The 121,896-nt window shown below is 46.6% G+C and overlaps 3 protein-coding genes across 11 annotated transcripts; 2 read left to right on the top strand and 1 right to left on the bottom strand.

Moving 5' to 3' along the window:
- The first annotated feature begins 7,260 nt into the window (after positions 1–7,260).
- NAXD (NAD(P)HX dehydratase) lies at positions 7,261–31,570 on the top strand. 6 transcript variants are annotated; one of them, XM_087435853.1, is made up of 11 exons: positions 10,058–10,210; positions 10,636–10,748; positions 12,321–12,471; positions 14,854–14,899; positions 16,049–16,137; positions 18,392–18,500; positions 26,335–26,385; positions 26,471–26,575; positions 27,153–27,273; positions 28,486–28,657; positions 29,635–31,570. In XM_087435853.1, the coding sequence occupies exons 2-11, from the start codon at positions 10,679–10,681 to the stop codon at positions 29,783–29,785; spliced, it is 1,065 nt and encodes a 354-aa protein (XP_087291979.1). In that variant the 5' UTR covers positions 10,058–10,210; positions 10,636–10,678; the 3' UTR covers positions 29,786–31,570. The 6 variants fall into 6 exon arrangements, with proteins under 6 accessions (XP_087291980.1, XP_004423230.2, XP_087291977.1 ...); XM_087435854.1 differs by lacking the exons at positions 10,058–10,210; positions 10,636–10,748 and adding an exon at positions 7,261–7,355; XM_004423173.3 differs by lacking the exons at positions 10,058–10,210; positions 10,636–10,748 and adding an exon at positions 7,362–7,482 and having other exon boundaries at positions 28,486–28,606.
- Positions 31,571–33,017: 1,447 nt separating this feature from the next.
- Positions 33,018–79,965, bottom strand: CARS2 (cysteinyl-tRNA synthetase 2, mitochondrial). 4 transcript variants are annotated; one of them, XM_087435849.1, is made up of 15 exons: positions 79,904–79,965; positions 76,920–76,970; positions 73,673–73,790; positions 63,437–63,508; positions 63,208–63,313; positions 60,206–60,289; positions 58,145–58,274; positions 54,665–54,798; positions 51,760–51,827; positions 41,404–41,470; positions 39,890–40,028; positions 37,132–37,255; positions 36,232–36,330; positions 33,691–33,897; positions 33,018–33,194 (listed from the first exon to the last, which is right to left on the bottom strand). In XM_087435849.1, the coding sequence occupies exons 1-15, from the start codon at positions 79,948–79,950 to the stop codon at positions 33,126–33,128; spliced, it is 1,515 nt and encodes a 504-aa protein (XP_087291975.1). In that variant the 5' UTR covers positions 79,951–79,965; the 3' UTR covers positions 33,018–33,125. The 4 variants fall into 4 exon arrangements, with proteins under 4 accessions (XP_087291975.1, XP_004423262.1, XP_087291974.1 ...); XM_004423205.3 differs by lacking the exon at positions 79,904–79,965 and adding an exon at positions 77,319–77,535; XM_087435848.1 differs by lacking the exons at positions 60,206–60,289; positions 79,904–79,965 and adding an exon at positions 77,319–77,538.
- Positions 79,966–82,300: 2,335 nt separating this feature from the next.
- Positions 82,301–89,342, top strand: ING1 (inhibitor of growth family member 1). The gene is made up of 2 exons (XM_087435856.1): positions 82,301–82,683; positions 87,413–89,342. Exons 1-2 carry the CDS (start codon positions 82,548–82,550, stop codon positions 88,114–88,116), a joined length of 840 nt encoding a protein of 279 aa, XP_087291982.1. The 5' UTR covers positions 82,301–82,547; the 3' UTR covers positions 88,117–89,342.
- The last annotated feature ends 32,554 nt before the right edge of the window (positions 89,343–121,896 follow it).

Below are 121,896 nucleotides of genomic sequence, written 5' to 3'. Positions count from 1 at the left end.
GAGTTGAAGGCACACCGTGTTGTTGTTACTCTCTGCTTTTTTCTGAAGTATTTGTTTGTGCTCTAAGCCCACACGCTGCATCCTTATTACTCGTGTCTTCCAAGTGTACTCCACGTTTCCTAGAGGGAGGGTAATAAAACCTTGATGCTCGAATTTTTACTTAGTGATTCATGTGCCTACCAAGTAAGCAAATGATTTTCCTCCATAAAATTTGATTTCATCTTTTTTTTCTCCCAAAGTAAGTTTGTTAACTATGCCAAATATTGTTTGCAATTTAATAGCACCATATCCTCTAAGCAGAATCCAGCCTGACTTCTCTCTCTCCTCTTTTTTACTTGCCCCTGAGTCAACTATGAGAAATGATTCAGGGGCCGGCCCAGTGACATAGTGGTTAAGTTCACATGCTCTGCTTTGGCAGCTGGGGTTCGAAGGTTCGAATCCCAGGCACTGACCAATGCACTGCACATCAAGCCATGCTGTAGTGGCATCCCACATACAAAATAGAGGAAGATGGGAACAGCTGTTAGTTCAGGGCCAATCTTCCTCAACAAAAAGAGGAAGATTGGCAACAGATGTTAGCCCAGGGCCAGTCTTCCTCACCAAAATAAAGGAAATGATTCTGACCCATAAAATTGTTAAGCTCACAAACCAAACAGAGGTTCTAATCCTCTCCTTAAGATTCTTTGTTAGGTTTCCAGGCTTCCTGGGTTGGACTTAAATTCATTGCTCTCAGTTCCAAAGCCACCTGCCATTTTGCCTACATCTGCCTCAGACCCCTGCAAATCTAGTCCTGGTTTTCCTGCCTATTTTTACTGTAACACAGAATATAAACGTGAATGTTCGACATCAGCTCTTAGCAATGCCTAAAGATATTATCTCTGCCAAGAAGAAAAGATTTAGCAGAAACAATGGTGAATCAAGAATCCAGAAAGGTTTATGGTCCCCTCACTACCTGGATGCAGTTCCATAATTGTCTCCTGGGTTAATTTCTAACTTACCTTCAGCAGAAGTTCTGCTTGAATAAAACTTGAAGGATTAGACCCAGATACAGAAACTTGTGATAACAATGGTTAGTTCTGGGCTAATCAGAGTTTATTGAACTGATTGTCATCCAAAGTTGCTCACGCCAAGGACATTTCAAAACACAGTTCTTCTAGAGACAGTAGAGGGTACCCAGGCAAATATGAAAGTAAATTAGAAAGCAAACATCCCAGAATGAAACCTAGTCTGGAGCACTGGGGCAGTGCCTGATACAGCACACTGTGAGACTGCTCTTGTTCAGAGCTAACCCAATATTTTCCATTGTTTAGTTTCCCAGTATTCTAGAGCTCTACTGCCTAGTATGGTCCACACTAGCCACATGTGCCTACTTAATTAAAATTTAAAATTCAGCCGCTCAGTTGCACTAGCCACATATCATGTACTCAATAGACACATGTGGCTAGTGGCTACCATATTAGACAGCACAGATAGAGAATATTCCCATCATCACAGAAAGTTCTAGTAGACAGCACTGTTGAAGTCTCAGTTTCCATATATATTACAATTGAAGGAAATCAGAATATGTCATCCCAAAATATGTCACTTTGGCATAAAGATTATTTTGAGTTGAAGGCAATTATGAAACAGCAGACACAGGAATAGCTCTCTGCCCTTGCCATCTGCCTAAAAGTAGGGAATGAATTTCCCTTGTGAAGGTGTCTCCCTCTCTTGTACCAGAAAGAGAAGGACGATCTTTATCAGCAGAGATGGAGACAGTACTGAGATACATCTGCATAAACTAAACCTTACTAAACAACACTTAGCTTCCTCTAGTTTCCCCCCATATTTACCTTCCCACAATTTACCGCCCCTAATCCCAAACCCTGTTTCTTTTGTCTTGTCACTTCTCCACAATTTAGTGCCTTTTGTTGAAATGGTATATGAGTCGCCTTCCCCTCCCCAAATTGGACTGCTTCTTTGGGTCTTCATTTACTTTCCATGAAGTAAGGCCTCCATTTACAGAAAACAATTAAAATATTAACAATATAATTTGTATGACTTTTCTCCTGTTAATCTGTCTTTTGTCAGTCTAATTCGCAGGCCCCTACCCTAAAAGTGCAGAGGAAAAGGTTTTTTCCTCCCTACACAATCCACCAAGAATAAGTGAGAACTAGGGACTAATCTAGCCGAGAGGCTGAACTCCTGAGGTGATGGAGCCCGAGTGCCTTAGGTCACTGGGCTTCCAATCAGGTGACACCACCCGGCCACGCTTCCAGTGAGTGTCTCTAATTTTATTTTGGAGAAAAACTTCCATTAAAAAAAGATACAAGGGGTGGTGTTTGTCCGAATATCGTTTAGGACTTGCTCTATATAAATCCCAGATTATTGACAGCCCCCAAGCACATTACTGCTCCTCTTAGAGGACTTTAAAACAGTATTTAAAAGTCACAAACTAAAAGGAAAAATATAAGCAAATGTATTACCAGATCAAATACACATTATTAGAGCTTACAGAAACATTAAAGGTTATCTAATCCAAATATTTCATTTTTTGGTGATGAAAACTCTATAACCCAAAAAGTTTAGGTGCCTCTTCCAAATTCTCAGAGCTATTGCTAGGGAATCAGAACTTTCCTATCCAGATTCAACTGGATAGACTGTTTTTTCCTTTCTGTTATGATTAATCAAGAGGCTTTTATTGAAAATGTGGGCCTTCTGAAGTCTTTAACTGAGATTAGAGCTATCAAGAAGAGCGTATCACATCATTTGTTGGTGGTTGATACATAATACACGCATACACAGCTAGATATTTCACTTGCTCTCAGCCTACCTTCCTGAATAGAGATCAGTAAGGTGAATTCCATGATCTTAGATTCAGTTCAGCGTGGCTTCTTTTGGCAAATGCAGGGAGAAAGGATGGAGAAATATCGTCTTGAGTTTTATACAGGAGAAAGTGAAAAAGAATACTCAACAGAGCGCCATCTACAAATGTGACAAATATGAGAAGTGCTTTAATCATTTGACGTCTTGATGAAGACTGTTCCCTGGCCCCGTCAAACTGACATATGAGAAGAGGCTGTGGTGAAATTACAGGGTGAAGTTCAACATTCGTCGACGGCCTTTCCCGGAGTCACCACCGCAATCCTCCTGCTGCTGCTGCCACAGCTGACTGAGAAGACAAGTGTTCTACGCCACAGCCAAGCGGGTCAATAACAGCATCAGCATTTTGATTGATTATTTTATTTGTGTTTTCAAGAAAGATGCTGAATCATAGCAATCACTTACAAAATAGATGACCCGATTTTTGTGTATAACAATAGGTACCTTTGTGTTTCTGCATTTCAAATAAGCCCCCAGAGAAACTATATCTACCTGAACCAACCGGTTTTTCCTCAAGTCTGAAAGTAAAGATTTGCTGATCCCGGAAATAAATTTTATTTTTCCTTCTGGCTATATCCCTTAATCATATTCCTCTTCATTGCAAAGCTAAAGATAATAGTTAAGATGTCACAAGGGACAGTTCCCAAAATGAAGGACCCAGTTACCAATGGGCATGATAAGCAGCTGCTCCCACGATGGTAATTAAATTAACAGAAGTACAAATCAGTTGTCTGTGTTACATTACTTCTCGTCTCTTCAGGCTTACTTGAGAATTACAGATTATTCCAGCTTGAACTCTTTTCCAGATTTTGTGGGTGAATACTAAAAAACGCAGGTCTTCTGTAATGTTACCCGATGTGCTATTTCACCTTCGGAACGGTAAGAGGTCTGGGTTCCAACTGATGTTTCTCGGATCTGTTTCTTAGCCTGGCTTGATGAGGACAGCAGCCTGCAGGCCGAGAACCCCACGCAGGACAATGGGGAGGACAGTGTGGAAAGGCAGCGGAGGTCACCTCTCAACATGGCCAGAGAGATCGGCCAAAACGTGCTTCATGTCCAAGGTGATGTAAAGGAAATGAAGTGGGTGCCCACACTTCAGCCTTGTCCCCTTTCCCTCCCTGTCGTCTGGCTTTGGAGGACAAATCACAACGACACAGTGTGGCAGGTCAGTGTCCAATGAGCTCCACATGCCCTCTCACTTCTCTCCACCACAGCTCCACCAGGCGGGCAGACTGCCTCTCACGCTTCACAACCTCACAGCCGAGTAAGGGAAAGTCAGAGTTGAATGGATTTGCCCAACTTTTCTAAGTGTACACAGATCTTTCCCCCCCAAATTCAAGGCGGGGGGCACAGGAGAAGGAACTCCTATTCTGCATTCTGTGGGAAGGCAGACTCACTGGATCACAAGGATTACAGGTGTTGGGGGGTGGGGAAGGCTAGTGACTCATTGAAATGTAAACATTTAAATATGTTTGCATCTAAAATATAAAAAAGGGTAATGTAATGAAATAAAATAGAATAAAAACTTATGAATTCATACTGGTAATAAATAAATAACCTAGTTAATAAATAAATAAAACAAAAATTCTGAATAAAATAAAATAAAAATTCACGAATTTTTACTGAATAAAATAAAAATTCAGGAGTTCATGCTGGTAATAAATAAATAACCTGGTGGACGCCACCTTAACCAAGTGATCAAAGTTAACGAAGTTAATGTCACCAAAAAATGGGCCAACTGGCATTACTTATATAGAGGATCCCAAGTAATCTCAAAAATATCTGCTAGAATTAATCAGTTAATTTAGTATGGTCAAAGGATACGATGTCAACATATAAAAATCAGTTGTATTCCTTTTTTTTTTAGATTTTTTATTTTATTTATTTTTTTCCCCCCAAAGCCCCAGTAGATAGTTGTAGGTCATAGCTGCACATCCTTCTAGTTGCTGTATGTGGGACTCGGCCTCAGCATGGCGGGAGAAGCAGTGCCTCAGTGCACGCCCAGGATCCGAACCTGGGCCGCCAGCAGCGGAGCGCGCGCACTTAACCACCAAGCCACGGGCCGGCCCCAGTTGTATTCCCATATATGAGCAGTGAGTAATTAAAAATTAAAATCTAAAAAATAACATTTACAATAGCATCAAAAGCATGATTTAGGTGTGTTGATAGAAGTATTCTAAATCATGAATGTGATGATGATTACATGATTATATACATTTGTTAAAACTCATAGAATTGTACACTTAAAGTTAGTGAATTTTATTGTTATGTAAGTCATACCTCAGTAAAGAGAGAGAAAGGGAGAGAGCTCTTCTTACATGCCATGTTCTAGGTGCTGAGCATACAGTATAGAAGATAATAAAGCTTTTCCATTGAAGCTAACTTTCTAGTCATGGTGAGACAGATGATAATGAATGAACGAATGAAGGAATGAATACATCAAGCAGTGAAAAGTGCTAGGAAGAAAAATAAAACATGGTAAGGGGATGGGGCAGTGAGAGAGAAGGGGTATGAACTATTTTATATAGAATAGTCAGGAATGGCTTTGCACTGACAAGACAATTGAGCAGAGACCTAAATGAAATGAATGCCTGAGCCCCGTAGACCCCAGGAGGAAGAGCATTCCAACAGAAGGGAGAGCAGGAACATGCTTGGCAGGTTAGCCTAAGGGCAAAGAAGTTGACATAGCTGAGAGAGAAGGAGCAAGGAGGACAGTGGCAGGAGACTGAGGAGCACGATCACATCGGGGCTGAAAGGCCATGGAAGAAAGGGACTTGGGATTTTATTCTGAGTGACGCGGGAAATCACTGGAGGGTTCTGTGCAGGGGAGTGAAATGGTCTTTCCTGCAAGAAAGATCATTCTGCTGCTGTAGGAAAGCAGGGAGGTGAATTTAGAAGGTGGTGTGGGATGAATTGCATCCCCCCAAAATATGTTGAAGTCCTAACCCTCAGTATCTGTCAATGTAACTTTATTTGGCAGCAGGGCCGGCAGATGAACAAGTTAAGATGAGGTCATTAGAGAGGGCCCTAATTCAATATGACTTATGAGAAGAGGAAAACACCACGTGAAGACAGAGACTCACAGGAAGAATGCCATGTGATGACACAGGCAGAGACTGGAGTATTGCAAGGTGCAAGGCAAGGAACGCCAAGGATTTGTGGAAATTAATGAAAGAAACCTTAACTAAATTGGAGTTGGGAGGGTCTGTAGGTGAAGCTCTCATACCCTATCACACATCGTCAATTACACCAAGCAGGAAGAGAGGGACACTTGCATCTTGGACAGGAATAAAAACTACTTTACAACTGAAGGAAGATTTCTCTCCCACCAGCAACAGCCCAGCCAACGAGAAGCCGCTGCCGCCCTCAACTGCTACTTCCCCCCAATGGACTTTGCTTTAGAACAGCCCCTCCCTACTGCCCCCTTTTCTCTATAAAAGCAGCTCCCCTCCTTTGCTGGATTTACCAATGGTTTGCCATAGCACGTACATCCTCAATTGCAATTCCATTGGTTATTCCTGAATAAACTCATTTTGAGCTAAAACAACAGGCAAATTTGCTTCTTAAGCTGACATATTGATGGCCACCACCAGAAGCTAGAGAGAGCAAGGCTTGGTTTTGGACTTCTGGCCTTCAGAACTGTGAGACAATGAATTTCTGTTGTTTAAGCCCCCCCCCCCCCCACGCTCGTGGCAATTTGTTATGGCAGCGCCAGGAAACTAGTACAGAACGCTACTGCCACCCTGGCCTATCCAGGATGGCGCTTCAAACCGGGCGCGCAGGCAGGCAAATTCTGGATCTGTTTCTAATGCAGGGCCATCGCGAGGAGGGATGGGGTGGCGAAAAGAGAAGTCGGGATGCCCTCCAGGTTTGCGGCTAGAGCAGCTGGGTGATGGAGCTCCCACTGAGACGGGAAGGTGGCGGGCCCCGGGCTCGGAGCGGGTTTGGGAGAGACTGAGCTGGACAGACCAGCTTGCAGTCCCGGGGAGAGTCGGGCGGGACCTGAATCTCGGACCCCGCACGGAACAGACTTGGGCTGCGCAAAGGCGGTCCTCGAAGCCCTCCACCTGCTTTCTGGGTCCTAACGCCAAAGGACAGGTGTTCTCACGGCAGCCTGCTTTCCGATCGGGCAGCGTCTGCCTCGATCATTTTCTATAATGCCCTTGCCCAAAGGAAAGATAAAAAACAACCCAGACCCTAAACCGCGAAGACCCGTCTTGATTCTGTAACCCGGGCCGGCTTGGGCTTCGAGTTTGTGAATCATCTGCAACTGGATGTGATTGGCGGAGGCCCGCCTGGGGGTCGGGGCGATCCCGAATCACCGACTACCGCGGATCGGGAGCCCGTTTCCGGCGGCGGCGCGGGGGTGGCCGGGAGTCCGGAAGTGCCCCCCGGGTTGTGGTTCCGGTAGCGGCGCGGGGGCGGCCGGGAGCCCGGAAATGCGCCGATGGCGCTGCATCCCGGCTGGCTGGTAGCCGGGGCCGGCCGGCGAGGTAAGATCGATACCGGCTGTCCCCGGCATGGCCACTCGGGCGGCGGCCGGGGCTGCGGTCACCGGCGTGGCCGTTGTCGCGCTGCTCTCGGCCGGCTTTGCGCTCTATGGGCCGCCGCTGGACGCAGGTACCCGGCCGCGGGCCCCTTTTCGGCCGGAAGACGCTGCCCTGGGGCCGGGGACCGCAAGGGGCCGTGTTTCTGGGGGCTGTAGGGCGGGGGACCGCAAGGTGCCGTGTGTCGGGGGGCCGTGGGGCTGGGTCCGCAAGGGGCCGTGCGTCGGGGGCTGTAGGGCCGGGGACCGCAAGGGGCCGTGTGTCGTGGGGCTGGGGTCTGCAAGGGGCCGTGTGTCGGGGGACCGAGGTCCGCGGGGGGCAGTGTGTCGGGGCGCTGAAGGGCCGGGGACCGCAAGGGGCCGTGTGTCGGGGGGCTGTAGGGCCGGGGTCCGCTTGGGGCCGTGTGTCGGGGGGCTGTAGGGCCGAGGTCCGCTTGAGGCCGTGTGTCGGGGGGCTCAGGGCGGCCAGCTTGCGCGGGCCGGGAACGACGCTCGCCCGCCCCCCGGGCCTCCAGTGGCTGAGCGGAACACGCGAACCCGGCGGCGCTGGCCGCGGCCTTGGGGACAGCCGCGGGGCGGGACGTGGTGCGCAGCCGGAGCAGTGCCGCGTCCACGGCGAGGGCTTGGAGTGCTGGAACCCCCGGGCGGGGGGCGGGGGCGAGGGCGAGCCGCCTGCGCGAGTTCTCGGGCCCGACGGCCCGGGCCCGGGCGTGTTGCAGGGGGTCAGTTGCGGAGGGGGCTAACTCGAGCGACCCCCGAGGACCTTACCCTAGCCTTGGCTGTTACATAGGACGGACTGCGTAGAAAGAAGTTAGGCGTAAACGGAACAGGTGCGTCCTAGTCGGCACCCTCCCCCCGCCCCGTGCCCCCTGGTACGGCTTTTTCTCTCTGTTTGCTCTGTGGATGTTAACATACCTAATACCTTTAAGACCACTAAATAGGTAGCTTGTGTATTGTATTATCTCATTTCTCACAACAAAATGGAGAGATTGCTGGTATCCACCTTTGTGTAGAAGATAGAGGATCTGAAAAAATAAGACTTACCCAAGCCAGGTTTCCCCAGCCAGTGAGTAGCTGAAATGGCAAAATGCAGTTTTGCCACAGTAGTGGTTAGAAAGGTTTTATTGTGTATATGTGTGTTGGGCATGGTCAGAGATAATTGTTAGGGAGTTTTGGCTTTTTGTTTTTCAGCACGATAGTTCAGATGCTTTGAGGAGCATTGAGGGGTCCCTCAGCTTCTGCACCTCACTTAATCATATCAGATGCAGAGGGGCTTCTGGGTACCAGTTTATTCAGAGACTTTTTATTGGTAGCTGTTTGTCTTCAACTCACACACTATGATTAGTTAGCAAGATTTCTCTTTGAGTTTTTTTGAATTTTCATCATTAGACTGACTTGCTGAACTTTCACCACAAAACAGGTGGTGTTCTAGATCACTGACTTCTCATGCTAGCTTTAGGGCATCTCACTTATCTTAAGGACAGCTGTCACATGCTCCAAAATGATTATGATTCACATTAGTTTGAATCACGTTTGGCAGAGAAACATTGATAGCACAGACTGTTGTAAGTGGCAAGTAATTCTGGAAAACAGTCCAGACTTATGAAATCTATTTAATTCTCCCATCTTTCTTAGCTACACTTCTGTAAAACAAACAAAACCAGACAGGTTTGACCTGTTCTTCCAGACTCAGAATTGTCATGAAGACAAAGTTACTTAATAGGATAAATTTTAAGTTGCCTCTTGTTAAGGCCTTTTTATCCTTCAGAACTTTGATGTTTATATTTAAATATTTCTGTGAATAAGTCCAGATGGTGTATGTCAGTAGGTTAGTTGAAACTGTGATTCATTGTGAAATGTGGGGAAATTTAATTGATTTTCCTTTGGCCCTTTTGCTAGGAGAAGGTGTTCATCTAGGGTGAATGGGACAGACACTGGTGAGCAGTGTGGATTTTATTTTGCTTTCATACAATTCCAGTTAAAAACTGAAAATGCTGTATTTCTCAACAGTGATTTTTTTCCTGCTCCCAAAGAGTTTCAGAGGGCAATTGAGAAGGATTTGACTTGTCTTTTGGTTGGTGGGGTGAATATTTGATTAAAGAAAAATGATTTATTTTGCCTTAAAATAGCATTTTCACAAAATGGTATCTTTTGGTCTGGCTTATCCATTCCTAACTGAGGCATCTTCATAGGTCTGTCTCTCTGGGCCTTAGTTTCCTTCTCTGTCAAAGAAAGACAGACTGGCTGCTAATGAGGAGAGTGAAGGACCATGCCCTTAATTCATCAGACATTTATTCAGTGGTTTATTCTGTGCCAGACCCTGTTTGAGGTGACTGAGGGCGAGGGTCCAACATGGAAACATGTGGACCCTACCCTTAAGCCACAGGTGGGAGCTGTGCCACATTCTGTGTCGACAAAGGGTAGTGGGGTGGTCTTAGGGGTATTTTGTGTGTGACTAAGTGCTGTATATAAAGAGATGGTACCTCGCGGCCGGCCTGGTGGCGCAAGCGGTTAAGTGCTCCTGCTCCGATTCAGCAGCCCGAGGTTCGCTGGTTCGGATCCTGGGCGTGCACCGAGGCACTGTTTGTCAGGCCATGCTGTGGCGGCGTCCCATATAAAGTAGAGGAAGATGGGCACAGATGTTAGCTCAGGGCCAATCTTCCTCAGCAAAAAAGAGGAGGATTGGCATGGATATTAGCTCAGGGCTGATCTTCCTCACAAAAAAAAAAAAGAGAGAGAGAGAGATGGTATCTCATAAACCCAAAACATTTTGAGGAGCCCAGAACAACTCTTCAGTGACTGGTAAGTTTGGATTCTACTTTTACAATTTCTAGACTTGAAAAAGCAACTGTATTTCCTGTTCTGGGGGATTTGAAAGAGTGACTGTTGTCTGATACTCTTGTATTGACTATTTATGTTGTTATGCTAGGTATTTTCTAGTTTGAAACAAATACATGGCAAGCGTTTTCGTGACTGCATAGATTGCTCACCAGCAGGCCGTGATTCCATCATTAAATCTGATTATACCAGCTCTAGTGTCTTGCATGCAGCTTGGTGGGGAGCGCTGGGAAAGGGCACTTCCCGGTAACTGTGCATGGTGGAGAGAGAGTGTGCATCCTGGGAATTCGGGGTGTGGGCGGGCATCTGGGCAGTTGAGTGGACTGGGGGGGAGGAGGAGTGAGAGAGGGTTGCTCTGTTAGCTCAGCGCCTCTGTGGCCTGGCTCCAGGTCAGCGTGGGAGGCTGTACTGTGGACTTGTCACTGGAGCGGAATGCAGCCTATGAGGAAAGACTTCGGGAGCAGAGGGATCGGCCAGCTGTACTGTCGTGGAGCAAGCCTAGGTGTGCCTTCTCTTGGCCAAAGGTTTACAGTGATTCTGTTTCGAGTTTTAACCCTGTGTTGGTTTGGAAGGTGAAAAGGTGTTTGGGCTGGTGGTAATTAAGATTCTCTTTACATCTGGAGGTCTAAGCATCTGATGTATCAGCTGAGACATTTATAGCTACTCATTAAAGAAAATTACTTGAATAATTTTGTTGAATAAAAAGTAAAACTGTAAGAGTGTTATTGGAGATAAAGCTGCTTTAGCATATGGAGCTGAGTCAGCTCTCCGTCTTCATTTGAGCTGGTGACACGTCTAGTTTCTCTCAGCTGCTGAGATTGTTGGAAGGATAAAAATATTGGATGCCTTGTTTGAGAAAATATTGTTTATATCTACGAACATCCTTTAATTCTAGAGAAAATATAGGCTTTATTTATTCATACAGTGGGCTCTATAGAACATCGGCATTTCTCTCGCAGATAAGCTGTTTTAAATATTAAGGCAAAATATACAACGCAGGAAGTTTTTCAAGAAAGACCAAGTAAAATGGAGCTATTTAGAGACCATTCAAAATGATCAAATTATTTTAAAATGCCACTTTCAACCCAATGTAAGATATGTTCTATGTTTAGAATGCTATTTCTTTTTTTTTTTTTTATAATTTTATTTATTTATTTATTTTTTCCCCCAAAGCCCCAGTAGATAGTTGTATGTCATAGCTGCACATCCTTTTAGTTGCTGTATGTGGGACGCGGCCTCAGCATGGCCGGAGAAGCCGTGCACTGGTGCACGCCTGGGATCCGAACCCGGGCCGCCAGCAGCGGAGCGCGTGGACTTAACCACTAAGCCATGGGGCTGGCCCTAGAATGCTATTTCTAGGTTATTTAATTAGTATCTAATTGTGTGTTGGAAGTAAGACTGGAAAATTAAATTGAGAATAATATGACTCTGTCAGACTCGAATGTGACAGTGGAAAGTAAGAAATGGGGGTGTTGCTTTTCCAATTTGAGAGAAGAGACCTGATAAACTTAAAGGAAGATTGAAATGAAATATGTGTAGTTTATTAAGTAATAATGCATTTTTAAAAAATTTTTATTTATTTATTTATTTATTTTTTCCCCCCCAAAGCCCCAGTAGATAGTTGTACATCATAGCTGCACATCCTTCTAGCTGCTGTATGTGGGACGCAGCCTCAACATGGCCAGAGAAGCGGTGTGTCGGTGCGAGCCTGGGATCCGAACCCAGGCCGCCAGCAGCGGAGCGCGAGCACTTAACCGTTAAGCCACGGGGCAGGCCCAGTAATAATGCATTTTTAAAAAACTTTCTGAAAGATTACGTAGACTTCCAAAATATCTGGAACATTTCGGAAACAAACTTGATATATACAGCGTGTGTTAGTGTTGTGTTGTAATTTCTAAACATCATTTGCTTACAGAAATAAAATAGTGAAAGCTGTGGATAAAAATCTGGTGTTCATATGAAGTTAACTTGGGGAAGTGTTTTGGTTAATGGGGTAGTTTGTTTAAGTCTCTGTTCTTTATGTATACTCACAGATATTTCCCTTTCTGAATGATTGCATTTTCCTGTTTCTCAGTTTTAGAAAGAGCGTTTTGGCTGAATAAAGCACATTCGATAAAGGATATGGAAACTACTTTTCAGTTGGTGAGAAACATCATACCTCCTCTAACTACCAAGAAGCACAAAGGCCAAGATGGAAGAATAGGCGTAGTTGGAGGCTGCCAAGAGTGAGTGACTTGGAGATGTTAATGTTGAAACAATCCGTCTCTGTTATCTGGCTGTCTGCCTACCTGTCAGCCAGCCAGCCAGCCATCCGTCCATCTGTCTGTCCAGTCGGACCCCGTTTCTAGACATAGTCTGATACTGTGACACTTGGTCATTTTCAGTGATGAACTTGGATCGAATGGGAGAAAACTCTGAGGGGCCCTGACTGAGCTGTTTGCTGGTGTGTGTCACTGTTAAGGTTTTGCCTGTAGTGGGGGGATAAGACTATTTTTTCTTCCTTTATACTTTTCTGTATTGACCCGAGTTCATACTATAAACATGTATTACTTTGTAATCAGGATAAAAACACTCAGCATCTGCTTGGTTTACTTTGTTAATTTAAAGATATTCCTGGAATTCATTTATGAAATTTGACAGATCCTAGCTTTTCTCAAGACCTGTTTTATCTTCTTGTTTTATATATTTTGCTGCCCTGTTGTTTGGCACACAGATATTTATAATTTGTCCTTGTTTGAAAATGATGCCTGCTGCCTTTGAATTAAATTCCACCTGGGTTACCGTTTCAGTTTCTGCTTAATCTCTCTTTGCATTTATGTGCTGTCTCTTTGCCTAGCCCCATATTTTCAACAGTTTATTGTGTAGTTAGGTATATTTATTGTAAATAATATGTAGCTAGAGTTTGTTTCTTTACCCAGTATGACAGTGACTGCCCTTTTTAATAAGGAAGATAAACCTGTTCTCATTTAAAGTCTGCCTGATGCACCTTCTAAAGCTGGTCATGTTTCCTCTTTATTTTATTTGGTGCTTCCTTTTTTTCTTGCCTTTTGCTAGGGTTTTCCTTTTATTAATTTATAAATCTTTTATACTTACTTTTTTTTTGGTGAGGAAGGTTAGCCCTGAGCTAACATCTGTTGCCAGTCCTCTTTTTGCTGAGAAAGATTGGCCCTGAGCTAACATCTGTGCCCATCTTTCCTCTATTTTGTATGTGGGACACCTGCCACAGCATGGCTTGATAAGAGGTGTGTAGGTCCCTGCCCGGGATCTGAGCCCGTGAACTCCAGGCCACCGAAGCCGAGTGCGAGAACTCAACCGCTGTGCCACCGGGCCAGCCCCTAAATCTGTTATACTTTCAAATTCAGCTCGTGGTTGTCCTTTCTAACTACCATGATGAATTCCAAGTGCCACTCAAGGGAGAGAGTGTTGGTGATTGTTTGCCACAAAGGTGGACCCTTCAGATGACTTTTCATCCCCTTTGCCCTCTCTGGTGTCCAGCTGCCTTAGGTAACACTTGGTCTAAGATTTCCTAGCTGAACCCATAACTACTAACATAACTCTGTATACTGCCAGACGCCCTGCTGCCTATTTCCTGCCCTCCCTGGGGGTCTGCAGTTTAGATGGGGCCCTTGGCGTCTTCTGGCATGTTCTTTGAGCAGAGTGTGTAGGTGACCCCCTGCTCCTTGCACATCCACTGCGCCTGCTGTGCAGGTGGATGGAGCTGGGCCTTGGCTGAGTGGGATTCCTCGGGAGCAGTCATTTCCTCTTGGTAATCTGTGCATGTGATCGCCTTGTCCTCTAGCTTCATTTGCGCCTTAAAAGTCTGTGAAAATTCCCTTTCATTTATAACACATTCCCTGTGTGTGTGTGTGTGTGTCTGTCTGTGTGTGTGTCTGTGTCTTTATGTGTCTCTCACATGTCCTGTCCTTTGCCATTTCTGGCCCGCTGGTGGCCCTGCACTGCAGGAGAGTGTCACGTGTGTAGAGTGCACTGTGTTATCCCCAGTTTCTTTTTCCTGGGTTAGCAAATCTCTTCACTGCTTGGAATTGACATAAAACCTTACAGTCGCTCATCTCATGACAAGTTCAAGGATTTTCCTTTCTGTGCTTGAGGCAACTATAAAAATAGAGTTACAGGCATTCTGGAACAATACGATGGAAGCGAGAGGGAGGTGTGTGAGTTTCTTCTTCTTCTTTTTGTCCTGGGTCCCCTGGCTGGCCTGCAGTCTGAGATGACTGTTGCCTCTGTGCACTGTTGCTCTCGGGGAATGGGGCACTGTCCACTTGGAGTGTTCTGAACTGTGGTCACCTCAAGCACGGCGTCTTTCCTGGCAGATTCCTTTGGTTAACTCTCACCGTCTTCTCCAGCCTTCAGTTTGAGCATAGCCTTACAGAGGGAATGCAGTCACGGGGAGCCAGAATTGGCCTCTCTTGACATGGTAGAAAGGTCTCGTGTGAGAGACTGACCTCTCTGGTTCTGATCGTGTTTACTGAGCCCCTGTCAGGAGTTGGGCGCTGTGCTATGTGCTTCATGTCTGTGTAATTTATTGATAAACCTGGGGTGATGGTCTCATGCTCAGAAGTTTTTGACTGTGAATATCTTCTTTTTAGGTACACGGGAGCCCCCTATTTTGCAGCCATCTCAGCTCTCAAAGTGGTATGTTTACTTATAGCTTCTTTATTGGGAAGAGTTGGATTCTTCAAATATGATTAAAGAAATGTTTTCTGGGGCCAGCCCCATGGCGTAGCGGTTAAGTGTCTGTGCTCCGCTGCTGGTGGCCTGGGTTCGGATCCCGGGTGCACACCAACACACCACGTGTCAGGCCGTGCTGTGGTGGCATCCCACATAAAGTGGAGGAAGATCGGCCGGATGTTAGCCCAGGGCTAGTCTTCCCCAGCAGAAGAGGAGGATTGGCAGACGTTAGCTCAGGGCTGATGTTCCTTACAAAAAAAAAAAAAAAAGAAATGTTTTCTGATAGAAATCTATATGACATCCTAGGGTGATCACGGGTGAGAGAAACACCTTTAAATCTATCCTGACCTCTTGGGCAGTGACAAAATAACTTGAATTGAAACTCCTTTTTGGGGCTGGCCTGGTAGCACAAGCGGTTAAGTGCGCGCGTTCCACTGCAGCGGCCTGAGGTTCGCTGGTTCGGATCCCGGGCGTGCACTGATACACTGCTTGGCAAGCCGTGCTGTGGCGGTGTCCCATATAAAGTGGAGGAAGATGGGCATGGATGTTAGCCCGGGGCCAGTCTTCCTCAGCAAAAAAAGTGGAGGATTGGCAGATGTTAGCACAGGGCTGATCTCCTCACAACAACAAAAAAAAGAAACTCATTTTTTTTAAACTACAGTTTTATTAGTGTTGTACTTCACCACAATCATCCTGGGATGCCTTTTCAGTCCAAGCTTAGTCAGTTGACGTCTTGTAACCTGGGCAATTTCCCGTGCATTTTGATCCAGTCCTGACGGCCCAGTCAGCACAGTTAACGTGACCTGCACTGGGCCCTGTGGCTGTACTGCTTCCTGCGCACCTCGTAGGTGGGCAGCCTAAGCCAGTCTGGTCGACTGGCCTCTTAGGTGGCAGCAACAGTCCGCCTTTGTTTCCAGGTCTTTTTTCAGCCTACGTCCTTCTCCTAAGCTCTAGTTGAACTGCTGTCGTCGGATATTTGTCTTTTACCGGTAGTGTTGATTAATTTGAATGGTTGAATACCACGTGTCCTGTGGGGTGTGGGGAGTGCCACAACCACTTCGGGTGTCTGGGGCGAGTCCTGCTTTGAGTCAGCCTCTTGTGCTCATTTCTCAGGGCGCAGATTTGTCGCACGTGTTCTGTACCCGGGAGGCCGCGCCTGTGATCAAGTCCTACAGCCCGGAGCTGATTGTCCACCCAGTTCTGTGAGTGGGGCCACTGGGAAGCTCTGCCTGCCGAGGCTCTCTGCGGTCACGGGCCTTCTCACGCTTGCTCTCTCAGAGCCTCTGCTGAGTAGCTGCTGTACGGGGGCTTGGTAGGCAGGTGCTGTCAGGAGAAATGAGAAGACTCTAATGAGCCCGTTGTCTGTGGTCAGAAGGAGACAGACAGACAGCCGTGTGCTACAGCGTGGGGTGACATGCCTAGGGCTGCTCCTGGTGGCCCATCAGAAATGGCTGAAAAGTCCTAGGTCCAGGAGAGGTCTGGGGACCTGCCTCTGGCAGTGCTTCTGTGGCAGGAATGGGGGGCTGTCGGGCAGTAACAAGACTGTTCCCTCAGCACGTTTCCGCTGCCAGGCCCTGTCCTGGGTTCCACGGGGACAGCACCGGACCAAGCAGGCATAAACACCCGCTCCCCTGCAGCTTCCTGTCCAGGGTGCCCCTGTGCCCTGGAACTTTCTGCAGTGATGAGAGTGTTCTCTCTTGGGTGCCGTCCAGGACTGTGGTCACTGACCACATGTAGCTACCGAGCACCTGAAATGTGGCCACTGGGACTCAGGAACGGAGTTTTTACTTTAATTTTAATTAAATTTAGATAGCCACATGTCACTGGTGTCTACTGTGTTGGCCAACACAGCTCTGGAGACAGACAAATAAGTAAGATAACAGTGTGTCCGAGGGAGAGCAGGAGCAGGGAAGGAGACAGAGTGCTGGCTGTGTGTGGGTGCTGTTTGGCGTGGGTGGCCTTTTTAAGAGGATGCTCATGGGCAGTGGCACGGAGAGTGCATTCAAGTCAAGACCCGAAAATGGTGAGGGAGCAAGTCCTGCAGACATGGGGGGCTGGGGCACCCTCCATACGCTGGGAAGAGCTGGTGCAAGAACTCAAGCTGCGGGCGTGTTGGAGCACTTGGGGGCTCAGGGTGCACCAGAGAGGGGGGACCAGAGAGGTTCAGGGCCAAGCCTTGCAGGTCATGGGGGGTCGTTGTGAGGGTTTTTGGCTCTCACGTAAATGAGAAGGGGGCTGCTGGAGCATTTGAGCAGGGGAGGGGCAGGACCCAGTTTACGTTTTGAAAGGGACGTCTGGCTGCTGTGTTGAGAATAAGCTCTTGGGGCCCAGGGTGGAAGCAGGGTCCCACTAGGAGGCTGTTTTAAGGGTCCTGGTGATAGGTGAATGATGGGTAGAAACAGGAGAGGGGTCAGATTCTGGGTACATTTGGGAAGCACAGCCCCAGGCTCTGCTGACAGATGGGATATGGGGTACAAGGAAAAGATGAGAGTCATGAAGGCCACCCAGGGTCTGGTCCAAGACAGCATCATTTAGTGAGGTGGGGAAACAGGGGGAGTGGGTTTGGGCGGTGGTGACGATCAGGAGTTGGGTTTTAGGTGTGTTTTAGTTGCCTGTTAGACATCCAAGCAGACGTGGCTGGTAGGCAGTGGATAGGAGTGAGGCAGTCAGGGAGGGTGTAAATCTAGGAATTGTTAACTTCCTTGTGGAAGATGTTTAAAGCCAGGAGACAAGGATAAGGCCACCCAGAAGTGCATGTAGGCAGGGAGGGCCTGGCACGCAGATAGGTGGGGAGGTGGAAGAGGCCAGGAGGGGTGTCCTGGAGTCAGTGAAGAATTGTTGACAGACTGTTCTAGAAGAGCCCATGTCCCTATAGTCAGTCAGAGATGAGGACTAAGAATGGTGGTTGGATCTCACAGACCTCAACAAGGGCAGCTTTTGTGGGGGACAGCCTTATAGAGTGGGTTCTTAGAGTCTAGGAAATGAGATGATGAGCAGGACGGTGTTGCGAACAAACAACAAAATCCTGTGCAGCTGTCGGTTCTTGTTTTAAATGAGGGCGCTTCATGTTAGAGAGGGTCAGCTGCATGAGTCGTTCAGATGACTTCCCCAGTATGTCTGACGTAAGGGACCATCTGTAAGTGTGCAGAGTATATACTGTCCTTCTTTGTGATGGAAACAAACTGGCAAAGGTAATTTTGAAATTAGTCATAACATCTTATTCCAACTTGTTTTAGATGTTGAAAGCTAGACATCTGCGTTGGGGCGTTAGAAGGTGAACCAGTCTACAGAGAAGACTGGGAGACATGATGGCTACATGCAGGTTGGGGTCCTGGCTTGGATCCTGGAACAGGAAAACGACAGGGGGAAGAACTGGAGAAATTCAGAAAAATCTGTAGTTTCACTAATAAATGAAAACGGTGAGTGAACCGTTCTGCCCTTCTTTTCCTTGTTTAGTGACAGCCCTAATGCTGTTCAAGACGTGGGAAAGTGGCTGCCCCGACTGCACGCCCTGGTCGTCGGACCTGGCTTAGGTAGAGACCACGTTCTTCTCAGCACCGTCAAGGTATGTGGTAATGTGTGGAATTACTCCATGCGCCTCCCCCGGGGGCCTTGGCGCCTAGATCCCCTGAAGTCAGGACGGAAGCATTTTTCTTGCATTGTCCGTTGTGTGGTGTTCTGTGTGCCTCTTTGTCGGGTAATTAAGATGGATAGAATTTGATTTGGGGGATAGAGGAGGAACTAAGGATAGTGATGATCTTAAAACCAAACCAGATTGAAGGAATCTGTTTTACTCCTGGGGCACTGGCTCTTGCATGCTGCAGCAGGAGGAAGTCACTGTGGAACTGCTCTGCTATTTCGTGAGTGTCGCCCCGCCATTCAGGTGTTTTATACCCGACGGGCTAGGGAGCCCCAGCGTCCAGGCTGAGCTTTGTTAGCATTGGACAAGGTTTGGGGCCAGGCTCGAATCCACCCCCCAGCATGACCCCCTTCCTGCTGGGGACCCTGGCAGCTTGCTCAGCCTGCTGGGCCTCGTGCCTCCCCTCTGAAGGGGGTGACTGTGCCCCCGGGAGTTACTGTGAGCCGCATCTTGTAAAGTGCTTTGCACAATGCCCAGTTAGGCCCAGTACGTGATACAGCAGGGACAGTCGAAGTCACTGTCACAGATGCCCTGCGTGGGAGAGGACTTTATTTTTGCTTAAGTTACACATTTAGATAAAAACCCAAAAGGTATTTTGTTGGTTCTAGCTTTTTGTTATCAGCTGGGTTCTCTTGAAAGCTCTGTTAGTCTAATTTCTTAACCTGGTGCTTCTCTGATCTTCCTGAGTTTCTCGTTGGGTCTAAAAAACCCTGGGTCTCAGCCCCATAGTCCTGTTGGTTTGCAGCTTTGACCTCGGTTGTGTTCCCTGCCATCCTTTTCTTTCTTTTTTTTTTTGTGAGGAGATCAGCCTTGTGCTAACATCTGCCAATCCTCCTCTTTTTTTGCTGAGGAAGACTGGCCCTGGGCTAACATCCGTGCTCATCTTCCCCCACTTTATATGGGACGCCACCACAGCATGGCTTGCCAAGCAGTGCGTCAGTGCGCACCCAGGATCCGAACCGGTGAACCCTAGGCCGCTGCAGCGGAGCGCACGCACTTAACCACTTGCACCACCGGGCCGGCTCCCCTGTCATCCTTTTCTGATAAAACCAGCACACACACAGCCCAGCCAGGCTTGCAGTGATACGGAGTGGGCATAAGACCCTAGTTCACCCTCTACGTGATACATACATTCATTTTCTTTTTCATTTATCATTTATGCTCTTCTTTATTACTAAAAATTCATTTTATGCCTACTTTTACTCTAAAAAGATGAAAATAATTTTTTATCGTCAAGAAGTTGAAATAGAAATAAATACCACCTGAGATCAGGGAAAATAAAAAGGTCTGGATGGCATGCCAGCCCTATTCTGTGTTCCCTCTGCCCAGCATTCTCTGACCCTCTGTGGGTGGACACTGCCCCCCCAGACCTTCCTGACGTCCCCAGGGCCCTTCTTAGTGCTCCATGATGCCTACCCCCGCCCCAGCCGTGGGAGAAGGCAGTGCTGTAGCCACACGGGGGCTGCGAGTGAGCTCCAAATGAAAGAATGTGCCTGACGCCATAGAAGGTGTGCGGCCACATGCCCTTTTGAAATTAGCTATAACATGTTATTCCAGCTTGTTTTAAATGTTGAATGCTGGACATCTGCGTTGGGACATCAAGGAGTGAAGCAGTCTACAGAGAAGACTAGGAGACATGACTTCTCTGAAGTTGAGGAAGTCCAGAAGTCTAGGAATCCCCCGGCGAAGGGCTGGCAGTCATACTACACCTGATTTACCATCCTCATCATTGTCAGTAACCGACGGGGACTCTTCTCAGCTCAGCTTTTACCTTTTGCATTAAATTGAACAAAAGCTTGAGTGAAAGGAGGTGTATGGAGCTGTGGTGTTAGTTGTATTTTCTTAGCAATCTGATTGTAAAGGACATTTTAAAAAGGTACAGGTGTGTTGGCTTTACAGCATTTAGTGAGAACATGAATTTTAAGGCTGCCTTCCATGACGGATCTTCCAGTTCCAGCCTATAGGGTGAAAGTTGGGGTTTGAAATTTCACTTTCTTCAAACTCGTGAATTATCACTGAGGAGAAACAGTAGCCGTGACAGGTGACTGGGGTGAATGGAATTGAGCGGTGTATTCTGACTTTAAAATTGATAGTAGATCCATCAAAGGGTTGATTAAAACATACGTTTCCTCTGGAGGACATCATGCTAAGTGAACTAAGCCAAACGCGGAAAGACAGATACTGCATGTCTCCCTTCTGTGTGAGTCAGCATAGTGGAACTCATAGAAGCAGGGATAGAGGATGGTGGCTGCCAGGGCCTGGGGTCAGGGGCACACACTTTCAGTTACACGTGATGAACAGGTTCTGGGGATCTAATGGACCGTGTGGTGACTAGAGTTAACAGTGCTGTGGTGTATACTTGAAATTGGCCAAGAGGTAGGTAGATCTTAAGTGTTCGCACCACAGAAAAATAGCCTTCTCACCTGTGTCTGGTGATGGCTATGTTAATTAGCCTGATGGTGGTGATTATTTCACACTGTGTACATATATCAAAACATCAAGTTGCACCCCTTAAATATATAAGATTTTTAGTTGTCAACTGTACCTCAATAAAGCTGGGGAAAAAATTTAAAAGTAAAAATAAAACACGTATCCTGAGTCGTGCCTGGTGCTCACTCAAGGAACTGAAGAATGCCTGCAGATACCTCTTTGAATTTAAAAGTTTTTTATTTAATGAAAATTCTCAAAACAAAGAAAAGGAGGCCACTGTGTAGAACTGGAAGCCGGCCGACGTCTGTGGAGTGCTGTGGAGTGCTGGGCGATTGAGCGGTTGTGAACAGAACGTCGCCTGCTTCCCTCCGCTCTGGAGAGAGAAGCTGTGATAACAGATGCCTGGGGGGTGGGGGGCAACTCCTCTGGGCCATCTCTTAGAATATGCATTCTCCTACGAAACCTGCGCAGATCGTGTTAATCCCACCTCGGGGACCATATTTCAAAGGGAAACATTCTAATACAAGCGTGGGATCCTGATTTGTAGACATGTATATGGAGTGTCTATCTGTGATCAATTGGGGCATGATTACGCAGACTTGATACATTGTTTGGCTGGGATACCATAATCATTTTTTTTTTTTTTTACGACCATATTACAGACAAGTGGATTGTGTTCAACCAAAGAACATTGTATCTAAAATGCTAAAATAAAAAAAAACGATTACAGCAACATAAAAACATTTATATCAGGAGGGATCAGGCGTGAATTTAACGTGAAAAGAGCTAGAGTTCTCTCTACATCGTTGTTTTCTCTGTGAATTTAAGTTTGTAATAAAAAATTTAGTATGTTTATCTTAAAAAAAAAACTAACACTTTGCAGTGTGCAAATTAGAAGGTGGAAGGTGAGTGTGTGCCTCACTGCCCTTCCCAGCCCAGACGCCTGAGTTCACATGTCCATTCATTCTTTCCGGCTTCTCTCCCTCTGCATGTGAAGTAGCGCTCCTGGTCCTGAGAACTGCTAACATTTCATGAGCATTTCCTGTGTTCCAGCTAATACAAAGCAGTGCATTATGCTTTCTTCCTTACTAGCGTCCCGCTCAGGGCCTGCTGCATAGCAGATATTTATTAGATGTTTTCTGAATGAATTCATTATCTGCTGTAATCCTGAAAACAACCCTGTCAGATAGATTTCTATTCCTATCCTCGTTTTTCTGATGAGGAAATTGAATCCTGGAGAAATTAAATGACATCCCTGAGGTGGTCATGTAGCAAGTACATTGGGGAGGTTTTTTTTTAAACAACTTTATTGAGATTTTTACATACCATACAATTCACCCATTTAAATATACTAGTGGTTTCTGTAAATACTCTGTAAATATACTAGTGGTTTCTAGTATATTTACAGAGTTGTGCAACCATCACCATGATCAATTTTAGAACATTTTCATCACCCCAAAAAGAAACCCCATTCCCATTAGCAATTGCTCCCTGTTCCTTTCAACCTTCCCAGCTCCTGGCAACAGGAATCTACTTGCTGTCACTATGGATTTGCCTGTTCTGGATCTTTCATAGAAATGGGGTCATACAGTATGTGGCACTTTGTGACTAGCTTTGTTCATTCAGCATAATTTCAAGGTTCATCTATGTTGTAGTGTATGTCAGTATTTCACTCTTTTATGGCTGTTTAATATTTCATTGTGTGGCTAGACCACATTTTGTTTATCCATTTATCAATTGATGGACATTTGGGTTGTTTCCACTTTTTGGCTATTATGAATAATGCTGCTATGAACATTTGTTTACAAGGTTTTGTGATAACTTTGTTTCACAGGGAACTCCCAGTGTTTTCCATAGCAGCAGCACCGTTTTACATTCCCATCAGCAATGTGTGAGGGTTCTCATTCTCCACATCCTCGCCAACACTCGTTGTTGTCTGTCTTTTTAATTACAGCCATCCCAGTAGCTGTTGAAGGGGAGGAAGACTATCTTCTACCCACTCTGGGTCCTTTCTGGCTGGGCTACAAATTAAATTGACATGAGACCAAATAGTAGAAAATCAGAGTTTAATAACATGTATACATGGGAGAAACCAGGGAAACTGAGTTTCTCCACAAATGGCGGAGGTTTTTCTCCTTATATTGTATATTCAGGTAGACAGAGGAGGATGTTGAGTTAGTGGTTTGGGATTTCAGAGGGGAAGAAGACAATTTACATGGAGATGGAAATGCAAATATTTGTCAGACAACTCTTTACAGGGCCACCTATAGAGAATGTGGCTGGAGAGACAGAATTTTTGATAAGATGGGTTTGTTGGTGCCTTTCTTATTTCATCTATTTTACATTATACTACAGCTATCATATCGTAGTGGCTCCTTCCTGGAACAGGCCTTCTATGTTAAATTCTTTAGGCAGTTAGTGGGGGAGGTCAAATGTCTGTCCGAGAAAATAATCAAAGTAAAGAGACATATTTTGATCTCCTGCACTGAAGTGGTGTCTTATTGTGTGTGGATGTGTTTTCTCATTGTGATTTTGGTGTACATTTCTTTGATGGCTAATGATGTTGAGCATTTTCTCCTGTGCTTATTGGCCATTTGTGGATCTTCTTTGGAGAAGTATCTGTTCATATCCTTTCCCTATTTAAAAAATTGTTTGTCTTTTTATTATTGAGTTTTAAGAGTCTTTATATATTCTAGATACAAGTCTTTTATTAAAGATAGGACTTGCAAGTATTCTCTCTCATTCTGTGGGTTGTCTTTTCATTTCCTTGATGGTGTTTTTGCAGCACAAATTTTTAATTTTAAGTCCAATTTATCTATTTTTTCTTTTGTCACACATGCTTTTGGTGTCTTAGAAGATTTTGCCTGATCAAAGATTTGCCCCTATATTTTCTTTTAAGAGCTTTATTGTTTTAGTTTTTATATTTAGGTCGGTGGTCCTTTTTTATTAATTTTTGTATATGGTGTAAGGAAGGGGTCCAGCTTCATTCTTTTGCATGTAGATATCCAGTTGTTCCAGCACCATTTGTTGAAAAGACACTTCTGTCCTCCAGTGAGTTGTCTGGGCATCCTTGTTGAAAATCAGTTGATGTAAATGGAAGGGTTTATTTCTGGGCTCTTGTTTTTGTCCCATTCATCTGTATTGCTGTCCTTGTGCCAGTACCACACTGTCTGGATCACTGTAGCTGTGCAGTAAGTTTTGAAATTGGAAAGTGGGTGCCCTCCAACCTTTTTCTTTCCAAGATTGTTTTGGCTATTGTGCTTTCCATGCATTTCTGTGAGTTTTAGGATCATCTTGTCAGTTTGCAGAATAGGCAGCTGGGATGTTGGTAGGGATTACATCAAATCTGTAGGTCAACATGGGGAGTATTGCTGCCTTAAGAATACTGAGTATTCCAGTTCACACGCTGGTTTTGAAGCAGAGTTTTCCGGACCTAGAATGCAGGCTCTTGACTGACTCATCTCATACTACATATGCTCTTCTGCAGCTTGCTCTTCCTGCTTCACGACATGTCCTGGAGACTCTTTCTTGGCAGAATATGTAGATACGCCTCATTATTTCTAATAGCTACATCTTAATACACCATAATGTATTTAGTTCATGTAGGCTGTTTACAGCTTTTTCATATTAGTGATGTCTTGAACATTCTTATATGTATATTTGTCCATTTCTTTTGGGTACTTTCTTTAGGATAAATTTCTGCAAATTCTGTTGCTGAGTCAGAGAGCTTGTAGCAGTCAGTTTGCCACCAGGGGGCTGCCCTTGCCAGGACTCTGCTCCGCGGTGCCATCCTTCCTTCTCACTGCTGCCGCTCTCTTCTTTAGGAATGCTCCTTGTTTTACTTTAGCTGCTCTTGTTACTGGAGACGTCACGCTGCTTTTCAGCCGTCACCCTGCCTTTTCTGGTCTGTGTGTGGCTTGTGCGTTCCTTTGCCATTCTTCCTTTGGGTTCGATCACTAACTGGATAGCAGCTGAAGCTGCAGTTTGGAGAGGGCTGGTGGTGATGTCATCAGCCAGTCTCACTTGGGGCTGTTTCCTCGATCCTCTGTGAGCTGGAGACCCCGGCTGCTGCTAACCTCAGCAGTCCTTGCAGATGCAGTTAGAGCTGGCAGGTTTCAACGCACGGTGTACTTCACACAAACCCTCTGAGTGATGGGAGCAAAATCGGTCCTTAAATGCGTGACTTTGGCGGGCAGGTCTGTGTGGTGCTCTTAATCATGCCAGGAGACCTGAGTGTTACGTGATGTTACATTATTCAAATACTACCCAGTCGTATTGACTCACATTTCCCAGTGTTTGAATATTCACTTTAGGCTACTGTTCTTTGTAGGACCTTCAATAGGAAAAATACAAAGAGATAGAGATGTCAGTGTTGTGGCCAGACACCACAGCGTGAAACTAGAGATGGAGAAAATCTGAATTAGCAAAAGCCGAATCAATGTTAACAGTAAAGCCAAACTCAAGGCAAGCAGACAGAGTATTGTCCTGTTAAAGAAGGAATGAGCTTCCATGGTGTCCCGCACCCTGACCCTCGTGTGAAGGGGCTTCTGGACACCCTCTGAGTGTCAGCAAAGTGTGACTGAGAATGTCGGCAGGGCGGCTCGTGCTGTGTGGGGTGTCACGCTGCACTTTTCTGAATGATAACTTGTAATTAAATAGATGTGCATGTATCTTTCAGTGTTTGATTTCTACTTAGCATATATTTTTTCACTGTTCTCTTAATTTTTTCTGTTATGAAGTGGCTGTATTAGGTAGAGCTCATTTTTACATGCTAGTACAGTATATAATCTTGTCATAAAATACCAGTCCATAATAATAAGCAACCATATATTGATCATATATATATAATTTTTTTTAGCAAAAAACCTTTGAGACTTTTAGCATAACCTTTTCAGAGAGAAGTGATTTTTGTTGATTATGGTCACTCATTATTTTCAAACACATAAAGTGTTATGAAAAATACATTAAAAAAACTAATGATTTGGGGAATTCCCAAGACTTCAGATTTCCATCTCTGAATCCTGAAGATTAGCATCTATTGGAAATCTGGAGAGGCTAGCTTGGGGTCAGCCTTCATGGACTAGCCTGGGACCCAGCACTGTGTATGACAGTGCCCATGGGCTTATGTCTTCAGAGTTCCAGTGCCCTGCCTCACAAAGGGAGTCTGTTGGTTCATTTGGGTCTTCTTTGTTTATTTTATGCATTTACTTTATTATTTTCTATCTGTTGATGACGTAATGTTGAAATTCATCAAGGAACTGCTCGGTTTTCTTTAATTCGTCTGAGAGGTGATGTGCTTGGTGCTCAGTGTGGCTCTCTTTTCTTGCAGGGCATTTTAGAAGTGTCAAGGGCCAGAGATGTCCCTGTCATCATCGACGCAGTGAGTGTGGCCTCTGCTCTCCTGTCCCCTCCTCACAACTGGGCCCCCAAGGCCGTGCAGTAAACACATGTCCTTGTCTGTGCAGGATGGGCTGTGGCTGATCGCTCAGCAGCCGGCCCTGATCCAAGGCTACCAGAAGGCTGTTCTCACTCCCAACCACATGGAGTTCAGCAGACTTTCTGAAGCTGTGGTGAGTTTGTTGACCACTGGAAAGTCGGGGTGCAAGCCCTCCTCATCCTGAGGAGGGGTGAGGGACAAGCTCTGCGGTTCTGCCCCTACTCGTCCTCGTGGGTGCATCTGCAGGGACTGACTTGCAGACTGCGAGTGGATGCATGCGTTCTACGATGCACGTTTTTCACATGCTAACAGTGTTGCTTTTTTCTTGGTATTGCATGTAATGATGGGGCATCTTCTAATCAGTGTGTCTTAGTATCACTTCTGCAAATGTTTAAAATCCCAGCTATGGACAGAGTTTTTTTACCTTTGGTCTGACAAGGTAGGGATGGGCACCAGAGCAGTATTTCTGCTATGAGCTGGTGTGGGCATCTACCTGGAGGACTTGCTACCCACGACACTCTGGGCCTCCTGCCACCTGGTGGATGGAACTCATGTCTCTGTGGGCGGGGCCAGAGCTCAGCCATTAGCAAGTGCCTGGGGGATTCTCTTAGACATGCGAGTCTGAGGACCAGGATGTTCACTGTGTCCACAATTGTGGGCTCCTTTCACGTATCTGATGACAGCCTTGTTTGTGGTGTCCCATGTAATAGCTGGGAGACCCCGTGGACAGCAGCGATCCCCAGGAAGCTGTGCTGAGACTCAGCCAGGCCCTGGGGAATGTGACCGTGGTCCGGAAAGGGGAGCGGGACGTGATCTCCGATGGCAAACAGGGTGAGTGGCCTGGGGCTTCCCCCTGTGTGTCGGCCAGCCAGCGTGATCATGCAGGGCACGAGCCCCAGGAAGACCTCTCATTCACACATGGCACACGTGCTTACCCAGCACAGGCACTCACTCATGTCACACACGCACACATCATATACATCACTCGTGTTTCACACGTGTTCGTATAAGTTCCACACCAAGGACTTCCTACTTTGCGAAGGGAAGTGACAGCGACGAGTGTTGATCCTAGTTGATGCCAGGTGCAGTGGCTAACGTTCTGTCAGTGATTTACAGGAGACAGTCCGGTGGGCAGGCGGCTGTAACTGCAGGTGGTACTCCAGGGTCCCCGACCTGCGCCTCCATCTGGCCTGTGGCATAGGTGTAGTTGAGTATCTCATGGCGTTTTGTTCTGTTTTATAAAATGACTGGAAAATGAAGAAACCGTAGGAGCTGACACCAGTGGTAGGAATCACCAGGCGCCAAATGTGGTGAATATTCCAGTCCCGTTCTTTCCACCGGAGGCTGCAGACGGTTGAGCAAGAGCAAGATGGAGGCACGGGGGGAGCACCTAAGACGCGCTGTGGGCACTCGTGTCAGCACAGGGAGATTCGTGGCCGTGGATCGATTGTATCATATCTGCAGCCTCCCGAAAACAGGAATCCTCCCTTCCTTAAAAATCTGATATGGAGGCAAAAAGCACACCAATTATTTTAACAGCATTTAATACAAAGAATTGTTGCCTAGGTGTAGAGTTGCTGGCCCGCTCACGCAGGTCAGGGCCCACAGAGAACGGGAGGCACGCTTAGGCATGTGTGTGCACTCACGCTGGACGGGAGATGCAGAGTGTTCTCTGAGGGACCCTGAAACCTTCGGGCTCTTGTATTGCTGGAAGGTGCTCTAGACTCTAACACATTCAGAGAATACAACAACCCACTTTCAAGACATTTTCCAAAGAACCAGAAACTGCTCATTGCACAGCATGAATGAAATCGTAACGGTCATGGGCCGAGTCTGCGCAGGGGGCGCTGGCGCTGTGCGTGTCTCCTTGGAGTGTGAGGTGCCCTGGCAGGCTTGGCTTCAGGAACTGTGGGACTGAGGACCCTGCGTGTGCCTGTGTAGCTGCACTCTTCTCCGTAGATGATCTAGAACATACCTCCAGCAGAGATGAGCGCATCGTGGGCGCCGTCACCCCTCTAACCCTGTCTACCTTCTGCTCTGCAGTGCTCGAGTGCAGCCAGGAAGGCAGCAGCCGCAGGTGTGGGGGGCAGGGAGACCTCCTTTCAGGCTCCCTGGGTGTCCTGGTGCACTGGGCACTCCTCGCTGGACCCGAGAAAACAAATGGGTACGGCCACATCGTCATCTCTCCTACTGTGAAATTTTTGAACTGCGTAAGGTATTTTAGTAGCTCATACATTTAATAAGTAGCCGCTTAGAACATTCCACATGAGATACTGGTGTTGTGTGTGAGAGATCCCAGGGCAGGGGTGGATCCCAGAACATTGGCCTGGGAAGCTTGTAACTCTCTGCGATGTCTGGGCTCCGCCCTGTCCATCAATGCTGATGGGCTCGTGGCATCAGTAGTTTTTAAAGCTCTCCAGCGAATTCTGCTGTGCCGCCGTTTGAAAACACTGTTCTAGGAGGACTAATGTGTACCGTCTGTAAAACAAGATATTAAGATAGGAAACATGCGGGGCAGAGGTAAGGTGGAGCTGGATGCTGTCCTGAGGGATGCGAGTGTTCTTTAAGAGGGAGCAGAATTCTACGACGCGGGCTCTGGCCCATTTCTGCTGTCGGACAGCTTTGTGAGTGAACTCAGGCAGTCCCACCCCTCTGTGAGCCTCGGTTTCTCTTCTCTACACTCAGCATGGTGACAGTGATGGCCCCACATGCCTGGTGGGATGTCCCGGGTCTACAGGGCCCAAGAAGTCGAGGTACACCTGGCAGGCAGGGAGCACCGGCCAAACGGGCCCAGTGGGCGTGTGACTGTGGAAGGAGAGGCTCTAGCCGGAGTCTAAATTGTGGCAAGAGCCAGCTTCTCGGATTCGGAGTATTCCCTCACATCTGGGCACTGCAGAGCACTTGCAAACCAGCACCACTAAGTGCTGGTCTGGTTTCACCAGCAGGAACTGCTGTGTCCGGGCCTTCTCCAGACGCCTAGGTATTTTCCATAAGCCTTTTAGGGAGTCTCACTGTCGGGTTAATGGTTATTCTAACTGAAATAAGCTGCTTTCTGCCTCAGGGGCATATTAGACTTGAAATTGCCAATTTGGGGTCTCAGGGTAGGAAGGGGAGGGAAATTCAGAGCCTGTGCTGGCTGCAGGCCCTGAGGTCTGACGCAGCAGGGAGGCTGCTGACTTCTCTCCTCTTCAGTTTCAGTCCTCTCCTTGTGGCTGCCTTCGGCGCGTGCTCCCTCACAAGGCAGTGCAGCCGCCAAGCCTTCCAGAAGCATGGCCGCTCCACCACCACCACTGACATGATCGCAGAAGTTGGACCTGCATTCACCAGTCTCTTTGAAACCTGAGCCAGTGCGGACTGGAAGGAAGTGAACACACAGCGGGGGTGATGGCATGTGTCATGGGAAACCCACATCCAGCACATCCGAACCCTCTGGGTGGCAGCGCAGAACAGCTGCTCGGGAGGGTGCTAAGTGTAGGATACGTGGGCTGACGCAGAAATTCCAGGATTTGGAATGTCAGATTTTGGCTAAACTAATATGTAGCTGGAGATGTTATAGTGACACTAAACAAAGTATTCCTGAACTTTTCTTAGCTTCTCAGCAATAAATGAGAAAAAATGAAGAGAATCACACATGAGAATGAGACAGTCTTTCCACCAGCTCAGCTGAATTTGTGGGCTTGCTCCGAGACCACAGAGTTCTGTTTTAATCTCTCTGAGCTTGTTTTTTCTCGTTCTCTTTACTGACATGCTTCATGTTCCTTTTACTTAAGCAAGAAGTTCCCGATTTATCAGCTATTCCTCTGAGGGGGATCCATCAGTCATTTTCAGATATCTGCTGTATCTACTGTGAAGAATGGGTTCTGCATTTTTTTAACTGAGGCCCACTAAAGGATGTGGCATTCGTTCTGGAACTCATTTTTGTTTTTTAAACAGTTAGGTTGAAAACGTCTGGGCAGAAATACTAAGCCTTGGTTATTTTGGTTAGTTGGTTGAAGTATTTCAGAACATCCAGTTTGACCTTGGCAATCTTTGGGAGGCACTGTGGGAAAGTCAAAGAGGGAAACTCAATAGGATCCTGATACCTGAACTTGGGGTGGGGGCTCTGAAACACCTCGTGTCTCACGCTCACTCTGCCACGTCTGTGTGCACACCAGTCCATGTGCTGGCTGACAAGCCCCAGCAGGGCGCACAGCAGAGGGAGGCATGCCCGCGAGAGCTGTGGTGCATTCTTCCTGACGTGGCCCATCAGTGTGCTCTTGGGAGGAAGCAGACACGTTAGACATGTGGAAGGCTGGGGTGCTGGGTCTGGAGGAAGATGGCACCAAGGAGGCTCCGGGGGACTGAACGTCGTCCTCACGCCTGCGGGACGGCAGGTCCTCCTGCTTTGAAAGTGGGTGTGTCCTCAGGAAGACTGAGATTCCATTCGGGAAGTGGGTACTCTGCAACTGTAGCACCTGAGACGTCTGTCTCGTTAGCCTCTGTGACCGTCAGCCTCTAACTTCTGTCTGGTTGTCGGTATGGAGGTTGTTTGTACGGGTGCTTTTCTCAGTGGCCGGAGTTACTTGTTTTCTCTGGTCATTCCTCAGTGGGGTGTGTTTGAGTTGCCCTTGCATACGTTTCAAGCCTTCTACAAGGGCAGGACCTGTCTGCTTCCTCTGAGTCTGTCTGCCCCTGACAGTCACTCGTGGGTGATACTGTGATTCAAACACCTCACCCCAGATGGATCCTACTTTCTTTAAAACCAGTAAGATTTATTAAAAAACATTTGCCACTGTTATTTCACATCTAACTTTAGAAGCTTCACCATCTATATGTAAACTTCTCCAGAAAAACTGTCATGGACATTTTTTCCTTTGGGGAATTACACCTAAATTCTGGTAACTGTTAAAAGGCAGATCTGGTTTATTACAATGAAGAGTTTTGTATTTTTTTCTTAAACAGCCAAAACCCACCTTTCAACTTTCCTAAGGGAGGACATTGTCAGATACTGGGGAGATAAAAATATATAAGGCTGTCTAATGTTATTTCACCAATGCATACCAATATTGTTAAAATGAAGTAATTTGAAGAATAAGCCTGAAATGTAGCCATTTCTTTCCATAGAAAATAAAATCAGCAATCACAGAAACTATTGTTATGTTTTTTGTTAAGTTTTTGCTCCAAGTACAAAATCCCTTTGCTTAAGGGAGATAGGCCAATATGTTAAATGCAGTTAGTCGTCGCTTCCTTGTTTCACAAACCTGTGTGTGCTCACCAGCTCCAGCGAAGGACCCTCTCTTCCTGCGAGCTTCCCTGAGAGCAGAGCAGCAGCACAGAAGTACGCATGCGTGGTCAAGTCAGGTGTCCAGCCGTCGGGACAGCTGCTCCCCGAGGACTGGATCCACCCTATTTGGATGTCTCGTCGTAAGGGGTCTCCCAGCCATCTGGGGTGTTGGCTCTGCCAGTCACTAGTTGGGTCACTTTTAGCATTCAGCCTCTGAACAGGCTTCCCTGTCTGTAGACTAGGAACAGCAGTGCCTTTTCAGGTCCTGAAGGCCAGTGACAAAGTAAACACGGCTGCCGAGCCGTCCTAGTGTGTGCTTACCTGCTGCCCGGGGCTGGGGCCACGCGATCAGTCTCCCAGCTTGGTGGTAGCGGACAACAGGGTGGGCCCGGTCAGGCTCTGAGAGCCGGGGGGTGCTGCAGGAGGGTCAGCCCGTTTCCTGCTGGTTCACTGAAGAGCTGAGCTCCCCACCTGTGACAAAAGGCCAGGACACAGGGCAAGGCCGCCAGCAAGTGGGGTCCAGCTTGGCCAGCTGTCAGTCACACCCATGTCTTGCCCCTGCCAGGCTCCTCCAGAGTTAACCCCTCTCGAGCACAGCCCTGGCCCCTGTGTCGCTCAGGCAACAAAGGATGGTGATGGGACACCACAGAACCAACTGTTAAAAAGATTAAACCGAGTAAACGTGAACAGCTATCAGAATGTGGCAGAATGACCACAGAGAGTTTTCTTTGCTATGTTTTTCTATGACTTTAAAAAATTTTTTAATTGAGGTAACGGTTTGTAACGTGTAATTTCAGGTGTACATTATCAGTTTCTGAATAGACTACATCATGCTCACCGCCAATGTATGCTTTTCTATGATTAACATATTACTATCATAACGAGAAAAACAAATGTCAAAATGCACCATCACCTCTGGGCGGGGAGCCTCCATGGTCGGGATCACCCCCAGTTCAGCACTGCCCAGCACTTGAGGGCTGGGCCACTTCCTCCTGCTTTGGACCAGGCGACATGGCCACATCCCCCAAGACCCTCGGGATAAGGGGCGTCCTTGGAGCCTCTGCCCTGTCGGCCCCATTCGCAGGTCCCGTCTGCCCTTCCCAGGATGTCTTCAGGGACCCCCTTTAGGACTTCCATCCTGGTCTCTGGCTCACGGTTTCACGGTCCTCCCGTGGTGCCAGACCCTGGGGCATAGGGCCAGCTGGGCTGCATCATGGACCACAGTGTTGGCTGATTTGATTTTACGAAAACCGCACTGTGTCTGTGGCCGTCGGTACTACAAGGAAATGCATTTTTAGGCATAGTTACAGTATCGGTTTGACTTATCAGTTTGATTTATTTTAATGTTGACTACACAGCCACAATGGGCAACTTGAATATAAAGCTTTTATTGCGTCGTAAGCAGGCACATAACGCGTCCTCAGCTCCCTGGTTTGTGGTTTTCGGCCCTCTGACCCAGCAGTTCCCATGTGGATGTGCTGCTCCTGTCCTGGAGAGGAAGAAGGTCAAGGTCCTGGCTGAGCACTCACTCGGCTCAAGGGGTAAATGGGCCAGATGGTCAGGGCTCAGAGTGACAAGACGCGCTGCCCCTGATGCTTCCACTGGTCTGGGCACTGAAGGAGGCAGCTGTGCGCTCAGAAACGGTCACACTGCTGCCTTCCATAGGCAGGCCGAAGGCCAGGGCAGGGCCGCCGGGGCAGGAGCGGGGATTGATCAAGGACATGGGTCTGCTCCTGTGTCCGCCCCTGAGTGTTCAAGCTCACAGGCCCCTGGGCCTCAGTGTCCCTCCCTGCTCTGACTGCCCCTCCCTCGGATCCCCCCCTCAGTGTCCCTCCCGGCTCTGACTCTGCCCCTCCCTCGGGTCCCTCCTAATTTGTCACAGGGAGGGGATGTCTGAGTTCTGACCGTCCCATGTGTGTGCAGTGCTGGTTGGTTACAACTACAATCACCCCTGCTGTCACCAGGCCTCGGTGGCAAGGGCTCACCTTGATGCTGATGCCATGGGCGACCAGGTCCCGGCGCAGGGCGTCGCACGCCTCCAGCAGGGGCTGCCTCTCCAGCAGCTGCTGCCTCCGGGCCTCCCTGGTGGCCTCGCCCGTGGCCAGGGCAAACTGCCGGACCTTGAGCCGGAACCGGACCAGCTCCTCCACCACGCTGTGCAGAGTGGCCGAGCTGCTGTCCCCTGAAACAAACTACACCCAGGCGGCAGTGTGACCAGCGAGGCCCTGGCAGCAGCCTAGATCTGGCCCAGCTGACGGGGCCCGGTGAGTTCTGTGCCAAGCCAATCCAGCACACGTCCTCCAGAGGGCTCTGCCGGGAAGTGGCGGCCGGCTCTTCTCACCCCGCCTGGGGGGAGAGGCTGTGAGGTGCCGGACTGCTGGCTGGTCTCCATCCTCGCCTGCACGTCAGTCACCCAGGCAGAGTTCCCTACCCTCTGCAGGCCTCCCCGGGAGGAGTCTCAGTGAGGCCTGGAGCTGGCCAGCGCGCTCTCTTCCCACCATGAACTCACGCCAATGAGCTGGGAGCTGCCGCTGCACTGACGTGCGAATATCTCACCCGGTTCATCAGGCAGAGCTAGAAGTCTGAGCCTTACCGACTAATGCAACCAACCTCTTCAGATACCAGATACATCAACACTGCAGACACCCCAGGAGGCTCACACACACACTGCGTTTTCACCGGACAGTCGGAGACCAGCATCGCAGTGCCCAGCCAGAGGAATTTCAATTGGGCAACTGGGATTTGAACCACAAGTTGCCAGGAGTCCTCTCCCTGGCACACAACTTCCTTCTCCATGATGGAGCAAGGATCCTAGTGGCCGTTTATGTCCACGTGTTTAAAAGAAGAAACAGAACTCACATTTCACCTCTTCAACCACGTGATCCTCAGTTGCTTCCACAATACAAGAGCACTTTTCTTGTTACAAAATGGGAGCCCAACCCGGGCTCCAGTGTCAACCCTTGAGGTGGGAGAGGTGGGGGAGCTATTTGTGACGAGGGCCAGGCACAGCTTGGCCAATATGCCTTTTCTTAGCCAACAGCAGACTCTGGAGAGTCTCCTGTGACAGTGAATACAGACCTTGCAAAACCTTGGTCACCGCGGACCAGTGAGTTACAGATGTCGTATGAACTGGCTGGCTGCCCCGGAGAGGATGTTGGGCCTACCAGGGAATCGACACGTCTGTCGATAAACCAGTCTTGGAATTGTCACAAAGATGCTGTGATTCTTTGTGTTAAGGCCAGAGAACTTCACAGTAGTATAGGTCCCAAGAGATGTGCCCCAGCTCACGGCACGGGGGCGCCAGGAGCCTCTGGGTGCCGGGCAGCTGAGCTAACACACAGCCTCCCTTTGAAGCAGGCAGCAGCTGTGCCATGCCCAAGCCCCCGTGGCGGCAGAAGAACCAGGCAGTGCTGTAAAGGAATCTGGGAAGAGAGCGATTCCACTGCCCCTGTGATGTGGTCACTACTGTCTGCAGTCCAGACCTTTACATGTTAACAACCTGTTCACATAAAATGTTTTTAAAAATGGGTATTTTAGCCCTTTCCTTTCCTAAATAATCCTAAAGCTGTTAGGTGCAGCAGAGCAAGGTGGGCCCATGGAGAGGGGCTGGGGGGTGGGGTCTGGTGTGGGGTGTCAGAGCCCAAGGAAGTGTCCATGCAGAGGGCAGCCTGCTTCGGGGGGATGGACTGAGGGGTGGGGAGGTCAGCGTCCAGCGAGTGAGGAGGCGGCAGCACAGGGTGGGTGGCAAAGGGAGACTGACTGCGTGTGGAGAGAACAACACAGTAGTAAATACATTTAGGAGACTAGAAGGCCGGTTTCTCACTATCAGAGGAGTTACCCACAGAAAAGAAGGAAAGCAGAAGGAACCCTTTGTGGGGGACTGGAAACGAGGTTTGGTGGTAACACCGGGGTTTAGGTCAGTGAGATGGATACAGCAACACAGCTGATATGGTGTGCACGGTGTGCAGTGTGCACACGCACCTCCTGACTCTGCCCGCCGGGGTCCCCGAGCCGCTGCGGCCCAGGCACAGAGAGCATACCCAGTGCTCAGACCCTCCCTCTGAACACCCTTCTCTGTGGAGCAGCCCGGCCCCTCGGAGGATCAGCCAGCTCCTGGCTCGGTGCAGAGAAAGTACCAGACGAGCCCCAATGGGTGAATGCATCGCGGCTTCTGAAGTGGACCCTCTTGCTGGAAAGGGCAGCGCTGGGAGGAAGGGGCAGCCCAAGGGTCTGGACTGGACAGAGCCCCGTTTGTAGGAGACGCACAGATGGCTCAGGAAGAAGGTTCTCTTCCTGTACGCCTAGCTGTCTGTACATCTTGAGATTCTTTCAAGATAACACAAAAACCAGTGCATGCAGAAGTGACACAGCACTCTAGGTAACACGGACTGCGGTTCTGTGCAGAATCGTTGCAATTTCAGTTATTATCCATTAAAATGAACATTTTAAAAGGGAAAGAACAGTTATTATCGTACTAGCACATAGACATAATCCCTCAGCTGAGGACTGAAAAGAGAAGGGCGTACCTGTCGGTCTGCCAGAGAAATTCCAACAGTCTCAAAAAACTGCTCGACATAGGACACGATGGAGCCGAACACAGCAGGACTTCTAGGACCACCAGGCTCCTGTGACACATTACGCAGAGGAGCCTCTTGAGAAGCAAAGGAACTTGATGCAGAAGAACAAAGACCCCGCAGTCACTTGTGCCTGCCGCCTTCCCAGCGTCCCGTGTGGTGAGGACATGAGCCCTGGCCAGAGACACCGGACGGAATCCTGGAGCTGCCACTCACCAGCAAACCCAGCGACCGTGGGGAAGTCACTGAACCCCTGCCCCCGGTTTCCCTATCTGTAGTATGGGGGTGTGTCATGGTCTGAATGCTGTGTCCCCCCAAATTCAGTGGTGACCCCTAGCCCCCAGGGTGATGGTGTTAGCAGGGGACCTTTGAGAAGTCACTGGGTCACGAGGGCAGAGCCTCATCAATGGGACTGGTGCTGAGGCCCAGAGGGGGGCCGGGTTGGGTGGGCACAGAGTCGGGGTCCCAACACACAGCTTCCTCCCCCATTTCACGTCTTAGCAGCAAATGGAGATTATTCCGAGTTCATCTGAGTGAACAGAGGGTTACGTGCTGCGTGCTGGCAGCCATGCTGACTGTCGTGTGCAGACCGCCCTGTGCCCCACCTGCACCCGAATCGACCTCCCCCGGCCTGGGCAGCGGCTGCCTCCTCCCCAGGGCCAGGAGGGTGGGCCACATGCGAGCTGAAGCAGCTCCAAGAACTTAAGGAAGGGTTAGTCAGGAGAGGCCGAAGGCCATCAGCTGTGGGAGATGAAGTCACCCCAGGGAGTTGGCAAGGTGGCGTCTGTTCCTTCCTTAGGAGGAAAAACCGACCAAACAGAAACCCTACTCTGGCCAAGTCCCCGGAGTTACCTTGGTGACCGCCTTCAGCTGTCTGTTCCCGTGGTGAATGAGGTCCATGACAGCGTCCACGGCCCCGGGCGTGTTGAAGTCGTCTGCCAGGGCAGCCTTCACAGCCCCCTTGGTGTGGCTGAGCCTTGGAGGAGAATGAGGAGAAACAAGGGCGGCTGTCACGCCCGTCAAGGAAGACGGTGCACAGCCCAGTCTTTCCAGGGGGAGAAGCTCGAGTGATTCTGTTTTGTGGACCCTTTCTAGGTCAAGTTCACCAACACCTGTACAAGTAACAGAATCTTAACCTGATGAGACCAGCTCAGAATTGTCACATTGCCCAGAAATCCAAGAGTGAGGGCACCTGTAGACCTGTGTGAACACACAGCACACAGGTGGCACTTCACAATGGTTTAAAAATTGGGCAGTGAGAAACGAAGCAGAGTTAGTGAGAGAGGAGGCCATGTTCTTAACTGGACTGCACTGTGCGACCGTGCTGGCATGGTGAAGGCTCGGTGGCACTGCTCGGGACCCTAGGAGCAGGCGGGTGCCGGGAGCGGGACTGGCTGGGGCTTCAGGTCCTGGCTAGTGGGTTGGCAGAAGTGCTCTCCGGGGGCCTGGCTGTCTCACTGTCCCCCAGTCCTGGTCACGGTCACGCTCTGCTCCCCCTCAAGCTCTGCCTGCACTGGAGAGCCGCCGAGGCCTCTCTGGGCAGCAGGGCTGAGTACACAGCTTCTAGGGGCCCGGGGGTCCCAGCAGGACTGGAACCCCTGCTGAGTCCGGAGAACACAGACCCCTCCCCGCCTGTCCACGGCCCCTGCCTTGGCTGTGAGCGGGCAGCCCTCTCTCTCTCCTTTTCTCTGCTCTCAGACCCCTCAAGAGCATCTCCTGGGAAGTCAACCTCCTCACCTTCTTCTCCGCCCATTGCCGTCGCCCTCCTCCTCACCTGCCTTCCTGCACCTCTGTCCCACCTGAGGTTCCCGGTTCCTGGCTCAGGTCCCCTTCAGCCCTCCTGTCTCTGCACACCTGCCGCTTCTGTCACGGACCCTCCGAGGCTTTCTCTCCTTGCTGTCCGTCGTTACTGGTCTTCACCCCACTTCCTTTCCGCCCTTTCTGGGCACAGGGAAGGACTGATCTCCGGGCTACCTCATAGCAGGGTGGGGCCCTGGGACCAGTCCCGGCTTTTGGGAGCAGAAGTGGCATCCACTTCTGGGCCAGAACTGCGGAGGCAAAGCCCCCAGGAGACTCTCTTCCCTCTAGCCTGGGGCCCTTGATGAGACGGTGGCTGCTCTCCAGCCTAGGCCCCTGAGGGACGAGAAAGAAACAGACCTTCTGGTTTGTGCCACTGAGATCCAGGGCTGTTTGTCACAAAGCATAACCTGGCCTCTCCTCTCTGATAAACGGACCCTATCTTCCCCTACGCACCTGTTGGTGAGCAGTGTTACCAGTCGCCCAAGACAAAGAGTGTTCCCCTGTCCCTCCCTCGAACCGGCCATCCCGTGGCTGTGGAGTCTTGCTGACAGCTCCCAGCCACACAAACCCCCGAGGTGTCCCACCCCCGTGCTCTGGGCTCTGTCCCCTGGGGTCCCACGGCTGTGACTGACAGACTCAGCTCCAGCCCTGTCTTGTCCAGATGCTCCCCCTTCCCAGACCTGCCCCAAATGAGTCCAGGGTTCTGGACCCCTCCGGGGAATTCCTCAAGGAAGGGGCACGTCCCATAGCGTTCCGAGCACCCGCAGCCCCCCGCCCACCATCAGTGTCCGATAAACGCTGATGAACTGCTGCACGGCCCTCCCGCCTGCCTCGTCTCCAGACAGGTGCTTCCCTAGCTTCCATAATCTTCTCAATTCCTCACCATCTCTGATGGTAATCCCAAGTCTTCCACACTCTGGGACGTGATAAAACCAGGATAGGGCTGGCCCGGTGGTGTAGTGGTTACGTGCATGCGCCCCGCTGCTGGTGGCCAGGGTTCGGATCCCGGGCGCGCAATGACGCACCGCTTGCCAGGCCATGCTGAGGCCATGTCCCACATAAAGTGGAGGAAGATGGGCATGGATGTTAGCCCAGGGCCAGTCTTCCTCAGCAAAAAGAGGAGGGTTGGCAGATGTTAGCTCAGGGCTGATCTTCCTCACAAAAACAAACAAGCATAAACACCTGTAAGCGTTTAACGAAGCAAGAGAACTGGAAACACTCTCCGTATTGAAGGTCCGGCGAGTCAGGAGACCCTTCTTTCCTCGTACTCGCTCTCCCACTTCAGCTCGCTCACGGGCTGCCTGCCGCCGTCCCGCAGCCGCCAGCACAGCCCAGGTGGCGGGCTCAAACGCCAGGGCATTTCTTCCTGGGGTGACAGCAGTGGGGGCCACGCCCGACTTCCACAGACTCGTCGGTCTCTCCTGATGTGGGTCTGAGCTGAGTCACCAGACCGGCGTCCCCACCCTTTTCCTTTCCCCAACGGTCTAGCTCGTCCACCTGCCTGCAAGTCCTCCTTGAAGGCGTGTGACAAGAACCTTCATTTCCTACACACTAACAGACACCAGCGGGAACCGGGCCAGGCACGCGTGTTACGCGTAACCTGCAGGGCCACCCCGCAGGAGGGCCACCCCGCAGGCAGGGCCTCCTCGTCTTGCCCAAGGACCACGGTCTTGCCCAAGGACTCACCCAAGGCCAGAGAGCCCTGAGGGAGCTTCTGCGCCAGCACTCTCAAGGAAGTGTCCTCGGCCCCAAAGCCTCGCTTCCCTCTTAGGCGGCCCCATGTCTGGGTGGACCCTGGGGTGGCACCTACCTCTCCCATAGCACGTCTTCCCTGACGGGGCCGCACACCAGCTGCCCCTTCATGTAGGCCCGCGCATCCTCGACGAAGGCAGCTGTGGCCAGGAGGAGGTGCTTCGCCTCGAGCATGGTGCCATCGCTGTAGTCGATGGCTGCAGAGGGGAGGCCGTCACTGGGGGTGCCTGTCAAGCACGCCCCCACCCTGCAGACCCTGCATTCTCAGCCGGGCTGTCCTCACACAGGACCAAGCAGTGGAAAAGGGACACAGCGGCTCCCAGGCCTGCCCCGCACAGACCACCAGGGTCCGTCCTGACTCAGGGGTCTCGCCACCTCGGAGGAAACATGAGAAACCTCTCCCAATACATTTTAGCCAAGGGGGCTCATTCCCGCTGACAGATGGACAGAGAGACAGGTGATTCTGGAAAGTGGGGGAGATCCGCCTGGGCGCCTGAAGCACCTCCAAGAACATCAGGCAAGTGGTGCGATGAGGACTGGGCTCAGTGTTTCAGGAGAGGGAGAGAGGGCTGTCCTCACACTCAGCGTTTCAGAGGACGTGACACAGATCCAAGAACACTCGCTCCACCGGGGCCAGCCCACCTGGGCCACTGGACACCCACATCCAGGCCCCCGCAGACAGCACGCAGCCAGAGCACCGTGTGGGGTGTGTTAGCGTCCTGGGGCTGCCGTGACTAAGTACCACAGAACAGCAATTTATCCTCTCACTTTTCTAGAGGCGAAAAAGACTGAGATCAAAGTGTCGGCAGGACTGTGCTCTTTCCAGAGGCTCTAGGGGAGGGTCCTTCCTGTCTCTTCCAACTTCTGGTGGCCCAGGTATTCCTGGGCTGGTGGCTACTTCACCCCAATCTCTGCCTCCACTGCCACACGGTCAGGCCCAGTGCATGAGCTGAGGAGCCCATCTGTCCCCCAAGGGCACCTGCTCCTCCTCCAGCGCCAGTCACAGACGTTGGAGGCCACACTGCCGTTACAGTGGTCAAGCCAGACAGGGCATTGCCCCAGGATCCCGCCTTCTGGGTTGGGAGAGAGCCCTTTGGCCCTGGGGACACACTGCTGGACGACCCCCCGGGGCAGCATGCAGTAGCACAGCCTGGTGGGGACAGCCTACCCTGGTGGGACCCTGTTTCAGGGCTCCTGGTTCAGGCTCTGTGTGAAGACGGCCAATTCAATTGTTCCCATTTCAGGAAGCAGAGGCGCTGCGGGGTTCAGACTTGTCCGGACCCCACAGAGAGGGAGAGGAGGGGCAGGACTGACTGGAAAACCCACGGCCTCCATGAGACAACCTTCTGGAATCTTCCAGCCCAGTACTGGGATTATGCTTCCTAACAGCACATCCTCGGGCTTACTTTCAGAACCCAAACCTTAAGGCATCAAAGCAACCACACTAGCAAGATTGTGTGTATTCCTCAGCCGTATCCTGGCAGTCCCCAAATACCCTCCAAGATTCTTTCCCGAGCTACACCGGAGCAGATGCCGTGGCCGCCACCCCGGAAGGTCTGCTTTTCAGCTCACCTGACCTGTAGCTGCTCCGCATGCAGAAGAGACGGAAGACATCGGCGGAAAACGTCTTCAGAAAGTCCTAACAGAGGGAGAGAGAAAGGGAGAAACCTGGAATGCTTCTCTTTCACATTTGTATCACTAGGAGACTGTATTCTTTACTACAATTACGTGAGTTGATTTCACACATCAAGAAATCAGGAATTTTTATGAAAAGCTTTGCTTTGTTTCCAAACTCACTATTAGCACTTTTCCCACAATTTCCCCTGGATTTCCCACGTTCTGTCCCAGTGTCCGTGGGAAAGGCCGAGAGGAGCAAGCCCGTGTGCCCTGGAGTCCCCGCTCCACGCAGGAACACAGGGAACCTGCCCTGTTGTCGGCCTCGGGAGCTCTTCACCGTGACACGGTTTCCTGACCCTCGTCACGAGGACAGGGACGCAGCCAGATGCCACCAGGCGGCCTGTGACCACAGAGGGACTGTGTGCGGGGAGGGACGTGGGGAGGAGGAGGGACACACAGCTCCTGGCTGTCTGAGAGGGACGGAGGTCCCAGGAGCAGGAAGGAGACCTGTCCGGGAGAAGCTCGGCCGTGGTGATGCGAGAACACGGCCACACTCAGGGTTGGACTGAGGGCAGAGGCCCAGCTCATCTACCTGACGACGCGGCACTCTGAGGCTCCGAGGCTGAAGCAGACCCCAAGTTCACGTTTCTCCAAGAATATAACCGTCCCACCTCTGATTAAATATAAGGGAAACTAAGAACCCAACCGGTATCAACCTACAGATTATTTCTAAAATGTCTACACAAAGAAGAGAACGTTTCCATGTTAGGAGGGATAACCAGGGAAAACCTAGCAGTAACTGTTAAAACAGCAAAGCGTTCCGCACGACCTCTCTGTGGGCTCAGCGGGAAGTGCTCAGTGACTCTGAGGGCATGAGACCTGGGGGAAGATGGGAGGGCAGGGCTCGGCCTCAGGCTCCAGCGTGGCCCCAGGAAAGATGGTGGGGCTCTGCTCAGCCCTGCCAGGGACACGTCCCCACACAGGGCCAGCGGCCACCGCCTGGACCCACAGACACGCGGCCCACAGTGACTGCACCGCCGGTGACCAACGCTGGGCACCGCAGATAAACAAGCCCGGCAGGACCCTCTGACAACACGGAGTTTGGATAAAAAAACAGAAGCATCCTGCTCCTTCGTCACGGATTCTCAGTGAGTAACAGGATACATTCTCAGCCCTTCTCCCGGCCACCCCCTCCCTGTCCAGCGGTTATTTCTGGCCACCCCGAAGCAACAGTGACCCAGGGTGCACCGCTGGGAGAAAACACTAGCCGGGACCCCGCGCCACGACCGGTCAGGTGGCTCCTCTGTGGGAGCAATGACGAGGGCCAGCCACATCACACCCCTCACTCTGGGCCCGGCCTCTCGGATCACTGGGCTGACGTGGCAGTAATATGACACATGGGGGCTAACGCCAACCCACGTCAGAGAAACACAAGTCTGAAGCTCCTCAATCAGTCCGCCCCGGGGAAGGAGGAAGGGACTGCTCGCTCACACTCCCGGGCTGATCCTTTCACAGGGATGCAGGGTGATTCCGGTCTGCCCTCCGCCAGGCGGGAACCTCCACCTTGTGTCCTGCACCCCCACCGCGAATCCACCCCCCTTGTCTGGCTGCACCCGAGGCAGTGGGGGGATCATTCTCCTTCAGGGGTAGCATTAATTAGGAAGCTGCTCAGCCAGTCCTCTCATCCAGGAGGTCTCAGCCTGGGATCCACGGCCTCCTGGGGCCCATGGAGAGAATCCAAGAGGGGAAGCAGGATTGTGAATCTGGAGGAGAACAGAGCTACGTGTTTACTTCCACTAACCTCCAACTGAATGTGACATTTCCTCCAGTGATTGGTGTCGGCAACCAACCACAGGAGGCTCATCTGAACGTGGAAGGCTGTGGCCCCGAGCAACCACAGGTGTCATCTCAGCCCTGAGGCTGCAGGACCTCCAGGTTTCCCATGTGATCTCACCTGAGATGACGGCAGCGATCGCCTGCTGCTGGATTCTGTTAGATAACTCACTAAAGTGAAGCTCATACATTCCTGTATTTCAGTGTAATCGATGCCTTTTATAATCCTCTGCATTTCATTTTATGTATTTAAAAACATTAAACCTCACCAGGCCACCAAAGGGATCTACAGGGAAGACAGTGCAGAACCCCGTCTCATCCGACCCTTAATCAGTAATGAAGCCCGAGTTCCAACGTCCATCTGTCTGTCTCCTCTGTGCTCCTTCCCAAAGTGTGACAAAAGGAACAGTATTTCTTGGTCCCTTTAATTTCCCCAAACTAGCCCACTAACTCGAGCCCCCACCCGAAGTCTACCGGCCCATCTGCAGTGTGAGTTAATGTGTGCACACCGCCACGTGCTCTCCTTTTCACTTCAGGGTACTTCCCGTGCACGCCTGCAGGTGCAGTGTGGAAACAAACCACCACACACAGTAAAACCAGACAAGTCACCTGCTGAAGACGACTAAGGCGTCCACAGAATGCTACAACGTGGTACAATTAGTGTCTGTCCTTTACGGTGACAAGAGGGCGAGGCTTAGAGAACTGAAAACCACACCACTGAGGGCCAGAGGCCACGCGCCAGCTCCAGATGCTCTGCTTTTTCCATAACAAGTCCTTCCTATGTCTTATTTGTGGGGTCGTGTCCCATCGGGGTGCTTCCAAGGTCCGTCCGGTTGGGGCTGATGTGCACAGTGATGTGCACCGCCCCCGGCACAGGCCTGTGGTGCAGCAGTAACTGTCCCAGCATGGCGCCTGGGCGGCGCTCTCCTCGGGACGGGACCCCAGGAACCCATGGCCGAGACGGCGGGTCTGCTCCACGCCCGAGCCGGGGGCACGCGCACGGCCGCTCGCAGCACCACAGGGCCCCCCGGCCACCCTCTGACTCGTCCCCGAGTTGTGAATTATTTCTCTCGACTTCACTCCCCAAATCGTAGAGTCAACTGCCTTGCTCTCCTGTTTCCGGCACAGTGTCAGGTGGCCTGCTCATCGCCACGCCTGCCTCAGGCGAGTGTGCCTTTGTTTTTTAATTGTTGTTGTTTTGCTTTGTATAAATTGTTGCCACGTTTGGTACGGTTCTCGACCAAACCAAACCAAAGCTGGGCCCTCCCCTCGTATGACCGCTGTCAGCAATCACGGCCTTGCTCCCGACAGCTCATCACGGAGGAACGACACCGAGGCCAGTTCTCCACACGTCTGTGCTCTGTGAATCTCACACCTCTTCCCAATCTGCTTTCTGCTCATATGAGTGCATTTGGTTACAAAACTTAAAAACTATAATATTATGGATATTTTGTCTGATGAAATTCTTTGGTTTTTCTAAAAGAAATCTCTCTTCCATTTTAGCATTTTATATTTTCTGAGTAGCTATGTTCTCTATTTGACTCCTAAAAGGATTTTAGGCAGTTTTTTTTTTAGAGTTTTACCTCACATTCAGAATGTAGACTCCTTCAGAATTAACCTCAATGTGTGTTCAGAAATCTAAGTAAGTCGTGCTCCAATCCCAGCAACGTTCAAGGGTATTTATTTTCCCCACCTTGGGGGTGCTCCTATGGAGTTAGTTATAGTAGTTGAAATGGAAATCTGGAATCTAATCTTCCCATAGCGTTCAGTTTCTGCGGACTATTTCCTGATAATAATACTATAAAAAGCAAGTGGGGCAAAACCAAACTAAAAGGTTCTGCAGAGCAGGGGAAACCATCAACGGAGCAAAGAGACAACCTACAGAAGGGGAGAATATATTTGGAAATCATGCCTCTGATTAAGAGGTTAATATCCAAAATATATAAAGAACTTATACAACTCAATAGCAAAAAAATCCCAATCCGAAAACGGGCAAAAGACCTGAATAGAAATTTTTCCAAAGAAGACATATACGGATGGCCAACAGGTACATAAAAGTTGCTCAACGTCACTAATCATCAGGGAAACGTAAATCAGAACCACAATGAGATACCACCCCACACCTGTTAGGATGGCTGTCGTCAAAAAGATTAACAGAGAGTGTTGGCGGGACGTGGAGAAAAGGGAACCCTTGTACACTGCTGGTGGGACTGTAAATTGGTGCAGCCAGTATGGAAAACAGTATGGAGGTTCCTCAAAAAATTAAAAATAGAACTACCATATTATCTAGCAATCCCACTTCTCGATATATACCCAAAGGAAATAAAATCAGTACCTCAAAGAGATATCTGCACCCCCATGTTCATTGCAGCATTATTCAAAACAGCAAAGATGTGGAAGTAACCTAAGTGTCCCTCGACAGATGAATGGACAAAGAAAATGTGCAAAACACACATACACGCATATACATACAACGGAATATTATTCAGCCATCAAAAAGAAGAAAATCTTGCCATTTGTGACAAAATGGATGAATGCAGAAGACATTATGCTAAGTGAAATAAACCTACATGTGGAATCTAAGGGAAAAAAAGTTGAACTCATGGAAACAGAGAGTAGAATGGTGGTTTCCAGAGGATGGCAGGTGGGGGAAACGGGGAGATGTTGGTCAAAGAGTACAAACACTCAGTTATAAGATGGGGATCTAATGTACAGCATGGTGACTATTGCTAATAAGACTGTGTTGTGTACCAGAAATGTGCTAAGAGAGTACATCTTAAAAGGGACTACGTGAGGTGTGACATGTGTTCATTAACTTGATTGTGGTAAATACTTCACAACATATATGTATATCAAATCTTCACATTGTACACTTTAAATATATACAATTTTGTCAATTATACCTCAATAAAGCCGGGAAAAAATAGAGGAAGAGGGGAAAGCATCGTAACTTCTTCCTTATTGCTGTGAACACCCGAGTCATCGTATTCTGACACTGGCGTAACAAGGTCTCACACACTGCTGGTTTTCACGGATGTTAATTTTTAACGTGTTCCTGCTCTGTGCTCTGGTATCACCGAGCTTCTGCCCTACTCTGGTTCCACCACACAACCTGAGCACGGCGTCCTGAAAGGTGAAACGTGATGACAGCTGTGCAGGTTTGTGCTAGAAGATTCTCAGAGGGCGGGAAGCCATCTCCCAGGAGCTTGGCATCCGCAGAGACAGCAGCCAGCCCTCCGAGGGGCCATGCGCTCACGAAGTGAGGGGCACGGGCCAGCAGGAAGCTGGGTGCACTCCCTCTGAGATCTGCCCTGGCACCACGGGGAGGGGGTGGCACCCTGACCTCGCCTGGCCAGGCCCACGCCTACTCCGCACATTACGTAGTTTCACCTGCACAGGAACCCCACAAAGTAGTTATCTCATTTTAAAGAAGAAAAACTAAGGCTTTGAGAGTTAAGTAACTGGTCCCAAATTACAACTTAGAAATTAGAAAAGGCCAGTTGGGAGCCGATATCTAAATGCTACAGGTCGACTCCAGCCTCTAAGTAGAAAGAATCAAGAGTTTTCAAGCAGACTATTGCAGAAGCCTGTCAGCGCTCTCCAAAATAATGAGGACTGGCAGGAAGACGTTCCTCTGCTAGGAACCTGGAAATGGACCAATATTTTTAACATGTAGGGCAGAAGCTTAACATATCCAAGGAACTATGGGCAAGGGCAAGGTGCTGGCTAGCCAAAATACAAACTAAAAACAGCCAATAAATACACACACACGAATTCATCATAGCTAATAAGCAAAGAAATGGAAATTTAAAATCTAGTTGTCATTTTTTCACCAAATTAACAAGGAAAATGGTAACTTGATTAGGATTCTTCTAAGTTGATGTTGACGAGGGAAGTGGGCACTTTCAGACACTGCTAGTAGGAATGTCGATGACACTGCTACATGCCAGAGGCTGCATCCAGAACATTCTGCATGGGTACATACCTTCTGCGGTGCACTTATCCTATGTTACTAATCGCTGGGTGTGCGCATGGATGCACATCACAGTACTGAAGACTAGAGGATGCAGGTCACCTCCACTGCAGGGAAATAACTTGGTCACGGTACAGCGCCACCACGGACAGTGAATGGTTGTGAAAGTAACGCAGACTCTGTGCTCTCTATGAACATTTAAAGGCACATACCCTAGCAGAAAATTTGATATAATTTAAATGACCATCAATAGGGCACTGCTTAAATTAAAGTGCACCCACACAACAGACGACTCAGTCATTGAAAACATTAAGTCCACGTGGAAGAAAACGGACTAACCCAAAAGACTCACTGAGTGAATAAGGCAAGTGCAAAACAGTGTGGAGAGGGAAAAATGAGAAAGATGTGAATAGAGACACACGAACACACACACTGAGACGGCTAAGAAACCGGTGACCACTGCCCCAGGAGAGCACGACCGGGCAGCAGGGGAACACGGCCAGGAGGGAAGGACGTGTCCCACACTCAGGACCTTGGCACATCCCACCTCGTGCTTCTCTGTCCTGTCTGTGGTTTTCAGACTTCCTGCCGTGAAGCACATTACTTCTATAATCAGATTAAAACACTACTTAAATTGTCAGGGGGACAAAAGCAGGCGCATCACAGGATACATCGTACATTTTATAACAAAGAGGAGAAAGTAAGAACTCCTACACAGATGGCTCAGTTTTGTAAAGTGAAACACTGGCGAGAGGATCCAGAAACAAACCTGATGTAAGTTCCTGCATGGATGGGCACGGTGGGTGCAAGCAAGGGTCAACGTCACGGTATCTCTTCATAGTGTTAACTACTGAACTCAGACGACCTTTCACTAAATATTTGAAAAACAAAGGAAAATGGAAAAAGGGGAAGACACCATCCAACTGGAAACAAACAGAACCAATGAGCCTGCAGTGTGGCAAAGGGGAGGGAGATGCCACGCAGAAAATAATTATACTCTGACTGCACGAGTGCACTCTGACCCCGTGACCCCAGAGGGATAGAGTCTAAGAGAGAAAAGAAATGCAAGCCCGAAACAGGCAAATCCACAGAGACAGACATTGGACGAGGTCGCCAGCGGCTGGAGGCGGGGAATGAGAAGTGACTGCCAACGGATGATGATGAAAATGTTGTTTAATTGGATGGTGGTGATGGTCGCACAACTCTGAATGTACTATTGATAATATTCACTGAATGATACAATTTAAATGGTGAATTCTTTGGTATGTGAATTATATCTCAATAAACCTATTATTAAAGAATTGCAAGGAAATCTTAAACTTTACTCAATAGTTTTACTGTTAATAGGAATGTTTGTATTAAATTTTTAAACTTATTTTGTCTATTTTAAGATAAAACAAATTTGATATGCTGTTATAAGGAAATAAGATTTTTATTAAAAGAGGGGAAAAGAGGTAAAACAAAAAAAGCCCTGTAATATTACATTTTATCCGGATATGTCAAAATGAATTCAAACTGTCTACTCCATATGTATAGGCCTATTTCCTCCCCCAGCTCTGTCCCCTGAAGAAGACTAGAATCGATGTCACTCCAGCAGCAATAAACATACTGAGTGCCCAGATGTTGGTGTCAAAATTCCATTTCCCCACAAAGGCAGGAGGTTCCTTGGAGAAATGGCACGTCTAGGGCAGGATGCAACAGGTAAACAGGGCCAAAAGCCAGGACATATGGGAGACACATTCCCAGGATGCAGGAGCCCTCTCTGGCCAAATGTGGGACAATTTCAGCATAAAAAGAGTAAAACTGAATTGATAATACATGAAGTAAATGTATTTACTTGATAATACATATCTGTAGTGATACTGAAAAAAAAGAGACAGAGAAAGGAAGACAAAAACCTTTTCTTTAAAGAAGAATCCCAACAAATAAAGGTAAAAGAAGTTAACAGAATGAGACAACCATGACTTTGCAAGAACCACTGAAATGCACCAAGAAGGGGAAGAGCACTGGAGGATGCTAAAGCCACAGCGTGGAAGGCATCAGGGAACAACAGAACCACACAGCGCATCGCCTCACACGTTCTTGATATTCACAAAAGAGAAATAAACAGAGCGAGCTGGTGGCCATCCCTTAGCCAAGCGGTCAAACTTAACATCACTAACAGTCAGACGGCCCGGCCCTGGCCCCCACAGGGATGCAGTGTAAGGTCCACAGCACCACCAAGGAAGTGTTCCCGCCAAAAAGGTTTAACCTGAATCGAGTCAAGCCCTGAGACCTCACTTCCAGTGAGAGGAAATACAGAAACAGAAGAACAAGTTGAATGACACCACAAAGAAACCAACAAATCCAAAATGTGGGATGTTCAACAAAACATCCCTGGTCTCTTCAAAAAGTCAACGCCATAGGGAAATAAAAGTACAAAGACTGTTGTAGCTTAGAAGCCTAAAAAGAACAGTGGAATATTATTCAGCTTTAAAAAAGAAGGCAGTTCTGGGCCGGCCCCGTGGCTTATCGGCTAAGTGCGCAAGCTCCGATGCTGGTGGCCCGGGTTCGGATCCTGGGTGCGCACCGACGCACTGCTTCTCGGGCCATGCTGAGGCCACGTCCTACATACAGCAACAAGAAGGATGTGCAACTATGACATACAACTATCTACTGGGGCTTGGGGGGGCAGGAAGGAGGAGGATTGGCAATAGATGTTAGCTCAGAGCCCGTCTTTCTCAGCAAAAAGAGGAGGATTGGCATGGATGTTAGCTCAGGGCTGATCCTCCTCACAAAAAAAAAAAAAAAAAAGAAGGCAATTCTGACATACGCTACAACACGGATAAGCCTTGAGGACATCATGCTGAGTGAAATAAGCCAGTCACAAAGGGACAAACACTGCATGATTCCACTGATAGGCAGGACCTAGAGTCGTCACATTCATGGAGACAGAAAGTAAAAGGGTCTGTGCCACTGTACACGTAAAAGTGGTTAAAACAGTAAATGTTACGTGTTTTCTACCACTGTTGGAAAAAAAAAGCCTAAGAAGACACAACATACAAATGCAACACATGAACCTTGATTGGATTCTGGTTAAAAAGAAAAAGAAAAAGCTATGAAAGACATATTGGGACAAATGGAGAAATTGGAATTGAACTAGACAATTGATCATATTAAGAAATTACTGCTAACTTTTTACGTGTTCAGGTTACACAGGAAAGCATCCTTATTTTTTTTTTTTTGGTGAGGAAGATCAGCCCTGAGCTAACATCCGTGCTAATCCTCCTCTTTTTGCTGAGGAAGACTGGCTCTGAGCTAACATCTATTGCCAATCCTCCTCCTTTTTTTTTTTCTCCCCCAAAGCCCCAGTAGATAGTTGTATGTCATAGTTGCACATCCTTCTAGTTGCTGTATGTGGGACGAGGCCTCAGCATGGCCGGACAAGCGGTGCGTCGGTGCACACCTGGGATCCGAAGCCAGGCCGCCCGTAGCGGAGCGCGAGCACTTAACTGCTAAGCCACGGGGCCGGCCCGGGAAGCATCCTTATTTTTAGGAGTTGCAGACAGAATAGAGAAGTGTCATGGTGTTGGCAACGTATTTCCTAATGGTTCAACAACAATAAAATATGTACATTCATGCACACACATATGCACTCACCACTCCCACAGAGTGAGATAAAACAGCAAATATAGCAAAATAATAACTCCTGAATCTATGTGGTGAGTATATAACCATTTCTTTTAACTTTTCTGTATGTTTGAAATTTTGTATAAAATAACATTGAACATTTCCATTTAAGAAAAGCATATAAAGACTCTTTTGTGAGGAGCATTCCCCTTTGGGTTTACTCTAAGTCTAGTGGCAACAGCTTTCAGTGTTGGGGACTGAGGTGATGAAGGGCTGATTACTATCCTTGTCCATTTAATTTGCAATTAAAATTAAATGTGGCTTTACAGACCCAAAGACAAAGGAAGACCAAACTGTTTTCAGAAGAGTTCTCCTATTAGTGCACTGTTTTCCACTCATACAGAAATTCACACAGCATTCTTCACGCCCACGCACACTGAAATTTTTTGGTAGGTTAAGAAGCCAGCAAGCAGCAACCAACCAACCCCACAGCCACACTAGATAGAAGGGCTGGTGGAGAGGCGGGAAAGAAAAGGGGGAAGGAATCCAGCAAATGTGACTCAAGAGAGAAACTGTCACAAAGGACAGGGAAGAAGGAGGTGTGAATCTGGGAAGGCAAAAAGGGAAAAGGAAAAGCCCACTGAGAAAGCAGCAAACAGACAGAAAATAGAGCAGGAGGAACACGAGGAAGAGGACGGGGGAACAGAGAAACAGCACTGTGCGCTTTTAGGACAAGAAAGAGCACTTTAAACCAGGAGCAGCAGAAGCCCATTAGGGCCACATGGAGAAGGGGCCGGAGACACTGGGAATCAGGTCTGGGGTCTCATGCTCCGCATCTGCCTTTAGGACAGGTTCAGTGAGCTGGCAGCGATGCAGGAGCTGGGAAAACCCATTACCTTAATAGTGATGTAGTTTTTCAGTGATTTGGACATTTTTTCTTCTTTGCCTTTCACGTGCAAATGCCCTGAAATAAAAACAAAAACAGAGTCACTCCTTCTGAACTGAGTGGGAAGACAGGGCCTCTTCCATGGCAGAGGGGAGGAGGGAGAAGTGGGTGCTTCTCTGGTGGATGCCTGAGCCCCGAGCTGGGGCTGCGGGCCAGCCTGGGACACGAAGAAAACACCTGATGGGCCTGCATTCTCCCACATGCAGCCCCAGTGTTGCTGACACAGGATTTCCCCCCAAATCTTCACCCACACACTACCCTCCAGGCTGCCGGAGCCCACAGCTGCGCCTGTCCCAGGGCGTCGGGTGCACTGGCCCCATGGGGGCTGGGGGTTGGGGTGGCGATGGCACCCCCAGCACTGCCAACTCAGCACTCAGCGGCAGACGACGGGACACTGACGGCCACAGCTCACACTCCCCCCTGCTGTAACAGAAACACAGACTGCACAGACCCAACACCTGAAGAAAGGCCCTGTCTCTGGTGTACAAGCCAGGCGCCAGGCAATGAAAGCTGGGAGACAGGCCTTCATGGTGCAGAGCAGAGTGGCAGGTCCCTGAGAATCAGCGAGGAGATTTTGTTTCCAGACTTATCAAGACCTTGGCATTACTTCCCCCCATGTATGTGAAAGACAGGAGGGAAACCTAACCCACGTCCAGAACTTCTCCATCCGAGCCTGGAATTCCTCCCGGGCTGTATTTTCACGAGGTTTACTTCCAGGGAGGGCCTCTCCTTGCCTCACAAGCTTCTTCCGACACAACTTCAAACACGAGGGTGCGCTAAGGCCAATTTTTCCGAGAACTGGTTAAGAGGTGGCTTCCAAAAAGAATTATAACCTTGGATCCGTTAATTCCATGTAACATGTGATACACACCAAGCACAATTAGAATTTTTAAAAATAGACAACATATGGAAAATGAAACACATCTGACTACTCATCTCTATCTTCCATCCATTTACTTCAGAAAACAAGTCTTCATTCTCCTGTGCGTCAGGAGATATAGCTGTTTTCCCAGGACAGGGCGGAAATGGAATGAAGATGATCCTACTGTCTTAATAGACTGTAGAAGTCATAACAAAACTCCTTCTCATCCCACAGTTGAAGTAAACGAGACCTGTTTTATGGACACCACACACCCCATTAGAACTGACCGAGGCTGCAAAGTGTGAGCACAGCGCTGCCGGGAGTCTCCTTCCCAACCCTGACCCACGACTCACTAGGGGCTCCCCGCACCCCACGGTGTTGGAGCAAACTCTCCCTCACCGAGAGCACCACGGTGAAGTGTCCGCGGGGGACAAGCCCTCACCTTCCAGACAGCTCCTACTGCGATGACCTGTTCCCAGGTCTGAGAGGAGGGGTGGAATATCCAGCTCTTCCGACCTCAAAGGCTTCCTCCCTGGAGGGCTCTGTGCACTTTCCTCTCTAAGTGTGTTACTCTCACAAGCCCTCACCGCACAGGGGGCGACTCTACTTCATGTGATGTCTGAAGGGAAGTGTGGGCACTGACTGTCGAGACACGCTGGGCCCGGGAGTCGTTTCTGCGGCCTTCCACCTGCAGTGCCCATGCCTGCCCTGCGAGCACCAGCTGAAATGGAAGTGGCTCGTCAGGCTTCCGTCCTTCTCTCTAGAGAATCCACCTGGCAAGTCACATGGCGGGCAGCAATCAGGCGGATCCCGGCTCCTGCCGAGATCTAGGGCGGGAAACCAAGAGGAGGACTAGGTGACAGCTCATGCGCCTCAACAGCCAATCAGCCAGCTTCGTTTCTGCCTTGTTCATTCTCAGATCGCCTCAGGCAGCACAGAAATGAGCTGGTCATTGCAGAGACTCGGGGCACCATGAGGGGCGCACAGTACCAGTGGGGTCATCTCGGGGTGACGGGGGTAAGCGCAGTGGCGGGAGGCGCACAGTAACAGTGGGGTCATCCGGGGGGAAGGGGGCGCTGCGGTAAGCGCAGTGGCGGGAGGCACACAGTACTGGTGGGGTCATCCGGGGGGAAGGGGGCGCTGCGGTAAGCGCAGTCGGGGGAGACAGCCTCATGGGTTCACTGTCAGGAAGAAACCAAGCGAGCCCGACCACAGGCTTGAAGCAACCGCCTGCACATTATAAAACCGCAGTGTCTCTGCTTTAATATCACCTCGCTGGGAAAACCTAATTTCCTTAATTCAAGGACATAAAGAAATGCTATTTGTTAATTCACTGAGTTTTAGATGTTGATCATCTGCATCTCTCAACCCTATCACTACCAAATAGCCTTTATCTTTCTTTGCCCCCAACACTTGAACTGTCCATTCCAAAAAGGTAATAAAATTAGTTCACTGTGGCCCCGGGATCTGTGTCACAATTTGGACGCGTGAATCCTCCCGTGCGTCAGAGTGGACTCCACCACTGCTCCACCCCAGACGCCGCCTGATCCACGCCGTGGCCACGTCTGCGGACGGGGGCTGGTGTTAACAACTCTGGGTTTTGAATAGTGAATTGGAAGGCAGTGTTAGAGGATGGCAGACCTGTATAGTGGCTATATTATAGCTCAAAAATGGCATCTTCATAATAATTATTACATAGTACTATTTGAAATTCCTCCTCAGCAGTTTTATGTGAGAAACTTATACAGAACAGCGCTGTCCAACGTTCTCCATATTCTAGTCAGCTCAGATTCCAGTTCCAAAATGGCACACGCATTATTCTAATCCAAGGAAGTCCGTGTCCAACTGACTAAAATTCAAAAACAATTTAAGAAACAAATTTGTTTCTTGACCTATCAGCTGATCTACATATTTCCAAATGGAGCTGTCTCACCAATAAAGACAGAATTGGCAGAGCTGAAATAGAACACATTAACGTGAAGTCATTACTTACCAGAATGCAGGAAATAATTTCCCCACTGCTCACACTGATGAAAGACCTCGCACTGGGCGATTTCATTTTCATGATGTGGAAAAGCCAGATCTATCCCCCCTGAATGGATATCCAGTTGACTTCCAAACACCAGACTGCAAGACAGAGCAGAGCAGTGAGTTAATCCCATCAAACAACACGTTTCTCCAACCACACCTTATACGTCATCCGAGCCTGCGTGCAATGAACAGAAAAAATGGATCTCCGTTTTAAATTAATATGCATGATAAGTGAACTGATGCAAATGGAAACTGAAATTCTGTTTTTACTTCATAAAATCCCCAATTCATAGCTTTTCTGCTAGTAAAGAGACTTAATTCTCTTTGCTCCAGATACAATATATGGTTTTAAAAAACTTACAAAATTACCTTTCCTTACTTTCAATAGGTAGAGTTCAGTGGTTTTCCAACTTTAACAAATGAGACAGAACTATAAAATCAAGAGGATTTTTAATTTGGCTTTTAAAAATTTAACCATTTAGTGGTCATATATGAAGAATGGGGTAAGAGAATTCAAAGCCACACACGTCAGCTCTCAGCACTTCCGCTACATGGCTCTGCTACATGTTCCTGAAACCTCATGTCCCACAGAACTGCACACTAACACTGACAGGGCTGACCCTCCACGCTTGTGCCACCGTCACCAGAGCACCTGCGAACACACAACTGCTACCAACGTGAATGGTCCGCTGCTTCGGAGGACTTAAAATGCAAAAATCATTAAAAACACAACAATCAGCACGGCAGACACTCGGGCTTGTTGGGGCTGGGGCGCAGCTGTGGACACAGAGCCCTGGAGGCCACCTCCCTGGTGGAGAGCTCAGTGAGGCACTCATGAATTTTCTAAAAATGGTTAAAAACAGACCAGAGGTGCCTCACTGAGGTCTGTTCCTGCTGAAGGTCACGGCTCTTCTCCTGCTGGCCCGGCTCCAGGCCCCAGACAAACTGCCCATCCTCGGCCACACTGGAGCCGAGTGGCGGTGGAGCCACGTGCTGCGGCCAAGTGGCCGCCTGTGATCGTACGTCGTTGGCCATGGGTTTTAGAGAATCTGAGTCCTTGAAATTCAAATGCTGTGAAGGGGGCATGAGACAGGAGGGACCAGGATAGAGGAGGAGAGCACAGGGGCCTCACTTGTATTTGTAATGGGGGATTCGTTTTTCCAAAGATCTGAAGAAACAGGACAATGTTAAGATTTAATAAAGGGAAACTGTGGGTCCACGGTGTTCACTGTCTTAGTCTCTATCCTTGTCTGTATCTTAGACCGATGTTAAAATAAGAGAAAGCTGAGAAGCAATAAAAGTCTATTCTCTTTATCTAGATTTCAACAAAAATAAGATATTTAATGGTAACATTATATTTGAAATTTACTAAATGTTTTCCACCTGCTTTAGATAAATTATTTGAATCTAAGAAATAAATATCTTTCTACAATCCAACATATATTCCACATTGCTGTTAAATCAACATTCATAAATACATATAAGTGTTTACAGTAGGATGAGGGCTGGACATAGCTGTTTGTTTATTCTTTTTGAATGAAAAGCTGGACCACTGCCTCACACTAACAATGGAGCTCGATGTCTCAGGAACTCCCAGATGAGTCATACAGACACGGGGAGGGTAGCAGGCAGAGGCGTGGTGGGAAAGGAGAGTCCCTTCCAGGTCGGGGATGAACCAAATCTGGACAGGCAGCTGCGGAAGACGAGGCTTTCCCACCCACTAGGATGGGGTGAACCCACGCTGAGAACGAAAACAGCCTGGGGTGGGTGCACGGTGCAGAGGGCTCTTCCAGGAGAGTTATCCCTGCCAACACCTGCACTCACACAGCCAGCAAACAGCAGCACACACGACGACCCATTTGAGGGTGACTGGGTTTGGGGATCTTAAAATGCTTGGTGTAGCTAGTAGTCTGAAACGTTCACCTTGGTCATACTTTATATACCTAGTTTTAAAACTGCTTAATAAACATCTGCAATGAATTGAAACACATCAAATACATCAAAATCCGAGTTAATAATGAGACTGAAAAACCTCTCTCTTCCACAAACAGCAAATATATACACAAGGTTATTCACTGCAGGTATTTTTTTTTTAAATAGAAAGTTTATTTTTTAATTAATTTATTTATTTTTGCTTGAGGAAGAGTGGCCCTGAGGTAACATCTGTGCCCATCTTCCTTTCTTTTGTATGTGGGTCACCACCACAGCATGGCTTGATGTGTGGTGTAGGTCCACGCTGGGGATGCGAACCTGTGAACCCCCGGCCGCTGAGGTGGAGTGCGTGAACTTAACCACTATGCCACCAGGCCAGCACCTACTGCAGATATTTGTAACAGCAAAATACTGGAACAAGCTAAAACTCCTCTGCAGGGTACTGGCCAAATGAACGATGGTCCCACCACAAGGGACAGCACGATGAAGGGCTCAGCGAACTCATCCCTGGGGAGTCCCAGAACAGGCTGCTAAATGAAAACAGACAGTGCCAGAGGGCATGTGTGGTACCATGCCCTCTGTACCACACGTGAACGCACACACACCTACATGCACACACACACGCACACAGACGCACGCACAGGCACAAGAAAAGGGGCACCTGGGCACCGGCAGAGCCATGGCTAGTGCCGAAGGAACAGTCTATGGAGGAGGTCTGAAAGAAGGTGGAGGAGGCCCCAGCAGAGAGGCTGAAACCTGAAGAAAGCAAAGGAAAGAGCAGGGCATCAGCTGCCCGCCACCGACCGGGCTGACGGCGGAGGCCACCAGTGACTTCAGGAGACCAGAGTCAGTGGGGACACCTGGCAGGCAACAGGTCCTATGCCAAGGTGAGAAGAGAAGCAGATAAAAAAGAGGGTTGCTGGAGGGGATGGGGATCAGAGAAGCATCTGTGTTTATGGAGATCCCCAACACGGAAACGCCCTGAGCCTGGTGTTGCCCGAGATGCAGAGCTGGTGGAAAGGGCAGAGCGAAGACTGATGAGCCGGGAAAGTGGAAACTGAGGGTGACGCCCGATGGGATCAGATCAAGCAGCAGCTCTGCGGGGAGCAGGGCTGCTGACTGAGAGCAGGTAAGAGGAAGGTGGTTCCGCCCTGTCCCTGAGGGGCTCTGTCCTCACCCAGGTCCTCAGCTGTTGGGGCAGGCAGGGTGGGATCGCTTTCCCAAGCCCACCGTGGAGAGATGAAGGCACACCTGGCACTGGCTGGTCTGTGGCGGGAAGTGAAGAGCTGAACTGCACGTGAAGCGGGCTTCTCTAGTGTGGAAAGGCAGTGCTACTGCTGGAAAGATGACACACCGTGGACCACACTCCCCTCGCACAGCCAGGCCCACCCGAGCACTAAGCTCTCTTTCCAAACTGGGACCAAACTGCCTCGTCTACACCCTGCCAAGCAAGTCAGGCCCCGCTCAACTTCACATCAACACAAACACGAAGAATCCAGGAAAACCTCACCTTGAGATGGTGGAACATTCGATATGCCAGCCAGGTCTTCCGTTTCCCCACGGAGAGGCCCAAAACATCTCCTGCGGTTTGGCCGCCTTCCACAGGGCAAAGTCGCTGGCATGCCGCTTGTCAGAATCAACTGCCAATGACAACGGTTAATCAGTGGGAGAGAATCTACAACAGGCAAACCAAAGCAAAACTGCCACAAACTGAGACGCAGGAAGCACTTTCCAAAGATTCTGTTCCTTCTATAAGTAACCTCACATCTCCATTCACACGTTTTTAAAAACTCTTTCTCCACATGAAGGCTAGAAGGACTACCAAATACTTTCCCCAAAATACGCCAGAAGCACGAGGTCTGTCAGTGGTGAGGCCAGTTTCAGTAGTTGAATAATGTCAAGATTTCAAATACACAATAGCGATGTTCCTTCTGAGGGGCGTAGTGAACTGGGCACTCTCATCTGGTACTTACCAGTAATTGAGAGTCAGAGTCACGTTTTCCAAAAGAGACAATAAACATATAGAGAGAAAGAGAAATTACCAGAATACCAATCACATTCAACGAGTAAGAAAACCCAGAAGAGGAGGGTTAGGTGATTGTTGAAGGTACAACGAGCCGGGAATGGCTCTATTTTATGTTCCAAAACCTGGAAGCAACCAAGGTGTCCTTCAGTAGGTGAATGGGGAGATAAACTGTGGAACACCCAGACAAGGGAATACTATTCGGTGCTAAAAAGAAACGAGCTGTCAAGCCGTGAAATGACATGGAAGAACCTTAAATGCATATTACTAAGTGAGAGAAGCCAATCTGAAAGGCTACACACTCTATGACTCCAACTTTACGACATTCTAGAAAAGGCAAACCTGTGGAGACAGTAGAAAGACCAGTGGTCGCCAGGGGTTAGGGGAGGGAGGGAAGAACGAGTGGAACACAGAGGATTTTCAGGGCAGTGAAAGTACCCTGTATGATACCGTAAGGATGGATACACGTCATTATGCATTGTCCAAACCCACAGAACACGCCACACAGAGTGAGCCCTGAGGTACCCTGTGGAGTCTGGGGGATGATGGAGGTTCACCAACTGTAACAAAGGCACCACCTGGTGGGGATGCTGAGAGTGGGGGAGGCTGTGCGTGTGTGGGAGCAGGGGGTATATAGGAAATCTCTGTACCTTCCTCTCAATTTTGCTATGAACCTAAAATTGCTCTAAAAAATAAGTCTATTTGAAAAAAAACAAGCGTTGCTGATGCTCAAACGTGTGAGTCTAGAAACTCGTCCTCTGCCCCAAGGCACATGGCCACGCTTGCAGGCGGTGGGGGGCTTTGGGGCGGGGGGAGCCAGGGGTCTTCTGTGCTGGCCTTTCGGGAGGGGAGCAGGATACGACTGCCTGAGTAAAAGCAACAGTACCATCTCTGAGGAGTCCAACAATGCTATCAGTAACTGGATTTCAACAGCATAGTTCACAGGGCAGGAGGATTGTGCCTAAAAACAGAAATAACGGCGACAATGTCTTTTGGGGTTTTGCTTGGTTCTCTTAAATAGCGTCCTTTTAAAATTATTTTTAATTTAGTTCTACATACTTATTATTTCTTCTCCATGAAAATGACTTTGATCTAACAATTACTGGAACAGAAGAGAGTGTAAGAATAGATTCAAATACATGGGAATGTGATATACGGGAAAATTTATATGGGAATTTAACATGTGATAAAATACCTATGGGAATCTAATATACGATAACAGCAAGATGGAGAAGAGCATTAAACATGACACCATGTTTGTGCAGGACGCACACGCAGAGACCACCTCTGGAAGGAACCAGGAGGACGGGTGGATGCCCCGTCTCGGGGAGAAGAGCAGGAGGACCAGGCAGGGTGAGGAGCAGCTGTGCAACCTGCTGTGTGAACTTGAACCTCTACAAGTTTTCCCATTCGAGAAAACCAAATTAAATTTAAAACATGGCTATGATCAATGGTCTGGCACGAGTGGGGGTCCTCGCTCTCTACTGAGCTGGGGGATCTCTGTGCTTCGGCCCCCAGAACCCGGCCTGGGGCCGAGGGTTCACCCACCTGGCTCTCCCACCGGGCCGGGGGCCACACCCACCAGCTTGCCGTACTTGTCTCCTCTCGACCGCAGATCGAAGTAGACATTGCCTGTTTGATAAAGGTAATTATGCATTCATCATTTCTCAGTCTTAAAAATCAGCATCCCTATGAGCGTAATAGTTACCAAATAATCAGAGTTTAAACAGAGGAGGTGGCATCTGGCCTCCACTTGGCTCCCTTTCCTGTATTTTTAAACCAGAATTACCACCACCGCTACCACTTTACAAAAGCATGCGTCTGACACACCATGAGCATCCGGATGTGGCAGTGAAGACACACATGTAAGTTCTGTGTAAAACGCTGAGACAATTCTTTTTAACCAGAAAAAGGGAAAGTGTTATCACTGGCCTGCATCCCGCTCTGGGCTTTATGTTACACATGGATCAGCACAGAAAGCCCTCTCAACCAGGCATCTCTGAGACGACCTTTCTACTTAGAGTACAAACATCTCCACGCTCAAGCATCCCCACGCTGTCCTTTCACTGAGCTGCGCACGGTCCAGGGTGTTAGACTGAGGGTGCGAGATGCCCTTCGCCACGGGGCCAGCGCTGGATACCTCCGACCAGAAAGTGTAAAGAGGCAGAGCGGGCACGGAGGTAGGTGTCTGAGCCGGAGCTCTCGCGAGAACGAAGCTCCGACCCTGCTCACCTGCTCACTGTGAGGGGGGCTGCTGTGCCTCCCCAGCAGGGAACCGGCACTAATGCTGGCCGGGAGAGAATCTGGCCAGCAGCTCTGCACTCCTCAACCAGCGGGCGCTGGGAAAACAGCCCCAGGTGACTCTTCTCTCAGTGTATTACTGAGCTCCAACTACCAGCCGAGATAAACCAGGGAAAGGGAAGAACTCCTGCGGGAGCTGCCTTCTATGAAGCCAGAGCGTAAACACCACTTGAAGATGCTTTAAAAGAAGAAGAAACTGCTCCCTTTATGGAGGAAACATCCTCCTGCACCTTGTTTATGTTATCAGTTCGCTGAAGGAATTGTTTCTTCACAAATAGTTCAAAGAACAAATTACAACCAAGCTTTTGCAGAATTATCACAAAGTCCAAATTAATGGCGTCTGACTTAATGTAAATTTATTTTGAATTAATTATACTTATGTTATCATTATTAAAAATGTACACTAAAGCACAGTAACGAAACAAACAGCACTTATTCCTGAACCATGTTTGGTGAGACCCTCTAAGCACCTCGTGAACATGTGTCGGTTTATCTGGGTAATACGTCTTATTTCAAGTTACACGACGGCAGGAAAACAGTCCCTGCACTTTACGGAGCAAACTCCAGTTCAGTCACCTAAGCCCCACAGAATAAGTTTTGCTTGGAAACAAAATCTAAATATAGCAAAGAAGATAAAGTAAAAAACTGCAAGTCCTTCCACACGCACAGGCCGCGGAGAAAGGGAGCACACGTGTCCGGGGGTCCCTGCCATATACCCTAGGCTCTCAAGTAGGGCCCACGAAGGAAGGCACCTACAGCCCAGTAATCCCTATAAACTGCCATTATCACACTTCATACTTTGTCATCTACTTGCAACAAGCATTGCAATACCTGCATATCCCATCCCTGGGCTGGACACTCTAAGTGGTTATTCACTGAAAGCAAAAGGTTTTCCTTTTTCTTTTTGGTGAGGAAGATTGGCTCCAGGCTAGCATCTGTTGCCAATCATCTTCTTTTTGCTTTAGTAAGACTGTCCTTGAGCTAACATCTGTGCCCATCTTCCTCTATTTTGTATATGGGACGCCACCACAGCATGGCTTGATGAGTGGTGTGTAGGTCCATGCCTGGGATCCAAAGCCCCAAACCCCGGGCCACTGAAGCAGAGCACGAAATTAACCACTATGCCACTGGGCCAGCCCGAAAAAGGTTTTTCTGGTCCAAGAATTGACAAAACATGAACACATTAAGAGCAAGCTGAGACAGTATATGATTGGCTACCAAACGGTACAGGATGGATACGAAAGCTGAGACAGTTCAGTCTCAGCCACAGGTGGGAAAGAAAACCTCCTGGCAGAGGAAGCTTTGGTCAGGGTTTGCGGGATGGGCGGGATTTGGTGTGGGAAGAAGGACTGGAAAGGAGGGGCACAGCTGAAAACAACGCGGGATCACAGAAACAGCAAAACACCAGGACACAAGTGCTTCCCCGAGGCCACCAGACAAGAAGCAGCCACTCTCAACCCAGCTCACTCTGCCGGGAGGAGGCTGCCACGCAGACCCAGAGGACAGCGCGTCCTGCGAGGCAACTGGGCTGGTCGGCCCTTCACCAGTCCACCACGAGGGGAACAAAGTGGGACTGTCGTAGGCTAAGGAGACTGAAGGGACACGACCACGCGCCTCAGAGACCTGGTCAGACTATGACGTGGGGAGGCGGGGACACTGAGATCACGGGGATACGCAGAAGACGTGGGATGCCGGTGGGGCCCGTCCAGTGTCTCAGGCCTGTCAACAACACTGGGGTCACAGAGGGTGATGTCTATTCAGAGATGCATGGTCAAGTGTCAGGTGTCCACAGCTTTCTTCCATTGGTCCATCAAAACCGACACGCCCACACATGGAGACGAGCACCCAAGGGCTGGTCTTTAAGCAGGGAGTGGGTGTTGAGAGGTACTGCCATTGTCCCCCAACTTTTCTTATGAAAAATTGTCAACGAAGTTGAAAGACGACGCCAAAGAACACCTGTACACCCACACCCAGCAACTGTTAGCATTTTGCCGTATCTGCTTTATTTAGACTGGCTCTCCAGAGGTTCACCTCTTCCTTGGCTGGGGAAAATATTTTTAAAAAGAATCGATTCAACAGTTTTGCAAAGAGACACGATAACCGTAGAAAACCTTCCAACGTTTCTGCTGAACGAATCACATCAAGAAAGACAATACGTTTGGCACCTTCCAACAACTCATAAATACATGTCCAGTTTCTCAAAATCCTACCGGTGTTACCCAATGACCAGTTTTAATAACATACCCTACCTTTTGCTGTTGGATAAGCATGGCCTTTAGCAATTACCCCTTCAATGAAAGAAATGATCTGAGGTATAGTTTCGGTTACCCTCAGGTACACTGTTGGTGGGAGGACCTGAAAGAAAGGAAGGAAAAAAATGACTGTTTCCACAGTTCAGAAGCCTAGGTCAGCCACCCTGGCCTTCACTGTTCAAGCTTCTCATCCTCACGGCAAAGAGGAATCAACGAGAGGCTCTACCTTCAAGGCTGCCATATCTTGTTTGAAATCCTCCTCATAAAGACTGGCGAGAGAAGTGGGTGATACGTTCATCTGCAAAAGACCGGGAGAGCACACCAGTGAGTCTGGAGGATTCACAACAGAACCACGCGGAGGCCGCGCCCCGTCTCCACGCCGCCTGGGGCAGGGCACTGGCCTCAGCATGGCACTGCCTGCACACAAAAGGGGCATTTAATTTTAGGGATCAAACTTGTACCAGTAGTTTAGCTAGTCAAAAAGGTTTACTAGCTCTGTTTTCTGATTAGAGAGAAAAAAGAAATAAACAATGTCATGATTTCCATTATATAATTCAAAACAAAAACCAAAAACATACAAAAAAAACCTCCACTCTTCTAGAACAAGGGCAAGCCAGATCAATCTATTCTACATAATAACCAGAGACGTGAGTTCTGATCTTATCCCTCACCCCTTAGGGACAAAAGAAAACAGGTCAAAAATACATTAAAAAGGAAATCCCTAAGAAATACCTTGAAAGCAACACAGCACCCCAAAATAGGGATTGTGATGGGTGTTCAATCCAGAGGGGTGGTAGCTGGGCTTCTGGGGACAGGCAAAACCCCCAGAAATGGACGTCGGATTCTGAGCATAGGCATATGGAGACACGTCCCTGCAGGTTCTCAGAGGGGCTGGCACACAAGACTAGGCTCCCCAAAGTATTTCTTACTTTTCAGCAGAAAAACAGTCCAAGAACAGAAGCACTACATTATGACATTCTGAAAACGGACCCGGCTTCATAACTGTTGAGGCTGTGAAGTGACTGGTGAGCCACTCGAAGTGAACCAGGATCTGCTCTGTGCAGGGCGTGCCCCTTCCGAGAAACAGGGCTCCCCCTTTAAGGTGAAGAAGTTTCAGTTCCGGAGTATGAACAAACTTTCTCAAGTGAAACGCCACCTCGAACATCGTCCTCCTGGAGCCCACCTTCTTCCCAGCCCTGGGCCCTAAAACGGCCATCATCCTAGAACCTCGACAACGAACATCAACTGAAGACATAAACCTGGTGAACGCAGTGTTGCTGCCCGAGTGTGGGGCATCTGGCTCTGTGGTCTTGGGCAAGACAACAAACCTCTGTGCCTTAGGCTGCCTTTGCAACATGGAGAGAGTCCCACCTAATAATCCCTTTGATTGCTACGAGGATTCAAGGTGCATATGGGTGAGATGCGTCTGTGAATGGAAAATTCTGCGTTAATTCCACTGACAAGACACCAGCACCCAGGCACGGCTGGTGATCGGTACGGATTGGTCCTTTCCCTCGGGGCAGCGCTGTACCAGAGCAGGCCTCGTAAGAAAGAAACCAGTTAACTTACCATTAAAAGATCACCCAAACAAAAAGCCTAAAAATTCACTGTCATCTTGCCGCTTCAGAAGTTTCAAATACTATTCCATTTTGGACCTAAAGATCAGCAATTGCCTGTATTTACCTTTAGTTTTAATTTTCTGGACAGGTAATTCACTCCGGGTAACTGGAACGACACAAAGGGGTGCGCAGGACCGGCCTCCCTCCCAGAAGGCAACACTGTCACCAGCTGTCGCGGGAGTGTGGTCACACGTGTATCTGCACCCTCCTCCTGAAATGTGGCGCCCTGCACACACAGCCTGCAGCGGGCTCCCTCCGCTACCACCTCAGTGTCCCAGACCCGTGCGTGCGCCGTGCACGCTGAGCCGCCACAGTCCTGTCAAGGCTGCCTGCGTCCCGTCTCACAGACGTACGCTGGCTGTCCACCAGTCCTCTCCAAGGACTTTCTCAACTTTTGTTGTTACACACACAACTGCACACACGTCACGTCACACAGGTGCAGGCAGGTTCTAAGCTCAGGCCTAGATGTGAAACTGCTGGTCAGAGGACGTGCTCGCGTCCTTTGCTGGCTACTCACCGCCAACTGCCTCCCGAGGAAGGGGCACCGACTTGAACCCGACCCGCAGTGCATGCGGTGTGCATCCCCGGCACCATCATTACACGCGGTGCTAGCGGACTTCTGGACTGTCAACAGGACAGCTCCAAAGGCTTTCTCATTGTAATTTTAATCGTACTTCTCTTATTTTGAACGAGCTTGAACATCTCACATGTTTAGGAACCATTTGTATTAAACGATCTGTAATTGCCCAGACCCATTTTTCTCTTGAGTTGTAGGTCTTTTCTTACTATTTGTAGGAAGTATTTTCACATGAAAGAGATTAATTTTTTTATCTCTGATATGAATTTTAATTTTTTTCACAGCCTTTCAACTTTATGGTTACTTTATGGCATGCGGAAAATTTCGTTTTTATGTTTAGCAATCTTTCATATCTCTCAATCCTTTCCCATAAATGGCTTCTGGGTTTGGAAGCAAATTTAGAAAAGCCTTCCCCAATAAGAAGCTATAAAAAGTGCCCTAAAGTTCTTTTAGTAATTTGTGGTTCCAGTTCTTTTATATTAAATCTCTGATCTGCCTCAAATTTGGTTATGAGGCATATCTCTAACTCTGGTTTATTTTTTTCGCCAGATGGTTACCCAACTGTCAACACTTTTTACTGAATAATTCATCTGTTCCTCATTGATTTGAAATGCCATCTTTATCATAAAACAAATTTCCATTATTTACTGTTTCTATTTCTGGACTTCTGTGTGTTCCATTACCTGTCTATTCATGTATCTGTACAACAATGTTTAATTTCTACAGACTTCACAGGGACAGAAAGCAGATCAGAAGCTCAGGGACGGGCTGGCAGGGAGGGACGACAAGGGCAGAGGAAACTTCCAGGACGATGGCTGGAGATGTGCACCATCAACACTGGGGATGGGTTCACGGACGTGCAAGTTCTACCACACTGTGCACTTTTGGTGGGCACTATATGCAACGCATCGTAGCTCTGTTCCACCTGCACAAAGCTGTGCAAAAAACAGAAAGACCTATATGAAAACAAAAAACTTTCTATAGCTTTTAAATATGTTTTAATATTTAATGGGGCTACTTCCTCCTCAACACTCTTCTTTTACAGATTTTCCTGGCTATTCTTGCTCTTTTGCTGTCCCATATGAATTTCAGATTCAACTGTCTAGTCCTGAAAGGGGGAATAATGCAGACACACACACTCTCTCTCTTCAGTGGCTCACCAAGTGTAACACTGCCTCCCTGTTCCACATGTGGCTTCTTCAGCTCACAGCCTAGAGGACGTGACGCAGAGATGTTCAGGAGTGACGATGGACCGTAAGTGGAACACCATCTACTGCTGGCACTGGGGGCGGGGGAATCATTTTCTAAGTCAACTTTAAATTCCATTTTAGGCAGTTGCTCATACCACATATCAGGACAGCTCTGCTCTCTGCCTCCGTGAAATACACCTCAGGAGGCAGGTGCTGCGATGGGGTCTCAGTCCTTGCTACCTCAGATGACTGTCTCGCTCTCCATAGTATCACAAATCACTTCAAGTCAGCTCTCTGCCTGGCAGGGGACCCCGCTGACGGGGCTCTCACACTCAGACTGGGTGTCCAGTCTTCTTCCCGGAAAGAAGGGCAACGCAGGCCACACTCTGAAGCACGAAAAGAGTAACTTCGGCTTGAATCACTCAGACACATGTATCCTGACTTTTTTTAACAAAAAATGTGACTATGCAAATACACCACACCTCTTTTAACTCTTACCCCAGAAATCCTCTTGTGGTTTTTATCCTTGACAAACTATAAAACTGCCAAAACTTAAAGTCAAGAGAAGGATTCAGAAAAGTGTAATATGATAATTTAAAATATTTTAAAAGCAAGTGCGGGAGCAGGTGGAATGAAAGAGATTGTTGTCAATAAAAAGCTTGCATTAGATAAAAAGAATAGTCTTTCGCTGGATACTAAACATCAGGTGTTTTCCTAACTATGTGTTTCAGATACTTGGTTTACCATTGTGAAGACACTATTTTGAGAAAAAACACCCATTCAATGTCATATTAGCATCTTGCCGTGTAACAAGTGTGGAAATTTTCAGGTGTCAAAAATTAAACTCTCTATATTTAGGTTTTTTAAACCAGTTCTACCAACTTTTTCATATTCTAAGTATTATAAAGTTTTTAAAAAGTAACAACCAATGCCTCCTCATGGAATTTGTGAAATCCTCTAAATAAAACTCATTCTCAGGGGCCAGCCCGGTGGCACAGCGGTTAAGTTTGTGCACTCTGCTTTGGGGGCCCAGGATTCGCAGGTTCGGATCCTGGGCTCGACCCACACACTGCTTATCAAACCATGCTGTGGCCCGAGTCCCACCTGCAAAATAGAGGGAGATGGGCACAGCTGTTAGCTCAGGGCCAATCTTTCTCAGGAAAAAGAGGAGGATTGGCAACGGATATTAGCTCAGGGCTAATCTTCCTCATCAAAAAAAAACCCAAAAACAAAAGAACACCTCATTCTTCCTGCATTTACTGTTGCCTGCCGCCCCTCCTTCCTGAAACCTGCCCTCCTTGGACTCCTGGCTCTTCATCCACTTCACTAACCGCCTGCTGTCCCAGCACAGCCCCCCAGTTCTTGCCCCTCTCTCTTCCACTCCTCGATTTTCTTCTCCACCAGGCCCCCTCCAGAGCCAGACCAGTTTCCGCCCTCCCACCAGCCAGGCTGCCATGACTTTCGGGTGACACTTCCACCTCCAATTCTGAAGATCCACGGCAGACCCCAGTTCACCAAGTGCAGGGACATGTCTGCGCTGTCTCAGGTTCCGGTCGAGTGTGATGACAGATGGAACCGGTCACCCGCATTTCCAAATGCCACCTCTGCTGCAGTGTTACTGCAAACTACTGGTTCACTCACGTGTCAGAGACCACTCATTTCTCTCTGTCATTTCCACCCTAAGTCCAGCCAGCGAGGTCGAGTTCCACCTGGCCCTCCTGCTCAGCGTCTCTGGGATTAACCTGCCCAGGGACTCCCCCGGACCCCATCTTCACCTCCCGCCGGGATGATCCCCAGACTCCTGAGGGATGCTGCACCTCCGTGCCCCACCTCTCCCCGTGGTCTGTCCTAACCATGGGCTAGAGGACACTGCTTTCTTCATCATGTTTGCTCAAACACTCCACTCTAGAATCCAAGGCCTGTCACCCCGTGAGTGATGACACACAGACCAGGCAGACTGTCCCAGGCAAACGAGTTCAATCTCAGACCCTCCTCTCCTCGGGTGTGAAGGGAGACAACGCTCCACCTGGCTGGGGCTCTGAGGTCAGCCACCGCAGAGGCAGAGCGGCAGGCCTTCTCACTTCCCACCACTGCCGCCCCTTCTGCTCCCTGGCATGCTGCCCCTCACTCAGGGCTCCTGACAAAGGGAGGGCTCTTGACAAAGGGACGGCTCCTGTGGCCATGTGAGTATCTCACAACCTTGCCTTCAGGGTGTAGGTGGCTGGACCAGGGTGGACACCTGACCCCAGAGACGCCACACACAGGCAGGACGTTTGGACATGGGGCAGAATTGGACGTCGATGAGGGCTTGAACTAAACCGTCAGAGAACCAGGGATGGGGTGACGAACCCCAAATGCTAGCACTGCCCAATCTTCACTTCCAGCCCTGTGGTGTCTTCCTTCTGACACCAAACGTGTGCTGTCTTTTCCAACATCAACCACTTCTCTGATTCTCCAACTCCAGCTGGGTGTCCTACAATTCAATCCTATTCTGACACTAACTCCCCGGGTTAGGGCAGACCCCACAAGTTAAGGGCTCAGTCCCACAAGACTGCCCCACTTCAGACGCCAGCCACAATGGGGTCCCCAGGCCACCCACACATCTGCCCACCAACTACAAATTTGGGGTTTTGATAGAACGAGTCACAGAACTCAGGAAAGCATTCCACTTCCTATGTTGTGTCCTGAAGGACACAGAGACAGCCAGATGGACCAGACGCACAGGGCAACGTATGGGGAAGGGTGGAGCTCCCATGCCCTCTGGGCACGCCACCCTCCAGGCACCTCCCTGCGTTCACCAGCCCAGAAGCTCTTGAGCCCTGTTGTTTCAAGGGTTTTTACGGAGGCTTCATTACACTGGAGGGTTGATTAAATCACTGGTCACTGGTGATGAGCTTGATCTCAGGCCCCTCTTCCCTCCTGGGAGGTGGGATGGAGGGATGGGTGCGGGAGAGCAACCTCCAAGCTTTATTCGCAGCTCCTCCTTTCTGGCGCCAGCCTCCATCCTGGAGCTGTCCAGGGGCCCAGCCACCCCCATCTCATTAACACACAGAAGACACGATCACTCCAGACATTCCATGGTTTTTAGGAGCTGTGTGCCAGGAGCTGGCAACAAATCCATATTTTTCGATACCACAGCCCTGCGCTCACTGAGCTTCCGACTCCTCTATCTACAAGGGTTCGGGTTTCTTTAGGTACCTCAAACTCGCTCCGTCTCCCCTCACACAGTCTGCTTTCTGGGACGCCCCGTCTCTAGGTGCGTGGCTCCCAGTGACCCCTCCCAGTGGGCTCCAGTCTCTAGTCATGTCCTCCCCACCCCCAGAGTGAGCTGTTTCCACCGGACCAAGCTGATCCTGGGCTAGAATGTTCTGTGAGGCTAAGTAACCAAGTCTAGGTCCTCAATATGTCCCCCAGACCCAGGATGCCCCACTTCCTCTCCAGCTTTGCCCACCAACTCCCGAGATGTTCCACGGGTACTGGACTGACTGCCCCACGCAGAGCATCTCCCTCGTGCCACTGCTCTGCCTCTCTTCACGCTCCTCCCTCCGCACAGCAGGCCCTTACTGCTCCCGCTCTGCACGTGTCGAGCTCTGCACGTGTCAACCCCGTCCTAACGCTCAAGGTTCTGTGTGCGTCCCCTCCTCCAGTAAGTCACTTCTGAATCCCAGGAAGGCTAGGTGATCTTCTTTGCATTCCCGTCTTGGCTTATAAAATACCCTATGTCACCCGCAGAGCGTCTGTCTGCAGGTCGGTCTGCCTCACCGGACAGAAGCTCCGCAAGCCCGGGAACTGGCCTCCTCACCTTTGTTCGCACAAAGCCAGGCACAGGCCTGACCCTGACGGTTCAATGCACGCTCAGGGCCAGTTCTGGAAACGTAAGCCGAGTCTACTGTGAGGGAATACGACACACTGACTAAACTACCCAAACGAAACAAAAATGGGAAACCCCACCGTGCTAAGGACGTGAGGAAATAGGTTTAAAGTTGGAACGGATTTTCAGCAAATTCTGCTTTGCTGTTCAGCAAAATCTGCTAGTAACCTTTCTCTGAAATGATCTGACTCTAAGAAGAGTGACAAAATTTGTCACATAAACTGTTCATCCTTTAACCTACTGATTCCACTTTAGGAAAAATATTTAAGGAAAAAAGATATTCATAGCAGTACTATTTTGAACAGCTAGAAACAACACAAACAGTCAATGACGGGGAGGTCTAGGAGAACTGCTGAACAGCCGCCACGGTGGGACGCTATCTAGTTATTAAAAAGGCAAACTGGTGGAAGACAGGAAGACGAGGTTTCTATGAAATGAATTTGAGAGAAAACAGCAGAATATGGAAGTAATCTAAGACTCCAAAAATAAGCATGGTAAATTACGATACGGCCGTGTGATGGAATGTTATAAGGCTATTTTAAAATGTTCAAGAATATTTAAGGACATGAAAAATCACTCAAAATACAGTTAGTGAAAAAAGCATACTATAAAACAAAATAAAGTCTAAACTAGTTTTCTAAAAAAATCCTATATACATGTACATACATTTTTTTAAAATTACAGGAATGTCAAGCATTCAACATAGGTTTTTCTATAAATTAGATAATTTAGCAATCATTTATAGATCTTTAGAGATAACTGTTAAGGTTGCTAATTATAAAAAGCAGAAGAGGTGAACTTTTGAAAGCAGACTTTTTAAAAAATAACTATAATATTTAATTTTATCCCTCAGTTAGGATTTTTCCCCAAAACTTCCTCTAAATGCCACATGAGATTTAAGCAAAGTACGCTGTTCACTTAACAAATGAGAAAATTACAGAACTAGAATAATTATAACATTTATATAGAACCACAAAAGACCCCGAATAGCCAAAGCAATCTTGAGAAAGAACACAGCTGGAGGTATCATGCTCCCTGATTTCAAACTATACTACAAAGCTATAGTAATCAAAACAGTATGGTACTGGTATAAAGACAGACACACAGATCAACGGAACAGAATAGAGAGCCCAGAAATAAACCTACGCTTATACAGTCAATTAATCTACGAGAAAGGAGGCAAGAATATGGGGAAAAGACAATCTCTTCAATAAATGGTGTGGGGAAAACCACATAGCCACACGCAAAAGAATGAAACTGGACAACCATCTTACATCACACACAAAAGTTAACTCAAAATGGATTAAACACTTAAATAAGAGACCTGAAACCATAAAACTCCTAGAAGAAAACACAGGCACAGTATGCGCTTTGACATCAGTCAGCAATATTTTTTTGGATCTGTCTCCTCAGGCAAAGGCAACAAAAGCAAAAATAAACAAATGGGACTATATCAAACTAAAAAGCCTTTGCACAGTGAAGGAAACCATCAACAAAATGAAAAGGCAACCTACTGAATGGGAGAAAATATTTGCAAATGATATATCGAATAAGGGGTTGATTTCCAAAATATATAAAGAACTCATATAACTCAACAACAAAAAAACAAACAATCCAATTAAAAAATGGGCAGAGGAGGGCCAGCCCCATGGCCTTATGGCTAAGTTTGGCGCCCTCTGCTTCGGCGGCCTGGGTTTGGTTCCTGGGTGCGGACCTACACTGCTGGTTGGTGGCCATCCTGTGGTGGCCCACATACAAAACAGAGGAAGATATGCCACAGACGTTAGCTCAGGGCGAATCTCCTTCAAGCAAAAAGAGGAGGATTGGTGACGGATGTTAGTTCAGGACACATCTTCCTCAGCAAAAAAAAAATGGGCAGAGGACCTGAATGGACATTTTTCCAGAGAAGACATACAGATGGCCAACAGGAAACAAAAAGATGCTCAACATCATTAATCATTTCCTCAGGGAAATACAAATCAAAACCATGGTGAGATATCACCTCACACCCGTCAGAACGGCTGTTATCAAAAACACAAGAGATAACAAGTATTGGTGAGGATATGGAGAAAAGGGAACCTCTGTGCACCACTGGTGGGAATGTAAATTGGTGCAGCAACTATGGAAAACAGTAGAGAAGTTTCTTAAAAAATTAAAAATAAAACTACTATATGATCCACCAATTCCACTTCTGGGTATTTATCCGAAGAACACAAAAACACAAGAGATATACGCACCCCTATGCTCACTGCAGCATTATTTACAATAGCCAAAATATGGAAGCGTACTAAGTGTCCACTGACAGATGAATGGATAAAGAAGATGTGGTACATACACACAATGGAATATTACTCAGCCATTAAAAAGAAAAAAATCTTGCCATTTGCAACAACGAGGGACCTAGAAAGTATTATGCTAAGTGAAATACGTCAGAGAAAGACAAATGCTGTATGATCTCACTTATATGTGGAATCTAAAAACCAAAAGAAATGAAAAACAAAATAAAACAGAAACAGACTCAGATACAGGAAACAAACTGGTGGTCGCCAGAGGGGAGTGGTGAGGGGCGGGCAAAATAGGTGAAGGAGATCAAGGGGTACAAACTTCCAGTTTTATAGTAAATAAATCACAGGGATGTAATGTACAGCATAGGGAATATAGTCAATAATATTGTAATGATATTGTATGGTAACTAGACTCAGCCTGATGATCATTTCGTAATGTACCAAAATATCAAATCACTATGTTGTACACCTAAAATTAACATAATATTCTATTCTATAAACTAATATAATATTCACTTCAATTAAAAAATTAAATTAAAAAATGAGAAAATTAAACCTCATATGAGCTAAATTTCCCCAGCCCAGAAGTGGCTTTTTAACCTCCCTCTGTAAAGAGGAAGTAAAGTTTCATTCACCTTGGAGGCTGAGGGGCCAGGGCAGGGATTATGGATTCAAGCCAGGATGCCATCACAGAATGAGATGACTCATTAAAGGCTTCAGTGACCAAAATTAAATAGACTTTAACGTCCTTAACCAGGACAAAAAGATTCCTCTGATAACCTGTCCTAATATACTCACTGGGCCATGTGGGGAGGATAAGATGTGAAAAGTACTGAGAAACACAAATAAGAACCAGTGTCACATTGCGGTCAGCACACTCATCAATCAAGTTATCAGTCCATGTAATCTTCCATGCCTACCTCACGGGCTCTTTTGATTATTTTGTCATCCACGTCTGTAATTCCCATCACCATGATGATGTTGCATCCAAAAATCCTGGTTAGGATCCTTCGAATTATATCAAATCGAACATAGGAGCTGAAAGAAAAAAACATGTTAGGGCATCTTTAACACAGGAAGTCATCATTGTGATCTTTAAAAGAGTGCGTTACATTTTAACACGCCGCTGCGTAACTGCAAGTGTGTGATAACTGATGGTTTGAGGGCAGCTAGGAAAGGAGAAGCCTTTTACTGACTGGTCCACACGGGGCCTCACAAGAAACTGACAAAGGTATTGCCTCAATCTCAGGACACAATATTAGCATTTTTAATGTTAGAGCTGTTGTTTAAGTGTGTTTACATCTATTTAATTGTATAAAAATTCACTTGTAATACAATCTCACTAGGTAGTTAAAATACTGAGAGCTTTTACCATTCTTGTTCACGTTCTGGAATAACTGTAATGTTTCACTACGACAAAATAGAAGCAAATAACAACAACAAGTCAAGAGAAGAACAGTCCTATTAAAGCTGTATAAGATTACTCCTCAGAAATGTGTACACTGCTGTGGAATCTTCCAACACCAGCTTACTGACAGACTGCACTGGGGGAACTCAGACTCGTGAAACCACTAAGATCTCAAGAATCTGGTTTCCCATAAAAGCCACCTTAATACTCCAGGTCAGCTAATCTCACGCTCATCTCTGTCATCATACGGCCTCTCTAAACCTGAGTTCATAAAGCATTTTCCGTTGAAAACAAGCCTCGTCATTGAATCCTCTGAACCCCCTACACTCACCCACCCCAAATACAGCTGACGCCAAATCTCAATTCTAGTAACAAAATGATCTCTGAAACTCCTTGCCAAGGTATTTAATCTTTTGAAGTCTCAGGCTGCTTATTTATAAATTGGGCAAAATCCAACTGGGTTACTGGCTGTAATCTCAGTGCCTGCAGCACCAATTCCAACAAGCTACCACTCCCATCTCAACATGATGCCCTTCATTCATCTGGAGATTCTAAAAGAAATGAGATTTAAGAGAAAAAGTTAACAGGAACTTAAAGTGGAAACAAGAGTCAAGTCACATGCTTGGCCCAGAGGAGCTCAAGGGCTGCAAGGCTCCGAGCTGCGGAAGCAGCTGCTCCCCCAGGGGCCACTCCAAGCACAACACACGCCTGGCACCTCGGAGGCCCAGGTGCAGGCCCAGCTGGGCTCGGCAGCCTCATTCATTGCTTCCCAGCTGTAGGACCTGGGGCGGTTCGTCAGCCCTCTGCAGCACAGGGTCCCCATTTGTCATTTAGGGATAAGAGCACCACCACCTGGTGTTGTCAGGATCGTTACACTGGCTGGTGTCTGTAAAGCATGTAGAACGGTGCCCAGCACACAGCGAGTGCTATCTGTCTGTAAGTATATGTCTTTTTACAATAGAGGCGGTGTGGCTACCTGGGAGGAAGGGGGGAGCGGGGCTCGAGGCCATGAACCTGGAGAGTAAGCAGGGACAGACCTCCAGGACTACGGAGACGTCCTTAGGATGTTGAACTTTCCCTTAAGAGCAGTGGAGCCATGCCTGACCTCACAACTCCTTCAGAAATCTTGTAGTCCTTAGCTTCTCTACCTTTCAGGGCATCTTGAATTGAAAGACTCTTCTTGAGGAATGGGTTCCTCTCACCATCAAGACCTCCACAGAAGTTATCCTGGAGTGGGGATGGGGGAGGGGGTGATGAAGGGGGACACAGAGGAGGCTTCTGGGTGTTGGGAACGTTCTGTTTCTCCATCTGAGACCCGTGAACACTCATTCAACCACACACATAATATTTGTAGCCCTTTCTGCATTTGTAAGGACAAATACAAATTATAACTGAGAGGCCTGATTCTCCTTGTTGAAAATAAGGGAACAGACTCTCCCTCACTCTCCCTTTCTTTCAGAATTTCCTCAGTCCTTTTAAAATACATGTAAATGTTTTTAATGGCTAGGTAAGCCTCTGTCAGTCTCCCAACTCAGGGAAGTTTCAAGGACCTGGGAGCCACCTCTCTGAAGTCATCGGGGAAGGTAACGCTGTGTGACAGGAGATGGGCCGAATTTGTCACCTGACTCCAAACTGCACACCTGCCTGCACTCGAGAGCTGTATCCACCTAGCTCTGTAAGAGTGAGACTTCTTGCTGTCTTTGCAGTCCTTCTAGTGGGTTGCCTGTGATTGGGTGCCATTCTGATTTAATGCTTATTCAATAACAAAACTGTTTTCTTTCTCTTCTGCCTTTGTGGAAAGGTTTTCCGAGTTGGGAGATTTGGTTTTTAATATTTCCCCAACATAGTTTACACTTCAAAAAAGAGGTCAAAATATGCTTTTTATAATTAATGGTAAGTTAGCCCAATGTGAAGGAAAAAAATGACTCCTAGACCACTTACTTTGTTCTAACAAAACACAAGAAATGTTTGGACCTTACTGGGTGACATATAACTTTGTAAAAAGTGCACTGAGTAAAGGTAGCTTTTTACTTTTAGTCTAGGTCTGAAGAATAACAACTTTAAAAGATGCACAAGAGAACACACAAAGTATTAGGAAAAGTGGTAATTCTGACAAAGGTACAAGGCAGTGCAGCTCAGGGTTAAAAGGCAGAGAGAGCAAGCACCTGGAGGTCACAGACACCAGGCTCCGCCGAAGCTCCAGCACGTCCAGAATGTGTGCCCTCGGGTAGGTTACTCATCCCCAACAATGCGAGCCCTCAACACATGTCACACCTCAGGTACTGTGTTAAGCAGGATTTCATGGGCGTTATTTCATAAAAGTGTGAAGATTCAAAAAGATGGATACTCTCATCCCCATCTCAAAGATGAGGAAACCAGGACTCAAAGTGATAAACGGGCTTGTCCAAAGCCGGGCAAGAAATAAAAGGTGGGGGCCGCAAATAGCTCCTGACCAGCTGACTCCAGGGCCTCATCTTGCTAAACCCACCAAGAAGCTCTAATTCCACAACGGGTCACTTTTCACCGCTCCTCATTGCCTCCCTGAGCTTCCTCACCTGTGAAAGGGGTAGACGTGCTTAGAATTGCTAGAAGAACCAAATGAGACTGTAACATGCGTGTTTCCCACAATACCTGGAATATAGTAACTATCCAGTATTCTCAAGTTGCCACTTGAGAGATGGAAAAAAACTGCAAAAGGCTCTTTCTTTTCAAAATAAATGGTCCCTTGATGTGTGAATATTCAAATTCAGGAAACTCACCAAGCATGGCCAAGGTGTGCATGATCGTAGACAGTAGGTCCACAGCTATACCTAGGAACAAAGGTAAAATCCACATGAAACATATTTGCAAGAAAGGACATCCGTTCTGTTATGATTCTCATATAACCATGTCTTTTTTTTAAGTAACTGCTTTTGGAGAATGTATAGCCGGGGTTCTATAACTAGAATAGCTAAATTCATAGCCAAACCCTGTGAATCACTGCGACTACACTACAGTGTCTTTAAAGGTATTTCCAACGTATTTTATTACTTATTAAACGCTTTCCACCTGAGAAACCAACCCCGCTTTCAACACAGATCACTGTCCCGGAAAACCCTGGGTCCCCAGTCCTTCCAGCGCCACCTTCCCCAGCGCGCCCCACCATCCCAGGGGGCTACCAGGAGGCGGCGTCCGCCCTGCCCACGATCAAGGGGTCCTTCCTCCGGGTGAGGCTATTGTACACCATGACCCCTGTGTCGTGGCCGGCAGGCCGCAGCCAGCCCTGCCCGCGCGCCCCCGACGCCGCCCGCCCCGGCCCCAGACCCAGCAGTGCCCGGAGGAGCGTGGAGCCCGCACGCGCCCCACGCGACCGCAGCATGGCCAGCCCGCGGGGGTCCGGCAGCAGGCGCACGCGCACGCGCGACAGCCAGCCAGGCTCTCCGTGCCCGCCCCGTCCACGCTGGGAGGGGCCAGGCAGGCCCCGCCCACCCGGAAGAGGACTCGGCCTGCCCCGCCCACCCGGAAGAGGCGGGCGGGAGCGGCGGCCCCGCCTCCCTCAGGCCTGTCCGGCGTCCGCTGCAGCGCGGGGGGAGAGGAGGGGAGGGGAGGGGGGCTGGCAGGGGGCGGTGCGGCCGCGGGGGCCGCGGGGAGGGCCCCTCTGCTCGTCAGCGCGGACGCGGTACGAGCCCAAGCCGCAGCGAGCGGGAGTTCACGCGCGCGTGCCGCCCGCCCCTCGCCAGCTCGCGAAGCACGTTTCACGCCAGCGTGCACACCGCACTTGTGCACCCCAACAGCACGTTTGCATCCCAAGACGCACACGGCAAGTTTGCACCTCAGAATGCACAGAGAGCACGTTGGCACCCCAACACACACACCCAGAGCACGTTGGCACCCCAACACACACTCTTTATCTCCAGATGAAAGACCAAAGCTAGGAAACCGCCCATTCATGAAGTACGCGTAGTAAGAAATATCTGTTTGGGATTCATTTTAAGGTTAGAAGTTCTATCATCTTGTCTCTTGAGAGCAAAAACATTCTGAATTGCGGTTTCAATGGAACTTTTTAAAGGCGGATTCACTTGAAGTTACTTTCAAATTATCTTGACAAACGTGCCTCTATTGATATCTTGCAAAACAGTGTCTCAAAAAAAAAAAAAGAAACAAATCCCCCTTGCTTTTGCAGTCTTCAAAACAACACAGAGGTTCCTCAGTTCTTTTTTTGGATTGTTTTGGTCTTCTACTGAAAGCAAAGGTTTAAGTAGAGACAAACCAGTATGTTCCTAGAGCACTTAAAATTTTTTTCAAGATCCCTGGAGTCCAACTCTGCAATTCTGTTTCAAGCTAAACTGTAGTCTAATGTAAACTATGTTCTAATGCATAATCCTAATGTTAGAACCTGTTGCTCAGAATTAGGAGTCGGCTGCATCAGTGCTAAGCTTGTGCTCCCTGACTACTCCAAGTTCTACTGGAGTATACTGTCCCTTCCTCACTGCCTGCATGCTTGTCTTGATGTTATTTTGTAACTGTCTCTTGTTTCTACAATATGTATATTTCTCTCCCCGAGTACTTCAGATTGTAAATTCTTTTTGTCTCTCACTGTACCCAGCACTAAATTCAGAAAAGGGCTGTTGAACTTTGGCTGAATTAATTAACTTTAGAAGAATTAATCTCTGATGAAATCTACCTGTTGAGCAGGTGGGAGGAAATTCTGGCAGTAAAATATCTGATGAGAAAGCTCTGATCCAGATATTAGATGTGCCAGTAAAATAAGAAAATGAACAAAAGGCTTGACTGCATTCATGAGAACACACAGAAATTGAGGAAAAAGCTAGAAGTTTTGAAAACAGAAACATCGAAGACCAAATCCTACGCATGAATCTGGATAGGTGGCATGTTTGAATTGCCCTTAGAAAATCATGATTTAAATTAACAATGGTATCTTGTCTTCAGAAAACCGGTCTTGTCATGTGTCAGCCCTTTGACTGGCGGCACTTCTACCATTTCTTAAGTCTTGTGGGAATCATCAAAACAACAATAAATATAACCCATTATTTAATGATGGTTAAAAATATGATTCCTTTTGCAGGTTGAATATTAAGGTAAAGTAAAAATGATGGGGAAGATTTATTAGCATATATATCCAAAAAACAGAATCTGTTAATTTGAAGTGACCCCTCCCTGATCTAGGTCAGAACAAGGAAGTGTATTCAAATTAATGATTCCAAAATATCTCGAATGACATTTCTTAGTCCTTAATGACAACAGCAAAAATATAGTTCTCAATATTACAATTTCTTTCAAGGCAAAATCCTGAAAATCCATAGTAGGGTAGATAAGGTAACATATTGTTTAGGGCATTTCAAGTTTGAGATGAATGTGTTAGGATTTATTTTTTAAGCACCTCAAAACATAAAGAATTGTATGTTCATCTCTTATCTTTTACTCCCATAGGTTTGAGCATCTGCAGTTTAACCAGAAATACAATTTTAGAAAAAAGATTTAATATCTCTTTTTGAAACACATTCCAAAGAGGGAAACTGAAACAACCAAGATTCTTCAATGTATCTTCAAAATTAAACTTTTCCTTAGTGGCATATTTAAAATACATGATCATAGTTAATTACATTTTAGCAATTGGTCTTCTAACCTTGTTCAGACAACCGTTGTCATATTTTAACAACTTTGTAAAGCTAATAAATAAAACATTTTCTTTTTAGCTCAAGGGGAAATTACATGTCTTGTAGAATGTAAGCTCCTTACTCACCACTGTATCCCCAGTGCATAGAACAGTAGGTAGCACACGGTAGGCATTCGTTAAATATTTCTTGTCAGATGGATAAGATGCCTTTTTACTGTGAAGTCCATGAAAACAGGAGAGGAATCATTATTCAGATAGTATAGGGATTTTTTGAAAAGACAACCTAAGTCAAACTCTAGCTTGATTATCGTTCAAATGGGTAAATTATTTCTAACCTTTACTCTTAAGTTCAGATAAACATTACACATTCTAGGACAATAAATTCAAGGATTAAAAGGACCTATCTCTTTCTTGCTTTTGTACTATAAAATTACTTATAGGTTCTTAGAGGAAAAGGTATAATGTTTCCTATTCAACTTTGCACCCTCTTTCTATTCTATTCCGTGTCTCCGTTTCCACATAATGTCATAGTGTTAAAGTCTTTTGTGCAGACCAGTGGCCAATACATTTTATTGAATGAAACGAAATGAAACTTTACTCATCATTGCTTTTAACTGGGCCAAGCCTGGAAAAAGTGAGAATCTATAAGTAAAATAACCATTTTCCCAAAAATCAAAGTGAACGTTCTCCTGATGTAGGTGGGGGAAGGGGAGGTTTAAGAGTGCACATCAAATCCATTTACTTCAAAGTGTAAATATTATTCGTCGTTTATCACCGCAGCAATGTTCCAAAGTAAACAAGCCATTTCCAAAGACAAAACAGCTCAATTTAGTCTCATTTGCTGTACTGCCATCCCTATCACAAAACGCCCTACAGATCGCTGGAGTCGGATCCACTGCGGATAACAATCTAGATCATGGAAATTGGATTGGTCCAAGATTTTACTGGATTCCATATAGCAATTTTTAAATTGCCAGTGGTCTTAGTTGTCATTCCGACTCTGAACCCCAGAAGGCGCGCCCCTGTGAGCTGCAGTGTAATAGTTCTATGAGTAAATGCAGTGTCTGGATGGCAGCAGGGCAACCGGGGACACGAGGCTGACACCGGCCCCATCAGTGAGAGGAGGAAAGCGGAGCAGCGCCGGGCGCGGCCGTGGAGACGTCACGAGGCGGGGGTCAGGAACTGACCGGGCCAGAGACGGCGCCCAGGCGCCCGCCCCCTCGGGGAGTAAGCCGGCGCAGACGCAAGCAGAGCGGCGCGGGGAAGCGAAGCTCCGGGAAGCACCCGCCGCAGCACGGCCCCGCGCCCGCGGACAAAGGCGGAGCGGGCTACGCCCACGGGGCGGGGCCTCGGCCGGAAGGGGCGGGGCCGCGCGCGGGCCCGTCGTCTAGGCAACGGGATCCTCTGCGCCCGGCTTTTCAGAAAGCCCAAATCGGGAGTTTAGGGCGGGGAGGGGAGCGGCGGGGCAGGGGAGGGACCGAGCCAGCGCGGGGAGAGACCCTAGGACCCCTGCGGCAGGACGGCTGCCCCGCCCCGGTTTGGGTGGTCTTTCGAAGTGGGGGAGCGGACTTGAGAGCGGATTCCAGGGCACAGGCAGGAAAGGGTCGGGTCGCCCGCCCTCTGCGAGGGCCGTGCCCGGGGAGCAGCTCTCCTCTCGGGCCCCTTTGTCTCCAAGCCGCTCGGCGCTGGGCTCCGGCCGGCGACACAAAGGGAGGGGTCGAGGACCGCGCAGGCGCGCGAGCCACCGAGGCTGCTGGGACTGGTGGTCCTGCCGCCGAATGGTAGGTCTCCTCCCGCGCGGGCCGGCGGCCGCCCTGGCCGTACAAGTGCGCATGCTCCACTATTTCCGCCCTTCTCAGCCCGCCCTGTCTCCCCGCCCCCCAGAGGACGCGGGTTTCTAGTAGTAAGATCCCGGGAGGAGTCTTCCGTGCTCGCCCCGCCTCCTCTTCATTCTGATTGGGCCACCCATATGAGAGCGGCAAGCGGATTGGCTCTCGGGGTTGCCCGTCTGTTCCGGGCAGTACTTACGGGCCGCTGCACGGCGGGCCCGGAAGAGTGAGGGGCTCAGTGGGGAGAGGAAGGAGGTGGGGTGGGGGTGCGATGGTGTCCGAGGCAGCGGTCCCGCGGCCGTGTCGGTTCCGGCCGGATTTTCGGCGGGGCCGGCCGCCACCGCGCGTCCCCGGGCAGGCGTGCAGCGCTGCCCGACAGGCTCTGCCTGCAAGTGCGAAACTCCTTGTAAAGTTTGTGCCTCGCCCGCCGCCCCCTGCACCCTTGACCCCCTCCCCGGCAAAAGTGACTGACAAAGCCACACCCCCTCGCGGCGGGGCCGGTGAGGGGCGTGAATGCGGCGGGGGCGGGGCCCGCGGGGAGGGGGCCGCGGGGGGCGGGGCGCATGCGCAGTGCGGGGGGCCGAATGTTTCCCAAGTGTTTGAAACTGGTATTTGGGTTTTCCACGTTGGACAAGTGCGGCGCGGCGGGCGGCGCGCGCCCCTTCCCGCGCTCGCTCGGCCCCGGCCCCGGCCCCGGCCCCTGCGCGGGGTGCGCGCCCGCACGCCCGCCCGCGCCCGCGCCAGTCGAGAGCCGGCCGGGCCCGCCAGGCGCCGGGTCCCCGGGCCCAGGCGGCGCGGCTCCCAGATGTAGCGGCGCGGGGCCGGCCGGAGGGGGGGCGCCGGCGGGCGGGAGCTTTGCATTTTGCAGCGCTGGGCTCCGAGGGGGCGGGGGCTGGAGGAAGCGGAAAGCCGCGCCGAGTCGCCGGGGACCTCGGTGAACCATGTTGAGCCCTGCCAACGGGGAGCAGATCCACCTGGTGAACTATGTGGAGGACTACCTGGACTCCATCGAGTCCCTGCCTTTCGACCTGCAGAGGAACGTCTCGCTGATGCGGGAGATCGACGCGAAATACCAAGGTACGGCGGGATGGATGGGCGGGGGCGGCCGCTCCATCCCCGCCGGTCGCGGCGCGCCGCGGCGCCGCGGGCCGTCCTGCTCGCCGCCCGGGGAGCTGCGGGCCCGCGGCGGCCGCCCTGGCAGGGCAGGAACAAAAGGTCTGGAGCGTCTTTGATTCGCCAAGGTCCTTGTGCGCGAAGCCCGGACACGGAGGAGGAAGGAGGAACGAGAGGTCTCAATGCCAGGCTGCGCGAGCAAAGCGCTCTTTGTAGTGAAGTGACGAGGCGGGGTGCTGCGGGGGAGGGGGCTCAGGGGGCGCAGGCTACGGCGCCGAGGGAGGGAGGGATGTGCCGCGGCCGCCAGGGCTGAGGGGTGCAGGGACGGCGCTGCGCGCAGGGCTGCTGAGGAGGGCGCTGCGGGCGAGGGGTCCGCCGGCCCTGCTCGCCATCCCCGGAGCCGCCCCCACCCAGTCCCAAATATGAGTGTTACATAAAGTCCGGGGTCGGTACTGCGCTCGGTGTCGTCCCGGTCGCCCCTGCCCAGTCCCCCGGCCCTCCCGTGCTGCTGGACACCGAGTGAGGGCGACGCGGCCGGGTGTAGTTTGCGGAGGGCCGGGGCTTTATTCCGCGCGTGCGGTGAGCAAGGGGAGGAGAGGGAGGGGAGGATGGGGCGAGGAAGTCGCCCATCTGTGCTGCGCTCGGGGGGCGCGGGCAGAGATTGTCGGCTTGGAGAGGAACATGGCAGAGGAGAGGACCTGTGGTCGTTCTCTGCAGCCCCAGCCGCCCAGAGTGCCGGAGAGAGGCGGAGGGTTCGTGTCCGCTGGGAATTGTTGGCTGTTGGGGAAACTTTCCTGCCAGGTCAGGCTCGGCATTGGGGGCTGTGTTTGGAACGTGGATCGTCACTTGGAGTTTACTAATGTTTACAGGGCTGCGCAGCAGGGAAACGGAAGAGAGGGGGGAGGTGGAAAGCCACCGCTTGCCCCGAAGCTCACAAGCAGCCTCTGCCAGGAAGGCGCCCCGACGCGCTCTACCCGAGACTCGGCTTCGCAGCGAATTTTATAGGAGGGTCATTAGCATATTGCGAACGTTCCGCCTCAGCCTCCTGGTGATTGGCCGTGGCGTCGCCCATGGAATGTCGTTATCAGGCCGCCGCTGAGCCATTGGCTGCTGGGCCGGGCGAGGGCGGGCCTTGCGCAGTGACTGGCACGGGTCTCTGTTTCCGCTGCCTTCTTTTTTCTCTTTCGTAGAGGGGCGGGTAGGAGGGAGGAGGTCGAGTTGATTTGAAGTCTTCGGGTTGCCCGGCCTCCGGCCTTGGGTTGGCGACTGGGGCGGGCAGCGTTCTCGGGCCCTGCGCTGTGATTGGCGCCCCGCCTGCCCTCCGCCCTCCGGCTGGGCGATCACCGTAGGCAGCGGCTTCCGGGGCGGGGCGCGCCGCCCTCTGGCCGCTTCCCATTGGCGGGGGGCCCCGCCCCGCCCCTCAGGGGCCCGTGCCGGCCGCTTCCGGTCGCGGAGCAATGGCGGCGCCTTGGGGCCGGGGGCGAGGCCGCCGAGCCTTCCTGCCGGGACTGCGGAGGACGCAGCTGAGGCCTCCCGCCCGGGCCCGAGGGACCCGCGGGACGGGCCCGCACATGGCCAGGGGCCGCCTCTCTGCTGACCCGCGGGTGCGGCCGCGCGGAGCGGGAGAAGCGTGAGTGACCGGGCGGGGGAGAGCCGGGCGGCCCCGAGGGTCCCGTGTGCGCCCAGCTCGGGGGCGACTCGGGGGTGTACCCGTTCGCGGGGGTGATTTACAGGTCTTCACAATACTCGAGTTCGTCGTGACAAACTCTGTTCTTGAGCACTTTAGGAAATTTCAAGATGATAGATGAAGTTTATCTTTAAAATCTTCAAACGTCCACATTGGTATCCCCGGCGAGGGTGCGTTCTTACTCCTGGCGTGGCTGGGCAGAAGCCGCCCGGCTGCTGCAGAGGCGGAGTGTCTGCGGTGGACTCGGTGCACGCGGCGGGGCTAGTTTGGCTGCTGCAGAGAAATGATCAGTCCACCCCGACCCCGGTGCACGTCCGAGCCGGCGCCAGTGAGTGAGGTGTGAAGCCTGAACGGCCGGCACGTCCGTCGTCATGACGCACCTGGTGTTAAATGTTGATATATGCGGCATAGTTCTAAAAAATTAAGCTTTTATTTTTAAAGAACAACTGTGTTGCAGGTCAAACTTGATTATCCATCGTTTGCTTAGTACGCCTCAGTTGGAGATGAATTCATAAGGATGATTATAATTAATCAACTTTAAATGGTATTTGAGGTTACTTTTGAATTATTGAATTCAAAATTATTTTTGGATTGTTTTTCAAATGTTATTTTTTAAATACCCACCGTGGAAGGTGGCTTCGTAAAGAACTTCAGTGCAAGCCTTATGTAAAATTAAAATACATTCCAAATAATCGGACAGATCTGATTAAATTTTGCAGAAATCTCGTTTAATCCTTAAATTCTTTCTAAGGTAACCGTTGCTTTCCTACGTTAACGTGGGCGTGGAGCATTTTTAGAAGAAAGGGTCGGCAGCAGTTTGAGCTGATGGAGCAGAAGGAGCCAGGCGTCCTGGCAGGATGCCTCCCTACTTAGCTCTGGTTTTGTTCCTGTTTGCGGACGTCTGTACTTCAGTGGCTTTGTTGATAGAGTGCGTCGCTTGCGGCATCTAAGAAACACATGCCGTTGTGTAGGTAACAGAATTACTTCGTGGTAATTTTGTGATGAGGTGTTTCTTGCTTTCCCACAAGTGAGGCTTCACATGTACGTAAGCTTGCTTGTGATGTAAAAGAAGCTGTATGTTATTAAATTTTATATTAGCTATTTGATAGAATTGTTCTCTTTTCTATGAAATGCTAGCGTTTTGTAGACAATGCTAGCATTGTCTTTGGAAATTTGGTTCCTGCTTATACGAAATGAGAACAGTTTCGTAATGTGTAATCCATTTAAAAATAAATGACAGGAACCCATTTTAACTTACCCAAGTTAAAATCGTCCTATTTCTGTGAAATAGAACTTGGGTAAGTTGAGCATAGCTGTTTATTTTCAGAATTAATTACTCTAAGAGACTATGAGACTGTAGCATTCCTGCTTTCTGGTGGCACAGCCTACATTGTTCCTCTAGGAAACATCATCAGAGCTATCTTTAGTTGAAGAATATAGCCTGGAAAATAACACTTAACGTTTAGGTAAGCTCCAGAGTTGGCCTGAGTTCTGTGTTTACTCCAGTGTTTGGTTTATGCCTTAGCACTGTTCTGAGATCTGGAAGGAGTGATGGTTACGTTTTATACGTTTCCCCCCCGCCCCCCCATCACCTCACACACTTCCTACTTGGAGAGTAGAATTGAGTTATTTTAAGAGACTGCAAAAGGCTTTCAGGAGAAAAATCTGATACCATTTAATTTAATATTACTGTTTGGGGAAAATAACTCTGGGAATTTCTATCTGTGTATTTAAATAGGCTTTTGGGGGGCCGGCCCTGTGGCATAGCGGTTAAGTGTGCCCTCTCCCCTGCTGGCGGCACGGGTTCGGATCCCGGGCGCGAACCTACGCACCGCTTGTCAGGCCCTGCTGTGGCGGTGTCCCATATAGAGTGGAGGAAGATGGGCATGGATGTTGGCCCAGGGCCAGTCTTCCTCAGCAAAAAGAGGAGGATTGGCGTGGATGTTAGCTCAGGGCTGATCTTCCTCACCAAAAAATAAATAAATAAATAGGCTTTTGGCCAGAGTGTTTACTTTTCTTACTTCAGTCAGATTATTTAACAGCTTTCATTTCTTGAGAACTTGCCTAATTACATTTAAAATCACATACACTGCCTTCTAACCTGTCCAAGAAGGTTTAAACTTAGTCCTGAGGGTTTTTTGCTTTTGATAATGCTGTGAAATCTGTTGACTTTTACAGATGTAAGTATGTTGTTTTAAGCAATAAATGCACAGGTAAAATTTGCCAGCTGTGTTTTAAAGCAAGGCTAGGTTGTCTGGCTTATTGTGACAAACCATTCTTGTTTTCAGTAACACAGAGGAATAACATGCCAGGAGGAAAATGACATCACGGATACACCCAGGCCCTGGGTCACTAAGTAATATTTGTATACATTCTCTAATTTATTAGGGTGCTGTAGACATTAGTACATTAAAATGGGGAGAATAAAGGCCTTTAAGTTATTCAAAAAATACTTGAATAAAAACAATGGAAGTGGGCTGGCCCCGTGGCTTAGCGGTTAAGTGCGCTCACTCCGCTACTGGCGGCCCGGGTTCAGATCCCGGGTGCGCAGCAATGCACCGCTTCTCCGGCCATGCTGGGGCCGCGTCCCACATAAGCAACTAGGATGTGCAAAAAATCCCAATGGAAGTATAGGACATAATCATTAATTTTATAGAAAAAAAAGTTTGGGCCCCAGCACTTCCCCTAAAATTGAACTTTTCCCCTTAATTGCCTGTCCCAGGAGTATTTGTTACCTATGCTTCCGAATGCACTACAGAGTCCCTTGGGGAGCTTTGCGTGGCATTTTGCTAGATGGAAACAGTGTTGACATTTGTATTTAGTTCCAGGGATTTTTTTCAACAGGAAAAAAAGTCGCTAGAGAGGCCTCCAGGCTGTAAGGTTTTTATACAGGGAAGACTTGCGTTGATCATTTCTCTCCTATGCAATTACTTTTTTACAGACTAGAGAATTAAATAAAAGGCTCGGTAGTGTTTGTAGATGTAATGCTTATTTTTTCCTTTGCAGAAATCCTGAAGGAACTAGATGACTATTATGAGAAGTTTAAGCGCGAGACGGATGGCGCCCAGAAGAGGAGACTGCTGCACTGCATTCAGAGAGCCCTGATTCGGAGCCAGGAGCTGGGTGATGAGAAGATCCAGATTGTGAGTCAGATGGTGGAGCTGGTGGAGAACCGAACCAGGCAGGTGGACAGTCACGTGGAACTCTTCGAGGCACATCAAGAGGTCAATGACACTACCGGCCACGGTGGCAAAGCCGGCCAAGATAAGTCCAAGAACGAGACAATCACACAGGCAGAAAAGCCCAACAACAAGAGGTCCCGGCGACAGCGCAACAACGAAAATCGAGAGAACGCAGCTAATATTCACGACCACGATGACATCACCTCAGTAACGCCTAAGGAGAAGAAAGCAAAAGCCTCCAAGAAGAAGAAACGCTCCAAGGCCAAAGCAGAGAGGGAAGCATCCCCCGCAGACCTCCCCATCGACCCAAACGAGCCCACGTACTGTCTGTGCAATCAGGTCTCCTATGGAGAAATGATCGGCTGTGACAACGACGAATGCCCCATCGAGTGGTTCCACTTCTCCTGCGTGGGACTGAATCATAAACCAAAGGGCAAGTGGTACTGTCCCAAATGTCGAGGGGAGAATGAGAAAACCATGGACAAAGCCCTCGAGAAATCCAAAAAGGAGAGGGCTTACAACAGGTAGTTGGTGGACCTCACTGAGCAGTGAAGTGACAAGATAAGCCCGTGTATTTATTACATCGCCACCTGTGGTGAGGCACAAGGACTGTACAGTGTATATTTTTAAAGAATGTTAGAAAAGGAGCCATTCCTTTTGTAGGGATGGCAGTCATTCTCTTTACCTTTTGTTTTCATTGGTACACATGTGTAACAAGAAAGTGGTCTGTGGATCAGCATTTTAGAAACTACAAATATAGGTTTGAATTAAACACTCAAGTGAGTCTCAGACTGATTTTTTTTTTTTTTCCTAGAGTGGGGCTGACATGGAAGCAACCTAGCACATTAAATGTGGAAAGAAGATTTCATTTAGCTGCTATTTTAATAAAAATAATGTTATTTCTTCATGAACAAATTTTTAAAAAATTAACCAAGTTGCTGAAAATACAGCCCATAGCAAATTTGTTTCTTGCTATAATAATGTATATCCATATAACAATTCAATAAAAAGGTTTAAAGTTTGAAGATTATTTTTTAAAAAAATAAATGGCTAAGTTTTACATGACAGACATTTTATACACTGGCCTATTCCCCAAATGGTCATTTTTAAATGATTGGGTACACTTTTTATTAAACAGAAGTGGTCTAGTCATGGAACTTCAAATCACACTTTTACTATCACAAATCCTAGTGTAGCTGTCTTTAATTTATATCAAGTGTGTAAATGTACATTTCCAAGTGAACTTGCACTTGCTGTATTATAATCAGAAGTGCGGCCAGATGCCATTGTGAAACCAAGGTGTGTTTCCTGCTGTGTGCACGAGAGCTGTGACATCAAGAAATAAATGAAACTTGGCCAGTTTGTTCCTCTAGCAGTACATTTAATTTTGACATAAGTAATTTTAAATTTTTGTCTTAAAAATTTGTACACCAGCAGTTTAGACAAAGCCTTAAGCAAATTTTGTATTATTGTTCTCGCTTAATAATGAAGTAGAAGTTACCTAATTGCAAGCAAATAAATAAGTGTCAAAACAGAATACATATTTAGATCAGGGTTGGGAAATTACTACCCACAGACCAAGTCCAGCCACCATCCGTTTTTGTATTGTCTGTGAGCCGAGAATGATCTTTACATTGTTAAATGGTTAAAAAATCAAAAGAATTTTATTTCGTGACAAGTGATAATTATATGAAATTCAAATTTAGCGTCCATAAATAAAGTGTTACTGGCACACAGCCATGCTTATTCACTTATGTATTGTCTGTGGCTGCTTTTGTACAATGGCAGAGTTGAATAGTTGGGACGAGACCACATGACCCCCCAAAGCCTAAATTATTTATTTTCTGCCCCCATGCAGAAGAACTTCGCCAACCTCTGATTTAGATTAACTCCTTGCATGATAAAATCTGTGTCCTTAACTGCCCACATATTGAAAGGGTCAGCGGAATTTTCATTTCTTAAGCGATAACGTGGTTCACTTTAACCATACTATATTGGAGAGAATTCATTTCTCTCCATAGTGTGTTTTATAGTCTCTGAAGCTGCCACAAGGAAGAATTGAGTAACCACTGCAGCATCTAAGGATCTATATGGCATGTGTTTATTATAAGTAAAACAGTTGTTTTCTGATTGTTTACTTTATTTGATAAACATTGAGAACATTATTTGTGCCAAACATAAATCCCTAACTGTTTTACAGTGAATTTCCATTATAGAGGGCTATTTGGTAGAGAAATGCAAATTGTTCTTGATAATACGTTAAAATGTGAACTTTTTGCATATCAGTACCTACAAATAGGCATTTACTTTCCAGCAAATCTGCAAAACATTTAAGAATCTTGAGTGTTTAAATTTGATTTTTTTGTGTGTGTGAGAGGAAGATTCACCATGAGCTAATATCTGTTGCTAATCTTCCTCTTTTTGCTGAGGAAGATTGGCCCTGAGCCAACATCTGTGCCCATCTTCCTCTATCTTGTATATGGGATGCCACCACAGCATGGCTTGATGAGTGGTGCATAGACCTGCACCTGAGATCCGAACCTGCAAACCCTGGGCCACTGAAGCAGAGCGTGTGAACTTTTAACCACTATGCCACCAGGCCGGCCCCATAAATGTGGTAAGATTTACCTAGACAAATAAAAAGTTTATTATATGAAAATAAGTTAACTAAAATACTTGATAACAATCCAATGGCAATACAAGTAGTTTAAAAGAATATTTGCTCAAATGAAATTCTATTTGCTAGTTTTTCACTTCTATTTTAATTTGAGCTAATAATGAAAATTAAGTTATGGGACTAAAGGTTGAATGGAACACAATTGCTAATACTGGATTTTTTCATATCTATTCAGTTTTGGTGCAGACGGCTGTAGTGGAGACAAGCACAGAGGCCAGACCTTGCTGGATTTGAACCCCGTATTTGTTCCTTAGGGGTTTGATCTTGAATAAATTGCTTAACTCTTGATCAATGGTTTTTCACTTTTAAAATATCTGTTTCATATAGAGTAATTCTGAGAAATAAATGGGGTTAAATGATTAAGAGACTGGCGTGTAGTTAATCAAATGCTGGATATTTTTCCCTACCTTCAGGGAAGTTTACAGTAAAGACAAATGGCTAGGCATTTTTTCTTTTGAAAATGTGGAACGTTACAATGAAGTAGTGTGTATTGAGGAGCCAGGGCACGGTGTTCCTGGGGCAGGCGGCGTGGAGGGTGATTCCGGGTCCTGAGAAGGAATACTGCGATGACAGGACCCGTGGGCTGCCTGCATGGCTGTGCCCTCCAGGGAGTGGACATTGTGTGGTCGTCTCAGGACCAGAGATTATCAGAGGCTGTGAGTGCTGAAGTAATAAAGCATTTACCAAAGTAAAAGCCATTTTATTATTACTATGTACTTATTTTAGAATAGGTATTTACTTGAAATAACCTTTTGTATCTCATGTTCATATAGTTACAGTGTTCCAGGTAAAATGTAGTAAGATAATAAACCTTTTCATTAGGGAAAATTATTACCTTTTTGTCTCTGCACTTTTAAAGACATAATGGGCTTTTGCAGGAGGTCTAGCTTTTCTCCACTGATCTAGGTAGAGTAATTGACGATTTGCTGCAGTTACTGGCATGTGTGGAACAAGATTTTGTGGATATTGTGTGTCTCCCTCTGTTTTATTTTATTTATTTATTTTTTGTGAGGAGGATCAGCCCTGAGCTAACATCCACACCAATCCTCCTCTTTTTGCTGAGGAAGACTGGCCCTGGGCTAACATCTGTGCTCATCTTCCTCCACTTTATATGGGACACCGCCACAGCATGGCCTGACAAGCGGTGCATTGGTTCAAGCCCAGGGTCCCGAACCTGGGTCGCCAGGAGCGGAGCACTCGCACTTAACTGCTATGCCTCAGGGCCAGCACCCGCCCCCTCCCCCCCCCCCCGTTTTAGCTTGGAATCCATTCCTCCTTAATCTTGGGGTCCAGGTGGTTCTAGGCAGTTTGGGAGGAAGGCTTCCGGATTTGTTTAATCTGGAGAAATTGCTCGTCAGTGCCTGCTTTTCTCTGGGCACTTGGTTCTCATTGATCTCATTCTCCATGTGTGCGGAGGGCTCAGGAAGACGACAGTGGGAAGAGGTGTGTCGGGAATCAAGATTCCTCTGGAGGTTTTTATGACGAGCTTTGTTTCCGAATATTTCAACTCTTCAGTTGTTTTCCTCACAAACCAAAAGCTGATGTGTTGTGTCCTCTCCCCCCAGAAAAGGATGACAACAAAGACGGTTTTAACTGGAATGGAGAAAACCATTAGGTCACTTCTCTTTCCTTGCCTCAAATACTTTGTATTACCTGGTTTTGTTCATAAAGATGGAATTGATAACTTTCTCAATTTAAAATCCCTAATTAAAAAGAAGACAATGCAAACTAACAGATTAAATCTTGATTTATATTATCAATGCTTCGTTAAACCAGAGTTTTTCTAGTAAACAAAATGCTTGTTTAAGCAAGTCAACTTTAAAGTTACTCAGTATCCCTGACATAAAAATAACAGCCACCGTTTAATGTCAGCCATGTGCCAGCACTATGCTAGGTACTTTGTATACTTCGTGTGAACTCTTTGTAACAACCCTGCCACTTAGATGTTAGTATTCCTAGGGAGGAAGCCAAGACCCAGGTAAAGGGACCTGGTTCGCACAAGGCCGTACATCCCTCCCTTGGCTGAAAAACCTGTATTCTTGTGCTGCCATCCTGCACCAGGAGACCCGCCCAGTGGTCAGGACCTGGCCCTGTTGGCCCATATTTATAGATGCCAGGAGCAGAGCTAAGTGTCTCCAGTGCTCTGTCTCGGTCCTCACTGCCCTGTGTGGTAGGCAATTACCCTCAACTTATGACTGAGAAAACTGAAGAAGATATAAGAAACACCTGGTCCAGGAGTAGAGCTGGACTAGGATCCCAGGGCAGGCAGAGCCTGAGGTCTTCATTGCTGGACTTTTTGCCTGAATGAGAGACCAGTGCTACCGGGTACATCACATGCACCTGCTTTTCCTCCAGGTGGACCAGTGCACCATCATAGCACGTTATCTTGTCCTACAGTAAATTTCAGGATTGTATTTAACCCATAAGTTTTTAAGCAATTTACCAGGGGCAGAGAGCTGTCCTAGAATCAGCACAAGATTTGAAGTTGGAAGGTTTGAATCCGGGCTAGTCTACCATCTCTCTTTTCTCAGCCCAGTGTCCTCATGGGCACTGTGATAAGATGTATCAGGGATACACGTGGGATACCAGTGATATTGTGTATCCCTCAGGAGGATTAGCCCAGCTCGTGTGCATCAGCACTGTGTGAGTACTGAACACCAGACGAATAATGATTTGAGTAATATTTTTGGTGAGTTGATTATTCTAGTTAGCAGATGTATTCTGAAAAATGGAATTGAGTTTCCTTACAGCTGGAGAGAAACAAGTTGAGTCCGGCCTTAGAATAAAGTGGGCACTTCCTCTTTCCTGCTGCGTGAGGGGTTAAGTCTGCAGCTGCTTCTCTATAAATGATTCTGTCTCTCTTTGTAGAACACAGAAGTAAGAAGAGAAATAGTTATTTTCAGCAGCAATCAAAGCCCATTAAACTTCTGTTGACTCACCTCTTGATTGCGTGTGAGTAGACGGGACATTAGTTCAGTCCCTTCCCCATGTAGGTAGGAAGCTGAGGCTCGACTGACGCCCCTCAGCACGTTGGTGCCCACATGCAGGTGCCGCTCTTCCAGAGCAGTGCCCGGCCACAGCGCGTGCTGGTCCACGTGTGGGCCCCGGCTCACTCAGGCGTGAGGCCGTCACTCTGAGTGGAAAGCCATAGGACTTCAATAAGTACGTCTTGAATAAATAATGAACCTAAGCATTGACAAAGACAGACAAGACGTTTTCTTTTCTAACTTCTAAACATTCTATAATCACACCTAAAACAGAGTTTCAAATTGATTTGTATGAAGGAAATATTTTTAGGATAAATGTATAGGCCATTAGAAATGCAATATTTCTAAATGATTCATATGTGAGAAATTGAATTTGGTTAGATTTTCATCACCCAATGCATTCAATATTTTCTATTATAAAATTTTATAAAAACAAATGTAAATAATTGTTCATAGGGTTTATTAACAATTTATAAATTTACAAAGATGCTTAGAAATGGTTTGCTGTCTCCCAAATTTGTTTATTTTGCGTTAGAAGTTGCTTGGTAAATATTTGCATTTCTGCTATTATTGTATTTAAGCATCTTTTGGTTGCAAGTAACAGTAATTGACTGACTATGCCTTAAGCAAAGATGGAAAAGATCAGCGATGTCTCAGAAAATCCAGGAAGCGGACAGGCAGCATGGGTTTCTCTCTGCAGCACAGACGTGACTTGAGAAACAGTTTGGCCTAGGTGGAGGCAAATCCACTTGGCATCAGCTGTGGCCAAGGGGGCAGATGGCATGCTAGACGGCGAGCTGTTGCAAGTCTGGCTTGGACAGTCAGGGACTATGTTTAGAGTAAATCTTTCCATTTTTGAAATCCTTCTTGCCCTGATAGATGCCGTGTTTCAAATGAGTAGTTATACTGCCACCATGGCAACCAGATCAGATCCAGCTTCCTTCTTTCCCCATGAGTTGGGATGTGCACAGGGAATGGAAATTAACTTTTGTGTTTTAAGGGTAAGTAAAAATTAGGTGATGGTGAGGATTATAATTATTCCATGGTCAACATGCATGATTTTCAAAATATTTTTTGATTCTTTGCATCGTTGATCTCCATAAACATGAAAAATTAAAAGTTGACTACCAGTGAAAGACTTTCTGGGCACAAAGATCTGCCATAAAATATCAGTTGGTTGAAGTTAATAATACACGAGGATGAACTTGCCCAGCATTTTTCAGCTCTTCATTCAACATGAAAGGCCAATAAGGAGCATTTCACTTTGCAAATTTTGAAACCTTATTTCTAGACTCAAGAAGATTAACAAAAGTGAAAACTGGATTGAGTTGCAGAAGGAAAGGATGAGAATAGAATGTGTGAGGACAATTATGAAACAGTTTGTGAGGTTTATTCATATTACTCTATATTTCAAAAATGATCTGAAAGTTCAATGTAAAGTAAGCAATTATTATAATTTATTAAGCACTGACAGGACATATTGGTGTGGTGCAAATCTTAAATGAAGTTAGAATTCCTGCCACTGAGTTCACAGTGCAACCTAATCTTTGAAAAATACAAGACAACTAAAGAGACCATAGAAGAGCAAATTTGATCATACCAGCAAAAACGGAGTAGCAGGATTACTGTAATTACTGAGGCTAATGTCTTGAGGAAGCAAAACACATGGACAGACTTAACTAATTTTATTTCCTCTTTTATTCCTATAAGGTCATTTTGTAGGATAACTCTTCTGACAATTTTATATGTATTTTTAAACATCTGGCATGGGGAAGAAGCCAACAAATGACATTTCTGGTGAAGTCACGACACTGGAGCCTGCATGGGGTAAAAAATTGTTCCATCACCAAGAGCGTTATGTTACCCCCATCAGTGGTGCAACTTGGACTCTTTTGACAGTTGAAGATGCCAGGCCAACATTCCTTCAGTGCAGAAAGAGCAAGCAGAGGATCAGCTGTAGAAACAAATGTGGACAATAAAATCAAATAGATAACATGGAGAGAATCGGTATGCTCCACCCATGGAAGCTGTGAGGAATTTCTGGTCGATATGGTGGACTGAGCCCCACACACTAAACGTGCTGGACAAAAGACACACAGGGAAAGAGTTTTAAATACATATCCAAGCGCACACACAAAAAACGAAATTCCCCATGTGCCAAAGCCAAGGAAACCAGAGTAAGAAGAGTCACCAGCTGCTGAAGAGGTAGGCAGGTGACCAAGGGCTGGCCAACCAAAATGCGCCCCGGCTGGCTACAGTGATGAGTATAAGAGCGTGAAGTCTAAGAATGGGCGGGTACCCCAAGCCCATCACTACGTATCTTTCCTGGAACTTGTTTCTGGAGCTACCAGCAAAATCACTTTTTCTCACTCCAGTGGACCCGCTAAGCTGTGAGGATTTAGATCTAGGGTTCTGGGCGTTGCCTTGCCCAGCATGTGGAGCAAGTCTTCCGGGAAGGCGGAGAGAAATATTCAAGGGCAGTGTTTGAGCCCCTGAAGCCACGTGAACCCCTGGAATGGCCAATTATGCAAGTCAATAAATCCTTTTATTCTTAAGCTAGTTCAAGTTGGGTTTGTATACCAACCAAATCAACCACCACCTCCACTTCCCAATCCTGCTAACCTCCCTAAGATAACAGCTATCAACAGATGGTGAGTATCTTTACAGATGTTTTTCTAGGAAATTATACACACTCCACTATGGTGGTTTTAAAACCACAAATTTCACGCTTCTCCCGTCAAAGGTGGGGCCTGGTTTCCCTCCCGTGGCCTCTAGGTGGGCCTGCCTGCTTGCCCTCATGAGGAGAGTACAGCAGACGTGATGCCAAGGCACTTCCAGGGCGAGGCTGGACAGGGCAACACAGCTTCTGGCTGATCCCTCTCTCCACGGATACTCACCTTTGGGATTCAGCCGCCTGCGAAGGCCAGACAGGTGTTCCTGCCAGGTCTTCAGCTGTCTCAACTGATAGCTGGTGCCAAGCGCCATTCACGTGAGTGAGCAAGCCTGCAGATGATTCCAGCCCCAGGGGACGCCGAGTGAGCAGAGCTGAGCTGTACCCACCCAGCCCTGCGCAAGTCACAGATGCCTGAGCAAGTTAATTTTGCGGCGGTTTGCTACATAGCAGTAGATAACCGGAACAACTCTTATGCAAACATACCATTTGCTTTGCTTTGCTTTTTACATAAATGGGATCATAGCCTATCTTCAACTAGCTAATTTTTTTTCTGTGTAACATTTTGCCCTGGGAGTCTTTCTATGTCAATATATAAAGGTGAATTAACATATAATTAACTACCACAAATAATTTTGTCCTACTGATATGCCATAATTTATTTAAACACTCCTCTATTCATCAACATTTAGGTTGTTTCAACTTTTTCCTTGTTGCAAACCGTTCTAAGACGGATATCTTTGTATTGGTCTGATCATGCACTTGTATGAGTATTTCTCTATAATAGATATATAGAAATGAAATTTTAGCAGAAAAGTTTTTCACACTTTATCTTTCTGCCAAATTACTGAAAAAAGCTGTGCCCTTTTACACTTCCACCAGCAGTGTATGAGAATACTTACTTCCTCTTACCTTTATTATCATTGGATATTAATCAAATAAAATTTTTTGTATCTTGAGAAAAAAATATATAATTATACATGGTTATATATTTTATTAACTACTTAAAATAGTACATATATTGTACATATTATATAATACACATATATTATATATTTTATATATAAATATATGTATTTAAATATAATTTGCACTTTGTTTCTGTGTGATTTTCTGCGACTCTTCAGGTATGTATTGGCCATTTGTATTTATTCTAGAATTGTTCATTTTCCTCTTGCTTTGTTATATGGAAATATTTTCTCCCAGTGTTATTGTTACATTTGTTTATGGCATCTTTTGTCATAAAGAAGCTTTAAATTTTGAGATCGTCATCTCTAAACTTTTTTCTTTATAGGATTTTATATTATATTTTGCTTAAGAAAGTCTTTTCCACCCTAAGACTGTTAAATATTCTCCTATGTTCTTTACACTAAAAAAAAAAAAAAATCTCTGGCCACTCCCGTGGCCTAGTGGTAAAGTTTGGTGCACTCCACTACAGCAGCCTAGTTCCCCAGCGCAGACCTACCCCACCCATCAGCAGCCATGCTGTGGCGGCAACCCACATACAAAATAGAGGAAGATTGGTACAGATGTTAGCTTAGCAGCATTCCCACTTAGGATAACTTTTCTTGTCACTTCCTTCCTCAGAGTCTTGTTCTGATTCTAATGGAAGTGCTTTGAGTAGTTCACCATTATTCTGATGTTGACAGAGATTTCTAGTAAATACTGTTTGTTGGGTACAGGAAAGTTCCTGCTGTGATTTCTGGTATTTCCAGAAATTAGTGTTAAATTCTGTCAGATACTTTTTTTTACGTGGGGGTGGAGGTAGGAGCAGCTACATGTGAATCTTCTTTTTTAAAGTTTAGTAAATTTTCTTTTTTTTTTAATAATTTTATTTATTTATTTATTTTTCCCCCAAAGCCCCAGTGGATAGTTGTATGTCATAGCTGCACATCCTTCTAGTTGCTGTATGTGGGACGCGGCCTCAGCATGGCTGGAGTAGTGGTGCGTTGGTGCTCTCCTGGGATCCGAACCCGGGCTGCCAGTAGCAGAGTGCGTGCACTTAACCGCTAAGCCACGGGGCTGGCCCAGTAAATTTTCTAATTTTGAAAAATCTTAGCATTGTTGGAATACGCTCTTCATAGCCATGATAGATTCTTCTTTTAATGCACTTCTAATTTTATTTATTTATTTATTTTTTCCCCCAAAGCCCCAGTAGATAGTTGTATGTCATAGCTGCACATCCTTCTAGTTGCTGTATGTGGGACGCGGCCTCAGCATGGCCAGAGAAGTGGTGCGTTGGTGCACACCCGGGATCCGAACCCAGGCCGCCAGCAGCGGAGCGTGTGCGCTTAACCGATAAGCCGCGGGGCCGGCCCTTTTAATGCACTTCTATATTTGATTTGATAATATTTTAGGATTTTTATGTCTCTGAGATGAGGCTTTTTATGTAAGCTGTTCTCTTTTTATTTTGATATTAGGATTATATTAACCTTATAGGATGAGTTTAGAAGGTTTACCTTTTTTTATGCTCTGGAAGCATTTATATATCACAGGAATTATTTGTTCCTTAAAGATTTGTTAGAAATAACTGGGCAAATAATCGCTTTAGCAGTCAAACCTGACTACTTTTCAGTTCCTTCTATTGAGGATCTCTACCTCCTCTTGCCTCCATTTCCTATTTTCCATATGCTATATTGTATTTCCCATGAAAATAGTCTATTTCATCTGAGTTTTCAAATTTATTGACATGTTTAAGGTATTAATTTTCTTTATCTCCTTGATGACTACGGTTATGTAACCTTTGTCTTTGCTAATGTTGCTTATTGTGTATTGTCTCTTGTTTCTTAAATTGGGTTGTCAAATATTAGTCTATTTAATTGGTCTTTTCAAAATGGCTGTATCTGGTTTTATTGATCAAATCTGTTATTATTTTTGTTTTATTGATTTCTTCTATTATCAATATAACACTCTTCTTTCTTTGAGTTTAGTTTGTTGTTTTTGACAACTTTTATTTATTTATTATATTTTTTCCTCCAGCTTTATTGAGGTATAATTGACAAATAAAATTGTATATATTTAAAGTGTACAACCTGATGATTTGACATATGTATATTTTGTGAAATGATTACTACAATCAGGTTAATTAACACATCCATCACCTCACAGAGTTACCTTTTATTGTGTTGTTATGAGAATGCTTAAGATCTACTCTCTTAGTGATTTCCAGTACACAACACAGTCTTATTAACTATAATCACCGTGCTGTCCGTTAGATACCGCAGAGCTTATTCATCTTATAACTGAAGGCTTGTACCCTTGGACCAGCATCTCCACATCTCCCACACCCTCAGCCCCTGGGAACCATCCTTCTACTCTATGTTTCTATGGGTTCAACTTTTTAAAAAATGTTCCACATATGAGTAAGATCATACAGTATTTGTCTTTCTCTGTCTGACTTATTCCACTTAGTATAATGTCCTCTAGTTTCATCCATGTTGTTGCAAATGGTGGGATTTCCTTTCTCGTGGCTAATATTTCAGTGTATATATATATACAATATGTATGTATATATATAAAGAAGATGGACCACATCTTCTTTATCCATTCAGTGGTTGATGGATACTTAGGTTGTTTCCCTATCTTGACTATTGTGAATAATGCTGCAATGAACATGAGAGTGCAGATATTGCCTCAAGATACTGATTTCGTTTCCTTCAGATAAATACCCAGAAGTGGAATTGCTGGATCATATGGTAGTTCTGTTTTTAATTTTTTGAGGAACCTCCATAGTGGCTGCACCAATTTACATTCCCACCAACAGTGCACAAGGGTTCGCTTTTCTCTACATCCTCATCAAAACTTGTTATCTCCTGTGATTTTGATAATAGGTGTGCTAACAGGTGTGAGGTGGTATCTCATTGTGGTTTGATTTGCATTTCCATGATGATTAGTGATGTTGAGCACCTTTTCACGTACCTTTTGGACGTTTGTATGTCTTCTTTGGGAAAATGTCTATTCAGATCCTTTGCCAGTTTTTTAATTTAATTTTTTGCTATTGAGCCGTATAAGTTCCTTATATATTTTGGATATTAACCCATTGTCAGATATGGTTTGCAAATATTTTCTCCCATTCTGTAGGTTGCCTTTTCATTCTGTTGATTGTTCCTTTTGTTGTGCAGAAGCTTTTTAGTTTGATGTAGTCCCATTTGTTTATTTTTGCTTTTGTTGCCTGTGCTTTTGGTGTCATATCTAAAAATCATTGCCAACACCCATATCCAGGAGCTATGCACCCTCTATGTTCCTTTAGTAGTTACTCTAGACTTTTAGCTTGTATACGTAGCAAGGCCTGAAGTTAACGAACATCTTTGTCCTCCTCCCTAACAAGATAAAGACCAATTTGTATACATTGTTGTCCAGTTTTGTGGTACTATTTTCCCTCACAAATTAGACATTATTATTATTGTTTTATAGAGTCAATATTTGTTTAGATTTGCCTTCACACTTATTAATGTCTTTGCTCACCACACTCCCTGCATCTCAGAAGTTCTATCTGGGATGTTTTTTTCTGCCTTCAGTTCTGACATTAGAGTTTCCTTTAATGAAAATCTGTCGCTGGTTTTCAGGGTCAGTCTAAGAATATGTACATTTTACTCTCATTTTTATAAGGCGGTTGGTCGGGGCAAAGAATTCTGGAGTGACAGATCTTTCTCTCAACACTTGGGAGAGTCCTCCTCTGCCTCTGACTTCTATGCTGCTACAGAGATGTCAGCAGTGTGTCCGGACGCTCTTCATCTGCAGTGATCTATGTTTTCCTTCTGGCAGCTTTCAAGATCCCTTTTTCTTTTGATTTCTATAATTTCACTTTGGTCTGTCTAGTTTTGTTTTCTAATTTTTCTTAGGGTCCACTGAGCTTCATTGTTCTGAAGATTGGTAGCCCTCAACAGAAGTAGAGAACACTTGTCTCTCGTCTCTTCTGATTTACCTCTTCCCCATCCTCTTTGCAATTACTGTCTGGACCTCCAACCACATGTACATCGTCGTTCTCATTCCAGTCTTCGTTCTCTTAATCTCACTGTTAAATATATTTCCATTCTTTGTTTCTATGTTATTACACTCTACATAATTTCTTTGGGTCTATCTTCCAGGTCATGAATTCTCTTTACAGTAATATCTGATCTACTGTTTATTCTGTACACTAATTTTTAAATTTAAATTATGTTTTTCATTTCTAAAACTTCTACTTGGTCATTTAAAGTTTTTCCTTGTTCTTTGATCATATCATTGAGCTTCTTTTATGTTAAAATCATTGTAAACTTAGTTATTCTATAATCTCTGTGTGATAGTTCTAATATCTGAAGCCTGAGGGTTTTATTTTGCTGTCTGTTCTTCTCAGTTGTACTACCTTGTTTCCTTCTCCTTTTATTTATTTCCTTACTTACTTAATTCCTTTTACTGTGAAACAGCTAATCTCTTTGGAATTTTACCTGTTGGAATTCTTGAGGCCTCCGTTGAAGGTGAGTTCCTCCTTGGGGATTTGCTTTTTCTTCTGCCAACTCACTAACAACCTGGAAACCAAGTTAAATTAAGATCCCAGCTTGGGGTTTTTCAAACCACACAACAACTAGTATAAATCCACAGCACAAACACACAGGAAACTGGCTTGAGTTTCCAAATTTCCACCTTCACACAGGACCAAGGTTGAGAAGGAACTTTCCTTGCTGGGGCCAGTTGTTCCACATCCTTGCCAATGCTTGGTGTTGTCAGGAATTGTCAGCCCTTTCGACTTTAGCCTAGTGGATGTATATTGGTATCTCGTGGTTTAAAGTTGCATTTCCATTTATAATGACTCATGACTTGAACGTCTTTTCGTGTGCTTATTGCCCAATCATGTATCTTCTTTTGTGAAGTGTCTGCTTTAACCATTTGCCCATTAAAAAAATTTTTTTATTCAATTTATTTAAACTAAAAAGAAAATAAACAGTTCACCCATTTCTCCCCCTGCCCACCTGCCTCTTGTACCCACCAATCTGTTTTCTTTATCTGTGAGCTTGTTTGTTTTTTTCAGATTCCACATATAAGTAAGATCATATGGTATTTGTCTTTCTCTCTCTGACTTATTTCATTTAGCATAATGCCCTCGAGGTCCATCCGTGTTGCAAATGGCAGGATTTCATTCTTTTTTATGGCTGGATCATGTGGTAGTTCTGTTCTTAATTTTTTGAGGAACCTCCGTACTGTTTCCCGTCGTGGTTGCACCAATTTACATCCTTGCTGCTCTGTTCTGCGTGGCAAATTTATTTCTCATTCCAGCTTTATGAGAATGGACTATGCTAGACTTTCCAGCCTGGGTGGGCTCTGGGCCAGAACCTCCAAGCAATGTTCCCTAGCCTTTGTGAGGCCTGAGAAAGGTCGAGAAGCTCTGCCCCGGCTAGGTCTCCTCCCCACCCACTCTGAACACTGGGCCCCACATAGCCCTCCAAGAAGCCCAAGGCTCCAGAGTTTGGCCTAAGGGGAGGAAGACATTTCTGGCACTAACAAGGACCTCTGCTTTCACTTAGGTTTTGGCCTCTGTGGATTTTTTTAATAACCTCATGCCATCTCAGCAATGCATTTAAAAAATATTTTTTAACATATTAATCCCTTTAATCTGAGGGTTGTTCAGGATATCTAGCCTGCCATATTGCTCGAATAGAAGTCTTTTATCAACTGCTTTCTGCCCATTAGACATTGAGTTTCTAGAGACCAGGAACCTTGATTGATTCATTTTCACATCTTGGGACTTGGCACACATTAGTGTATGAACAGGAAATATTATTTGAATGAATGCCAGAAACAATCATTTCAGGTTCAAGTAGCTGGTTTGAAATTCTAAGTACAATCAAGGCAATTTCCTTTCTGAAAACTCTTAAGGCTGTAACTCAGCACCACAATATAGATTAGAGAATTCCTTGGGAAATTGATAATCCACATGAGTTTTCTGTTTTAATCAAATTAACTGGGAAGTTGCCCGATTGTACTTTAATTTGAATCACATGGATTCAATCCAATAGGCCAGCAGAGAAGTTTATGTTGTACACAAGTCACACAATTATAGGAATCAGATTGCAAAGGTTTAGAAAAATATCCTCAGCATAAAAATTTCGCAACCTCTGCTACTTTCTAGTGACATTACACGTTCCCTCGTTGGTATTGACATTTGCCATGATAGTCGGATTGTCGCATCGATCCACTGCTTCCTAAGTCAGCATTCATCTCAGCTTTTACGGAGTGTGTGTTACATGCACCGTGGTAAACACGGGTCACAAAGATGGCATTTTCCTGCCTCAGTATTCTCCCAGGCAGAGACCAATGTTAATCACTGCATGTAGTAAAAAAGAAAATAGAAGTACATAGTGGGCACGGCAGTAGCACAAAGGAGTGTGAGCCACTGTGTTTTGGAGCAGCCGGGGAAGGTTTCACTGGAGAAAAGGCTGCTGTGTTGACCGGAATGGAGAGTAGTTTTTACCAGTTAAGGGGTGTGGGCCCAGGGAGGCAGAGTGTGCGGCTAGGGGCTAGGGTGTGGGGCCAGGAGGCAGGGCGTGGGGCCAGGGGGCAGGAAGCAGCATCTGGCCCCGTCTCCCCATTCAGCGTCCCAGGCTGCCCTCCTGTAACGGACAAGGCTTCATAATGCTCGTGCATGCTCCGATTTTAATGCCCCCCACCCTCCCCCACCCCCCCGCCAAGGACTCAGTTTTTCTTGACCATTTCCCAGGACCACGTTCACTGGCCCTTCCAAGGTGACACTTCACCAGATGGCCATCCCTCCTGTCCCCACTCTTCCTAGATAACTGGTACATGTTGAAATGCCACTGGCCTCAATGACCTTTCCTCCCTCCTTCTTCCTCCCTCCCTTTCTTTAGGTTCTATAGGATTTTAATTTGTTCCTTGCTAGAGCTCTCTTCTTAGGAGAACTAAGCTGAAATTTAACATTTTAAATAAATGCAAACTCAAAGTGCCGTGGTCCCTATTTAGAAATGTGAGTGATAAAAAAACACAACCAAAATATCCAGAACACATTCCCCTTCCACATGAGCATGCTTCTGTTTTTATTTATCCATCCTCTTTCTTCAACTTGCATTTCTTATATTCTGAGTTGAACTACAGGCTGCATATATTTTCATTAATTCTCTTAATATTTCAGTCGACTCCAAGGGGCAGCCAGGAGCTGCCCAAAATTGCATGTTGGGGGACAGAAAGAAAATATTACAATACTTATCATTTATTTTTATGTTATCCTTTAAAAATTGCTGTTTTTATGTTTTATAATATATATCAGTTTATTTCATGATGTAATTTGTAAATATGCATAGATGAGCGGTGCACACTCAAACATCATTTGCAGATGGGGTGCACAATGGAGACAGGTTGGAGAACACTGGTTTATTTAATTCCTTTCTCAAGCAAAAATGCTTCTGGCTTTAACGCATGTCCTACCAGGCAGTGGCCCTGGCTTCCCAATCAGCTGTTGGTTCTGCTAACGTAAGATTTACAGGGTGCAAAATCTGAATCGTGAACACAGTGTTATCTTGCCAACGTTTGGTTCAGTGATAAGAGTCTTGCTGTCTTTCTGATTTGTTTTCCAACACCAAGAATTTCGGAGCTGCTTTGTAAAGATGGAGCTTCCTGGTGGGTGGGGGGCAGATATTTTGAGAAAAGCATGAATTGGCAGCTCCTTCCACAAATCACATTATAGAAGCGTAAACTGAAGTGGACTCCAGGTGGCCGTAGAAACCGGGGTCTTTCCTCAGGGCCGAGGCCTGTCTTGCTTTGCTGATGGGTCCTGCCTAACCACATGCTCCTCTGAAAACCTCATAAGTGCCCACGCTATCCTTTCATAGACCTAGAGGTTTTAAAATCCCACTTCTACTTAAGAAAAAAATTTTAAACAATTTTAAAGCCCAGTTCTCTTCTTCTTTGCCAATTCAGTGAGAAATGCACTATAGCATTTTAGAAGTTTAATTTCAGGTTTGATATCTTTATTATTCGAACATGAAATTGCTTCATAATTCAAAATTAATTTCATGGCTCCTTCTATTATATATTTTAGTGTTGGTGATCTAGGTTTCTCACTTTATTTGAAGAGTGGTGTGTTTGCATGTGATAAAGTATCTTTTGAAGTTCTGAGAAGGGTTAATGAGACTCTCTTCATCATTTTTTTTTTTTTTTTTGGTGAGGAAGATTCATCCTGAGCTAACATCTGTGCCAATCTTCCTCTACTTTGTACGTGGGTCACTGGCACAGCATAGATGAAGAGTGGTGTATGTCCCCACCTGGGATCCAAACCCGCGAACTTAACCACTACGCCACAGGACTGACCCCTCTTCATCGTTTTTAAATGTACTTAATGTTGCGACATCTGCTTAAGGCCATCACCCTGCTGTTCCATGGAAAAGACATCTTGGAATCTTGGCCTTTTGACAATTTATGGTTTGAAATTTGTACCGAATTAAGAAAATTTAACTCCTTACTCCAGGTGCCTTTCTTTTTTCTTTTTATTGAGGTAACATTGGTTTATAACATTATATAGATTTCAGGTGTACATCATTATATTTCAACTTCTGTATAGACTGCATTGTGTTCACCACCAAAAGTCTAGTTTCCATTCGTTACCACACAAATGTGCCCCTTCACCCCTTTCACCCGTCCCTACCCCTCCTCTCTGGTCACCAACAATCTGTTCTCCTTATCTATGTGTTTGTTTGTTTCTTTATCTTCCACATATGAGTGAAATCATACAGTATTTGGCTTTCTCCATCTGACTTATTTCGCTTAGCATAATACCCTGAAGGTCCATCCATGGTGTTACAAATGGCAACATTCCCTCTTTTCTATGGCAAGTAGTAGTCCATTGTGTATATACACTGCATTGTCTTCTTTTCTGTTGTTGTTAATCTCTTCATGTCCTTATTAGATTCATAAAATTTTTTAAAAGCAAGATCTGGACAGGACCTTAGAGACTATCTAGTGAGATCCAACTCGTTCATTTTAGAAAAACTAGTTTCAGAGGAACTTATCTAAATTTAACAAGGCTCTGAATTGAAAGCAACAGAGGCACATTCTGGTTCCCTTGCTCTGTGAGGGATATGTATGAGTGTGTGTGTGTGTGTGTGTGTCTGTGTGTGTGTGTGTGTGTGTATGAGTGTTGGAAAGGAGTGTGTGGTTGGAGGCCCTGGGCTACCCAGGGAAGTGGAAAAGGTAAGACAATCCCAACAGCCATATAGCCAGGCTTTAAAGATGCTGGATACCACATCTTCTTTATCCATTCATCCATTGGTGGGCATTTATGTTGTTTCCAAGTCTTGGCTATTGTGAATAACGCTGCAATGAACATAAGTGTGCAAATATATTTTTGAATTAATGTTTTCATGTTCTTTGGGTAAATACACAGTAGTGGAACAATTGAATTATATGGTATTTCTATTTTTAAGTTTTTGAGAAATCTCCATACTATTTTCCATAGTGGCTGTACCAGTTTGCACTCCCACCAGCAGTGTGTGAGGGTTCCCTTTTCTCCATGTCCTCTCCAACACTTGTTATTTCTCGTCCTGTTAATTATAGCCATTCTGATGGGTTTGAGGTGATATCTCATTGTTGTTTTGATTTGCATTTCCCTAATAATTAATGATGTTGAACATCTTTTCTTGTGCCTGTTGGCCATCTGTGTATCTTTTCTGGAAAAATCTCTGTTCATATCCTCTGCCCATTTTTTGATCGGGTTGTTTGTTTTTGTTGTTGAGTTGTATGAATTCTTTGTATATTTTAGATATTAACCCCTTATTAGATATATCATTTCAAATATTTTCTCCCAGTTGGTGGGTTGTCTTTTCATTTTAATGGTTTCCTTTGCCTTGCAGCAGCTTTTTAGATTGATGCAGTCCCATTTGTTTCTTTTTTCCTTTGTTTCCCTTGCCTGAATAGACATGGTATTGGAAAAGATGCTGTTAAGACCAATGTCAAAGAGTGAACTGCCTGTGTTTTCTTCTAGAATTTTTATGGTTTCAGATCTTACATTCAAATCTTTAATCCATTTTGAGTTAATTTTTGTGTATGGTGCAAGATAATGGTCTACTTCATTCTTTTGCATGTGGCTGTCCAGTTTTCCCAGCACCCTTTATTGAAGAGACTTTCCTTTCTCCATTGTATGTTCTTGGCTCCCTCATCAAAAATTAGGTGTCCATAGATGTGTGGGTTTGTTTCTGGGCTCTCAATTTTGTTCCATTGATCTGTGTGTCTGTTTTTCTGCCAGTACCATGCTGTTTTGATTACTAAAGCTTTGTAGTATAGTTTGAAATCAGGGAGTGTAATACTTCCAGCTTTGTTCTTTTTTCTCAGAATTGCTTTGGCTATTTGGGATCTTTTGTTTGTCCATATAAATTTTAGGATTCTTTGTTCTATTTCCATGAAGAATGTCATTGGGACTTTGATAGGGATTGCATTGAATCCATAGATTGCTTTAGGAAGTATGGACATTTTAACTATGTTAATTCTTCCAATCCAAGAGCATGGAATATCTTTCCATTTCTTTGTGTCGTCTTCAATTTCTTTCAACAATGTTTTATAGTTTTCATTGTACAGGTCTTTCACCTCCTTGGTTAAATATATTCCTAGGTGTTTTATTGTTTATGTTGCAATTGTAAATGGGATTGTATTCTTGATTTCTCTGTCTGCTATTTTGTTGTTAGTGTATAGAAATGAAACTGATTTTTGTATGTTGACTTTGTACCCTGTGAATTTACTGTATTCGTTTATTATTTTTAATGCTTTTTTTTGTGGATCAGGTGCCTTTCTAACACAAGTCATTTCTAAATAAGTTTTTTGGTCTTTCAAACACAGCTTGAATGTTGCCGAGTTTTATTTGACAAGTAAGAAAAGCGTGGCCACTCAAGGCACTACATGTAGACTGGGCAAACTCTAAGGCACATATGGCCCTGGGGTCCCCTCACCCTGCCCCATCCACTCCTAGCTCACCCCCTCCCCTTGCAGACCTCTACAGGGGGGCCAGCATGCCTCTTGGAATCTCTCTTCTCTCCTTCTACCATTTTGGTAGGTTCTTCTAAAGTGAAGTTGGTGCAGTTTTCAGTCAACAAACAGATGTCTATCATGACCCAACCATAGGGGCCCGACCCTGGAGCAGGAGTGAGGCGTTCTGACAGTGGGGCTCCAGCACCAGGAAGAGCTTCTCCAGCAGGCACCATAACGAGCCAGGCTGTGAGTCCTTCATCAGATCCACTCAGGTGGTGGTTTCCTGGGGCAAAGGTGGTTTCCTCTTCTGCAAAGAATTGCAGCGCGGTGTCCAAAACCACCTAACGGGGCTGAATCTCTGCCACTTCCCAGCTGGGTTCCTTACCAACGACTCGCTGTTTTAGTCTGAAGATGGGGAGCATGAATAATAGCACCTGCCAAGCTTAATCTAATAGGGTCATTGTGAAAACCAAATGAAAAAAAATGTGAACAAATGCATGTTGTAAGTTATAAAGCTTATCATCACAAGTTCTTATTATAGGTCAGGGTAGGCTCCTTTCTCAGCCACTTCTTTGTCAAACTCTAGTGCTGGGTTGCTTGGGTGGCCCCTGGTCTTGGGTGGTTTCATGAAGCTGACCGACCCCAGGGATCTCACTTCCTCACTCTCTCCTGGTTCTTCCAGGTGCCCAGAGCAGGGAAGTCCAGGTTCGTGGTCACCATGGTGGCACCCACCCCAACCTGCGCTCTCCCAGCGGCACAATGCACTCCACCATCCCTCCAACTCCTCCTATCCCTCCCCTGACAAAAAACTTTTCATTCTCGATATCTTTTCCTTATAGTCTTACCTTCAGATTTTTCACCCAAAGAACTCATTGGAGTGCAATGGATTTCTAGATCGGGGAGAGATCTCTCTGAATATGGGGAGAGGAGATGACCTTTCCTTGGCCTTCAAACGCCCCTGCATCATCTTCCTCAGCCCTTGTCTTTCAAGCGGCTCGGGATCCACTAGATCCATAGTTAGCTAAATCCTATTAGCTAGAATCCTATTTAGGATTTAGTTAGCTAAGTCCTAGTTAACTAAATCCTTTTCTAGAACTCTATTGTAACAAGCTCAGAGAAACTTCCAAGTTACTCCTCTGAAGGCCCCTCCCCTGATGGGGGAGCAGTCAGTGGAGATAGTAGAGACGGCGATTGCCTCTTCAAGGGGTGCTGTTTGTCCCACAACAGCACTTCCAAAAACTGCTCTTAAGGAGATAATAAAGATTTACATAAAAAGATATACGTTGCAGTTTTGGTTATAATTTATATTACTATTTATAATTATTTTATACAAAAATTAGAAACAAACTAAATCTCTAACAATAGGAAAATAATATAAAAATCTATGCTTAACTGGATAATGGGAATTCTGTGCAGCTATTGAGAATTTCTTTTCTTTTTTTTTTGTTTTGTGAGGAAGATCAGCCCTGAGCTAACATCCGTGCTAATCCTCCTCTTTTTGCTGAGGAAGACTGGCTCTGAGCTAACATCTATTGCCAATCCTCCTCCTTTCCCCCCCCCCCCAAAGCCCCAGTAGATAGTTGTATGTCATAGTTGAACATCCTTCTAGTTGCTGTATGTGGGACGCGGCCTCAGCATGGCCGGACAAGTGGTGCATTGGTGAGCGCCCGGGATCCGAACCTGGGCCACCAGTAGCGGAGCGTGCACACTTAACCGCTAAGCCACGGGGCCGGCCCTATTGAGAATTTCTATTCGGAGAACACTAAGAAATAGAGAAGTGTATATAATCTAGAATTTTATTGAAATGACAAAATATGTAAATATTTTTGTTTCAAGATGGAATTTTCAGTTTGTGTGTCTATCTTGCTTTCCTCAAAAACCAATTTAAACGACCAAAGAAACATGAAAATAAGATTTTAACCTTTGTATGTAAAAGTGACCCTATGATCAAAAACAACTTGATGTGTGAGATGAATCATCAGAGGTCACGTCCCCCGTGAAAGGAATGAATACAGCAGAGAATTTGTACAGGCTCGAATAAGTATTCTTAGGGACATTTAAGAGGATGTTTTTCATGCTAAAACAAGAACAGGTAACTATGAGAAACTAGCCACCACAGATTTTCAAATGAAATATGACCCAGAAATTCTAATTCAAGAATTTGTCCTCTGCATACACACACTGCAATGGCTGTACAATGGCTATTCGAAGGCAAATAGCATATTTGCAGTAGCAAAAGATTTAATGCAACGTAAGTGTCCATCCGTTAAAATAACATGCAGTCGTAGTAACAAAAAGAATGCAGGAAGTCTTTGCTTACTGACGTGGAAAGATGTCTGAGATCTGTTGCTAAATGAAAAAAACCAAGTGCAGAACATTGTGTCAGTCTGAATGTAGAAAGTAAATCTGTGGGGTTTGTATGTGTTTCTGTGTAATGGAAGTGCATATGTGCAGAGAAAAGACTGAAGGTCTAGATATCAACATGTAAATATTATTTTATACTTTGGGTTGTAATCCAATACATCAATTTATTGCTCAAATTGTTCAAGCTTTGGCCCTTGGGAGCTCTTGCAGGTTGGCTCCTGTGTCCCCCCCTTTTTTTTGTGTGAGGAAGATCAGCCCTGAGCTAGCATCCATGCTAATCCGCCTCTTTTTGCTGAGGAAGACCGGCTCTGAGCTAACATCTATTGCCAATCCTGCTCCTTTTTTTTTGTCCCCAAAGCCCCAGTAGATAGTCGTATGTCATAGTTGCACATCCTTCTAGTTGCTGTATGTGGGACGCGGCCTCAGCATGGCCGGAGAAGCGGCGCATCGGTGCGCGCCCGGGATCCGAACCCGGGCCGCCAGCAGCGGAGCGAGAGCACTTAACTGCTAAGCCACGGGGCCAGCCCTCCTGTGTCCCTTTGATATGCCCCCATCTTTCTGTTTTTTGAGTGCGTCCTTACTTTCTGGCACTACTGGAGGCTCCAGGCTCATCTTGTCTTTTCCCAGCCCCAGCCCTAGAGTCAATCATTTTCAAGGAGCCGAGGGGCCTGATTCCTTTCTTGGAGAGTGATATTTAGACGCTGAGAGCTGGGTGGTAAGTGTGCTTGTTGCTATTGGTTTTCACTCTTTGTAGGCCCTCTTAGCAGATGAAGCTAGGAAACATATGCATGTACACTGACCCATGTATACACACATCCATAATTATTTCTGTATCTATATGTCTGCATAATGTAGACTGAACAGGAATCCATACTGATATAAAGAAGTGACTGAATACATACCTGAAGAGGAGAGAGGAGACAAATCTTCCTCACAGAAGAATTCCAATAATATATGCAGAAACTCCCCCTCCAGCAGGTGGAGCTCCCTCCCCACCCTCCCGCCCTTGAGGGGACTGGACTTCATGACTTGCTTCCAAAGAACGGAGTCTGGAAGGGTGAAAATGGTAACTTCATGGTGGAGAGTTCTGTGACCCAGGTTAACGTCACCAGTGATAGGTCATGCTGATGTCATGTACCTCCAATATCACAGGGAGAAAGAAGGGCACTTCACCTTGGGTGTTCTCCCAACAAACCCATAACCCTAGTCTAAACACAATGGAGACATCAGGGAAACTCCTCCTGAGGGACATTCTACAACAGACCTGACCAGAGCGCCTCACGCTGTCCAGGTCTGGAAAGACAAGGAAAGATTGGAGAATTGCCACAGACCAGAGGACGCCAGGGAGACGTGATGACTAAATGCAAAGTGGGATCCTGATCCAGAAAAGGATGTTCACGGAAAAACTAGTGAAACCCAGATGCAATCTGCAGCTTAGTTAATAGTCAAGTACCAATGTTAATCTCCTGATTTTGACAAATGTACCGTAGTTACATAAGAGGTCACATTAGGAGAACTGGAGGAAGGGTATGGGGACTCTGCTGTCTTTGCAACGTTTTCTGGAAATATAAAGTTATTGTGAAATTAAAAAATTGTTTTAAAAAATTGAAATCTTAATTTCAGAGAACACTGAATTCAGAATAAAAAGAATTAAACAAGACAAAGCATGGTGCTTTATAATTCTAATGGGAACACTATCCAATGAAGATACAATAGTCATCAATATTAACAAATCAAAAACATACCATCTCCTTTCCTCTTCTCTTTGGTCAGTGGCCAGGATCCAGCTGGTGTGACCAGTGTGTTGGTGGGGCTGGGGGCTAGCAGGGCTGGGCCGAGGAGGACATCCATGTGGTTGGGCCAGCAGTCTTGGTGCCAAATAGATGGTCTGAATGGCCAGAAAGTTTGTCATGCAGGCAACTGAGCAACTAAGTAAATGCATTGAGGATAATCAGAGCCATATTCCAAACTCTTAGGGGATTACAAGTATGAAAAGGGAAAGCTTAAATAATCTCTGCTATATTGAATTAGGATTAGTTTATCAATGATTTGAACTCGTGGTTTTTAACATCTGCAGATGGGGAAATCGACATAGAAGTGCGTGTGCGTGCACATGTGTTTCCTAGTCCTGTCCACTTACAGGGCCGAGAAGCACTGACAGTAGCAGTCCAGTAGCAGTGAGCACATGCAGCACCCAGATCTTGGTTTCTGGTACCATTAGCCACTAAAAGGAACCAGGGCTTCTTGAAAAATGGCTGATTCCAGCCTCCACAGGGAAAATACAAGCTGAGCCTGCAACATCTTCTTGTGCCAGAAAATAAAGAAATGCCAAAGACGTTGGGAACACGTCAAAATGACATAAGAGCCATCTTGAGGAGCTTCTGTGGGCCAAATCTGAACATCAAGATAAATAAGGATGAATGTAAGACCTGAAACTGTGAAAGTTCTAGAAGAAAACATAGGCAGTACGCTCTTCGACATCGGTCTTAGCAACATCTTTTCAAACACCACATCTGACCGGGCAAGAGAAACAACAGAAAAAATAAACAAATGGGACTACATCAAACTAAAAAGCTTCTGCACAGCAAAGGAAACCATCAACAAAACGAAAAGACAACCTAACAATTGGGAGAAGATATTTGCAAACCATACATCTGATAAGGGCTTAATCTCCAAAATATATAAAGAACTCATGCATCTCAACAACAAAAAAACTACCAACCCAATTAAAAAATGGGCAAAAGACCTGAACAGACATTTCTCCAAAGAAGATATACAGATGGCCAACAGACACATGAAAAGATGTTCAAAATCACTAACTATCAGGGAAATGCAAATCAAAACTACAATGAGATATCACCTCACGCCCATCAGAATGGCTATAATTAACAAGACAGGAAACAACATGTGTTGGAGAGGATGTGGAGAGAAGGGAACTCTCAAACACTGCTGGTGGGAGTGCAAACTGGTCCAGCCACTATGGAAAACAGTATGGAGATTCCTCAACAAATCAAGGATAGAACTACCATATGATCCAGCTATTCCACTGTTGGGTATTTATCCAAAGAACTTGAAAACACCAATTTGCAAAGGTACATGCACCCCTGTGTTCATTGCAGCCTTATTCACGATAGCCAAGACTTGGAAGCAACCTAAGTGCCCATCAAGGGACGAATGGATAAAGAAGCTGTGGTATATATACACAATGGAATACTACTCAGCCATAAGAAGCTTTAAATCCAGCCATTTGTGACAACATGGATGGACATTGAGGGTATAATGCAAAGTGAAATAAGTCAGAGGGAGAAGGTCAAATACCGTATGATTTCCTTCATTAAGTAGTAGATAATAACAACAATAAACAAACACATAGGGACAGAGATTGGATTGGTGGTTACCAGAGGGGAAGGGGGGAGGGAGAAGGGTGAAAGGGATAATTCGGTACATGTGTGTGGTGATGGGTTGTAATTAGTATTTTGGTGGTGAACATGATGTAGTCCATGCAGAAATAGAAGTACAATGATGTACACCTGAAATTTTTACCATGTTATAAACCAATGTTACTACAATAAACAAAAAATTAAAAAAAAAAAGATAAATAAGGATAGTAATAGATTATGACCCATTGAATAAAATAAGAATCGATGGATCTCTTCTGACATAAATAAATAAATGAATAAGTAAATACAGTAGAATGTCAACCAGTAAAATTAGAATGAGTGATGGAATTAGAAAATCAACGTTTGGCATTCATCATGGTAATACTTCAGGCAAGAATCATCAGTGGTGAGGAAGAGGACAGATACCTTGTTTCAAAGTATCCACCCACAAGCAATTGCCTTTGCAGTGGAGAAACCTGCAGAGACCCTCTTAACCAAGTGATGAAAGTTAACACAATGTGTACCTTCTGGTATGATGCACTGAGGAGAACACAGCATCGCTTTTGTGGTATTCTTACCAAAAAATGCATACTCTGAATATAATCATGAGGAAATATCAGACAAACCCAAATTTAGGGACATTCTACAAGGTAAGTGGCCTATACTCTCTGAAACTATCAAGGTCACTAAAGAAAAGTAAAATCTCAGGAACTGGTTTGGACCGAAGGAGACTGTGGAGACCTAACAATTAAATGCAGTGCGTGGTCCCAGTGGATCCTGCATCTAAAAAGGACTTTACTGGGATCACCCGGACAATTTGAATGAGGTCTGTGGATCAGACGGCAGTATTGCGTCAACGCTGATCTCCAGATTTTGCTGGTCGTGCTGCTGTGGTTACGTGGGAGAGTGACCTTCTTTTTGGGAAATACCACTTAAGTATTTAGGGGTGATGGGACATCATGTCTGTGCCTTACTCTCAAACAGTTCAGAAAATAGTAACAACACAGATAGATAAACAGAAAGAGAGAATGATAAGGCAAATATGGTAAAATATTGATAATTGGGGAATTGAGGGGAAGGGTACATGGGAGTTCTTTGTTTTATTCTTACAACTTTACTATTAGTTTGAAATCATTCCAAGATAAAATTAAAAGATAAAATAAAATATATAAAAAGTTAAAATGAATAAAACATTAAATAAAATAAAAATAAGGAATAAAATAAAAAGTTAAAAAATAAAATAGTTAAAAATATTAGTTAAATGAAAATAAAAAATAAAAAAGTTTTAAAAACCATCCAATTTATAATGTAAAACTTTAAAAAATACAAGGAGAAATTGAAATACAACAGGAGTCTTAAATTCACCTTTTATCCGTGTGAGATTGAGAGGACAGAAAAGTGAATGAGGATGTGGCAATCCTGAAGAGCACAATTAATGAAGTAGGTCTGATTGTTATATAGCAGAATGTGTACCTTGAAACAAAATACAGCTTCTCTTCTGGTATCTACTGAAGAGTCACAAAATTTGATTATACTGTTTATTAGTCCATAAAGAAAACCTCAATAGAATAACTCAATAGAAAACCTCAGTAGAATAACTTGCTTGTTTATTTCAGTGAGCAGATGCGGTGTTGAATAAACAGCCTTCTCGATCAGCTCTATCAACCAGTTTGAGCTACTTAATTAAGCTGGTGGGCTACAAACATTTTTTGCCTTTGGAGTATTTTGTCTCTGAAATAATGCAGAGATCGGTAGCCACGTTTTCCCAAAATCACTTCATTTCAAGCTGTTTAGATTTTCACTGGTGTGAGGGGTCAGATTGCTCTCAGAGAAAATTCCACACTAAGTTCTGTGCCATTGTGCTGGCAAATCAGATTGTCATGAGTTTTCATTTTCATTTGTGTGTTGGTGTTTCTATTGTGGATGGTACGAGTATTTTAAAAAGTATATTTGGGGGCCAGCACGGTGGCGTAGTGGTTAAGTTCACATGCTCCACTTCAGTGGCCGAGAGTTCGTGGGTTCAGATCCCGGGTGTGGACATACACACTGCTCATTAAGCCATGTTGAGCATGTATACAGTAGAGGAAGAGGGGCACAGATGTTAGCTCAGCGACAATCTTCCTCACCAAAAAAAAAAAAAAGAAGTGTATTTGCTGGTTCTTTCCTCTTAAAATTTTTTAGATATAACATCTATAATATTTTTATTAAAAAGTAAAAAATCTACTTTGTCATTTTCTGTTTTGAGTTGCCTACAAAATAAATGTATGTTACTTTTGTACTGAGAAAGAGTAAATGTATTTTTAAGTTATTTTCTTCACCTTTTGTAAGTCCATCAGTTACATGGTGAGTCTGTAGGAACCTTGAAGGACAAAGAGGTGAAATGATTTGAAGAAGCTTATTTAGTAAGTTTTGTAGGTCAGAAGATCTTTCTGGTAAGTGGTCGAGATGGAAGAGATCTTTTTGACTCTCAGAGGCCAGAATTCCTGCCTCTCCCCCACCGCCTTGGTCCTCAGTGATTCTGAAGGAGGTGTTTGCTTACGTGCTACAGCAAGGGACGCTGTCAGGTGGGGTCTGAGAGGCCTCACATATGAGCAGGTCCTTGGACCTAATGCTGCTTGTTCCAACCTTTCAAAGTGGGTTAAGAATCAATTTACAGTTCTCTTATGGGAAAAGGTTAATAGAAATTTTAGTGAAAAATTTGACTTTGACTGGATTGGAACTCAATGGCTTTGAATTTTGAAACAAAGCCTTTTCCCATAAGACTCTAGAGTCTTGGGTTAGCAGCTATCCAGACATACAGATGGAAAAGCAGCCATGGGAGGCACTCTGCACTGTTCCCTGAGTGCCGGCAAACATATTGAGCACGACAGGCAAAAATTAATGGTCGTGTACCCCTGGAAACCAGAGGCACACATTTCATGCAAAGCTACATCCTCAGACTTTCCAAAGGTCATCCCTGCAGGGAAATTTCCTGACTGCTGGACTTAGCATAACGGCCCAATCACGTTCGATGCTTGTGTATTAATTCCCTTTCTTCAGGGAATGTGGTTACTCGGGTGGCCTCTTTTCTGCTCACATGGCTCTGCTTGTAGCCAGAACAGCAGGGAGAAAGCCCTAGGCTGGGATAGCACAGCTTATTCCAGCCATTGGCCACTAAGGCCTTGGCAACATCGACACAATGCCCACCAAGCCCGCAGTTATGCCTGTGAGCGGCAGGGAACGAGACTCATCTTACCACCAGCCAGTTGGTTTCCCAATGTCAGAGAAAAAAGATACTAAAAATTGGCCCTGTTTTGTGTAATACCAATTTCAGCATTCCCCTGCCACTCCGAAATTGCCTCCTCTAGGATGTATTGGGAGAAAGGAGGGCTCTTTCACCCACACCGAGGCGGCTCCCTCATCCTCTCTGGGTCCTCACACCAGCCTGAGTCAGCTCTCGCACCTACAACTTCTTGGGCTCCTATCCATGCCTGACTCGGCTCCATCATCCATGGTGATCTGACTCAGCTCCATGCCCACACCTGAATGGCCCTCTCACCCACACCTGAATCTGATCTTTCATACACACCCTAGATGATTCTCTCCTACACTCACCTGAGTCAGCTCTCTCTCCCATACCTGAGTGCGTTCTCTCACCCACACCGTGTTGAGGAGTCCTTGAGTCGTAGGTTGTAGACCTTGGGGCCTTCTAGTTCTGGAGGATGTTGTGGTAACCTTGGCAGAAGCGTGGAAGAATCTGTTTCTACCTTGAGAGGTTCAGCTGCCTGGAGTTGGCCCATGTCAGGGGATCAGGCAGCCCAAAGGGAGTCAAGAGTCTCGGTTAACACAGTTTGCGCTTAGGGGGTTTGAAGCGGTTCAGGGGCTTTGGATAAGAGCAAGAAAAGGTAGATTGGTAATGACAGCCAATAAAAGACAATGGTGCCAGGAGGGGAGATAGGGACTTGAATGGTACGGCCCTCCGGAGCGCAGAGAATATTGATGTCCTGGTTGGAAAGAAACTCTTCTTCCTGAGGGTTTACTGCTGGCAGTGGAGCAGAGAAGAAAGCCGGGCTGGGGAGTAAGAAATCCTTACGAGAAAGAAATTGGTTTAGATAAAGGCAGTCTTATGGGAGACTCCTAAGCATGGTTTGCCTACTCCAAGGTGGCAGGAAAATAAGGTGTTGATGGTGGATATGCTGCTTCCCTAGGAAGGTGGTGAGTGGCCATTGATGGGGATAGTTATCTCCCCCTATGCATTGAGTTAGTTGTGGACACAGGGGGAGGATCCACGGAGGAAATTCATGGGGAGATGGATTTGTAAACTCTTGTTCTCTTTTGCATCTTAAGGCCAGGCAATCCTGATCCAACGTCCCCTTTCTTTACAGTATCTGCAAACATCCCTACCTGTGGGGGTTTTGGAGGGAATAGATTGCCCCGGCTTGCTTTCCTCAAATTGTTAAGGTTTTGTCAAGCCCTGAGTTTGCACTGTGTGCACTTGGCCTTCCTGCAAAGATCCTCACGGTGCTGACCTAGCATCTGTATTTCAGAGAGAGGGGCATTTTGCTAATTTACGTTGTGTTTTTGGATAACATCTCTAATGACCGGTGTGAGCCATTAGTGAAGCTAATGACCAAGGCAGAAGCTGTTTGGGTGTCCGAAGTGAGACTGGAATAGTCCTTCCAAACTCTCTAATGTACATCTACAGTTAGAAGCCTGCACTCTCGTACCTTGAACCAATCAATTTTTGAGGGAAGGCAGTGGGAATGGATTTTGAGTCTCTCTCTTATGGTTTTAGCCTGTAAACCTTGGAAGTGTTCTGTTTTCTTGAAGGTCCTCATGAAGAGTGGTCCATTTGGCATTTTTAAACATAAAGTGGCATCTCCAGGGCCCACTAGAGGATGAAGAAATTGATATAAATCACAGAACCCAGGAGGATACGCCCTGAGGACCAGTCTGAACTGATACTAAATCCTTCCGTATTCTTATGGGGGTCCAGTAACAACAGTACATAAATCTGAGTGAGAACAGGCATCAAGAGTGGGCACTTAGCTTATTGATCTTCTGTCATAGTTGAAGAAGGACCAATCATGCGGGTCAGGATGGAGAGCTGGGGGGCGGGAAGGGGTAAAGAGCGGGGCTGAGGGTGGCTGGGGACAAATGGAAGAGACTGAATCAGCAATAGGAAACTACCAAAAAAGAAGAGCCCAGATGGCTTCACCCCTAAAGAAGAGTTCATACCAATTCTTCGAAAAGGCTTCCAAAAAATAGAAGAAAGGGGAACACTTCCCCTCTCATCTTACGGGGCCAGTAGCACCTGATACCAAAACCAGACAGAAGCATCACCAGAAAAGAAAGCTCCAACCAACGTCTCTTATGAACATGGACACAAAAATCCTCGACAAAATCCTCGAAGCTGTTGAACTTCGTCACCTCTCAGATGCCACTGGTGTCTGCGCGTCGCTGCTGTGTTTGGTTCTGTTCTTTAGGTTGAGTCTGGTCCTGAGATTGTTGAAGTCATTTATCTCTACAATACTGTTTGAAGTAAACACTAAAATATTTTATAGACAAGTCTATTCCTTTTTACTTTACATACTAACATTTCTTCATTTATTTCATATAATTCTTTAATTTTCAACTCCTTGTGAAGAAATGCCCATTTTCTGTGTCTACATGTTTCATAAGGTACTTTTCCCTTCCCTTTACTCGGACTTATCTCCTTTTACAGTTAACTAAATTTGATATCTTTCTCTCCTCTAATAGGTACAATTTTCTCAGTTTAAAGCTGCCAGTTCAATTTTTTTCTGATAAATATTGTTTCTTTAACGTCTTCCTCTATCTGTAGTATATTTTTATCTCGTACGTGTATCTTCCCAAGATTCGATCTCTTTAGAGAAAGAACCCTTTTTGGAGTGCTTGTTTCTGTCCTCCTCCCACAGTTGAGGGGTCCTGCTCCGTGGTTGCAGGGCTGGGCTTGGAGTTCTTCTGCTCCCAAAGCACACGAGCCGGGGGTGGGAACGCCAGGGGGCTGTGTGGTGGGCCTGGTGAGCTGTGGGTATCTGAGTGGACAGTGGGATTATGTGTCCCCAGGGTCACCATACTGAGACAGCCCTGCAGCCACAAGGGGAGGCGCTCCAAGGATAGACAGAACTGTCAGATTCAGAAATGGCGGTTGGCTTAGGTGGAAAACGCTTCAGGACAGGACCTAACTAGCATCACAGTGCAGTGGAAGACCAAATTACATCTGGGAAGGGAGGTGGGTGCAGTAGAAGACAGTGGTCTAAAGATCAAATCAGCAACTTTTTTAAAATTAAAATATCCAGTATTGATGAGGATTCAGGTAAACAGACCCTTTCAAAAAAAGCTAAGTTGGGTTAAAAAAATTTTTTAGGAAAATCTGGACATACATTTCAAAAGCTTAAAAATACTCTCATCATTTGATTCAGCAACTCAGTACCAGATGTTTTTCCTAATAATAATAATAGCCAATATTTATCGAGGGCTGTAAGCACTGTTGTGAATTTAATCTTTAATTTAATCTTTACAGCAACACTCTGAGGTAGAAATTATCATTATCCCCATTTTCCGGTGAGGAAACAAGCACAGAGCAGCCAGAAAATCAGAAAGAAGCGGTCAGTGGGGGTGCCTGTGCGGACCCTTTGAACACCCCCACCCCCGCCGCCAGCACAGGTGCTAAGAGAAGTTGGAGTCGAGAAAGCAGGACGTTTCTGAGGCTCAGACATTGAGCCCCCTATAGGCCGGGGTAGGGGATGTGTGAAGAGGAGGCTGGCAGTCGAGACGGTGTCACCAGCCCGCCCTTACATCTGTATGCACACGAGTACTTGGGGACCTGTGAGAGCGAGCTTTGAGAGATCCCACCACAGCTCGACCTTGAACTGAAATGAAATACAGACCACCACTGACAGATTTCACGAGAGGTTTTCTGGTCTTTGTGGTTTAATTAGAGACAACGTTGACACATAGAGGGTTTTTTCCCCAGAGGATTCATTAATTGAATTGTCATTAAGTCGAGTTGTCACTAAGTTGAGTTGTCATTAATTGAGTGTTTTGTCTTTATTTGCCTTTCATTTATAACCTTGCTCATAAGTGTTAGTTTTCTGCTGCCTCTGACTTCTAAGAGAGCTCTAATTTTATAAAAAAAGATATATTCAGGGCCGGCCCTGTGGCTTGGTGGTTAAGTGCGCGCGCTGCAATGCTGGTGGCCCGGGGTTCGGATCCCGGGTGCGCATTGAGGCACCACTTCTCCGTCCATCCTGAGGCCGAGTCCCACATACAGCAACTAGAAGGATGTGCAGCTATGACATACGGCTATCTACTGGGGCTTTGGGGGGAAAAAATAAAATAAATAAAATCTTTAAAAAAAAAAGATATATTCAGTCTGCAGCAAAAGGGATTTTCGGTTAAGTAACTGGCCCAAGGCCAGCAGTTAGTTAGCAGAAGTCTGGGGAACAGAAATCTCAAATCTAATTCTAAGTATTATGCTGCTTTATTCACTGGAGGAATGTTCTCTATCTTAAAAGGATGTTTTTCTTTAATAACCTTTTAAAATGACTGTTTGGGTTTGGGATAATAAGAGAGCTAAAGCTTAATGAGCCATTCAGTTTGAGCAAAATAATAGGGAGAATTTCAAAAAGAAATGAGCAAGTCATTTTGCACTCTCTGGGCTTGTCTGCACCTCCTTTATTAGATGGAGGACGACGCTGGCCTGCTCCAGAGGTTCCCACACTTTCTCAGTTCAGGGCACCCCTTTAGTGTCGTGGTAAATTGTCATGGTGCCCCTTGACTGAAAGAAACATCCAACAATTCTGTTTACTAAATGGCAGCGTCCAAACAACTTAATAAGTATTTGTATCCTCACAACTAGGTAGTTGTTTGAAAAAATAATACATATAAATTGAAATAAAAATAATATTTCATGTCATCTTTAGATAAACGCTACTTCTTGCTAATGGGCCAGCACGCCTAGTGGTGCCCACACAATTTGTCCTCTGAGTCGTTGGACACAGCACCCTCATTTTCTGTTCCACATTGATTTTTGCCTGGTTCTTGCTTTTTATCACAGCAGCTGAAGAAAACTCAGCTCCACAAAGGTATGATGTCATCTAAAGGCATGTAGTTGCAATCTAATGTTGAAATTGTGAACTCATTCAAGCTAGTTTTTCCTGGAAATATTATTGCGTATCCTTGACAATACAAAGTATTTTGCAGTACACCAGGGGTTTGTGGTTCCCCCCCAGGGTTCCTCAGCACACAGTTTGGGAACCACTGGAACAGGCTCAGTTTCAAACT

Source organism: Ceratotherium simum, chromosome 10 (assembly GCF_057802395.1).
Source record: "Ceratotherium simum simum isolate JZ-2026a chromosome 10, ASM5780239v1, whole genome shotgun sequence".
Classification (NCBI taxonomy): domain Eukaryota; kingdom Metazoa; phylum Chordata; class Mammalia; order Perissodactyla; family Rhinocerotidae; genus Ceratotherium; species Ceratotherium simum.
This window is presented reverse-complemented; position numbering and strand designations above follow the sequence as displayed.

Coding starts and splice junctions, on each gene's coding strand:
- NAXD (XM_087435851.1), top strand. CDS start 7,383: ATGGCCACTCGGGCGGCGGCCGGGGCTGCGGTCACCGGCGTGGCCGTT. Junction 16,138..18,391: donor CTGATTGTCCACCCAGTTCT/GTGAGTGGGGCC, acceptor TTCCTTGTTTAG/TGACAGCCCTAATGCTGTTC. Junction 26,386..26,470: donor TCCCTGTCATCATCGACGCA/GTGAGTGTGGCC, acceptor TTGTCTGTGCAG/GATGGGCTGTGGCTGATCGC.
- CARS2 (XM_004423205.3), bottom strand. CDS start 77,518: ATGCTGCGGTCGCGTGGGGCGCGTGCGGGCTCCACGCTCCTCCGGGCA. Junction 36,331..37,131: donor AGCTGAAGGCGGTCACCAAG/GTAACTCCGGGG, acceptor AATGTGTCACAG/GAGCCTGGTGGTCCTAGAAG. Junction 33,898..36,231: donor TTTCTCTGGCAGACCGACAG/GTACGCCCTTCT, acceptor GCCTGGGTGTAG/TTTGTTTCAGGGGACAGCAG.
- ING1 (XM_087435856.1), top strand. CDS start 82,548: ATGTTGAGCCCTGCCAACGGGGAGCAGATCCACCTGGTGAACTATGTG. Junction 82,684..87,412: donor GATCGACGCGAAATACCAAG/GTACGGCGGGAT, acceptor TTTCCTTTGCAG/AAATCCTGAAGGAACTAGAT.